General features: G+C 38.0%; 2 protein-coding genes and 1 long non-coding RNA gene across 5 annotated transcripts; 2 read left to right on the top strand and 1 right to left on the bottom strand.

Annotated features, from left to right (window-relative positions):
• Nucleotides 1-47275: 47275 nt before the first annotated feature.
• Nucleotides 47276-77653, top strand: FANCL (FA complementation group L). The gene is made up of 14 exons (XM_037405024.1): nt 47276-47427; nt 50534-50592; nt 51523-51583; nt 52623-52679; nt 54359-54456; nt 60332-60428; nt 65187-65255; nt 72972-73122; nt 74927-75010; nt 75623-75668; nt 75752-75833; nt 76629-76745; nt 77051-77122; nt 77541-77653. The coding sequence occupies exons 1-14, from the start codon at nt 47335-47337 to the stop codon at nt 77574-77576; spliced, it is 1122 nt and encodes a 373-aa protein (XP_037260921.1). The 5' UTR covers nt 47276-47334; the 3' UTR covers nt 77577-77653.
• Nucleotides 77178-123501, bottom strand: VRK2 (VRK serine/threonine kinase 2). Of its 3 annotated transcripts, XM_037405022.1 has the most exons (14): nt 123321-123501; nt 122934-123074; nt 112438-112493; nt 111870-111939; nt 110799-110886; nt 110553-110661; nt 108988-109080; nt 100413-100545; nt 90217-90337; nt 87618-87676; nt 85608-85789; nt 81390-81563; nt 80904-81080; nt 77178-77880 (listed from the first exon to the last, which is right to left on the bottom strand). In XM_037405022.1, exons 2-14 carry the CDS (start codon nt 123067-123069, stop codon nt 77638-77640), a joined length of 1641 nt encoding a protein of 546 aa, XP_037260919.1. In that variant the 5' UTR covers nt 123070-123074; nt 123321-123501; the 3' UTR covers nt 77178-77637. The 3 variants fall into 3 exon arrangements, with proteins under 3 accessions (XP_037260919.1, XP_037260920.1, XP_037260918.1); XM_037405023.1 differs by lacking the exon at nt 122934-123074 and having other exon boundaries at nt 123321-123499; XM_037405021.1 differs by lacking the exon at nt 81390-81563 and having other exon boundaries at nt 123321-123428.
• On the top strand, nt 81061-90315 carry LOC119155922. The gene is made up of 4 exons (XR_005106919.1): nt 81061-81146; nt 81857-81949; nt 86960-89404; nt 90230-90315. It is a non-coding gene; the product is annotated as an uncharacterized LOC119155922 (long non-coding RNA).
• Nucleotides 123502-144179: the final 20678 nt, after the last annotated feature.

The raw sequence follows: 144179 nt of genomic DNA, 5'->3' as shown, positions 1-144179 counted from the left end.
ATGAACATCTGGTGCCTCAAAATCAAGAAAAATAAAACATTGCCCAAACCCTGAGAATTCTCTTTGGAACTGGAGTCGTTGGTTTTTCCTGCTGCTTTCTGAAACTAGGAGGTGAATCTCCAACCTCTCATCTGTTTAAAAGCTAGCAAAATACAACATTTTCTTCATTTACGCAACTAGTTTGGGTATGCTGTTTTATAATTTACAAAGCAGTTTCTTTGGCTTAAATCTGCTAATTTAATGGAAGACATGAATAGCTTTCATTTGATTAACAACAGAATGTCACACTGGAAAAATAGGTATTTATTGTCAAGCCATAGGCCACAATAAAATCAAAGGTCAAATTGGACATACCTTTTATTCAATAATCAGTTGAACCCAGTCAGTCAAATGTAAATGAAATGCTAAATTTATTGAGTTTTCAGATTGACCAAAAAGTAGCCTTTATATTCAAGGCTTGTCTCTGTTCAAGATTGCTTTCTTCAAACATGTGATTCACCAATGAAAGTATTTTGGGGGTTTAGAAGCACAATCAGAAGAATTCCCAATATCCATCTAACAAACCTCAGTCTGTTAATGACTTTAGCTAAAACATCTCCTAGACAAAATGACTACTACCATAAGCTGGAACCATCCTAGGGGAGTCAGACAGCTGAGCATGACTGCACCAACGGCAAATGCGACCAATGCATAAAATAGAGTTAATAACAAATGACCTTTTTGCAAAGATTAATTAATGCTTATAAAAAGTCTTTATTCTCTAAACTGCTATTGTGTTAGCCAGGCCACAGCGTCTCTGTGAGCAAAAGTATGTGCAACTGTGACACCTAGGCTGTGCTTTGCTGAAAAAAAGTTCCTCAGGAAACATCCATATGGACATTGGAACCAGCTTTATAATGACCCCAAAGGCCATATCCACTGACCATCTGCCCTGAAAGCCTCTCAGCTTCTCCCTTGGCAACAATTCTGTCTAGGCTTGGAAGTGCTGCTTGAGCTCTCAGATCTCAGCTGGGGCTGGCCCCTCTCCCCGCCTTGCCCATTCATGTGTGTAGAACTCACCTAGGCACGGCACAACTCACACAGGGGGCTGCAGTGTCAGCCAGCACCAGTCCCAGGACCCCCTGGTCTGGAGTTCCCTTCTTTGGTACTCAGCTGATTCTGTGTATTTTTCTTAACAGCAAACAAGCCACAGGGAGAAGCAAGTGACTTAGATGACCTCCCCCTGGTAGGTATGTAAGCAACAACAGAGAAGTAAAGTTGGTATTATACCCTCCCTTTTCTGAAATTTAATTTCTCAAATAATTCTAAGCTCTTAAAAGTGCTGTGCAGAAGACAGCTGCAAGCAGCTGTGGCCCTTCAGAATTAAAATCTCCCCAGCAATGTTTATGAAGTTGTGCGTGTATTGTGACACTGATTTTAATACAAAACATTAGATTGGCATCCAATCTACACATAACATGCATTTGACTGACATGGGCATTTATTATACATTGATGTGACATATGCCAAGCATAACAACAGCTCTGACTGACAACACAGCGAAAAAGGACTTGTGTTATCCATGTTCAATTCAGAACATTTCCATCCTTCCCTATTTAGGGGTCATAATTGTGCCACTCATATGAAAAGGTATTTTTTTAGTAATACAGCACTGCAGATTGGCCAAAGTGGCACTTAAGTCCACAGCAGAAAGAGCAAGAGGTCTTTTTAGTCTCTAAGCATTTAGAAAAGATAACGTAACTAGGGCTCCAGTGAATTGGAGTTGTCAAAATTCACACCTAAGAGAAAGGGGGTGTTGGGCCTGTTGCCAGGAAACAGCATCTGGTATCACATTTCTAAAAGGATGCATGCATATGAATGCAAGTGGGAGCTGCAGCATGATAAATCTATCACAGAAATTGCACCTCTTCATGTCTGCGTTGTGGCACCCACCCATACAAACTTCCTTGCCCTGATTCCTTAACAATACTTTACTCAACAACCGGAGACGTGGCCAGTCATTTGCAGGACCAGTTACAAGTTCGTCCTCACAGTGTGGCCAGTGCTGCAGACTATGTCCAGGGCCAGAAAGCAACCCTGACTACTCTTCATAGCATTAGCTGCTTGCACAGTATTGAACTTGTCCCCTGGCCCAGCTCTGAGGCCACTCTTGGACATGGTTTGAGGGATAGCACATGGAAGGAGCCGCTCCCACAAGGTCCTGTGCACAGGACTGCACTAAGCTTGCCTCCCACCATTGTTCACAGTCCTCCAGCACTATACCAGCATCCTTTTCACCTCTACTATTTTCTATGCCCTGATGCCATACCCCATGGTATAGCAACAAACTCTCACAGTGTTTCACTTTCTGTGAACACAGACACGGCCTGCAGGCAAAAGGTATCTCTCTCCCTGCTTTGTTCAGAGGGACAGATACAGACCTAGGAGATGGAAGAGAATAAAAGAGGGCAACACTGGAAGTATTGCCCATGATCCAGGGCATTGAGATAGGTTCATAGAGGAAATCAGAAATACTCACTCTAACTTTTCTAAGACTGCTGAGTTTCTCTGTAGGACAGAAATCTCCAGAACATATTCTGGTAGAGCAGGCAAAATCTTTATGGGAAATTCTAGTCCCTGGGCAGACTTTCCACTCCTAGTGATGGTGTAAGCAGATGACCAAGGACTACGGGAACATCTGGTATCATGAGTAAGTTCTCAGGACTGTTTTATGATGTAATGCTGTAATTGTAGTAATACTGAACGGACAATATATTACTTAGTTTTCGTAAGTACACAGACACACAGGTAACTTGCTAGTTCACCAAATTATGAAACACACTTATTCAAGAAGTAAAAACCAAATAAATAACAGGATATTATTCTGGGCACTCATTGTACCAATGACATAAGCACAGCTTTCACAGACTCTATAGGCATCCAGTGCAGGCCCAACTTCAGAGCTCTGTTTTTATATAGATTTTCTGTTCACTTTTACTATGGGCTGTAATGCAGAAAAGGAAGACATGGTCTTTTTTTGGTTTTTGGGGTTTTTTTTTCATTAATTCTCAGTAATATCTTTCTTTATTCTAAAGTTTTAAGTGATTATGTAAATTTGTTAAAACTTAAAACCACCTGAATCATTTAAATTGAGGCAGAAAAGGTGATTTAGGAACTGACAATGTAAAGGCCCTTTCCCAAAGAAAGATTTTCTTTTTTTAAACACAGTGTCTCCATGACTTTTCCACTTAAAAGAATAGCTGTTGCATGGTAAAAGCAGGTTATGGACAGTTTTAAGAGTCCAGGTAGGTGTTAGTTGAGGGTAAAAGAGGGGAAGACTGGTTGAGGGAGATATACAGTAAGTTAATGTTCCCACAAATTATTTCTTGTCTTGTATTTAAAAGGCATTTCATTTCAGATGGCCTTTGGCACTGTAACTGTTCTGTGGATAAGTAGCTAATTCTTTTTGTAGAATGTCATTCCTGTGTCCCTACATGACTGTTATATTCAATTTGAAGTAAGGCCTTGAATACCATTTTGGGTTTGTTTACAGTTGTACTACTAATTTTAATTACAGTAACCTTGTATATTTGTAATCTCTTAAACTGTGCTTTTGTAATAAAGCACCCACGTACTCTTGGGCAGCAGGCTTGTACAGGCACATTTGCTAAATAGAGGTTTCATCATGTATTATGATTATTTACATCACAGCTAAAGCTTTCCAGAATATTAGGCCTTCTTATCATCTTACTTAACACTAGTATTAATGGAAATAGTTCTTTCAAACTGAAGTATTTTTGAGTGGAGAATGATTGCTTTATGTTAGAATCTGTCAATAGTTGAATAGGACAGTATTGCATTCCAAGCTGGAAGGCACTGCTTTCTGTAGGGTCATCACTGCTAATACATAAATTCCATTATAGTAATTACCAGAGCAATTCTGGTCTTTTCTAGTTTTTGGCAAGTACAAACAATCTCTACCTTACCAATGGCAGTAGTGTTGCTGTAGAAAGTGACAGAAAACTATGCCATAACTTAACAATTTCTTGAGTATGGTAAACGGAATACCATTCCTGTCACTTGACTGTTACAGAACAGATGAGCAAGCAAATAAAAATTTGGGGCAAAAAAATCTAACTATAAAAAAACACGACTTAAATTTCTGCAGAGAAAAGAAAAATAACTTATGTAAATAATTTTAAAAAGAGAAGCTTCAGTTGAAAGTAAAAAGAGAGCAAATACATTTTTATTATAAGATTTCCGTTTTTCCCTGCAGCAGTCTGCTAGTCTCTTGGCCAAGAAAATCTAGTCTAGTATAAATCTAATGTATTCAAAGGGGCTACAGACTCTAATCAAGTTTGGTTTAATTTTATAGTGTTCTCAGGCTAACTTTACTATAAAGAATAGCTAATATACGTTAAGAGCATCCCTTTGGATGTGTTTCTGAGGGCTTATTCTGTTCCACTGAAGTCAGTTAAGAGCTCTTTTGACTTATTTCTGGACATACAAGTTTAATATGGATACTGCTAAATATTTTTTTGCATTTTTAAGCTGAAGAAGAAAAGTAAGTTATTTGCTTGGTACTGCTGTTCAACTGTTTTAGTATTCAGTCCTATAAGGAATGACTTATTTAAATGCTATTTTCTGTGCTGCTCATTACTTTCTAGGATCAACTGTCTTACCAGACGATTCCCAACACTGATTTGAGAATGCACATAATATAAAAACCTGAAAGGAAATTTTACTGTAGAATTTACCTCTTGAGTGCAATGCATGAAGCTGTTGTCATGTGACAGTTGATTGTAACTGATAAATATCCTCTCTTTATTCTGCTTATTTACCCACAAGAAACTTTTGCAGACACAGATACCAAAGACCTCATATCAGATGAAGAGAGTTGCTAAGCTTTCAGGTTTAAATATGATTTCTGAGATAATAGGTGTATTGCAATTATAAGAAATGCCCAATGTTTAGTTTACATAATGCATTTCATAAAATATTTGGAATTAATTAGTAATTGGTACTTTTTTAATATACTGCTTTCTTGCTAATTGTCAGCCATGATCCCTATCACTTACTACTAAGAAGTACGTTGACTAATCTTTAGTGCATATGAGAGTTGCAATTTAGAATGGGGAGCATATCAAGAAATTATATGTTATTATGGTGAGCAGATACATTTCCTTGTAGGCCTGTTAAATGTAAACAATAGCGGAGTGTAATTTACATACCTTTTTCCACATAGATGTTTTTATAACCTGCTGTAAGTTTTTGAATTGTACCTACAATAATATTATTTATCAAGATCCTTTTAATTAATTAGAATGTTCAAACTGATTCTGAACATATTTTCTTTAAGCTAGCCTTTTTTTTGCCTTACATGTCTGTTGCTTTAAATTTTCTGACATTCAAGCTCTGTATGGACAAGCCATATTTCCAGGTCTTTCCTTGGTTTTGGTTTTGGGCTGGTTTTGTCTAACACAGTTAAGGATGTCAGAAGCAATATGTACTCAGTCCATTTAGTTTGGCATCTGCACAGAAGTCCAACATTTGAGAGCTGGTCTGTGCCAGGGTCAGTGGAGTTCAGGTGTGCTGCAGGGACAATGTATTTTCGTAGAATGGGGAGACGAGATTTATGATGACCTGTTCCATGGCCTGGTGAAAGTAATAGAAAGCTCCTACTGCATACCTGCACTCTGTAGGCTGATGTGTACAGTGGGAGTAGTGCTGTTCTCAGAAGAGATTTCTGTTTACCTGCTCTTCACCTAAAGCATTTCCAGCATCTAGATGTTTCAAGGAAATGGGGAAAAAGGTGTTTCTTGGAGAAGGTAAAAAAATTAGCTTCCAGAGGATACAGAAGAGCTTCAAATCCCAGAGGGAAGTAGATGCTAGGAAGCAAGAATATCCCAAAGTGGATAAAGCTGTGTGCTAAAGCTCACTGTCTCCCTCAGCTCTTGTATCATCACAACTAAAAGTATACAGGCACGCTAAGATTTTGTATCAATGTGGTGCTCATGAAAATGAGAGATGAACAACAGTGTGACATGATGACCCCTCAAATCAACATCATGTTTGAAGAGGTATTATTGTGCCACGTGTGGCTTTTCTAAAAAATGTTAATAGGCTGGAGATGCATAAAACCACTGCAAAACAGGAAAACCTGATGGTGAGTGGATTGCAAGAGGCCACAAATAAATGCAAGCTTTACTATTGCAATTACCATGATTTCCTCTGGAAAAACAGTACATATGCAAAAAAAAAAACCAAACCAGCTCTCCAAAGACACTTCTTACACATGTCAAAAGAAAACTGCTTTTCAAGTAATGTTTTGGGTACTCTGCTTGAACTGTCAGTACAAATTTGTAATTGAGAGCTTAAGCCTCTGGTTTACTTGTATAAACTTCCTTTTGTTTTAAATTTGTCCAATGCTTAACATAAGTTTAGGTCACTCTGAAGAACTGAATGTACTTTTAATTATTCAGATTAATTAACACTGAAAAAATGTGCCTATAAAGACAAATTTTTGGGGTCTTTGTTGCACAAGATAAATTTAAGATCTTAAGACACAGAATCCTTCTCCTGCTAACCTACAGGTTGTGGCTGCCTTCATCCAGCACCTGAGAGTGGGCACATACTAACCAGTGCAAAATACAGACGGGTAAGGGAAAGCCTGCAACGTTGGCTTTTGCAGTCTGAAATGCAGAATATTATTTAACATACAGCTCTGCAGCAAACTTCTGTCCCTTTGTAATGCTCGTAAGATCCCATTATATGGTTATGCCTGCACAAAAAACTGCATATTATGTGGAAGTTCATTGTGGTTGTGATGTGTGTCCTAATGGGGACTCATTAGGCAACCAGAGTTAATTTAATGTATAACTTCAGGTAAGGTTTACCTTTTATGTTTTATTCTTGGAAATTCTATTTACTCTAACCCATATGTCTTAGTCAGATACTTAATCAAAAGTAGTCTTATATCCAGCCACAGACTACATGTAGCATGCCAGAAGCACTGTCCTATGGTCGGTACTGTCAAATAAATTCAGTCATTTGGAAAAGAGCATTCAGGAGGGTGGTAAGCTTTCCAGATAGCAAAGAATTATTTAGGTTACTCAGCACTACAGAACACTGCAATGATGTTCAATGAGACCTAATAAGCCTGCACAACGGCAGCCAAATTCAGCATTGACAAATACAAAAATACATATTGGAAGGAACAGATTGAATTGCTCATGCACATTGCTAGGTTCTAAATTAACTGTAACAACTTGGGAAAAAGACCTGGGGGTCACTGTGGGCAGCTCAATTAAACATCTGATCAATGAGCAGTAGAAGTTAAAAAAGAAAACAAAATGTGAGAATGTATAAAGAATGGGGTGGAAAACAATTACAATATTGTAACTGTGCAATTATACACATTGTTGTTACACTTCCCGTGAATATAATATTCATTTCTGGTCATGCCATCTTAAAACACATCGTGGAAGTAGAAGAAGCCCAAAGTTAGGAAACATAAGGGAGGAGACAAGGAGGAACTTCCATATTAAGAGAGATTTAAAAGATGAGAACTGTTCAGTTGGAAGAGGAAATTAATAAGTGGGGACATGATAGAGAGATATAAAATAATTAATGGTATGGAGAAGGTCAATTGGGTGCTCCTATTTACGCTTCCCCATAATGTAAGAACAAAGTGACATCCATTAAATTGAAAAGAAACAAATTTAAAACTGATAAAAAGAAATACTTTTTTACACAATGCATAATTAGCCTGTTGAACTCACTGCAACAAGCTATCATTATGCCCAAGAGCTTAGTAGTATTCAAAAAGGATTATACACTTATTTGGATAATGAGAGCGCCCAGGGATACCTTAGATAGGATAAAAATGGTCGGGGGTGGAGATGTATGAACCCTCATGCTTCAGGGCATAAACCAATCATTAGCTGTCTGGGATTAGGAAGAAACTTCCCCTACGAGCAAATTATTCAGTAATTGTCCATTATGGGTTTTCTTGCAAATTCCACTGAAGCATCTGGTCCTGGCCACTTACTGCAGAGGCAGGGCATTGGACCGCTGATGTGATCCACTATGGTATATCCTATTTACATTTCCCAAATTGTCATATGCATTTGCCGTGAGCCTAGGAAAGCCACCTCTGTACTGAAAGAGACAGTTTTGTCTGTTCTGTGACATCCTTGCTGCATGACAATTACTGAATATTTATTTATATATTTATTTGTAATATAGACAGGACAGGATGAAGCTTCATCTTTCAGAGAGGACAGACTTTTCATTTTAAATGTAGGCATGGCTTACGCTGACCTGTCTAATGCTAACGTGCTCGTGTTTTATCTTTCAATATTTTGTGAAGTCTTTTGTGAGATTCACTGATAGTCAGAAGAACATGGGACTCTACTAAAGTATTAGTCTGCCTATTCTGGGTTTTAGTTTGTTCCTTTTGATAGTTCGCTTGACAGCCTTTTCTCCTTTTTCCACTTTCTCCACAACTGGGGAATACATCCTGATACAAAGTCTTAAGGAAACAGTATTCCAGTCTTCTATTGTACTAGTCCTATAGTAATACAGGTTAGATTCTCCAACAGAGGTACACCAATTTACCTGCCTTGGAAAATCAGTGAGATATTCTAAGTTACTTTCTGGGGATGCTTTGACCATAGCAAAATCAAGTAAAATCTGCCGATTTTTCCTACTGTATAATATATTAAAAATTAGATGCCACTGAGATGCTTCTGCATCTATTTTCATTTTATGACTTCTCTGTCATCCATTTACCCTGTTTTTAATTCATTCACTGCATCTTATGATCCAGTTTTACTATTACTATCTAGTTTTACTATTTTACTATTACCATCTAGGGTTTTTTACTATTACTTTTTTTTTCTACTACTACTATCTACTATTTTACTATTACTATATAGTTTTACTATTACTGTTATTTACTATCATGTTTTACTATACCATTTTACTACAAAAAATGCTGCCACAAAGAAGTGTTGGATGAAAATATAATTTCTGCTTTAAACCAATCAGAAGAGCATGCAGATAGATAAAGCAGGACTGGCACAGTTATTCTGGAATATCCCTTTCGCCTGTTTGTGACTTACCAACCAACCTCTGTGGCTGGAACTCTCTTCTCCACACTTGTTTACCAACGGATAGGGCTGATAAGATCAAATAGAGTCAAACAGTCATCACATGCAACCTAAAGTGCCTTGTTTAGTGTATTTAATTGTCAGGACACATGACTTCATTATAAGTTCTTACAATACTGTGACCTGACAATGTCAAAAGCAAAAGGATTACAATGCTTCAAAGACAAACTGTTTGTGGGGAAAGGAGCCAACTTTGCAGAAAATAAAACAAGGTAGATTAATTTGAGGGAGTAAATTCTTAAACTCAATGGAAAAACAACTTTAAAACATGTAAATGTTTCACTATGATGCAAAAAAATCATCCTTAAACCACACAGTTATAATACTGTTTTCCATACAAGAACTATGTAAATGTATTTACATCCAGCTTATGGGAAACAGACACAATGACTACTTATAATGGTGGAATAGCTTTTATGTTTTAAAACCAATGGAATGTTTAAGAGTTTTGTAAGCTTGCTTAGAGTTTTGAAAATTTGGAATAAGGTTTTCATACCAAAAAAAAAAAAAAATTTTCTTCATATATAACTTCTTAATCTGCAGTATTTATGTGTGTGTATTTTAATGATACATTTTCCTTAAATAATAACAGCAACCAATCCCATTTTGAAACTTTTGGAGCCCTCGGCCCTTAGGAGATATATCCAGTATTTATCAATCAATAAGCAACAGATACAATTTCAGATGGGATATAATGGACAAAATGAATGATGAAGTTAAATGCATGGATCAGCACTTCCAGAAAGCCTCACAAATAATGACAACCAAGTTGGAAGGATAGTTTTTGAAAACTATATTCAAGAAGACCAGCCGGACCGTGTTAACAAGTAGTTTACAAGATTAATGCTAGAAACTTGTAAGTCTTTAGTTTGAATTCAGCCCCTTAGAAGACACCAACAGCAGTTACTATGTAACAACTCTGTCAGCGGCCTACATGAAGGAAGTTTTCTGGTTTGGGTCCAATTCCTATCGCCCAAGTGTTCACACCACAGAAATTACCATTCTGAGTGATAATGATTAGCATCCTTGTTGGCAAGTCTCAAATAGCTATGGATTGACTGGGCATGGAGAACGAACAATGCTGTCAGCCCCATGTGGGGTTACTCTGGGTCAGGCTGGAGGCTCTGTGTATCCTTTATCAATTTACAGGTAAATGGAGGTCATCAGCCTCCAGGGATGTCAATCAGTGCCTTTTCTGAGTGTGGATTTCACATTTACAGCTGGTTTTCCTGACCTCTAAGAGCCCTAAACTTCAGGTATTCATATGAGCAAAATATTGCAGAGAGTAATACAGGTCCTTAAAGGGGTTTCTGTTGTAAAAGTCTTAAGTCTCTGGCTGTCATAGGGCGCAAATGATGCTGGTATTGAGACTGCTTTTACAACAAGGATGCCCTAAAGTGAACGTCATTTCAACTATAGTTTCAGAACAGCGTTTTTAACACTTCCACTTGGGAATTCATCCTTCAGATGAGTCCTTGTGCAAGTTCAGGCCCTTTAATGCATACTTGCCCCAGCCTAAGCTACTGATTTTGTTGGCATTGGTGTTGGCCAAGATTCTTCTTGAAAGACACTCCACCCCCTGATCACCACTCATGCAGCCCTGAGAGTTCTCCAGTGACAGCTGAGAATCAGGGCTATTGTCTCATGGTGTTTTTTAAATTCTTTCCCAACAGCTTTCATATCAAATTAAAATGTACAATTAAAGCTATTATAATATATAGGCAGAGAATCGCATATAAGGGACCTGAAAAATGCACTGTACAAGACTATATTTAAAAAGTAGTTACATAAAGACTCATTGCTACAGCATATTTTCTTCATTATTTCTGCCTCATTGTATGTGAAACTATATTAGTATAATGAAGTGAGAAATAGTAGGATATTGGATATTATATTTCCTGCCTAGCAGTTTTAGAGAATTTAGCTCAAGGCAAGAGAAAATGCAGCCTTTCTGCCCTGAAGAATAAACAAGAACCTGTTACAGAAATAAAGGTGTCAGTAAGAAATCAGGTGGTCTCTCCACATGTATCGGTGCATATTACCACAGCTTTATAGAGAATGGCTTAGGGTTTAGTTTGGTTTGGTTTGGTTTGGTTTGGTTTGGTTTGGTTTGGTTTAGAAACACTCATGCTTCTTATACCAGGGTATGTACTTTTGTATATCTTTCCTCTTTATAAAGAATGGAGACTTTTGGGATGTTGAATAATCAATCTGCCATTTATCAAACTTGAATGTCAGAGGAGTGGGGCACTGTAAAGCTCCCTGCTTCAAGACTTCAGGTCCCCTAGATCCCAATTGAGAAAAAAAAATGTTTTCCTCCCTTTTTATCCCTGATGCTTTATTTTTCTTATTCTATATGTAAGATATCTGAAGTTTCAAAATTTGATGTTACTCTTCCTCTTATCTATGTTCTCTTTGGAGTGCCATCAGTCAGTCTTCAAAGAAATAATTCTTACTCCATGTAAATAGTAAGTTCTTCACAGTCTTGCCTGTCAGCTATTTTGCTTGCTGAAGTATATGCTATCAGGAAGAGGAGAATCCCAAATCTATAGATACCAACATTTGCATTCAACAATAGAAAGATACAGGTATCCAACCTTAAACTTATGACCATTTTACGGTAACAGAGCTAGATGTCAGTTATAGAGGTTTCTGGATTTCCTGATCATTAAAGTATTCTGGTTTTACAGGAACACAATAGCAAATTTATTTAAAAGGACTTCATAATTGTTAGACAACAGGCTTATTCAAGAGCTGCTGATTTGTGATTTAGGAAATAGTCAAAGCTATCTCTATGAAGTAAACGGAACTCTTCAGGAAGACAGAGCATACAAAATAACAGAATATACATATATACACTTATATAACATATATATGGCATGAGATACAGCATCACAGACACCATAGTAGACATTCACCTGTATCATAACCAATAGGAACCAAATGGCTACATTCCCGATAATTGCACAATTCTAGAAAATTGCATACTAAGAAAAATGAAAGCTACAGAATAGCAGAGAAGCCAGTGTTTCTGGGATGAATCTTGGTGGACAGAAGTCCTGCTTCTAACAAAGACATCTTGCATTCTTTTTACATAAGCAATTTTTAATGTATAGCACTGGTGTGTACAGCAGACTTACTCACTTAATAGGTTCAGGTCAGAGAGTTACTGTATTCCAGCAGCTGGTGTTCAGAGATTTTGTAATTTATGAAGCTTATTAATTTACCAGGTATTTGTTTAAAATGGCACTTTTCCCTTTACCAGGCCTTAGCAATTAAACTGTCTTCTCAAAACAGTGGACCTTCAAAGAACTTTCCGCATTATTATGCAAGAGTCCATAAAAATAGACAAAATATCTAAAAATAAAGTTATCAAAAATGTAGGACTTAAAGGTAAAAGAATGTGAAAAAATAAAAAGAGAAGCATAAGTGGAAGACTGGTGAAAAAAAGAACGACAAAAAACCACAGAAATTTTAAGACTGGATGACACTGTGTAAAACAGCAAGATGTAGTAGCAATTAGGTACCCAGCCAGCACCTCATGAGAGTGAAGCACAATATAAAGTTGCATTGCAATTTGCCTACTTGAACTTTTGGAACCAGTTGCTCCTGGTCTTACGCAAAAAGAATTGTAAAGGACTGATACTGAAATAGCCTTTGAGGACATTATATCCTAGAGGAGGCAGGAAGAGGTAACAGTTTCAACAAGGATTCTGCATCTCATGCATTGGCTTTAGAGACAAGCCTGCTGCCCTCCTTAAAAAGGTGTGACTGCCATTAGCTTAGCAAGCACAATGCTTTTCATTATAAGGATACTCACCTCCCACTTCACCCCTCAAGGCAAAGCAGCTCTGGCTGTTCCGGAGGACAGGGCTGTACCTCCCCGGAAGGATCTAACACCTCTGCTGTAGCCTTGTAAAGAAGCATTATGTTGATCTGAACCTGAATGCTCTTTGTTTTAACCTTTCTTCAGGTGAGATTACTCTAATATTCTTAAATGTGCATTGCTTCCAAATCTGATTTTGGACTTTGCCAAACACACTTACTTTCTAGTAGGTCTTGGGCTTGGGTATGTCAAGGAAGTGTACCTATAGAGGTACACAGGTGTAAGTCTAGCCTTTTAATTGAAAAGTCACAGCTATAAATAAGTATACAGTACTCAGAAGTCAGTAAGGCAAGTAGCCCATGTCAGAGGTTGTAGCAAGGCAACTTCATTCCACTTCCATTGAAGGTACTGTAATCCCAGTGTGGCCTGCAAAGAGGTGTCCCTGTAGCAGCAGTGATGAAGAGCTGCTCTACAAGATCAAGTGCAATCCTTTTGCTACAACCACACATACAAAAAAACCCCACCCAAAACAGAGGAGCTACTGAGTATTGTCACAGTACTGTGACCCCCAATAGCTGGCACTGCTCAGACGGCAGAGGGCTCGATACTGTTACTCAGTGTTGCTCTGAAGTAACAGAGCCCCTCTGCTTCACCATTCCTAGCAGCCCTGCTTTCTCCAAGTGGAAAGGAACATAAAATGCTTGCAGCTTAGACAGCTTAGAGGTAGCACCATTCTTTTTTTTGTCTCTGGAAGATGATGTCCACCCAAGCTGCTTTGTGAACCTGGACTTCTTCAACATTGCCTAGTGATCTCTGGAAGTTCCTCCTTCCTTCCTCCCAGCCCTCTCTGCCCTTCAAAAAGGGAGATTCAATAGCTGCTGGAATTGGATCTCCTCTGCTTCACCTCCCTACTGCTAGGTACTTGCACCCCCCTTATTCCCATTCGGACTGCTACAGTGAGACAGGGGGGCTGACAAGAGCTCCCATTGCATGGAATTGACTACTGCTATCACTGGCATAACTTTGGGCAACTTAAGATGAAAAAGGGGCTGTTCTTGCAGCTGGAAACCACAAAGAATTAGAAGTGCTTCTGTAATGTTGCTTTCCCCCTGGCATTTCTTCTCCAGAAGCAATACCAAGATATACTCATCCAAAGACTTACCACTTATTGCTGATTGAGGACATGTTTGTGCTATTAGAGAAAAGGAAAATTACCCTAATGAAGGCCAGGTTCCAGCCCTGCATGTCTAACTTCATTAATTCACATTAAAGCAGTTGCATATCTTTCATACCAACTACCATTTGCTCTCATTTCACCCTGTTACAAACAGTTGCCTCTGTATTACACCAGAGCTAGTAGTTACTTCACTGGTTGGATCTGTCACTTGCAGTTCCTTGGTGAATTTACAACGTACCTTGTACCAAAATCACTTTATTTTACCTTAAAGCCCAAACTAAATTACTTTTAGTGAAATTTCCCAGTCTACTCCATTTTTTAATTCTGTCCAAAGGAGGATAGCACTTCAGCAGTTGTCAGCAAACTCCATGCTTTGCATACATCTCAGAAAGCAAGCTTATCCTAGGGGTCAGATGATCAGTTGCACTGGAAAAAGCGATTTAGCCTTCAGCTAAGGCTTTCTTTTCTATCGAGCTCTACTGTGAATTGTGTTTTCTTTCTGATAACTTTTCAAATTGCTTTATATGACATTTCTGTATTTTCTTCATAACACAATAATTCTATCTTTGTTTCAGGGATAAGGGCTGTAATATATTCTCATGTTTGCTACAGAGCAAGCACAGATTCATCTAAGATATGACAACCAGCATGCTTTCTTATCTACAAAGAGGGTCATCTGTTCTGCTTAAGAATATGGTGCAAATGATTGTACCAGTATATTGCTAATGCTTAAATCTACATTTCTATGTAAAATTAATTTTCTCTTTTGTCTGTAGTTGCAACTTGGAATGCTTTCCTTATATGCACTATAAAATGTTAATAGCAAAATTTACTGTGACTTTATGACTGTGGTGTCATTTTTCTCAGCTTGATCAGCTCTTTCAAATGGCATCATTATGATCAAAGTTGTTTACAGTAATAAAGCAAGAACAGTTCCAATAAAATAGTAGGTGCCTTTACAGTTAAAGAGTAGCTGGCATTTAAGAACACAGCAGCTACTCATTCTGTGGGTGCCAAATCACAGAAGTCCACAATATAATAGAGTTAATGCATGTAATTACAAGATTGCCCCCCTCAGGATTTGAGGGCATTGAAAGAGACAACAGGAAATACATTATGAATCTGAAAGGGGGGAAAGTAGCAAAATTGCATATATTGACGAGATAAGGAAAAACAACTATGCATTGAAGCTTTGAAGTCTCCAAAATTGTGGATTATTCTAATACATCACTCCTCACGAGTAATTTGTCAACAGTTATGGATTTTTGAGAATAAAATGGTGACACTTTAAATTAAAGTACATTTATAAATATTTTACTAATGTTACACGATTAATAGAAATTACTTTAAAACTAAATCATTGTAGGTATGCTTTAACATGTGGGAACACATATGGGTGATGTTTCAAAAGATGTTTAATAAATGACGTTCTAACTACCAGCTATAAACATTAATACTCTGGGACATATGAAATCATTTATAAACATGGGTCTCTATAAAATCTTTAAAGAAACTTTGTAGCAGTAAGAAAATAATCAGTGATGATGATTTACACCTACTTTACCCTGCGTAAAGCATAAAGCTGAAGCCTGGGAAAGCAGGACTCAAGGAATGTAATGTGAACGAGATCTTACAGGATCAATCACAAACTGGCAATATCATGGTTACAGTAATAGTTAGGTGAAATTTCAGGTCAACAGTTGCAGTGAATAAGATAATAAAGAAAATAACAAAAATTTGTTTCAATGGAGCAAAGAAAAAAGATCAATGATTCTTTACTGAAGCACTACCTGGTACTTCAGAAGACACGAGATTAACGCTCACCTCTGCCACATACGATTTCTGTGACCTCAGGTGAATTACCTGTACCTCGATTGCAGAAAATGTGTGATACCATCCCTATTCACAGCAGTTTTATGCGCTGACTTCTCACAGATTTAAGCACGGGCTTAAAAGGTGAGCTAGAGCTATTTTTCTAAATCAAGACCTTCAACTCTAGGATTCAGTGTCCAGTCTGTAAAATGAGATTAATACTACTTTCTCTTCTGCCTCTTTTGTTTACCTGTAGAGTATCTTAAGGCCCTGCGTGTACCAACAGTGTCTGCAACCTCTTTCCTCCATGTCCAAAGTCAGCTTTGATGCGGTGCAGCTGTGTAACCTTGTATTTGGCTGCTGGGAAAACAGCTAAGTTGTGAGAAAAACCTACAAGAAACCTCACAGGGGGCCCTGCCCTTTGGCTTGTAAGCTGCATTTAAGCTTTGACCATTTCACTTGGCCCTTCTCCAGTCTGAAAGCTCCATCAGGACAATAATAATAAGTGATATTTGCTTGGTTAACAGCGATAACTGGCAAAGTTTGGATCAAGGTTAAACAAGTGAAAACTCCCTTCAAATGTTCATACCCTGGTAATAATTTATTAGCAAAGCTTTTACCTGGGACAGTAACAAGTAAATCCTAGACTGATCATTGCTCTCCTACAATGAAATTTAGTAACAGTACTGATTCCATTTGAAGGCTGTACTTTCAAGATTGCAGGTCCCTGACAGAGAACTGAGTATGTGATTGATTTACATGACACTGTTTTAACTGAGAACACCACAAAATAATTCAAAACCCGTTTGACATCTTGGAAGACAACCTTATATTAAGAAACGTCAAGATTGTAGAGCACAGAAAGAGAAGCCCATGATATATTTTTTCAATGAATAGCAGAAGTGGTAGGGATGCATACCTATAAAACTCCTGAACAATGTGTTGCAGCACATTGTATCCTTGGAAAGGCCAATCAAGTAGCACATTATATGGTACTTGTGAAATGTTGCAAGTCTTGGAATGAGGAACAGAAATTTGAAACAGGCATATAAATCTGAGTCACACTGTTAGGGTTGAAGAATTTTCTTTTATCTGGATTACCCTGCTGCTCTTATTTGATGTTGAAAGGTGTTTATAACTGTTAAACTGGGAATGAAAAATATAGGCCAAGATAATGCGGTGCCACATTCACCCAGAAAGAAGGCTCGCTGAGGAAACCAAAGTTATCTTTGACTCACGGGATAAGAAAAAGAGACCTATGCCTGGATAAGGGCAGGTTCTTGTGTTTTCACAGGAAGAACAGCCTTTAAAAAATGATTGCCTCATGCTTTCTGTTGGTAAACTACATCCTTATTACATAATTGATTTTTTTTTTTTTAATCTACAGGACCACGTTCTCCTCGTTTAATCTTACTGAAGTTGAATGACTTTCCCTGCCTTTTAAAGCAATTTTAATTACTAGAGACTCATGTCTACAGGGTACATAACACTGGTTATAGCACACTATGCCTAGACAAACACTGCGTTATTTCTGCTTCATCTTTCCTATGCAAAGAGAGAATGAATTCAGTTCTGATCCTTTAGATGCTCATTATCAGAGAGATTTATACAAATGGTTGTCTGTACACACATTGTCGGCAGTCCCAGTGAAATCAAGAGAGTTGCAATGCAGAAAGTTAAATATATGCGTGAAGCTTTGCAAGATTTGGGACATAATAACAAATGGGCTCAGTCTCTATGCATTCACTGCGGTGTTTTCTCATTTACCCTCATCTCAAAGTGACAGTGCATTTATATTGCGTGCTGCATTTTAGGAACTCTTTCCAGTATAATTTATTATACTTAAGACCAAAAATTATTTTAATTAGAATTATTTCTTTTCCATCTTCTGCTACTTTGTCAATTTAATCTGTCCAAAACATGAACATAGGATAATGTCCACTTTACAGATCAGATAGTAAAAGAAATTTTTTTGGCCCTAGGGTACACTAGGGTGTCTAAAATAGCACCAAATAAGTATGTTTATATAACTGGTCCCAAGGTTGAAGACAATTAGGGTCCCAACCATGCATCTGCTTGTGAAGCAGATGTCTTATTCCCATCCAAAGCCTTACTGAAGTCAGCGAGGAGACTCACGTTTAATTTCTGTTTTAAAATAAATCTCATTTAATTAGAAGAATTTTCTCCACAGAAAAGAACATCCATTTCATCCAGTCGTTGTCTGAGAACATTTGTTTACATCTCTTTTCCCTCATTCAGCATTATTTGGAATTGTGTTGGGGTACATTAGAGCTGCAGATGCATTCAATCCCTTCACCTTTGCCCCTAAAAAAAGCAGGTAAATTTTTTTTTTTTCTACACAGCGTCCTGATGCCCTTCTGCATCAGTCTGAAACATCAGCTGAAAGGTTTGGCAGCGGAATGATTTTTCCCTTGTCACAGAACATGCAGGACGAGTTGAAACATTATCCACCAGCAGACACGGTTAAGTGCACAAGAAAGTGTGCTTACAGCAACTGTTTGCCTATTTGTTGCTGTCACGCTCCATGGCTATACTCTTTTTACCTTTGGTTGGGTGGACTTCCCAGTTGGGACCTGATGGAGTTGAGAAACATACAGAACCAAGAGCCAGTTTTCCTTTCTCTTTGCCCTGCTGTGTTCTCTCTTTTTCTTCTCCCTCCTTCTTTCTCTTCTGGCTTGCACAAGGGTGGAGCAAAAGGGCATATCTGATTAATCCTTTTCAGACTGGAAGGCTTTGCAATTTTATTACAGGACAAAATTATTATGAACAGCTCAAGCTAGAAATACTCTTTGATACAGAGAAATGTATTTAAAAGTTTGCCTGCAATGCCTGGTAAGACCAGAGCTAGAATATTTGAATAAGCCCTTTGAAGCTTGCAGTTGCCTGAGTTCATTGTCGTCCAGAGCTATAGTCCAAGATGACTGGAGCTGCTCCAGGCTTTGTGAACTTATTACAAGCATAGGTGAGTTGCTGTCATCAAATTGGAGTGTCCATTAAAACTTCAAAGGAGAAGCTTGATCTAAGTTTTCCTTGTCATAATGTGTAATACTTATTACAGAGAGATTTATTAAGCTTCTCTCATTTTATAGGTTGAATCTAGTGTAGGGTCATGGAACATATTAAGGTTTTGACCAACAGTAAAGAGCTGAAATTTTCCTATTTTGCTATTCATGACCTTGGGACTACCTAAAATGGCAGCCACCTTTAATTCAATGCAATTCTGCCTAAGCACATCTGTACTTTCACTCTATTGATGTTTCAAGAGACAAAAAAACCATGAGAAGATGAATGTTGAGTGGGTTTAGGAGGCATTTTAAAAGCCAGGCACTATGCTAGGCCAGAAATGAGGGACCCTGCCATGTAAAATAGTCTTACACTCAGGTAGTAATGCTATAAATTGAGAAAAAAAGATACATAATTTAGTAAATTAAGTTTGAGTGCTGTGTCCTATCCTGAACTAAGTCTGTGTCACTGCTGCACATTAAAGACCTGTACTGTGTGCCTGAAAAATCACTGTTAAAACAGTTAGGTTTCACACATACTATAATATTGCATTCCTCTCTACTGTGAGTGAAATTATCAACTGGCACAGCACAGCTAATCTTATTTTTTCCTAACGGCACCGCGCAGAACTACAATGCAGATGAGAGAAGAGTTTATATTGCTTATGTTGGTGTAAATCTATAGTAGCTTCTGGAGACTGAGGAAATTTGGAAGGGCCACATTTTCCCACTGTTCCTTTATTTCTTTTGACACTGTATTTGCAGACTTGAGGGTGCGCTTCATCTGGCTAAGAACAGCCCTGACATCAACTAGACTCTCTTGGTATAGTTAGTTCAGATCTAGTCAAAGGAGCCTAAGGCTCAGTTTGTTTCACCTTGAAGTAAACTCTAAAATAGTTCAGTTATGATTTTTCTCTGTTGACCTAAAAGGGAGCTTTGTGTGCAATGGGTACCTCATTATAGTTATCTAATGCTTGTGCAACAAATATCTTCATTGCATTTAGTTTTCAGAATTTCCAGTGCTCGCTTTCATCATTTTTGGTCAGCATTTCAGACAAATGTGAAAGTAATAAAAAAAAATAATCTTAAATTGATAGAAACCCTGTAATACTGGATTCCAATTACATCATTTAGTGGATGGTGTTGTTTTCCATGTATTGTATTACTACAACTAAAAGTAAAGTTGTTAGATAACTTTCAAAATTAACTAAAAAACCCTACCCCAAACCAAACCAAACAACTGGATTTCTTTCCTTCTTAGGTTCTTCACGGTACCTAAGAAAAACCCAATAACAAGTTTGTTTCTGCTTTAAAAAACCCAAAACATTTGCAAGGGTGTAAATTCCATCAGGTTAACGGGACAACCACTCTACTTGTCTTGAGCCACTACACACAAAGCAGTTCTCAGCTATGATAACAGAAGATCGTACTTTCACTTCACATACTTTAAGATAATTCTTTTATAAACTAAGTGAAATTATCTTGTCTGGAGTTAGTCTGGAGTTACAATAATACAAGTACAATGTGAGCATGAATTTGTGTCTTATTCCATTGTTATATGCAGTTTTCACAGTTTTGTTTTTACGTAATTTGCCACACTGGGAGGGCCAGTGGTATGAATGTGGCAGGGAACAGGGAAGTATTCATTCCTCCTGATATTTGACAGTAAACTGGGAACACTGTCGTAGTGAGGAGGCTCGTCTCCCACAGCTTCCTGTATAACCCATGCAGAAAGAAAGGCTCCTCCAGAGCGTGTCCTCAGAGCACCTGAATGAGGCTTCTGCTCTGAACTGCTCTGTGGAGGGTCTTTTCACTCTCGTCATATATAGGGAGATTGCCTTCCCCCCAATATACATTGGATGCCTAAACATAAAGGAAGGTGAAGAACCTCCCTGGAGAGTCTGTTTTGTGCATGGATTTTTGTGCACAGACTACATGACTAGTGGGAGAATTATTTTTATTTTGAGGGGTTAATTTGGACTGCTGTACAACTGTATTTAAATCTTTTTGCAAAGAACAACCTTTTGCCTACTGTCCTAAAGAATTTATTTGTTTTCATGAGTTTGTCTCAACCTTCAAGTTATTGTAACAGTTTTGTGTATTTAATATACAGTGTGTGTTAATATCACAGACAGTTTTATAACAGCATTATAACATACACCATTCCCTCCAGCTTTTATGGACATCTACGCTTCTGCATTAAACTATTGTAGCTTGTGGAATTTACAGTAGAAATCAAGACTGAAGCCTGATGAAAAGCCTTTTAAATTGTGTTGTATACATCCACTGCATCCATCTTGCAAAAGGACTAAAATGAAGAGAACTCTTACGTGATAATTTCTAGCATCATATCTTAGCAAGAGTACAGGATTACCATTCTGCTAGACAAACCATAAAAGAAAAAAAAGATTACAGTACGGTAGGAAGGCTAACTTCATCTTTTTATTTGAAGTCAAGTTTAATTATTTATGTTTTCTGAGGAAAATAAAAACAAAATGGTAATTATGCATTCTTAGTTTAGTAGAGGTCTCATTTTAGATTCTGCAGCATTAAAATACAACTAATATATTCTATCTAGAAAAAGAAAAGCAGAAGAGACCCAGGGGGTGGTGTGGGCGGGTGGAGATAGAGACACAGACAGACAGATAATTCGCTCCATACCTCTGCAAAACAACTGAGCTAAATAATAAGGAATTTTATAATTACAAAGTAGTCTATTTACTGTACTCTGAAGATACATTAATTTGAAATTTGAGACTTTCTGTATAATTTTTAATGTAAGCTTTATGTAAGTGACGGAAGTTCTTATTACATAATGAACAAAAAAGAGAAAGACACAACAAAACTGGACTGTTCTTTTTACCTTAGAAATGCTCTGAATTTCTACTGAAAAATGTAATGGATGACACAAGTTATACTTCACATTATCAGTAAATACTACCATAACCTCACCATGAGGCAACACAGGTTGTCATATCTAGTTACTATTTTCTCTAGGAAATAAATGACTTCTGGTTATCACAGGCCGATGTGACATGACAGTGTAAAATCATATTCCAGTCTGTGGTGAGCAAGATGATAACATATGTCACCACTCTACTAAACCTGTGAAAATCCCTTGGAATTTCTATTTATTAAACCTCATGCTCACCACACTGTACAGTATATAGCTTCTTCACTGGTTACAGTAAAGACCTGCTTACTGTTAATTGCTTCTGTGGATTCAATTTCAATAGCAATCAACCTTAAACAACCTAGTGAAAACTCTCCTTAAAGAAATACTATAAGCATTTTTCAAATGTACTTGTATGCTACTAAATTAACTCAAGGACAGCTCTTTAGCAATCTGTGTCACCCATTTGCAGTCTACTAATTCAACTAAATTTAGCTCACAATTAAAGCACAGCTGACCCATACTAGAAGTACATTACCTGCCTTTAGGTTCTATTTACATAGTAGTTCTTACCCTCTTTATCACTCTATTTCTCAATTTTCCCCTTGTTTTTCTCACTACATATTTTATTATTATATGTATTATTATATATATTATATTATATTTACTTATATTATTATTACTATATCTTAATGGGGAATTATCATCCTGAAGAAATACTCTGAGGAAAATTATGATTGAACAGTCTATATATAATAGAAGCAATTCCTGCAATTAGCTGTCATTGCAAAGCAAAGAGCAAACTGAAAAAATAAACCTCAGAGTTTAAGACCTCTGTGTTCATATAAATGTCCAATCCCTCTTTGACTTCTGCCAGACTAACATCCCACAGCAAGAAGATCCACATTGTGTGAGAAGTATGTCTTCTGCTTTAAATTTCACTGAGTGTTCTTATACATGACAAGATCCTAACCATCCTTATCAAGACATTATTTCATAGCTTTTTATCACATCTACCATGTAGCCCTTCTGTGAAGCTGGTGATGCCAATTGTTTCACTCTTTTCTCGTTATCCTCTGTCATTCTTGCCAGATAGAACTGAGCTGCTCCTAATTTTGCAAAACTTCTGTTTGCAGTTGGTGACTAGGATTGTACACAATGTTTGAAATACAGAGGACAAGTGATTTAATGACATGAAAGAGTTTTTTATATTATTCTTCCTTCCTGTACCAAAACTTTCTACTACAGCTGCATGCCAAGTGGCAGACTGCATTGCACTCTTGACAATGCTATCTAGGGCCTTTTCCTTTGGTACAATTAATTTAGAACTCACTAAGGTGTAAAAATAGATGAAAAAGATTCCTTGTAAAGTACATTAATTTGCATATATCAACATTGAATTTAATCTGCCATCAGACTGATCATTCACCTAACTTGTTTATTTTCTTCTGAAGTTTCTTATTACCCTCTCTGGACTTGATTAACCTGAATAATTTTGTGTCACCTGCAAATTTTATCACCTCAGTGCTCATCCCTTTTTCCAGTTCATTAAAAAAATATATTAAACTATGCCACTCCTGCTGCAGAATTGCATACACTTGGATGTCAAATTCTACTATGGTGAAAACAGAATTCACTTCTCCCTCCTTTTGATATCTCCTAGTTGGATTGATCAATGACAAAAACTAAGTGAAATCTTTTTTGACTGATAGCTATGGAAGTTTCTTGGGCATGGAACTTCTACTTCAGTCCCCAGCTTTGTGACTACTTAATTTCTTTAAATTTTGTGAGGGTTTGAAAGGCTAGACTTAAATGATTAAGCAGTTTACCTTTATCCACATTTTAATGACATATCCAATGAGTTCTAATAGATAAATTGGTATGTGAATGTCCTGTTGTATAAACAAAATCAGAAAAACAGGTTTTGTTAACCAGATCAGGTTCATTTAAAAGTAGTATTTTTACTATACTAATTCTAGGGTTTATTGTTCTGAGAACTTTGGACATTTCAACATGTGTCTTTATTTAGAATATTTGTCTGAAGGGGTTAACTGAATTCCTTCAGAATGTGTGGCTTCCGATATTTGTTATTTATGTTAAGAGGACACTCAGCACACTTGAAGCCTCTTTTAGCCCTGCAAGGTTTCATTTTCAGAAGCAAGCAAGCAACCTGTTTCTCCACCTGACACGTAATTGCTCCCTAGGACAGTCTGGCAAGCAAAATCATTACCAGTACTGAGAGGCTAAGTTTCTCGTTCCTGCAAAGAAGGATTTGCAGTTGTTAGTTCAAACATAAAAATTCTCTGTATTTCTAACTAGCAGATTTCCTTGGTTTTCTGTCCCTTGAGAGTGAGTTATCAGTTCAATGAAGACCAAAGAATGGGCCATGCTACTACTCTGAAAGTAACCAGACTGTAGGCAGGTATGTCAGTGCTACCTGTCTTCCCCTTGAATGATGAAACCTGTTTAGCTGGTGTCCTCTGCCTGATGATGAAAGTGTAATGAATAGCAACACTGGAGCCTTTCACTGTCTGAAACAAGAGGACTTTTCTGAAGCCCGACAATATTTTGGAAGGTGAAAAAGGGAATGAATAACAAAGGAGAGAGGGAATTAACTGCTGACCTCCCTGAGATATCTTGGGAAAAGTTTATTGAGTTTACTAAGGATTTAGTAGAGGTAGGTGACTGGAAGCTACAGAAGTTTCACTGATGCTTCCCTAAAATTGGAAAGTAATCCTCAAAATTATATGAATATTTAATTCCACAGCTTGATGCTCTGTAATTCCTTGAAAAGGAGTCTATAGTATTTTTTTCCCAGGAACATGGTTATATGGGATTAACATATCTTTCTGGTAATTACATAATCTGCATGTAACCCACGTCACAGAATTTTTTTCTATGCATTAAATTTTCCGAGCTTTTTGAACACCTGAGAGCTCAATATGCAGATTAGAAACATTTTTACACAAAGGATTCCTTTCGCAAGAAGGAGTCCCTACTTATTTGCTGGATTATCTGTTGTATACAAGACCACTGTTAGAAAAATTCTAGTGAAAGGATGGCACACTTCAATATTTTTGGTTCTAAATTCCTTGGAAATGTATATTACTTTATGCAAACAGTTTCAAGACACGTAAGCTGATATTTTTTGGTGGTCTGATGACTTCAGATCATCTCTTCATATGAGGAGAGACTCAAGAGAACTGGGACTGCAGCCTGGAGAAGAGAAGGCTGATGGGGATCTTATCAATGTGCACAAATACCTGACTAGGGTAAGAGCGAATGCAGCATAAGACTCTTCTCGGTAGTGCCCACTGACAGGACAAAAGACAATGGACCAAACTTAAAAAGCACGAAATTCAGTCTGACACAAGAAAACTTTTTTACTGTGAAGATGGTCAAACACTAGAACAGGCTGCCCAGAGAGGTTGTGGAGTCCTTTTTGGAGATTCTCAAAACTTGACTGGAAACAGTCCTTGGCAATCAGCTCCAACTGACCCTGATTGAACCAGAGGGTTGGACTAGGTGATCCCAGAGGCCCCTTCCAACCTAAACAATTCTGTGTAAATGTATAGAGAATATTCAATGATTGTTGTTTAAAATTATTTAATATTAGCTATACCTACTAACAGACAGTTTAAACACAGGAGCTAATTAACAAGTCAAACAGAATCCAAACCCAACCAAACCAAACAACAGATGAGACTAGTTCAGGTGAAGCTTGGAATTTCCAAACCACTTAACTTCTGTGATGCTTCGATACATTTACAAAATTTATTCCTACTGTCTCTTCTTTGTGCATAAAATTAGTCTAATGATACAGGTCCAGTAATGAATATAAACTGTTAGAATTTCAAAACATTATCAAATCTATGCACCTCTCTCTTGTGAAGAAGTGAGAGAAGTGAAAAATCCACCCTTTACTGATTCAGCCAGTAACAATTCAGTTTCCTGTTTCAGTGTAGTTAAATCTCCAAGACATGATTTTATGGGTGAGAATGTAAGAAATGCTTTAATAAATACTAATGCCTCATTATTTTTTCCCCAGTAAATTCATAGAGTACTAATTAAATTATTAAACCCTTATGCTCTTTTGTAGATACTACCCTTTTTTGATAACACAAATGACGAAAATGTTTCAACAATGGTACTTAAAATATTTTCAAAGGAATCTTTATGCCATTATTGCACATTAGACATGTTTTAGGATACGTTAGTGTTTAGAGTATGAAGAAGAGACTTCTCACTTCTTCCAAAGCAATATAAGGGACATCTTGAAAACAGAACACAACAGAGACAGGAAATGTTTACGAGTTAGAGGAGCATGTGCTACCACAGCCAACTTAAATAAGAGGTATCAGGTGTTTCTGGTGATGAAAATCTTTGTGTAAGGTGAAATGGGCTACATTCGGTTTCTTTTATTCCAAAGATGAGATGGATTTGAAATACCTACCTGGCTCCTTGATGCAAGGACTCGCCACATGAGATAATCTCCAGCACATTACTATTGGCAAGCAGATCTTTCTCCCTTTTTTCTCCATGCATTACAGAAAATATTAAATCAGTTTGGTGTCCATAAAAACTTTTGATCCTAGGAATAGCCTAGGGTACTATCATTATCTTCAGGAGAACCATTTGTAGATCTTCAGTAGGTAGCACTAATTTAATTTCTTTACTAGAGAAAAAGTGGCTGATTTTCTAGATCAATATTTGATTGAATATGTTTGAAATGTCAGCAGATAAAGGCCCCTTTTTCTGGCCCAAAGAGTTTTTGAACCACAGAGGTATACTGTTCTAGCTCCCCTGGGATCTGACTGCAAGGAGGTCTCAAAGATCTGTTAGAAACATTCCTGCTGATCCTTGTGTTCTTCCAGCAAGACTTTCTAAAGGTTGAGATGAGAAGAAAGAAGATCAAGAACCAAAATGTCTTTGTATCAATTTTTTAATCTTTCCTGGTGCTTCTCTTAACTAAAAATAATCGTTTATAACACCAGTTTACAAAAAAACTCCTGTAATAGGATCATGTGAAAGAAAGAAAAAAAAGAAAGTGAGGGCCAGTCCTTCAGATTTGCTTTAAGAAGATGCTCCAACAACTTTTGCAAGCCATCGACATTTGAAGGGCTTTTTCTCTTTCATGACACTAATTAAAGCAGAATATCAATGTATCATCATCTTGAAAGTGATCTATTAAAGAGATATGCTCAAGGCTGAAAAACCAGGGCAATGGACATATGTTTTAGAACTTCAGAAGAAAAGTTGCCCAGTTATGTTAGATAACTATAGAAAAGCATAAAAGTGAAAAGATATTCTTAAACAATGATAAGAGATGCTGTTGAAAAATGTCATGATGTGACACCGTGCGTCAATATGTTCCATATAAATTCATGCGAAATACATGCACACACAGACATCCCCCTCCCTCAGCCCCATACATAACAGTGCTCATGTTCATACTGTTCAAAGGTTTAAATCTTCAGGACCTAGACGTACATTTCTCAGAATGAGACAATGAAATATTATGGATGGAAGCTTCTTGTAAAATTGATATAAGAAATGCATCTAAAGAGTAAACCACATTGCCTACTTTGACTACATATATAGCTTGATGTTACATGATTAACAGTATATACTTCTATATAATAAGATCCATTCATCTTAACATTAACAACTAACGTAAATAAGAGAAAACTGATGGTGATTTGCTTCATAATATTCTACACTTTGATTTTATTTTTAAAAGTAAGCATGTTTAACTTGCTAATAATGTCTTTGCATGCTTTTTCAATATACAAATTAGAAAGAAAACTACCAAAGCTAGCGAAAGCATGTGGTACCCTATCAGTGCTGATGACAGCAGTTGTTACTCATCCACTGCAGTGTCTAATATCAGTTTTCTGCCATCTTTATAAATATTATATTATTTTCAGGGATCCAAAGTCCCCTGCTTTAAAAATGCCTTTTCAATTAACAAGGATTTGAGCAACAGAGTATACTACTTTGATGTATTTAATTGTGAAGTAAAACATATTCCTATAAACCAAAACCATGTAAGATACACCATTGGCTGGTTTCTATGTCATTTCAGTGACCCTGGGAAAGACTTTCAGTCTTTTTGTTTCTTTTAGAAGCATCAAAAATGCATGAATATTTTTGTTAATCTCTTGGGAAATACAAGATAAAAAAAACCCCACTACCACTCTTGCATCTACCACATAATTTAGAAAGACGCTCTAGTAACTCCAGTGCCTTGTATGCAAACAGAATGTTGGTTGCTCATTACTACGTAAAAAAAAATAATAAAAAAATTAGCAGCTTTGCCACCCACTATTTCTGCATCATACCTAAATGACTAGATTATATCAAAAACACCTCATCCAGTTGCTGTACCAGGTTCTGTTAACCGAAACCATAAGCCTCCAGCAGCGAAGTCAGATACCCAATAGTCTCTGCATGGATCAAAGTAAGCCAAACAAAATCTATGTTTTGTACCTGCTTCCAATATGTTTGGGAAGCACTGTTAATGAAAAATGAGGTTGATGTACCTATTGCACACTTTTGGATTATTGTTCACTACCATCAATCTGAAACCTAATGAAACAGAGACCACCTACAGTGGAGGGATATTGTGTCCATCTGACAAACTGTATCCAATTTACTAACTGATGGGATGGCATAAGCTGCCACTGGTCATATGATTTTCAGCTTCTGATTGGTCATACATTAAGCATTAGTAATGGGGCAATGCCGTTTCCACTATCATTCTCTGGCAAGAGTAAAAGTATCACACAGTACACTATAATTCTGTGATAATGATAGCATGCAATGTGCTGTTTTCTCCCCACTGCGGACACAAAAATTGTAGGAGACTTGGCTTCTCCAGACTGTCTTTATGGAATTAACAAAGAAATACGCTTGCCATGACATATATTGAACCTTTTCAGTGCATTTCTGGGTAACTTTATGGGCACATGTGTTATGTATGTCACAACCACACTCTGCAGGAAGAGATAAAATAGTGCACATATCACACAATGGGTATAAACAATGGGCAACCTAGGCTCCAACCTGCACAGTACAAAGAGTTTTTTTCGAAGAAAAATGCTGACTCTAAATGGAAGATGCTTTTGTTTCTGCACCTGTTTTGCTCAGTATCTTGTTAGGCTGCTTCTGCTTCTACTATATGTCATACTAATAGGGAGAAGCAAAACAGGGAGAAATTATGATGGATATTAGTTGATCCTCTTGTTATTGCTAGATGTGATTATTGCTTTTTCCTGCTTGGGCTCACTCAGTGTACTTCTAACAGAGTGCAGCTTATTAAAAAGCTCTGCTGTTTAAGTTTTACTAGCATAATAACCAGTTCTCTCTTTATGGTTGTTCTGAAGTCAATTCACTGGCCACCTGTCAGTTTGTGAAATAAATGTTAGGCTTTCCTAATGACTATTAAGGTTTTTCATGAATTTTTCTCCCATCGTATCTCTCTGAACTTGTCCAGTGCTGTGTTCATGCTTGTGATTTATGCTTAGCAGGTGCTTGTTTGCTATGGGTTTCTAAATGTTGGCTTCCTACCGTAAGAAAGGCATGGGAAGGTGGGAATGGGTTTATTGTATTCTGTATATTGTTCCACAACTATGAAATGGATTTCCAGCTGACACTCTATGTGCTGCTACGTATTAAGCCACAAAACCCTATCTATATCAGCAATATACCAGCTAATGCAAGGGAATTCACAGTTAAGACTGAAGCTCCATTATTAACTCACTATGTTGTGCCTAGGTATTGCTGTACATATTGTTTTGAAATATACCATGAACACTGCAATAGGTAAACAAAAGCAGGTGAGCTCACAATACAACTTCAGTCCTCACTATGGGATTCTGTGCTGTTTTAACCAGACCTTTTATATTTCCTGAATTTTATCGTTTGCTATTTCGGGTTTTCAACTTTAAAATGGCTGTGTGATCCAATAGAAAAAGATCCTTAGAGCTCTCTTGCATAAAAACATAAAATGTTTAGCTAAATTCTTTTAAAAGACATTATTCACGTAATAGTTTGGAGCTACAATGCTAAAAACAACTGCCATTAGCTAGATTAGAACAACCTGATTTTAAAATGTGTATTACTTACCTGATAAATTGTAAAAGCTCTTGTCAGTGATTACAGGGTTTGTTATCAATACTTGTTTGCCACTAATTCTCACAGACATTATTCACTTTAAAGAGGATAACTGCTGCTGTGAAGTTGTGGATTGTTAAACATTACTAACAGCATTGAGACTGTTTTCAATACTGTACCTATATAAATGGTGGAATACTGCAGAAATCATACCTTTCCTTAGTCTGCAAAAGCTTCTGAGGCTACTTCTTCACCTGCAGGACCATTATCCAAAGCCTCCCACGTCAGCAGTAAAAAAATATTATTCCCTTCAGTGGGCTTTGGATTAGTCTACATTTTAATATACCTTTCAAAGATGGGGTTTATACATGCACAGCTTCTCTCTTTCCCCAAAGGTAGATCCTACTTAGCCTGTGAGTCATAATTTACTTATGTCCTCAATGGGCTCCATTGCATTTTGGTTAGCTTTTTCCCCCAAGTTGGGTCTTCTTTTTTCCAGTGCTGCTGGCTGAGCATGATTTGGGGCTTCCTTTTATTTTACATTCTCATCTTGTCATTCAAGTCACCCAAGTAGTCACTGACATAATCTGTACTAGATTCTTACAGTTTTATAAAGTTTTGACTTTTTTCCTGGTGACTTATGACACCGGTATGCCATCAAGGGGAAAGAAGATATAGCTCAGCTTTCTCGAAAAAAATATGAACCACCCAGTTCAAGATACTGCAAAAACCCACAACTGGTTATCAAACTCAGTACTGTAGGTAGGCTTTGATTCACCTTAAAATTATTATTATAGAGGTTAATATCAGCATTTCACTTGAAATTAGAGCCTACAATAAATAATGAAATCTTAACAACAAAACCACTATACTTCAGGGTGTTTGTAGGACTCTACAAGAAATCTACATTTCAACTAAACCTGGTATCTATCCTTTGGAGGAATTTAGTTACTGGTCTTTATTCTTCAATCATTCAGTGTGCTTGGGAAGTAGTAATGCATACAATTTTATTTATCGTATAACTTTCCTTCATATCATTGAGATATACACTAGAGCTAAGATTGGCTGTCATTTGCCAACAAAAGGTTGTTATTTTTGTTCTTAAGTGTCTGCATGCTGTTTTGACAATAACTCTTCTGCTTCCTTGTCTCCTCTGCTTAAACTTCATAGCACACACTAGATAATTTAGAAGATCTTCTGAAGACTGCTACTTATCAATACGTTAGCTCCATTTTGTAACTTTCATTTGAGGAAGGTGTCATTTGATTTATTTCTTTATTTGGATCTTTCCTACTCTATAGTAAGAGTACCCAGTCAATGCCCTGGGCTCTACTGACAACCTTTTAAAAATATGCACATAAATAAGCAGAATTTCCATTTGTCACAAGATCCATCAGAGAGTCCAGCAAGAAAATAGATATAACAAAAATAATTCGTCCCTACAAAGTGACTGATAGTTCCAATGACCTCACTGGAACAGAAGCTGTATATCATTACCACAGTACCATAATGACATCACCAATCCTTTCTGCCTGTATTCTTACGGGACAGGGAGAATGAATGGGCCAAAGATGAGAAAACGTAAGTTTTTTTTAAAATGAGGGAAGGCACCTTGTAACAGTTCTAAGAGGAACACTTCTAATACTTGTAAGACAACTTAAGAGAAAGGAATCTGGATGTAAAAGATCCTGAGTATATTAATTTAATCATTAGTCTTAATCTGGTACATCAATTTCTGTGGATTTTTCCATAATTTTATTGGCTTAAAAAGAACACAGCCAAGCTTATAATAGGCCTAGTTAGCATTACAAGAATGCTAACACAAACTACCTGCCAAATGGAATCACATATACATGTGTGTTTTTGTAATACCTGAATTCCGGTATTGTACCGCAGTGGAATCCTATTTTTCTCATCAATTCTGCAACAATGCTGTATAGCTTTTGAGAGAGGAACTTTTTTATATAGTGTTTGAATCACCTTCCCTTTAAAATGCTGCTAAGTGTGAAATTAGTGTTGTCCCTCAAAGTGCATGAGAATAATTGTCAGTAATTGAACACAGTTTGGGGGCTAATTATATAAAAATTGATATTAAAAGAATACTACAGGATTGATTGAATTTTGTAGTTCGTATTTAGTTTTCAAATTACTAGAGTTGAAAGGCTGTGGTAAGAAACAATAAAAATCCATTCAAAGCTGCTAAAGCAAATTAAGGTTTACTAGTCCTTTGAAAGACAAATGATCCAAGCGAGGTAATGTAGGGAGGGCAGTAAAAATATTCTTGACATTTACCATAGATTTAAAATATCAGGTGTTTGGGGATGCCATATGTTGAACACATTTAATTTTTTCACTGAATTTCTGCTTAAATGGTTGGGATTTCTGTTTTGGTTTGTGTTTAAAAAGGGGAAAACTCACAATGTTGTGGGAGAAATGCCTTCTTTAGGTGTATAAACTCCAGAATTTTGTTGAGGATCCATTAGAATCAGTACACGCTGAGATGTAAGAGGAGCATAGCCTGTCATGATCTTGATCTATACTTTTGAATGGGAGCAGTGAATCAGTTCTGGGGAGAATTTTTAACCACTACTTGTTCTAATTATGTAGTGTCAGAAATAAATGGGATCTTGACAAAAGTAGAGCAAATGAACTTACCAGTGTTCCTCGTGATGAAAGGAATTTGCAATCCCAGAAGGAGCTGAAGCACTCCCAGATTTTCCTGGAAGAACTGTAAAAAAGTAAGACAGAAGGGGGAGAAATCATGTACACTGTTGCATGTCATACACCCAGAGTGTTTCAAGACTTAGTGTATATTTCTTTGCAACCAGCAATAGCTGGAAATCACTGAACAATTAAGAAAAAAATGTCAAATAAACATTGATCTGTACCAAAAAGTTATTGGTACAGAAACATTTCCTTTTTAAACCACTGGAGATATTTTGAACATACTTGTGACAGTGTAGAATGTTTTAGATGTGAATACTACTCATGGAACATTCAAGACTGGATCAAGACTATTTAATTCAGGGGGTTTTCTAATGAAAGTTTGTAAGTATTGTGAGGAAAATGATACCCTTTTCAGATTTGTTTATTTTATTATTAAACTGTCATTCCCTCTTTATCAAAAAAATCTAGAGGTTTGTAAGAATGATCACTGATTTTTTCTCTTAATGAAAAATGGTAACATTACAAATAAAAAGTATTACAATAACATTTTAAATAAATACATGCTAGCTAAGTATAATATAAATATATTTGTAAAATATTTTTAAAAAATTGATAAATTTCAGTTTCCATTTAATTGTTTGGATGGTGACTATCTTGCTAGAAGTAGTTATTTTACTGGATTATTTTTTCAAATAATTTGGATACTAAAAAACCCAGTGACTATTTAGATTGATAACAAAACCACCTCTAAATGAAATAGCAAGTTTTAGAAAAATAACTGAAATGTATCTGAGTAAAAAAATCTATTTCTCTCATAAAAGCACAGTTCAGGGCTGAACAATTAAAAAAAAAAATCCAAAGAAAAGGAATCACACCAGGATGAAGAGATATGAGGAAAGACTTGCAGCCTCTAAAGATCATAAATAAGGAATCAGCCCCTGATGAATCGTAAGATTATCATTAAAGTCATTGCTTTAAGGAAAAAACTTATTTTTTACTGTTAGTCTAGAGAACACAAAATTTGTGCTTCCACAACTCTGCTTACAGCCACAATGCCATCGACTTAAGCTGCTCTAAGCCTTTTAAAAATAGTCATGGTATCTAGAGTGACATCTCAAAAATTCACGGCTTTGGCTGGATACTAGGTATACCATGAGAGCATCCATTCTGCAAAACTGTTTTATGTCCAGCAAAAACTTAATATTCACAAAATCAAATTACATACCTGGGCATACACTCAGAGAGCAAATCTTAGAGGGTCATGAAGAAACTTGAATTAATTATTCTGTTTCTATACAAACATTCAGAACCAGACCCTTTCACTAATAGTTTGTCACACTAGAAATAAAGGCAACATGCTGTAGTTCTGGAGGTTGTGTGAAATGTAAAAGTGGAAAACATATGCAGAAAAACTAACAGCCATCCAATACTCAAATACTAAAGTACTAAATATGATTCATTAGCGAGCAATTAAAATGTTAAGGAGATGAAGCCAGACTGTTCCTTCTACAGAGGAGATGCCACTGGCTAAAGTTACAAGCAGTGGAAGAGGAAACATGCTTAGCTGTAACAGCCAACTGCAAATGCATATTATCAAACAAATTTGTCTACTGAAATGGATGTAGAAACTACAGGTAATAAATCTGATTAAGTTTTTAATGGATTGGGATGCATTCAATCTATAATATATCACATTGCTATAGGCCCCAATGTGTTTTCTGAAGTAGATGTGCCACATAAAACCCAATTAACTCTCAGGGACAGAATACAAACTGAACTGCACCAGATGGCTCAATCATTTGGAGTTCATTCAGACAGTACTGACTGGGTTAATAGTATGGTCACTGTACTAAAACAACCAAAAAGTTATGAGAACTTTGGAGATAAGAAAAGACTTGAATAAAGCAATCAACCTGAAGTAGTTTTCTGGAAGAGTAGGTGAAGAGGTCACAACTAGACTTCAAAATGCCAGAGAGCTTTTAGTTTGGGATGTCAGACAAGGAGCCTGGCAAGTCTAACTCTATAAAGAATTTGTTCCTTTGACTCTTTTCAGAAGACGTCTGCAAGAATGAGTATGTTTCACAATTTCTTCAGCACCTGATTTTTAAGAGTATCTTGTCACAGATTTTGAAGGGTGTGGACACCATGGAATCAAGTAATTACTACTGACCTGCTGGGAAGTGAAGATCACCTCCCAAATCAGAATGTTTAATTCTATAAAGGAGAAAGAACATTAGACTGAACAGAAATGCACTTCTTGTTCAGCCAGGAAGAATTTGGTTACGTAGAAGAAAACAGTGACAAAGAACCAGACTTGACCCTGTAAAAATGGATTTAACTGTGTGAATGGAATATCCCAGAGAAGGGGGGCTGACATACATTCATGGGCTTCTTCCTGTACCTGAACTAATTCATCCATAACTTTTTATGGTTAAGTACTTCCTTCAAACAATACATAATGACAGTAGGTTGAATGGCAGAAGTAAAGCCTTTGAAATACATAAGACATTATTCTACAAGTACTGGAACTATTTTGAGATTAAGCAAGGTCCACAATCTCAACTGTGTTATAGACCATTTTAGTATTTACTCACATGTGCTTCTAGCCCTATAAAACATAACAGGGCACTCACACTTCTTTTAGTTCAGAAAAAGTCTCATCTAATGCCTAAGAAATCAGCATCATTTAAAAATAAAAAAATCCCATATACAAAACATTGTTTTCAAAAAGCCTGCTGTCCTTGCTGAAGCCTTATTTTATGCTAACACCTCTGTTTTGAAAAATAGGTGAATTATTTTAATTTTTCTACCTATCACTATCGCTGCCATTTCAAGACATGTTTAATTGAGATTTCAATGTTACATAGCTGGCAGGAATCTTCACTGCTGTGAATATTCCCTTCTCTTTAGCTGCCTTAAAAATGCAAGTCCAAGGTCAATCTCAAAACAGATTTTCCTTAAAAATAATTCTTCCTTACAAACAGCTCACACATATTACTGAGTAATACAACATAAACAAAACATTACCCAGTTTCACCAGAAAAATCATTCAAGCTTTCAATGGCTTCAAGGCTATATAGTTTGAAAAAGGAAACTTCAAAGCTCAGCCTCAAATTCTAGTCCTTCTATATGACTGCAGTCTTAGTAAAGCCCCTCCCTGTACTCTTTGTGATCTTTCATGATTTAATTAGAAACATCTTTAAAAGGCGCTTTTTTTTTTTTTTTTACTATAGTAGTATAACATCTGCATTTTCAGCAGTATGCTATTTAATCACATTGGGTTATAAAGTGAAATTCTTAGTACTTAGTGTAATATCATGTAGAACCCATGCATTTGGTCTTTTAGTGTCCCTGACTCATCATCTTATATTCTTTCATCAACATCTTAATAGCCACTCTTAAAAATGTAATTTGATGGATAATTCTCTAAACCTGTTTCAGTTTTGTTATTTCTTTAAAAAGTTATGTCTCTGCACATGTTGGGGTTTTTTTTTCTGTGATTACTGCACCTGAAACTAACTCCAAGCATTCAAGCACACAGGCTTAAACCCAGGGCTAGCATAAACTCAGAAGCCGAAAGAGCTGTGCTAGATTGTGTTATGCAAGACTCTGATTCCCAGGTAAGAAAATTTTGTCAGTATTAAGAATTTTACTTTTAGTGTTAATTGAGACATGTTTATCTACTATATATCTAATGTATGGTATGCAGTGTAGTTTGAGTTTAAACACCTGAATTCTGTTTTAAGCCTGTGTTTAGTCCCCATGATGCTTTATTGGCTCTAGCACTTACTGTCTACAGTTAGTCCTCTGCTCCAGTGTAATTTAGTCAGTGACTCCAAAAGTCAACTATCTGCAGCTATTTTGCAGCAGACTAACTGGGTAGAGCGTTTATTCACTTAACTTCTTCCTTGTTAATTTGATGAAAATAAAACCCCATACAGTAAAGTGGGCTATGAATTTCAGGGAATTTTGGATCAAAGCTTCCCTGAGGATAGTATCTACTTAAAACCATACCTGATCTGCACAGCTCTGAAATAAATATTTATGTTAAATATTTACTTAAATATTTTTTAAATGACCCATCTTTCTTGAATATGGAGGGTGAATAGTCATACTTATTTCCACTGGACTATTTAACTTAAGCAAGTTACCTATGAGAGTATCTGTTCCTTTCTTCCCTAGCAATTCACAAGTAGTTATCACAGAAAACAGGGGACTATGCTGACTGTAAAAGCCCAAAAGAGAGTTCCACTGCCATATTTTTTCTTCGACAGATTTCTGCTGTTCTTTAAAGTACTGGGTAACAGCAAAATTCAAACTACTCCCTGGACTCTCTGAAAAAAGCCAATAAGGATAAAAAAAGAAAGAAAGAAAAAGACAACATAGAACTGGTATTGAATTATTGGCAAGATCTAACATAACTGAACTGCATAAAGTTAAAAAAAAACCCAAAAAAACCAAACAAAAAACCAAACCTACCAAGCAAAAACCTTTAAGGTATCTGCCGTTGTTAAGGAAATTCCAGGAAGATAAATAGCTTATAAAAAAACAGAGGAAAGAAGATGTGGATGCTAAATATCCGATGGGGTATCCTCACCTAAAACCTGAAAACGTACTTTAAGTTCTGGTTTGAAAAATGACTATGCAGTACTGATACTTGCTTATTCAATGGCTGTGTGCACTATGGAAGTCATAGGTACCTACTTAGCTTTCTTAAACCACATTCTGCAAAGTGCACAAAAATGATACAGCATTTTCCTCCTATGTGTTTATAAAAAAAAACAAGAAACCTGTATAAAAATCTCTACTACATGTTTTATAACACACCCAGAAAACTACTATGTTTCTATAGGAATAAGTGAATGCACTGGAAAAAAAAAATCTAGATTTTGTCTATGGAGGTTTGCCTCACTAAACTGCATTAGTTGTTACCCATAGACAAACTTCCCTAGGGAATAACACAGAGCAAAAGCCTAATTTTAAGTGCTTTGAATTGCTTTTGGAAGGGTTGGGTTCTTGCTATACAGCTATTGCTTGACAATGCTAAAGTCAGCGTATGTGGACAGCCCCTAAAGAACAGGATGGAAGCACTGAAACTCCAGGGCAATATCTCTGCTCTCAATCTGGTTATTGAAAATAATCAAGTCTGCAGAAATGTGACCTTTGCAGATTCTGTATAGTGTACCTCCCCTCTGGAGAATTCCACCAAACCTTGTAAACTGAAACCCATAAAAATTCTTAATACTTCTACAGCATGCCCACAGAAAGAAAGTTAACCTTACCAGTTACTTGGGATAAACAAAATCTTTTTTGTATTTATGTAGGTATACGTTATACCACGTGACCAGTCCTTACTTCCAGGCAGTGTTGCTGAAGTCTTCATGTCTCGATATGCCTACCTCTCATGTTCTTAAGGAAAATCTTTAAAGCCCTTCAGTCCTTGAAGCAACACTGGATTGAATATATGCTTTTGACCCACAAGTGATAATTATGAAGCCTTGTTTCAAAGGTGGAAGTACTCTGTATTGCAACTTACATTACTAGTTAGTCCTTTAAAAAGTAATAATCGGAGCCATTGTCTGAATTCAATTTCATTACACCTGAGCAAATCTGGAATAAAGCTACTGCAGTCAGGTTAAAGTCAATGAACTATATCAGATTTATATTGGCTCAACTGAGATCATAAATTGGTCCCGTAATTGGATCTTTAGTTTTAAATATAACATTTACAACTGGCTTGTCTGCTCAGGGAACGGACAACTAACTGTATTTTAACAGAGTTCTGAACCTATCAGAATGAGCTGGGAGATGGTGACTACATGATGAACATCTAATTCTATAGAAAAGAATAAGTAAAACTAGAAATATGGAGGTGCTGAATTTGAAGTAGATTGTCTTTAAAAGTTGTGTCTGCATTAGCACTCTTTATACAGCAGTAGGAGTGTTAAAAGCAAAATAGGTGGCAATCAAGGTGTGATGTCCGTGCGATTTTTTTTTTTTTCTATTTAGTTTAAAAAAGCTGTAGTTTGGTTCAGTTGACTGAATGCTCATTTGCAGCTGGAGTGCATTAGATGCATTCCAGCACTTTCCACTTCAGTTTAAACCAAAAGGAACTCAGTTCACGTGCCTCAATACCACATCATGATGCAAATCAAAGCACAGAACATCGGAACAGTAACAGATTCACTTCAAAAGCACAGTGCTCATCTGAACTAAAATTACACTAAAAATATAAGAACTTCCAGGTACAGAAAGGTATTTGTAGGCTTCGCTGAAGATTGTTTATACACTTGGTGGAAAGAGTCTTACAAAAAGGACCTGACTGAATCCTATCCGTGTTCTTTCCTGAAGTGGGAAGACAGGGCAAGAAGGTCTGTGAATGAATTGCTTTTTAAACAATGAGATAAAATGATCTTGTCAAGATCAAACTATGTTTGCTGTTTTTTAGCCAGGTAAAACTAATCACGTCATATAAAAATAAAATATAAGAAATCTCTTAGGACTGAATTGTTCCTAAGAGCAACTGTCTGGAAAGGAGCAGGGACTTACTGAGATAACATTAACTCTTCTGCTGACCTTTAAGAGAAAACATCAGTTGCAGCATACTTTTAGCCCAAACCAGCTAACCTGGCTAAGTTAAAGGCTGAAATACAGGCGCGCTCACTTTCATGGAACATCTTTCAGTGCAGATGAAAACCCTCATGTGTTGATAGTCCCTTTATGCCCTTTCCACAGCTCACCCTCATGGGCCAAAAAGGTGTCTTGCAAGTCAACTTGCAGAAGAATCCCATGTTACTTGACAACAGGTCACGTTCAGGGGAAGGCAGAAACTGTGAGGAATCCATCATACAGATAAGGCCTGACAGCAAGGATGCTCACATGATGACTAGACTGTCTTGCTTATGCACCTGCAGCAGCCATCTCCGCTCTGGATTTCTGCTTCTAGAGCTCTTCTGGAAAAGGCAACATAATCTGCCTCAGCTGCCTTCATCAAATAGTTATATCAACCTGGAAGGCTTTTCTAGAAGCAGAAGGATACACTACATTCCCTCACTCGGACTGATCAGCTGAAGAAGCATTTTTTGGCATGGAAGGAACAGTCAGGTCAACAGTGTCTTCAGCATCCTCAACCAACAGAGTTACTCATGAAAGGAGTATCTGTTCATGGCCTGACACTGGGGTACAAATCTGCAAGTCAACTGTACACTGCAGGCACAGCCCATTTGTAATTGGTTCTTTTGTTTAAGAATAAACTGACTCTAACCACTTTTTGGGCATGTGGTTCCTTCAAGACAAAAAGGCAAATAACTCAGTTACATTTAGAAAAATGGCTTTAATGAACAGGAAAATGGCATTTAATCTTTTTGTGCATCCTGCATTTTATGAGTAAATTCCGTGGGAAACTGTGTAAATGGAACATAATTATTTTTAAAATAGAATCCTTTGTTATTAGCTACATAACTGTCATGTGTACATAAAGCACCCTGCTGTACAGACAAAAGACTGGAAAAGTTTCCTGGAGAGTTTCTGCTATTGAAAGAATAAAAATTGAAGCAGTGGGGTGAACTTTTGGTTCACAGACTCAAATACTGAATGTTAAACCTGGCTGAGAGAAAATCACTTTATTCTGATAACCGGATTACTTAGAACAAAAATAGAGAAAATTAAGAACTGAAGAGCAGAAAATTAAGGTGGAATGCAATTTAAAGAGTAAGTAGATGATGTAGGCTTTCATTTTCATCCCCCCCAGTGTCCAGCTAATTAAAATTACAATCAAAATGAAAGTCTAAACTTGTAAATATCTTTAGCTAATGATTTTGTCTTTTTAATCATCTTCACATTCAAAGACTTTATTTTATTCATTTAGAGCTTTACAATAAAATGAAATTGTTTTTCTCTAGTAAAATCCTTTTAATTTTCGTTATCTGTTTCTTTTTACATCATACATTATGTATTTTTCTTTTTTCTTTCTAATTTCTGCACAGTATTCTCTACTTTTATAGTCTGTGCTCCTCTTACACATTTACTTAAAACTATTATGAAGTTAAATGTCATAGAGTTCTAGAATGTAAACTTTTTGCTTAGCATAAAATCACTAGGGTTGCATCTACTGGCTTGAAAAGTAATCTAGAGAAACACCAGCTTTCTTCATAAGGTGCATATGCAGATACAATGAATTTTTAAGGCACTGATCACATGCAACTTTAAATGTAGACAGAACAGTAAGTGTTCATCTTCTTTGTTTCTAAGACAAAGAATGGATATGCCCCAATTTATGGCCTGCTATTCATGAATAATGGCTGTTTTTTTCTGTGAGTTTCGAGGCCACTCTTTTAAGTGGTTCAAGAGTTAGAATTAAGTAGAGGCATTTATTAATGTACTGTGCAGCAATGACCCACCTTTCTGACCTCAGTGTTCTAAAGATTAGCATTGGCTGTGAGTATACTTTGTACTTCCCAACAAGCTGGGAATACGGAGTAATTTTATCATGTAAAAATGCATACAAACTTAGATCCTTCTTGTTTTATGTGCTTATGTCCCCATGACATTTATAAAAGAACATACTTAGTTTTGCTTAAAAATTTGCTTTTATTATGTAACTTTTCTAAACTGTGGTGAGGAAAAATTGATAATGCAGGGAAAATGATGCTCAGTGATATGTCTTTGTCTAATGACTTCCCTCCTTTTGGATAATTCAGGCATTTTATTTTATTTTGCTAGACAATATTGAATTACAATGGACACTAAGGTTGGAACTTAGCTAGTCATAACAATATACTGTAACACCATACAAATACAAGATTTATTTAGTAACCTAGTTCATTTCAACCTCAGCGTTACTTGCATGATCCAGCTACACTGTGAAATCTGAAGATTCTGAACTGGATCCTGGGAGTCAGGCTGTGGATTCCAAGCTATGCTTGAGAGATGGTTTTGTATTCCTACGGTATTTAGGGAATGCCACAAAAAGGCAGTGCCAGCACTCAACTGAAATACCATAGGTTCAAAATACTTGGATTCAGTGGCTTGCTGATGGACAAAAATTCAGTGCGAACACATCTAAAGGTGCTAAGCCTTTAACTTCACAAAAAGATATTTCTCAAGTTCCACATCTGTAACGACTGGCCTGGATGCTACACATTTTGTGTATATAGGAGATCCTATTCACATGCTAGCACAGACCATGGGTGCACTTGCAACTTTTTAGGTTTTCAACCTACCTGGGAAGATTTATGCTGTTAATCATCACTCATATCTGAATTATCTCCAGGCAAAACTTATTAGCAGCACAAAAGACCCTCAAAGCTATCACAGAATGGTTTTGGTTGTAAGGGACCTTAAAGCTCATCTAGTTTCAACCCCCTCTGCCATGGACAGGGACACCTTCCACCAGACCATGTTGCTCAAAGCTCTGTCCAACCTAGCCTTAAACACTTCTAGGGGTGGGGCATCCACAACTTCTCAAGTTGTGAATTGTCATCAAGTATCTGACAAATGTTTTGGGAGTTATACAACTTCTAGCTGGAACAAGACAGTATTTTTATTTGTCTGTGATATTTGCTTCAGTTTTCTTAGGAATTAACAGGAAAGAGGATGTTAGTATTACAATCTATCTTGCAAGATAATGATCAATTTTATATGGGTGTACATATACGTATCTTCACTGAAATAGTCTCACTTTGGTAAAAGCAGTGCCAGATTTTGGCCCAGCATGTTTTGGAATCTCTAGCAATATACATTTCCTGGTTCTGAAAGGCAACTTTCATCTGGCTGCTTGGAAGATCTCCAAGATTTTGTGCTCTGCAAGGTTTGAAAGGGATTAACTGCGTACTCTTGTGCCTTTAGAATCAATATAACATATGGATTGGCCTCATCTTCTTGAGTTGCCGCTGACTGCAAAGGGAGTATTTGTACAATTCTGGGAGATGTAATTGGGCTTAAAGCCTCTGTGTTTTTTATGTGCAGAAGTTAATTTATGTGAATGCATTAATGTTCATACATCAGTCATTTTACTGGGTCATCTGCCAAAAAGAGTGCCAAGATTTTGCCTATATGTACAAAGATGAACATGAGCTTCGAGAGCCCTCTAGACCCAAGACATTTTAAAATATCCAATGCTGACTTAATCATTTTATGCTGTTAATAGATCAATCAGTGTTCTTGGTTTTGGTACCAGCATATGTTTTCTAATATTAAAGTTCTTAAATACAAAAGAATGATTGCATTAAAAATCATCAGAACAGATGCATTTGCTGCTTCTGACACTTTTGTTAACAGCTGCACTGCTTGGTACTGAGGTATTATAATGGAGATGTCCAGAGTCTCCAGCTGAGTTTGTGAACTGTTAATGATGCAAAATGGCTTTCAAATAGCCAGAAATAAAAGTACAGTGTAAGACAATTTAATGGAAATCACTAGAAGTATTTTGTAGCAAAAATGTCTTGGGTAAAACAAAGGAAAGAGTATACATGAAAACTGTGCCAGTAACAGGCTGTGGTGTGGGGGATTGCAGTAGAAGGGGAAGTGTGGTGATTCTCATCTGCGTGCTCTTCCAGTGTCTGGTCTGACATCTAGCTGTTTCCAAAAAGAGTGGTTTGGCTGGGGGGCGTGCCCTCCTGGTGCTTTCTTCTTGTCAGCTCCAGTGCTTGTGTCACAGCTTCAGCAAGACCGGCCAACCTAAAACTAATTCTTCAGAAAAGCAATTAGTTTTTGGTCAGTGAACAAACTGGCTCAGTTTACAAGGGGATAGATCGGAACCAGAGCTGGCATAAGTGAGAAGATGGGTCTGCAGAGCCAGGAGCAGGGAGAAGGGAAGAGCACAATGGTTCTTCACAACAACAGTGAGCCAATGAGTGGGAGCAGTAGTACAATAAAACCTCTTTCAGATGATAACCATAGCGTGGTGGTTTAGTCACGTAACACTATCTAGTCCCAAAAGCTGTTGGTGTGTCTGAGCTGTGCTTTCAAACAGTGGAAAACTGAACCTCAAGAGGGAAGCTCCCTAATTAGCTGAGGACAAGGTTAAAGCGTTATCTTTTGTCTGGGACCTTAGTTTAAGTTTGCCAGGTTTTCAGTATGTACACCTCTGGTGTAGCTTTGAGGCATAAGCAAACAAATTTACTTTTAGAAAATAAAGGTACAACTGCATACTATCCAAAGTATTATTTTCCTATATTTAATTATGAGTCCTTTAACATGCTTTTACCTTTAAGAATTCATTAGGGCTGGAATTCTTAAACTGTGGTCTATGGTGTATTTTGCAGAGGCCGGTGAAGTTGTTCTGTGTTTTTACATCTGCTTAAAAGACAGCTAAAATATACTCAATATTTTTCTAGTGTTGTTTTTCCTTACAAACAACTACTGCTTTTATCACCAGATTTTGTGATCACTACGTAGATGAGAAACCACCTCAAAAGAGAGAAATAAAATGTTCTGTATTAAAAATTTTAAAAATAACAAACTATGAAAGTTTAAAAAACACTTGATCAATGGCTTTGCACTCTTAGTAACATTGACCTTCAATGGCTTTAAGTACTATTGTAATTTTTCAATTTGCTATTACAAAACCCAGATTTCATAAACATATTATTATCTTTCCATTATGATTACTTACTCCCTCTAAGGTCTACAATGCTTTTCTATAACATCTAAATGGAAATGGGATTAGGATGAGATTCTGTCACTCAGGGGATTTGTAGAAAAAGGTAGGGATACACACAGAAAAGGTCACTTCTTAGGAGCGAGACAAATAAAATGACACTGAGTTATGAAGGAGGACAGCAATAACAGTATTAGCAATTTTGCATGGTTTTAAATTGATTTTCTTACGTTGGAGATATTGATGTTGGAGAACAATGCAGTTATTTTCTTGCCTTTCATTAATACCTTAAAAAAAAAAAAATCAAGCTCTTAAGAAATCTACATTATTTCAATGATTTTTTTTTTTTTTTAGGTTACCGAGTAGTTTTATGTGATTTCTGTCTTCTGTGAAAGTATTTGCTGTCCGACTGTTTGTGGGATAATTTTACTAACAAAATCCAGCCTGGAAATTGTCACTTTCAAGTGTTTAGTTTGCATAATGGTTGTTTTGTCACCGAAGTCATGATTTTTTTTTTTTTGATTGCTTAACTGGCTAAATATATTTGGATGGACGAATAATTAATAACAAACTCCATTATGATTCTTCTGGTAAACAGTGATTTTAATTAAATTAGTAAAGGTGGCCTGTGGCTGAAAGATCAGATCAGGACTCCTTTAACTTAAGAAGTACACCTACCAAACCTCTTTCTGGCTTTTATTTTGTTACTTTCCTGTTTTAAAGATACTGAAGTTTGTGTACCAAATCAAAATAACATGATGTTTCAAGTAATTGCATTTTTATACAAAGTTTAAAAGCGTGCAGAATATACAGTGTAAGATAATGATTAACATTCTGTGGGTCACAGTACTGAAATATTGTAGGGTTCTGATGTTACAGTATCATTATTCAGATCCATTACTCCTTCACTGCAGTTGACTAAAGTAACTTGACATTTCTTTTATTGTCAGAGACTTGAGGTAAACATGGCCAAAAGATGACGGAAAAAACCCACCTGTTTTCAGTTGTGCATTTAATGTAATTGAGAGAATCTCTGTAACTGGTGAAGTACAGAGATACTTCACAACTCAATAAGGTAATTTCTAGTGTAATTTCTATTGAGGGAAAATAGGTCAAGAAAAGAAAAGTTTTGATCAAAATGAAATTAATAGATAATATGAAGGACCCAATTTACCATGAAGCATTAGATTAATTGCTCAAGGTGAGCCATGCCGGAAATTGGAATGCACATGAACAGGTTTAGGGGAGCAAACCATGGGCATACAGGTTAAACACAGTAGTATTTAAAACCTGTTTGTGTATATATTTAGAAAATGTTTCTTGAATTGGTAACTGAGTCTTTCATTGTCCAAAGTTCTGTGGAGCAAAAAAGAGTGACGCTACGCTCCCACAAAGAATTGAAATGCCAGAACATGTCTTTCACAGGTACATTGATAATTGTCTAGAAATCATCAGTGACACTTGCAAAGTGTAAAAAAAATATGTTATTCAGCACTGAGGATATATTTTCATTCCTGAAGATCTTACTGTGATGAATTTAAATGGCAAACCTTTGGACTCTTTCACATCTCTAGTCACTCTTGGGGCATTGTACGCCTGATGCTTGGACAAACCATTGGCAGAATTTGGACAGAAGACAGAGGAACTCTGGCAGTATACAGAAAGAACACAGAATGCAACAGACTTCAACATCTAGCTCAAATGAGCGAACAAGGCTTCACGTTCATTCCCTCACATAGTAGCTGTATTTCTAGTAGCCACTAGAACAATATAAAACTGCAAAGGGTTAGACCCCGTTAGACTCCTCATGCTATCCTCATGTACAGGTCTCCCAAGCTAAGGGAACAAGATCTAGCTACAGGTGTAAACATTTTTGTTGTTTTCTTTGCTTCTCTTTCAATTCTCTCTTGTCCTGCAGGTATTGAGCTGCTGCAAGCAATCAGAGGCTGTGGTTCTCTGACTGCCATAAAAACTTGCAGCCACTTCCTAGTTTCCTGGCCTGAAGCAGCTGAGGTCCCTCTAATACTGCCTTTTCTACATTTTGCTGAGCCTTCTGTACTCACTTCCATGTGAGAAGCACTGGTTTAAAGATACGAACAATTAAACATGTTGGGAGAAATAACCTCCTCTATAACACGAGGTAAGTAACTAGATAATTTGACAAGATTTAGCTACTTTAGTCATTCATACCATGTCCAACAGTGGAGGGCTTATCAGCTGGCCAGTAAATAGGGCCTTCTACAAATTTCAACAATATATTGCATGCTAATCAGGTCTAATTGTGGGATTGAACACAAATGTAGCCTCAGGGATTCTCAAGATTCAGTCCCAAGTTCTGCAACACACCTCTTAGATGTCCTTAAGTTGTCTACCCCTTTGTAAAACCATGTTTTCTTTCTCAAATGTGTCTATTTAGGCAAAAACTTCCTCTTCTGTGTTTTGCTGAATGCTCAGCCTTAGTGATATGCAAGGTCTTAAGGCCTCCCAAAACACACATAATAAACGCTAAAATTTTAAGTCTCTCTTCTCAGGCTTTCCCAAACATGGTGACTGTCAGGTCCTTGAGACAGCCCACCCAGAAAAACGAGGAAGATGTTTATCCTAACACCTGCCTGAAAGGGAAACGCTTTTATCACCCTAAACGTGCTATGGAAAGAAACACTATGATTCCTAGAAAAGCAAAGTGTGAATATAGCCAGAAGTAACCTCTTGCCTTGGGTGGCACCGCAGTCTGCTTGGTGCAGCCGGCTGCATATGAAGAAGCTTGCTCGACGATTCTTCGTAGTCAAGAGCGCTTGTTCCTTCAGGACGTGCTAAAGGGTGAGGAAACGCTGGGGCTGGCCCGCGGTGCCGCTCCCGGGAAGCTGTACTCCTCAGAGTTCCAGGAGCGGCTCCCGGCCGCGGGACTCTCCTCACAACTTCCCGCCTCAGCGGCCAGCACTTTCCCGCCCTCGCGGCCGCCCCGCGCGCCCCTCCCTTCACCTCAGGCGCGTGCGCCCGGCGCGGGTGGGGGCGGTGCCTCAGCGGATTCGAACGGCGGTGCCGGGCGGGCGGGAAAGAGTGACGCGGCATGGCGGGCTCGGCGGCCTTGCTCCGCCACTGCCCGCTGCTGCTGCCTCAGAACCGGCAGGGGACGGCCTACGAGGGCTTCGTCACCGCGCAGGTATCGGGGTCCCTGCGCCACTTGGCCGGCGGCCGTTACTCCGCGTCACCGTCACGCACGCCCCCACAGCCCGCCGCGCTTACGTGCGGCCCCGGGGCCGGGTCCGTGAGGGGCAGCGCTTCCCGCCTCGCCGCTTACGGGGCTGGCAGCTTCCCGGCCGCGCGCGAGCCGCCGGCTTTGCGAAGCGGGAGGTGGCGGGGGGCGTAGCGGGGCCCGCAGCTGGCGGTGCCGCCCCCGGCCGTGAGGGTGCTGGGGGGGGGGCGCCCGCGGCGCGGGCCCGTGGCTTTGCGTTGCTTGTGCACGCGGAATTGCGCTTCTGTTGGCGGCGCGGGCTTGCTGGTGGCCTGAGGGCTGGATTTGTTCTGCTGGCAAATGTGGGTGGATTTTTTTGTTTTGTTTTGTTGTGGGGTTTTGTTCTTGGTGGTTTTTCTTTTTTTTTTTTTTTTTTTTTTTTGGGGGGGGGGGGCGGTGTACACTCCTGTCCTAAGGTACAGGTTGAAGCAAATGACTTAATCGTGGGCGTTTTCCTTTCACGTACTGTATTTGTGAGGTTTCAGCTTAAGTAGCTGCACCGTCTGTCAGAGGATGTGGTGAACTGCTGTGCAGGGAGAAGAGCAGCACCTGACAGGCTGAGAGTGGGTGCTCTTAAGCCAGCTTTGCCATCAGAGGCACTGTGCAGTGATGCTGCAGCCATAGTTCGTTAAAACGTCACATATGCATGTGCACACGGACTACAGGAACAGCTCTCAAGAGGTGTATTTTCCTTTAGAAATAGCGGTGGGATTTTCCTCCTATAAAATTAAGTAAAAGTCAAAAGACACAGGCTGTGTCACACTTGCTTTTTCAAAAAGGTAGTTTTGCAGTCAAAATTCAGAAAGTTTTTTGGGTGACTTTCATATTAAACTTTCACAAGATATTTGCATGTGTATATTTATATTTGCATAACTCTTAATAGCTGCAACTTTTGAAATGCTGTGTGTGTTAGAGCACATCCTGGAGGTTATGGGAACGTTAAGATGTGAGTGTGAGCATCTGTTCTCAGATACGACTTTTTGATTAGAGCTAAGGCCATAATGTAGCTAAGTCTGGGGTTATGCGCTTAATTTAAGCGTATGATAAACATCAGCTTTGGAGGCATTTGAAAGCAACTGACGTGACAATGGGCTATATTCAGCTCTGGAACAGGTATCTTATTGTCACTTGTGAGCATCACAGACATATACAGGTTGAAAGTAACCTCTGGAGGCCCTCTAGCAGGGTCAGCTGGAGCAGGTTGCTCAGGACCTTGTCCAGTCGGGTTTTGACTATTTCCAAGCACAGAGACACTGTAACCTCTTGGATAGCTTGCTACAGGTTTGACCACCCTCACTGTTACTGAGGTTTTTTCATTGCATTTAGGTGAAATTGCCTGTATTTCAACTTTGCTTCTTGTCCTGTCAGTGTGTGTCACTTTCTTTAGTTCTTTTCCATCAGGTATTTATACACACTGGCAAGATCCCTCATGAGCCTTCTTTTCTCCATGGTAACCAGTCCCAGCTCTCTCAGTCTCTCCTCGTATGAGAGGTACTTCAAGATCTTGGTCAGCTTCATAGCTCCTCACTGGACTAACTCCAGCACTTCCATACCTTTCTTATACTGTGGACCCAGCACTCCAGGTGTGCCTCACCAGTGCTGACCAAATGGGAAGGATCAGCCCCCCTGACCTGTTGGAAATGTTCTGCGGAATCCAGCACATGAGGCAGCTGGCCTCCTTTGCTGCAAGGATGCATTGCTGGCTCAGGGTGAACTTCATGTCCATGAGGACCACTGGATCCTTTTCTGCAGAGCTGCTGTCTAGCTGGTCAGGCACCAGCATGTGCTGGTGCATGGGGTAAAACCTCTCCTGGTGCAAGATTTTGCACTTCTTTAAGTTTGTCAAGTTCCTGTCAGCGCATTTCCTCAGCCTGTTGAGCCACTGAATGGTGGCACAATTGCACAGCCTGTCAACCATTCCTCCGAGTTTTGTATCCTCTGCCAACTTACTGAGTGAGGGTGCATCCTGTCCTGTCATCCAGATCGCTAATGAGGGTCAGATAGTGTTGGCCGCAGGACTGACCGTGGCATGCACCAGTAGTCGGGGACCTCCTGCTGGACTTCATCCTGCTGATCACAACCCTTTCAGCCCAGCAGTTCTGCAAGTTTCCAGCCCACCTCTCTGTCAGCTTATCTAATTCATCCTTCTTCAGTTTGGCTATGAGGATGTTAAGGGAGACAGTATTAAACACTTTTCTGAAATTGAGATAAAGCATCCACTCCTATCAGTCACCTAATCACAGGAGGAAATTGGGTTTTGTTCTGAACTTCCTGCTGAAGTAATCTCAGAATTTGTGGACAGAATTTGAGGTATGCCAAGCTGGAACACAGTCAGGAGTAAAAGTTTTGAGATTAGTTAGCTGCCCTTTTTACTTCAGGGAGGAGTTATACCTTCTTGCAAATCTTCTTTATTTCAGTTTCATTTTGATAGTCCCATAAGAAAGTAGAAGGACCACAATTTGGGACAATTACTGAAAATACAAGTAGGTGGCATTTAGGAACTACCCCATATGGATTGCACTAAAAGGAAAAAAAAAGTGCATTTGTTTTATTTGGGACCATTTCTGTTCACAGTTTCTAAAACATTGCTGAAATGTGTTCTGGATCAGTGCCCAAGTTGCTTTTTAGTGTAATAGTTTTGTGAGTCTGTTTTAACTTCTACTTGAATTAAAGACAGACTTCAATGTACTTCAGCGTGACTTGGATTAAATTCTATTTCTTGGTTTTATCTGGATTTGGATAATGTTTTTTTTCTTATAGAAGGTGTTATTTTTGCTTTATGAAATGTGATGCACTAAGGAGTTTTTACTGAATACTGTACGTTAGAGGTCAAGAATCTTTCAACTTCAGCATTATTTCTACCTGCCACTCATGCTGCTTTTTTTTCCTAAATAAAGAAGTTCTGAAAAATAATCCTGAAAGTTGTAGGACAAACTTTCTTTTTCAGTAGCTGATCTTATGGGGAATATTCCCACAAGTGTAGTATTTTTCTTTGCTGACCTTCCTATTAAATAAATGTTTATTTATTTTCAAGGGTAGAGACTTCCATATCAGGATACTGTTACCAATGGATTTTCAACTGAAAAATGCAAGGTAAGATAGGTTTATGAAAGCAATTTGTGAGTCCATGTGACAGAAGTTTGTTTTGATAAAGGCAATGATGGATATGCATACGATTTTTTTCTGATATCAGTGTTGGTAATTAATTCTCACTGATTTAAACTTAACCTTGCAAATAAATTGTACAGCATCAGTGTTAATAAATGCTGACAATAAACATTGCCTATATCAAAATATTTTGTTGTTAATTAACTTTGAAACCAGTTTTAGTTAATTGGTTGTATTTATATATAAATCAATGTACTTGGAAAAAGATGATAATTTAAATCAGATTATTTATATGTCAACATTTGGGAAACAGAAAATTCAGTGCGAAGTTGTAAATTTAAGCAATTACGTACTTGATGGTTAGCATAGCTTTTTTTTTTAACTTCATTTTCTCTTTCCTGTTAATTTGTATTAATTTGCATTACCCAACTTTTCTTTAAAAGCTCTGTTCCTATTACTGTGATTGTTTATCATAGTAATATGTGTGGGTGTGGGTGTATTCTGTGTATTCTATACTTCTGCCTAGGCCAGCCTGCTCTGAACTGTGAACAGAGATGGTATTCGATAGCTTTATTACATTCTGGTTTGGATACTTAAAACTGCATTATAGGTAACTGACATTTTCAGGATATAATTTTTAAATACTGATATATTTTATGAAGTCGTACTGGCTTGCAAGAATTATGTTGTTGTTTTCAGCAAAGAATGGGCTTTTGTAGGTAAATGCTTCATTTTTAATGGGCTCTGGGATAGTGACATTTGGAAGTTTTAAATAACTGATGTGAAAATCAAAGAAACTTTGAAGTGTTGTTTACTTTTTTTCTGAAGAAAAACTTATATTGTTGTGTAGCAGACTGATCTTCTAAAAATCATGCACTGTGAATTTAAAATTTATACAAAATATTGTTTGTCTAGGATAGAGTGTAGCTGGCATCTTAAGAAAATACTGCGTGGATATCAGCATATTTTAAAGCAGGTATACAACTTCTAAAACCATTTCCGTTAAATGTATGCTTACAGTAATTCTGAAAAGCTTATACTCATGCATCTATTCTAAAAGTGTTAAAGAACTCACCTTTCATTGTATAGCTAAGATTTACTTTGAAATGCTTGAGGATTTGAAGGTCAATATAAAGACATGGATAGAATTTTGTAAATAATTCTCTTTAGTCAGGCTTTATTTTTTTGAAGATTGAGGTGGAACAGTTTTTAATAAATGATTGCTGACACATTACTAGAATTTTCTTTTAATCTTTCAATTAGAAACAGATTTTGGTTTTCCTTTTTTAAATTTACTTTTTTGCAAGCTGTTCATAATGCAAGGAAGAGAATGCACATTAATTAGTGCTAGAAGTAGCTCATTCTGTGTTGTCAGCAGTCAAAGAATCAAAGTTAAACCTTCCGATCCAGAAGAAACTTTGGAGCAAGTGTACAACATCCCTGCAGTCATGAAGAATGTTTTGTTTCTAAGGTGGAGTCTTTGCCAGGTGTGCTAGCTGAGACACCATATCTCGGGGACTGTGCACCCCTTTGTAGAGCAAGGGTTGTGACTTGGGAGTAACCAAAAATACAGAGCTGAGGAAATGGAGATGTAAATACGTGCCACATCTGAAGGTAGTCAGGGATCCTTAGTCATGTACAGCATCTAAAAGCAGACTGGTCAGGAGAGTTTCTAAAGAAAAAGTAACCAATTAAGAAATGCTTTTGAGTGATTGATCTCATTGGCAAAGACTAAAGCCTTTGTAAATATCTTCGTAAATACATAAAGTGTAAAGTCTTCTTAAACTATATAAATGTGCAGTGTGACATGATGTGACAAAGGTGATGGTTAATTTTCAGTAAAGTTTCCTGTACTCTTGGAGACTTGTTCTGTAACTGAAATATTTAAACATGTGGTATACGCTTGGGGTTCGTTTATCTTACTTGGTTTGACAATACTAGAAAAAAAGACTGAAATTGTTTACTGCTGAAAGTTATGAGTTGAAGACAACGAACTGATACTGCGTTTCCTCCAGAGGTTGCACAGTTGTCTGGATCTTGTCAGTTTTATGGTGGAGCTGAAAACTATTTTGGTAAGTTACAGAATATATATGTGGAAGATGGAATGTTCATATAGCTTTGGTTTTCACTTTGTTTTTTACAGTTTGCTGTTTGATAGATGGATTTATTTTTTGTTTGAGAAGAGGTGATTTCATCTGTGTGATGTTTGTGTAATTGTCTAAATATCCTTTAGGATTTTAAGTGACTGTACTCTTTGGAAATTGGAGTGTTACAGAAAAATTAAAATCCCAGCAAGGGATTTCAGTATAGAGCCATCCCCTTTATGACTATTTTCTTGGAATTCCTGGTATTGTCCAGATGGCTTGCAGTCATACAAAGGATTATACAGTCAGTGGACTGCTGAAAGTGCTTTCACCTGTGTGACAGCTTGATCAGTAAATGCAGAAACCTTTTTTTATAGTTTGGAAATTGCTGTTTGTTCTTTTTTAAAAAGCTTTTTCTGATGTGGGATTGAAGAGGAGCAAAGTCTTTAGTTGACGTGAAACTGACAATTTCTTGTCTGTTAGTAAAACAGTTTTTCATGAGCATTCTTGGCGAGGGATACTTGTGTGTAACCTACTTAGAAATCAAACACCGTATTTATTCTTCAAAACAATTAAAAAAGTACCCTCCTGATGTTGCAGTACTGCTCGACACCAGGAATGCCTTTGCTCAGTACTGTTTTAATCCTTGCCAAGCCAGATTACACTAAACCAGTCAAAGGCACTTGGAGTAGGACTGAGTAAGAATGTCTACATGTGGCTATTTTGGAATATGACACAGTAGTTATTCCAGTCTATTTGCCTAGATACGCAAGCACTCAGAAAATGAGAATGCAATGAAAGTATAATTTATTCAAAATAGTAAAATATTGATCCTCAGTGCAGATAGTAAAAGCAACAGAAGAAGCTGCAGGAGAACTAGGCAGAGATCACCGTTATACTGATTTTATTAATTATATTTATTATTTCATTTAGTTAAAAATACTTTAAATTATTAATAATTTTATTGTAAATGTAACTTATTTAATTATTTGTCCTGTAAGCATAATTTTGACTTAAATACACTTTTAAAGAACCAGTAGCATAACACAAATGTGGGATGTATGGTTTGGTTTTGTTTCTCTCTGTATTGTGGCATCAATCTTTTTGATAAAAATTTGTTTTTGAGGCATTACAACGTACTTGATGACTGCCTGTGCCAAAACTTACTCTCTGGGATCCTATGATGTTAAAACTGAGAAACTGATTTTTATTTTTATTTTTATTTTTTTATTGCTATATAAAGTTGTATATAGCTACTTAAAAATAATATGGGCGATTTCATATATGTCTTTTGTGGCTGTGGAGCCCAGGAGACAGCTGTGGGCTTAATAGAACCTTCTTTTCAAATGTTCTTTCTATCAAGATGCTTGACTTCAAATTTATTAGCTGAAAAACATGCACATTTGATATTTGCATCTGAAGACTATGTTGTCAACATCTGTGGGTTTTTTTTTAATTGCAGATGTTTTCATTACTAGTTTCTGAAGTAATTTAGCAAACAGCTTCTTTGTCTGCTTTAACTGGAGGCTATAACAAAACAAATGCAGTGTACAGTTAATTTTACATAAGCTTAATATTTTTGAATGAATTGCAAAAATCACATGACTAAATAGATGCAAAAATATTGAAATCTTTCTTAATGATGTTTTTAATGTTCTTTTAAACAGGAAATTGCTTTAAAGAACACGCAAGACCTGCATCTACCACGGCCGCCAGAATACTACTCCTGTCTTGTCAGACATCTAGAAATGCTGGGTTGGAATAAGTATGTTTATTTTATTTCTTAACAGACATTACCTTCAGAATATCTGTTCTTTTTTATTTGTGAGTTGAACATAGCAAATGTTCTGTGAATTTACCCTGTTCAGAAACTGATTTTGGTTTAAAAACTCTACTGCTTTTTCCTTATAAAAAACCCAACAAACCTGCATCAACTGAAGGTATATTTTCAGTCTCAAATAACTGAGCTGAAGGGTGAGATGCTACTACTGAGAAATCAATTCTTTGACCTATAAACTGCTGGATAGTAAACATATTTAATACAGCTTTTTATAGTTCTCAGTTTTCTTCCTTCTTTTCCCTACTTCATACAGCTTTTTTTGACTATTCCTGTATTCTGTGGTTGATCATAGTGTACCTTTATGCTTTCATGAAAACAGTTCATACATTAGTTTTTAGAACTATAATAATTATTTTTAAAGAACAGTTCTATCTTACTCTCCATAGCACAAGGATCTCCTTAGACAAAGGAATAACACAGTCCACGAAAAGGTAGATCTTTGGATTTGGAAAGCTGTAAATCCAAAATTTCAAAACAGCCAGCTCTTTGCAACGCCTGCAGAAACTTACGTGTATTTTTTGTGACCCAAGTGGGCTCAAATAGAGATGAGGGCTGTTGAAAAGCATTCCTTAGTCTCCAAAACCTGCAAGCACAGCATGTTTGGGAGAGCAGGGGGGTATTTCCAAGTGGGAAAAATACTGGTTACTGCACAAGGAGAGTATAAGCTTGTCTCACCTGAGGATGGGGGCTGAGTGCACCCAAGAACATGGTTTCATGTATATCCTGTGCTATAAATTGAGTATCTGTGGAACAAGAAGTGACGGTTCAGGTGGTCTTCTGGGGGAAAGAGAACTAGAAGTGAATCTTTACACCCCAACTAAAATGGGTGGTTTAATAACATGGGAAAGAATGGCATGTTAGGAAAGGATACTCAACTTTGAGGAAAGAAATGTACCCATTGCTGCCTCTCGGTACCTTCTTGTTAGAGTCTTGAACGAGTGCAAACGGATTGTTATTCATAGTCCCGTACACTCTCAGATGAGCTCACAGAACAAATTTAATTTCACCCTCCTAATGAGGAAAACAAGGTTGTTCTCATACCTCCTATAGAAACCTGAAGGAACAGAGAGTTGTGATCAAGTGTGCAAGGTCCATGTAGAAATTTTTCAGGAACCTGTAAAGCTTCCTGTTTTGCAGACTTACTTGAAAGGCTTTAATTGCCATCACGTGTGCCACCACTGTCAAGTTTTCTGATACGGGGTCTTTTACTCCTCCAGCAGAGAGCCTGGAATGGGCTGATTTCTATCCTTTCTGCTAGAACCTTCAGGAGATCTCTGTGGGGTTGAAGAAGGTAGTTGTTTTTGTGTAGGGAGGAATTAAGGAAATGTGTTTGAAGGCTGTCTTTAATAATTCACAATCTCACGGTACCTTCTTTCAAGGGGTTAAGACGAAAGGTTTTATAGGATGCTGAAGAGTTCTGAATAAGAAGCTACGTTTTAGTTTAAAAAAAAAAAAAAGTTAAAAAAATGTCTGTTGGTGGTTTTCAACAAGGCAAATCTGTTTTTACCTTAGTCTTGGATGGTAACTTAACTTTAGCGAGTGTTTATTTTGGTAAATGAAATAAAGAAGCCTTGGGTTTAAAACCAGTTTTGAGTTCTCACCTGATTTGTATGTCAATAAATAACGCGATTAATATTAAGTAGGAATTAGCTTTGAAGGCCCACTTTTATTTAAAGATGTAAAACATCCTTGTTAAATCAACTGAAGTTTTTTCAGTGATTTCCATTATTAAGTATGTAGTTGTGTCAGCTGATGACAGACTCTAGTCAAATTTCTCAGACTTAAGTCTGAGAATATTAGTTAAAATTTCTGAAACACATGGGAAATAAGCTTTGAATCATGGTTGCTCTCCAAAAATGGAAAAAAACCCCAACAACAAAAGCAAAAACCTTCAAAAAGCCCATACCAACAAAACTGACACAGACATACAATAAATATATTCTAAAGATATAAATCTTTAAATTGTACTATATTTATAATTTGATATATAAATATAGTATGTAGCTGAATTTAATAAAAACACACTTTAAGAATGCAATTTAGCAGCTTATCTCAGAACTGATAGTTCTTCTGACTTGATATGCATACAAAACATCCAGTGGTTTTATTAAAAAGCACATCAGTGTTTTATCAGGGAGCGTGCTTCTAGAGCAGAATTTGACCTGGTTTCTAGGCAAAGATGGTCTTCATATAGACATATGACATATGCTGTGCTCTTGCCCAGTGTAGTCATGTAGTTCAGTAAACATGCACCTCTAGAGTGACATACGTTACAGATAAGGTATATATTTGGTAGAGGTTTTTTGGTTGGCAAAGTCAATCGTTAATCAAAGGGCTAGGCTGTACATAGGGGATCATATCTGGTTTACTGTGAGTTGGACGGAGAATAACCTACAGTGGCAATTCGAAGTACATTAGTAAGTTACACCTCTAATTTTAGTGTGTTTTTAACAATATAATGAACTACTAAGAAGGCCTCTTCACATAGACTGTTTTTGAGTTGGAGGTGATGCATATTTGTATGTTAGTTATAAACATCCTGGTATAGTCTTTCAGCACTAAACTATGTATTTAGTACTAGTAGTAAGGATCAATAACTTGAAAAGCCTCCAGCTGTACTTACCAGTATTTTTTTAGAAAAGAACTGCCTGTTGTGGACCCTAGATTTACTTTTTCCTAGTGGGTTTTGGTCATGCTGGAAGCTGACTGCATCCAAATCCAACTGAAGAACTGGGGGGTATTTTGTTTGAAAGAGAATCAAAGCAATAGGCTGTGGTTCCTTTACCTCTGAAGTAAGTTAAGCAGCTCTCAGGTATGGCACAAATCTAGTGTGTTCTCATGGCTTTTATCTAAGGAATATGTGAAGTTTCTTAGAAGCAAACTGCAGACGTTATCTGCAATGATCTTGTACCTCTCCTAAAGCACTGAAAGTACAAACAGTAATGAGGATTGCAAATGGTCAGGCTGCTGCGATTAGATATAATCACTTTCTCCATGATACAGAAGACTTGATTCTTTGACCTAATTTACGTGTGGGAGAGGGTGCATATGCTTTCATATTCAAATACTTGTACACAGAAGTCGCAGTTCAACAAGTTAAAAATTGTACTGAATTTCCAACACAGTGCTGTACTAATGGCTGAGCAGTTCAAAGGAGGATACTTCCTTCATTTTAAGAACATGGAACCAGCTCAAATCTAATCAGCTGAGGTGGGAGATAGTACATGTATAGTATTAAGCTATAGGAAAGGCTCTTCTAATATTATCTCATAATCTGACGAGTTGATTCAATTGCAGTGTCTTGGGAATGTAAATTATTGACTATAAAACATTTGTAGGGCTCTTACCAGCCTCATGTGGATTCATAAAGGTTGGTAGTATCTCTGAAGTCCGTGGTGTGTCATGATCTCTCAAGTCTCAATGCGTTTCTGCTTGATACTTGCAAAGTTTTTCATAGAAAGCATCTTCTCTTGCCTTCTCCATTTCCAAGGGAATCCTGCCTTGTCATGTGCTCTCAATCATTTGTGTGTTATGCTGAATTACGGTACTTCAGAGGTTTAACTGAAGCTTTCCATCTTGATGGTCATTCCATTTTTTTCTGTGTGATAAGATGTTGGAGCCTACAGAGGAATAAAGGTTTATATAACTGAAATACCACCTATGAAAACAATTCCTTATTTGATTATACAGGTTTATGAAGAAGCTCATGCAACTTTTACAGTATTGTCCAACTTTCTTCAGTCCTGTGGAACTGACTGTTCCATCTCTTCTTATCCAAAGAAAGATAAGAGTGATGTTAAGAACTGGTAGCCATGAAGCTACTGAGTTCCTTTGTTCTATCCTAAATGAAAAATTGGATCCTCCCTCATTCCTGGAGGCAGCTTACTGTTTTTACATTCTGTAGAGAAGAGGGAAGGCTAGCTGTGAATTTTCATTCTGGGCATTCTTCAGCCCTGTATGCCCCTTGTCTGAGGAATTCCTTATTCCTTGGTGTTCTGTTTGTGAAAAAGCTTGAAAGGGAAGAGAACATTTTACTAGAAAACCTCTCAAGTATGCATTTTTTAATACTTCAAAGGTATTGTGTTGCCTAGCTTGAATACTTGTTGAAGTCAAAATTAAATAAAAGTCATAAGAATCTCCAGGTTGGTCTGGATTGTAGTGGTGTTTTGTAGCAGTTGATGATCTACGGTTTTTTATAGTTTTTTTTCTGTTGTCTCCAAGCTCAGTGCAAATTGCATTTTAAACTGCTTTGGAAAGATGTTGTAAAGATTCTAAAACTAAAAATGTTTAAAATTGAGTAACAGACAGAACTTGAAAATTATTTAATCATGTATCCCTCTCTATGTAATTAAGCAGGTTTTCCTTATTAGTAGTTTTTCCAAATTAGTAGTTTTTCCAAATGCTTATTTTTTTAAAAAAAAAGTTTGTCCAATTTATGCTGTCAATAATACTGAGTGTGAAGGTTCTTTACAAATATGATGGGATATAATTGTATCGTCACTATATTTTTAATATAATGGTGTGCATATACTTACATTTTAAATATATAAATGGGCATGCGCATGTGTATATGTTTATTTTAGAGGCTATCGGGTTGTTAAATGAATTGTAAAAGGACTTGACCCTTAATGATTTCAGAAATAAATTTTAAGATATGTACATCTATTGCTATCTAAGAAATAAAAACAATATTTTAATCTTGTTCCCTACCATCCAATATAGTGTAAAGAACTGCAAAAATGTTAGCATTTAAACTGAAATAATCTGTACACCTTTCTGGCACCTCAAGACTGAAGTTGAAAGATAACCATTTTTCCTAGCGTGCTGGCTTGAGAGTGGCTGGGCTGATATGCAATGCTTTAAAAAAAATAGAATTGTTATTTTGGACAGCAAGCAGATGCCTTCTTTGAATTCTGATAGGTCTTTCCATCAGCCTAGGTGATAAGTTGTACAATGATCTTGGACTGCTTTTTATTTTTGCACAAGAATGACATTGTAAAAATGCCAAAATTTTCTCATACCCAGCTTACTGGTAAATATATGGAGAAGTCTGAACTTTTTTGGCAGTTGTTGAAGCTACTCAGCAGAACATATTTCTATAGAACAATGTATTTTACAATTGTATTCATCTTCATTGTTGTGGGAAGCACAAATCAGTGACATCTTAAGCAAAGAGTCAGTGATTATGTCAGAAGTATTAAAACTTATTTGCATTTAGTATGTACTTGTTACTTGCTTGGGTGCGTGTATGCTGTGTAAAAATGTCATGAAACGAAGGCAAATCATCATAAATAACTCATTTTGTACTAGTTTGGGTACTATTTTCTGCAGAAAATCAATTTCAGAATATGAACCAATATCCACTGAATTTTCCATGATATTAGTATTGATAATAAAAGAGAACTTCATTGAAGAGAAAAGCAAATCAAGAGCATAAAAGTCTCATACAGTAAGAAACTGCAGAAATGGATCAAAGATTTGACAGGAAGTTTAATGTGTACATAAGTAGAGGCTGACAGGAACATGCTGTGTGTGTCAAAGGTTCCAGTGATGGAAAACTGAAACACAGTGCTCACTGACCACAGCGTGAGCCTTGACACACATTGTAAATAACCCAAAGATATATGACTGCATTAAGCAGTAGACTGGTGTATTAACAGCAGTAAATCTAGAACAGCAGAAATGGTTGGCATATAGGACTTTCTCTGATTAATATTTGTAACAGACTAATAAGAGTATTGCAGATGTTTCAAACTGTACTTCTTACAATGCTGTTAAAAGTTTTCTCTTCCTCTTCCAGAGTCGTGTATGTGGATACTGGGCTTGCCACAATCAAGCTAAAAGCTGAAGATTCTTGTGGGCGACAGCATCTCATCACTCTGAAGTTAAATGCAAAGGTGAATTAATGTGGGAGAAAATACCTTAAGGCTTCCTTGAAATAAATGGATTTTTCTTAATTCATAAAGATTTTAGAGAGTTGGTTTGTTTGTTAGTATGTCTGTTCTGCAAGATAATTGTGGGGTTGTTTTTTTGAGATATGTTTTTTAAGTTAAAGTTTGAAACCTATATATTTAAAATTAATATTACATTATGGCTATCTGTAAGAATCTTTTCATACAATACTGCATCACATGAAAAACACTTTATGATATTGCAGTTATTTTACTAGATTACAAACAAAGCCATCTGGGAGATGTTTCATTTATTATTGCTCTCGCCAGTGACTATGCATATAACAAGAATTAGAGGATGTTGAGTTACTTCTTTAACAAGTCTTACTGTTAAAGTTATAGATAGAAAGATTTTTGAAAGACTGACTACAGAAGTGAGTTCCTTATGTTAAAAAAAAATTCTTTTTAGTCTAAATAATTGGGTGGTTTTGACAGTGCTTGCAAAGCGAATCCATGGCATGTGCAGAAGGAGAAAAATTATAATTCTGCCTCATACTTAGAACTGAACTCGAATGGTGGTATTTCTTCATAGAATTTCTCATTTCAAGGCATAAATCTCTTGAGAAACTATGAAATGTCCAGGCTGTGTGGTGACAATTGTATGGTAATAGCTGTTGTTTTCAGAAAATCAGTCTAGTGGGGAAAAGTGGATCTGAAGGTGTCTAAATGTTGTTTGGGACTATCCTTGGTCGAGGCTCTGGAATAATAATCTTTAAGAGATGAGGAGTCGGCACGGTGTTGTAAGAATAAGTTTCACCTTTACAGACATCGTACATTCCTGTAAATACTGGGAGTTTTTTAGTTTTACATCAGACAAACTGATTTTACCTTAGGTGCCAAAAAAGAGCTTGTGGAAAAAGTGCTGTTTGGGAATTGAGGTTGCTACAGTAGATTTTAAAAAAGAATAATGCTATCCTACATGCACAGAGTAATGAATGCATAATTAATTTGCTAGTCAGTCCATTACTAAATACATCGATGGAAAAAATTGTTTATAAGGAGGCTGCTATCCTGTACTTAGCATGACACTGAAAATTAAGTGCAGCCTCTTGCCCCTAAGTATTTTTTTCTGGATTTTCGTGGTGACTGAAGTATTGTAACTATTTGGAAGTATAAAAGTGCAGAAAAAAAAATATTAAGTGCAATATCCATTTTTACCAAGCAGCTGCCATGGTCAAACCCTATTACACTTATGCGTTGGCTGTTTCTGGTTAGGCCTTAACTTTTCATTGTTCTAAAAGGGGAATCGAGCTTATTGGGTTTGGTTCTTTTTAAAACTAGTGTATTTTCTTTATAAAATATCTGAAGGTGAGACTCCTAATAGCAGAAGAAAGCACTGTCTAACAAGTAAAGATATAGCATAATAAACGGACTAGATTATCCAACTTGTCTGTTGTAACAAGTAATCATCAATTTTATTTTTTTTCCCAAGTGATTTTAATGATGAAGGATCAATTGCTTGTCCTTTTTAAACCATGTGTGCATTTATACTTGCCACAAGAAAAAAATTATATGTGAAACATTGTTTTAGTGACATGTGGATTTGATTTTTCTTCATATGTATGTATCTAATACATTTGAAAAGACTTTGCTGAAGTATTTTTTGAAGGCATTTCTTTTGATAACCTGCTTTAATAAAAGTTTACCTTTGTTATGCTGTTTCTGTGATTAAGGTTAGTATGTGAGCTAAACCTCCTCCCCAACATACTGCTGGCTCTTACCTGTATTCTAGCGGATGGCTTTGTTCAGCCTTGTCCTCATGAATGCTCTACATAAGGCTGCCAAAAATGTTTTTGGGAAGAAACTCTTCAACAATTGATTTGGGAAATTCTTTTTCATGAGATTATCATGTGTATTCAGATAATCCCCTAAATGTTCCTCTGCTATCATTCTTAAAGTTTTGTGTGTATTTTGAGGACTTTTCCTTAATGCTGTCAATGTTGTCGAATGTTTCCGCTTGTTATCCTTGTCTTAATGTGCTTTGTGTTAGGAACTGTCCTTTCAAAACACTGGGTGTCTCTAAACGGCATTTGTGAAGTGTCTAGGAAACTTGGGGTGATCAATTTAAACCTGGAAGAACTGAAACTAGTTAAGGCATAGTTAGGTTTGTTAGCCAAATCACGTGCTACACAGTTTTGACTTTGGTAAATGATAAAGTTTAAACTTCATAAAAGGATACATTGTTCAATGCTCACATTAAATTTTGTGAAATAGTTTTCCAGTTTATTTGGTTGAAAATGCCTGGTCCAGAGATCTTTATCCGTTCTTTGTTTAAACAAACAACTAGAGAAGTTTTCTGAAAACAAAGCATGCATCTTTGCAAGTATAACAAACACAATGGGTTTCATTTATCAGATTTCATTTTGTATTGCATGTGAAATGGGTTGGGTGCTTGTCATTTCAGATCCCAAGAATTCAAATAGGCCACTGCAAGAATTTGCATGCCATGTAGTAGTAATCAAGGTGCTATTATCTGAATGATTTGGCAAGGGTTATGAAAATATTTTTTCTAGGTAAAGATAGCTGCATGCGCAAAGATACAAATATTTCATTTAATGCTTGCTTAAATTGTTCTAAATAATAGGATAATGTATTGCATATACATTTGAATGTAACTAATAACACGTGATATCATTGATATGCTCTGGAATAGTGTTTTAAAATACTGTCTCCTGGGGAATCACTCACCTTTTATTTGTATAGGATTTCACTGCGCAAGGTCTAAAAACATTACGTACATATGTATAGAATCATTGTTGCATAGTTCTTGGCAATTATCTGGTGCACAGTACAATACTGGGGTCTAAAGAAAATTTGACTAAAAATGAAGGGGAAAAGTGCTGTAGGTTTTTTGGTTTGGGGGTGGGGATGGGGGTTAAGTAATACAAAGTTAGTAGAATCTGTTTGCAAGCACTTATTCCAAGGCATTCTACAAAAGGCTGCATAAAATGAATTTACTTACCAAGAAAGTAAACATATAATTGGCTAGTGCTGTTGGGATTTAAATGAGGTAGTCCTAAAACCAGTCCTATGGAAAAATTGTTCTGACTTAGTTTGTTCTAGGCATACTTTTATACACTGAAAACAGGTTTGCGTCTATGCAAGCATTGAAGTATTTAATGAAAAATAATACTTACAATACAAAACCAATAGCACTACAATGCCTACAGTACACGAACAGTAACACTATAATAAAAGAAATCATAACAGCTTTTGTGGATGTACATTTGTAAGTTGTAAATGCCTCCTGTCCAAATTAGTTGCTTCCCTTCTCTTGGTCTGTCACTGTTACTTGTCTTCCACCAAATTGATAAAATGGTGAAGCACAAGATACTCAAGTTGTAGGAGTTGCCTTCAGAAATTGGATACCTACAGAAACCACAAATGAAAGCAAATTAAAAGGCAAGTTGAAACAAATTTATGTGAAATCCATTAATCCACTAGATCATTATTAAAATCAGAGCAATGAAGAATGGGTACGCTAGGGAAGCTGTATCTCTTTTTTGCTCTTTGCCATAGAGAACAATTTGAAACTAATTACTGTAGAATTACATTTTACATAAATAAAGACACATTTCAAAAATTCTTATCAATTGGTTGACAGACATTTGATAGGTAGGGACAGTGTCTGTGTCTTCTGTGTCTAGAGGTTTACATTGGATGGAGAATGGTTATGGGAAGCAGCACAGCTAAACTTCTACTTTGTCTATAGCTCTTTTTAATTCTGTGAGGAAGCTGGGACTTTTTTTTGTATGTCTCCCCAAATAAGACTGTGTGTAACATTTTCTTGTGTTGGCAGTTGATACAATAATAATATAATTTCTATAACTGCTGTGTACATCACTGTTAGAATTTGAAAGGTTGCATAGGACTAAAGGAGGCAGATTCTCAGGTGAATAAAATTTTGGATAGGTGCTCTTAAAAAACATACAGTTCATTTGTAATTAGATGTTTCTTTCCGTTTCTACTTTATTTTTCAGAAAATACAGTTTTTTTCCACAGATCTCATATTGGGTGCTAAACAGCAAAAGATTTACAAGTGTAATGAATAGTCAGTGGTTATCTTTTGAGTTCTCAAACTTTTATAACTTCAGTTTCCTTAATACAGCTGGTTTTTTCTTTTCCTTGTTGGTACCTTTTCATTCGGGGCAGGGAGTTGTTTTAATTTTGCGCGTGTGTTCATTCATCTCTTTCTAAATAGTTATGTACTTTGATTACTTCCTCTTTCAAAAAACAAAAAAATGTTGCCAATCAGAGCAAATAGTCTGGTTTAAATGAAAATTAGTTCTTGACTCATGAAGGGTTTATTGGAATTTTTTTTGTTTTTAATAGTTTTTAAACTTTCCTATTCAGTACAGGTAACTGAGGAGAAATAGTTTTAAAATATTTGTTGGTTTTTTGTCTTAAGTTCTTTTTTAATGTGTCTTTGTTAACACTGAACACAGAAAACTGATTTTCTTGCCTTTACTAAAATTTGATATATAAGAACTCTTTACAGTAGATTTCTTCTTTAAATGATAATTAACATTCATAACTATTTATGAAAATGCTTTACATAGTGTTTCCTCTAAGAGCCAAGTTCTCAAGATGCTTGAAGTGCTCGTATTTCGTTATCAAATTTGGCAGCTGAGTATTGGTCTGATTTCAAATTATTTAAAAAAAATAAAAAGAAAAGAAAAACTGTATTTCCTTTCTTTTTCTCAGTATCCATCAGAACCACCGGATTGCCTTGTGGATTTTCCTGTTCAGTTTGCTATTTCTTGGATGCCACAGGTAAACTGCTGTACTATACATCTTTTTTTAATAACTAGAGATACCTGTGCAATACGAAGGTGGTAATGAGGGGTTGGACTTCTATTTATTAACTCCAACTTTTTTCCCCTCTGTGCATTTTACTGTTACACGTGCTTAAGTAAACGTTATGATGAAGTTTTAAATATTTTCCTTCACATATAGATAGACTTTGCGTGTTGTATGCTTTGCAGTCATACTGGCTGTTTTTTTCTTAAGCTGTTCATACAGCTGAAATATCTTTTAGAATTATATTGGGAAAATAAATGCATGAGAAATGATTATCTAACAGAAAAGAAGCACTCTCTAAAGTTGACAGACACAAAAAAAAAAAGAGGTCTCCCCTAGATGGTTATCATGTATAGTTTTCATAACAAAACTTCTGTGGTTACAATTAAAAGAACAACAGGAAAGAATGTAATTCTGATTTTCTAGTTTAACTGGTATTGTTAATAGAAAGAACTAAGAGCCGTTGTCTTTTTTTCAGTCTCTTGCATTATTTCATGTATCTTTTTTTTTTCCTTAATAGAGCATGTGTACTTGATTAAATGGATTTAAATGTGACCACTTAGATGTAAGTTAATTTGAATTGTCTCTAGAAAATAGTTGATGTTTAATTTCATTTAATTCAGGAAAATAGATTTTACATAAATGATTGCATTTCATAATTCTAACTCTCGCGAGGATTTCTACCCATCAATAAAGCCTGTCTTTGCGATACTAAATTTACATAGGGAACGTGGCTGAAAGGTTGCAGCAGAAGGATTTTAAGACAGACGCATGATTTTGACTGCAAAGCTCAGGGTTCTGTGTGTCACCCTAGATCCTATAATATGAGATCATGAGGAAATAACTGCAAGAATGGACCACTGGAAATGAAAAATATATTTAGTATCACATGAAATTTTCAGTTTTGATCCTCTGGTATGGTTTGGAACAATTTGAACAGATACTGTTTCTCCCTTAAATTAACTGGTTTCCATATACTACAGTCAGGATTTCAAGTACTGTTTCTAACCTCAAACTTTATGCATAATTTTAATAGTATTTTCTTAATTTTACAGCCTTGCAATTTCTGTTGCCTCAAATTAACAACATTTCAAATATCCTTGACAGTCATTGCTTTTCTGTGTTTACTGTTAGTAATTTTATAGCTACTAGCTGGACTTATGTTTTAATAAAACGTTCTTGAAAAACATGCTGTGAATCAGCTGCCTTTGACAAGTTAAAGATGGGAGCGAATTTATTAATATTGACACTACAACCAAGTTAAAAAATTACTATTAAAAATATGACATTCTTAAAACATTTTTACATTTAGAATTACCTATGGACTGTTTGAAAACATGAACAATAGACATTTGGTTGTAACGGAAAACCTTGTTTTGAAATCATGTGATACTAATTCTAGCTGTAATACTGAACCAAATACCAGCAACTTGTGTGTTGTGCTCACAGAAATGCTTTAGTTGTACAGTCTTTTTTGAAAATGGACCTTATCTGTGTGGGTGACATGAACCTAACACTTCTGGGTAAAACTGTGTGTAGTGATTCTGCAAATTGTGTTTATTATGAAAATGCATGGAAAGCACTGCAGTGAGCAGCCTTCATGCCGTGGTAAAATAGGGGTTAAGCTTCGATCATGCTGAAGCACCACTGGTAGCGGAATTTAGCAGGTCCTAAAGTGGTTGAAAATTTTGGTTCATAAAAGGGAAAAAGAACATGCTGTACCTATTTTCTAGTAAAATAACATGAAGTTTTCATACTGACAGGTCTTGAATTTTAATATTTGCTGGTCATTTTTAGTGTAGAAACTGACAAGGCTTAACTAAATGTGCACAGTTGCACTATTAGAATATAAAATCCTATGCAAGAAAATATGAATAGATTTCAGGTGATTGTATTTTTTTTATTTCCCCCACCCCCATGTGTGTGCTGTTGCCTATTTCAGTGCTCATGGACTTTAAACTTGAGGGGTTGTTGGGCTGTTGTGTTGGTTCCCCCCCTTCCCCCCCCCACCCCCCCCGGTATAATAATAGACATGGCTTTATGGCATCCATATTAAAAATGGGTAATTTTCCTTATGGTCCCTGTCTTCCTGCTGGGTTGATAATGTTTTGATGTATTTTTCTTTTGCTCTGATGAGAGGTCTGCTGCTGCTGCTCTGACATATTCATTTGGATGAATAATTATAACTTGCACAATGTCAAGCTGAAGATGGTAGGGTTTTGTGCGTCATGACAAGCCTAGTAGCCAGTGCAGGTGTCTCACAGCATGATCAGCAACAGCCAGTGTATTCTGGCTCAGAGGAGACATTTTAGAGTAGTAAGAAATCAGCACCAAGGGCAATGCTGCTGCTGCTGCTGCTACTGTTACAAGTGCCAAATAAATGCAGAGTGCTTCTCAATGACAAGTGCAAGAACATCTACTTATTTCGGTTATATTCTTTTTCTAAATAACCAGATAAATGTGCTGTCTCCACATTTTAGCATACACTGTAAGTATAGTTCTGTCGTTTCAGTGCATCTATTCTGCTGCCCTCGCATCAGGGTATTGTTTCTGTGCTGACCACTGCCCACCTGGTTGGCTACATGAAGGTCATGAGAGTGGAAATTAATGACTAATGAGGTCATGCAGCCAGCCAACAATGAAACAGTAGTACAAGATTTAGAAGATACAGTGGTATGAATGAGATTATTCTTTAGTTATTTTGATGAAAACACAATAAAATGCATCATAATTGTGCTTTTTCTTAGAGCTTCACAGACACCAGCTTTATATGCATCTATAAATACAAAAAATGGAGGTGGTTGACAAGACACTTTATAAAGATTTCAGAGTGTTGTGTCTCAGTTTGATTTGTGCTGAGGAGGGGGAGAATTGTTAGAGTACTCTTCATGACAAATAAACAGTTTCTAAACAAATCTAAAGAATCATAAATTATTTAGGTGATACAGGTGATCCATTTTCCATCTTAACAACTATACGCTTTATTAAATTGTGTTCTGTCTACAAATTCATAAAGGGCAAGCACATAACTGCACCTAGAATTTAGGCTGCTGTACCTTTTCCATTAGGATGCTTTTCAGTTGTGTTAAGTTGGGTTAAGCAAATTCTTTGGTTTTTTTTTAAAGGAAAAAAACCTGATCTTTCATCAGTTGTGCTGTATTTACCTTAATTAGAACTTTCTTACTACTGTTCAATTAATATTTAGTTCATCCAGGATTTAGGGCAGGTGTTTGAAATTTGGCAGAACAGCAATATAGGCATGTAGCACTTCTTCAAAGTAACTGGAAGGTTTCATGGATTTTATGGCAGGCACCGACAGACTTAGGACTTCATTCTTCCCAGCCTCTATGGCTCTAGAAATAAGAACCAGGAGTAGAGTGACTTTTTTTTTCCATTCCTTCTTATATCTTTAATTGAAGGAAAGAGTGTATGGGTAATAGGGCTGAAATCGGGGAAAGTGTTTGAACTAGAATAAAGTAAAAAAAAAAAGGGGGGAAGAATTGGCCTGAGGAGCTACCAGTGATGAGACAGAGATGAGGGTGTGGAGGATAGAAATGGAAACACAAGTTGCAAAACTACACGAGAGTCTTTCCTGGTAGAAGAGAAGGTATGTGCCACTAGGAAATGGGTAGGTCCAGAATATCTGATTTTCACAGACTGAAGTGTGTGCTTCATCTCCTACCAGTGTTGAAATGAATGGAGGATACATAGTCTGGTAGCACAAAGGTAATGTTCGGGTCAAAGTTTTCTAAAACTTCCGGAGAATCACCGAAGTTGATATGTTTACATGTCTGTCATGTCTGTTTCCTGTAAAATAACCAATTTAACCCAGTCTCTACACACACCTGTTTCGGAAGTTAAGATCACAGAATCATGCCCTGCAAATTAACATTTCCTTGCTGTTCAGTCCAAAGGAGACTGTTGGTATAGCTTGTATCAGTGTATGTCAGGTGTTTGCCACGTAGAGCCTTGAACAACTAGGACTTTGAGGCTGAATATATGCTTTGTTGAGAGAGAGAACAGTGCCAGAAGTCACTTACAGTGACTTTCACAAGTCATTCCTAAGTAGTCTGTTTTCTACACTCACAACTTGAAATCTGAAAGATCTGGAGAAATGTTTAGTGTTTAAAGCTTTAACTATGGTCACAGGAGGTGATGCTCTGATAAAAACAGTCCTCTAGCCAGATGAAAGGATCGCAAGCTGAGTATCCCAAACTAACATTTTCTCTTGTTTTTCCATATGAAAACTCAGAGTGAGGCCATCTATTCTGAAAATATATTTTGATGATAAGCTCAATAATATTTTTGGGCTGCTCAGTTGCGGTGGTGGTCATTATAGAGAGCTGAAGGGAATGGGATCATTAAATCATGCAGCGTAGCTCTGTCAAAAACTTACCAAGCTCCCACTTGCAAGTAGTGAGGTGACCGGGCAGTGTCAGGTGTTCTCGGACCTCAGGCTGTAAGGGACAGCAAGTGAGCTCCAACTGCTGACTTCGTAGGAACTCAGATTTGATGGGTCCTTTAACGAGCCTGAGCTCTAGGTCTAATCTCCTACGGCTGCTGTAGTGTAGATAATAGTAGTTAAGAATCACATCTCCTCTTACACTGCTTTGCTAGTCTAAACCAGTAAAAGTTTTTTGGCCTTGTCTAATGGTAGACTCCCCATTCCTCATCTTAGAAGCTTCTGTCGCAGCTGTGGTTGGTCTGCTTGAGGAGGTCTGGTCAGAATCATGCGCAGTGTTTCAGGTCGGACCGCGCCCTCCCTGCTGCCTCCTGCACAAGATCAAGTTAGAAAAGACTGTGGTTCCCAGCTCAAAACCCCCGCGTTAAAGTGCTGTGACTACTCTAGTCCTAGCATTTCCTTACCTCGTTACTACTCGTATGGGCAGCTGATGTCGCGGTCTTCAGTAGTCGGAAATAAAATGCAAGGTTCATATTATATGTTAAAAACACCTTCATTTTGTTTTAGGTTGTTGTGAAGGATTAAATGGACACAGTGGTCTTTGGTTTTATAATGTGTGGTTTTTTTCTGATGAGCATGGAAACCTAACGGATACAGAGGATGGAGTAACCGGTTTGGTTTTGCAAGTGCTGTTTAGAGTCAAGGCAGCCAGCGATAAGATCCAGGACTACGAACATCTTCTTTTCCAAAGAATCATTGGCATATTTCATGCAAATTCTAACGCATTTGTACCAAAGTGATCAAGAAACAAAGAGTTTGTGCTGTTTGACATTGTTAGCAACTATCTGGGTGTAGCGTAGACAAACAAAAAAAGCATGACGGCAGTCTTTTAGAGAAGTGTTGGGCAATGACCAAAAATTAGTTGGTTATTAAAATAAAAAGGGATGTTATAGTTTCCATGGTTTGCATGACAAGCATGCGGTGTATGTAAATAGCTAGAGATGCATTTATGTATATAGCAGGAGACAGCTGGCAACATCAGTGAAGCATGCAAATAAGATCAAATGAACAGTACGTTTAAAAAAAAAAAGATTTAACTACCTTTTTAAGGAACATCATTGAAAAATTACAATTAGTATTAAAATTAATTGGATTTTAAAACTTATCTGTGGGTTATAATCCCTTGATGTTTCTTTTTTCTAGTGAAACCCTTTGAATTCCCGGAAGATAAAGATAAAAATGATTATTAGAGGATTTATCTGTATGTGATATAGAAAAATGTAAAAAATCAAAATGGAAAGCAACTGTTGCAAGTACCAGAAAATTATGCTATTAATTTAAGTGTCATCAGAGCACAAAAGATCACATTTCAGGACTGTGTGGAAATTATTAAAATACTGGAAATAATAGTACTTAAGATGAAGATATTATACTCTAAGATGTGGTTAAGTGACTGACACTATTATATCACTTCAGGTATTATGAAAGTAACAAAATGCTTTTAAAGATAATAAGCGTTACATTTTGAGATTGGCAGTATTCACACTTTTCTGCTTAAGTGCTTTCCTACTTTAATATAATCTAATAACAGCGGGGAAAAGGTAGCATTTTATTTCTGAGCTACACTGTTTCTTTCTAAAATACGTATGCGTAAAATGTAAAAACTTATTACATGTAAAAATCATGTTTCTTCATCTGAGAATGTTAATGTAATTTGCTTCTTTTTGTCCAGGTGAGGAGGAAGGAACATAATTACTAAACATTAGAGGAAACCATTCCACATGTATTTCGTGTTATTTACAGAAAAATGCCTCTTGAAGAAGTGAACCTTCTTAAGGAAGGTTTTTCTTTTCGATCCCAAGAACTTGTTCCTGGGCCAAAAGATACCTGAAACCTGGCCCGTGTTACATCTTTCTTTGTTTTTCAAAGCGTACTTCACAATCTCTTTATCCGAACTGAAGTCTGGTTAGTTCTCTCCTGTCTGTCCTGCTTTTGACTCATGCATTTAATTATTCAGTTGTGTTCTGCGGAAATGATTTCAGAGTACCCTTTGGTGCTCCCAAATGATTCCTCTTCTTCCACTCGTGAGTTTCCTGTTGCTGAACAATTTGAGCAAGCAAGTTATGAGAAAGTCTCCAAAACTCTTCTCCCCCGGCCCCCTTTGGTCTCCCTTCGCTGCCGCCTTTGTGGTTTCTTCACACCTTCACTTTTTTCCTGCCATAGATCACTCCTCCCCACGAAGCCCTGTTCTGACTGCTCCGTATTCTCCTACTTGGCTGTTCATGACACTTCCCAGTTCCTCCACCGATTCCCTCTTGGGTCAGGCCCAAAGCCCCTGTGGGGCGCTACTCCAGACAGAACTGGCCTCTCTCCTTTTCGTGCATTCTCCATTTTCTTTTGGTTCCCTACATTTGTGTTTTGTACCCTCTGGACATCTGCATGTGGAAGGGCTTTAACTTGACTGCTGACTCTTTTCTCTACTTGAACTAGTCTTTCCCTGTAGAACTAGTAACTTATTTTGTGCTCACAGATGATTTTAAAAAGACTTCTTTTGCGTTGCTGTTCTGTATGTTGTCCTGTATAATGAAAGATTTTTTCTGATTCCATCTAATCCACTCTCAAATACTGAAATCCCTTGAGTGTAATCCTCTGATTATTAGATGGCTTCTCCTTCTCTTGCGGTATTTGCATGGTTTGAAATCTAATGTTAAGTACCTGTTTTTATACTGCTCAATTTTGAGATAATTATGGCATGTGGTAGGCTATCTTTCTTTAGAGTTGTTAAAAAATAAATAAGCTACTTTAGTTATGTGGATATTTCTGTGTATTTGTATTTGGTGCCACTGCCGTGGGGCTCAGCCAAAGTAGAGACAAAATCTTAAAATGTTAGAAGTTTGATAGTAGATAAATGATTTTTCCTTTCATTTTACAGTAGTTGTTACAAGTTACAATGCAGGTTAATAATTGTTACCAGTTTTCAGGGAAGTTTTCTGAAAAGGAGTATATAAAACACCATCAAACGCAGGTATGATGTACGTATATCACAACATGTTAGAACTATCAGGATTAAGAGTACTTATTTGTACTCTGCGTGTAGCTATTCTCTCGTTGGGTTGCTTCAGTGGAAAACCCCTGAGGTTCAATGTTTTAAGCTACTGTGATGCAATCGGATACTAGATTTTAACGCTGCCTATATCACATTGTATCACCTAGTTTGTTTTTTAAATATTCTGTGTGTCTGTAGGTGGAAACTATATGAAATTTGTTTAAACTTCTTCTTTTCTTAGAACTCCTTAGTAGACATTTATAATCAATTCCTGGTGGCATTAGAATCGCTGAAAGAATTCTGGGATGCCATGGATGAAATTGATGAGAAGACATGGGTGCTTGAGCCAGAAAATCCCACCCGGAGCGCTACAAAAAGAAGAATCGCAATAGGTATGAAGAGATTTGAAGGAACACCGTGGATTTGAGAAGCAGAACCAAGGGTGCTAAAACAGCTTTGCTTATCTAATCAGATGGTGCTTGTTGCAGTTAGGAAAACGAAAGGTAGCACTGAAAACCAACAAGACGCAACTCTCTTACTTCGTGTATTTATTTTATTTTTTTTGCGTATATTTTGTGTATCCTCAGAATACTCAGCCTGTTTAGAAAATCAGTTACAACTTTGTGGTGTTCCAGAAAATTGAAGTTGCTGCAGGCAGTTTTTGTGTATTTCTGAACATGTGACTGTCATGAGGACTTGCATAGTAACTCTAGAGAGATCAGTATTTGTAAGAACTCAGCTTAGATGAAGCACTTATCTCCTTCACAAATTCCGGATTTTTTAACAGAGTATTGCTTTAGATTGATCCGGTCCTGGAAGAGTGAAAGGAATGTTAGAGTACAGTCAAAAGTGAGAAGAAAAGGGGGTTAAAAGAGGCAGGTGGAAAGGACAGAGAAATTAAGAGAAGAGAGGAAATTAGAGGCTTACAGTGTTAACCGTCTGAAAAAGTACCTAATTCATACGCTGACGTCTGGCATTTTAAGGTCTTAATATATGTAGGGTGAGGAGTCTTGTAATGGTAAAGGAGCAGCTTGCCCCTGTCAGAGGTCAGAAATGCGGGGAACTGTTATCTTTGAGAGAGGAGTTCTGATTTGTAGCTTAAATCCTAAATACCAACAGCGTAATTGCAGAAGTGGGCAAATGTGCAGGGGACCAAAGCAGAGCAGTTGTCCCCAAAACCTGCGGAAGGGCTGATCACCTGCAGAGGGAGGCAGGAAAGGAGCTGGTGGTGCTGAGGCTGCTCCCTCTGCCCCCTTGGCTGGGGTGGAGGGAGGGACAGGACAGAAAAGGTTCAGCAACTGGCTAAAATGCCGTGGGTTGGACAACGCTGCTTTTGTGTGTGTGTCTGCAGTCAGGATGGCTTTGTCTTGGTCCTGCTGCACTTTGACACAGGCCAATGAAAAGGAAAGAAAAGCCTCAAAAAGCGCCTCACATTAGTTCAGGGGAGGGCAGCCCTGGGCTTTGAGCCCTTTGTTGTCGGTCACAGACAATCTTCGGTTATGACAAAACTTTGATTTCATTCATTCCAGTTTCTTCGAGGAGGGAAAGCCTAACGTACCTCTTAATTACAAAAAGTGTTGGGTATCGCCTGGTTTTGCTGCCAGGTTTTTAACGTACATCCAGAGCAGTTTTGAGCTGTTTACCCCTGATGAAGGGCAGACTTTAGGGGGATGATGGGATGCTTTGCAGAAGGAAATTATTTGCTATTTCAAGAATAATGCCACTGCTCGCTCAGTCCAGGAGCATGCTGTGGAGGGGACTTTGACATCTTAATATTGTCTTTATGCTTCTCTTTTTGACTGCAAAAGGCAATGAGGAATTAGTAACAATTGATCTCTACTACCTTTAAAATTTTGCTAGGATTTCAAATGGATTACATCATCTAGCTTGAGTTTGATTGTTCAGAAATAAGTGTTAAGGTTAAGACTAGTCTAAAAGGAAACTCAAGACTGGCAGGTTTTTTAAATCAGTTGCTATTTGTAATTACAGTCCATTGAAATTTGAGTATTTAATCTATACTGATACTTTGTACAATTTATTTGGGTACCTACCAACTTTTTATTATTTATCATAATGAAAACCAGCCTCGATTAACCAATTTAAAAGTGCTTGTAAAAAAAGGTTGATGCTTCCGTTCTCAAATAACTGAGTGCGACAAAAAGCTTCCCCTGTGGCTTAGTTGCTTTCTTGTTGTAGGGAACAATGTCTCGGTGAACGTAGAGGTAGATCCTCGGCATCCAAACATGTTCCCTGAGTGTTATTTTCTTGGAGCAGATCACGGTAAGGCAGCAGACATGCACCGTTTGTTTCTCTTCTAGAATCTGAGCTGTGGTGAGCGTGTGCTGGTGTCAGCGCTGTCAGCTCCTGGGGTACACTTCACTTAGGCAGAGCCAGGAATTCGGCTGAATACATGTGTAGGAGAGTTTTACACAGTAGATGCTGGGGGTTTAACAACCTAAATCCATAGCATGCTGTTTCCCTGTCTGAGTGATGCTATTTTCCAGTGCTTTCCTAGCATAGTTTAGAGGGAACCCTGTGTCCTACAGATGGTAACCCAATCGTGTTTATATTTTTATGTAATTTTCTTTTGAAAAAATAAGAATTTACTACATATGTCCTAATAGCAGGTGGAAATATTTTTTACTCCATGTTCTACAGCTTCTTACCAGTTTTTTAAGGTAACTACGATCACTCTTCAACAGAATAATATTTTAAATATTAGCGTAATGAACTCCTCACAGCTAAAAACCAAGAGCAGTCACTGACTTAAGTACTTTAAATAATTAAGAACTCCCAGCCCATGCCTCCTCCTTGAGTGCTGAAATCTGAGAGGTTGAATTGGGTGGGGAGGATCCTAAGGATGATGTAATTATTGATGTACTTTGTTTGCAGTGGTTAACCCTTTGAGAGTTAAGCTGAACGGCAATATACACTTATGGTAAGCATCCTACAGGCCTGAAACTGAAACGGTATTTGCCGTTCCCAGTGTTGACTTTTTTTCTCCCTCTCTCCCATCTGCAGGGATCCAGAAATCAGTTTATTACAGAATTTGAAAGACCTCTTGGAAATTGATTTTCCACCTCGTGCTGCGTTAGAAAAAAGTGTAAGTTGCTTTTTGTTAATGATCAGTCCTTATTTCTGAATACGTAAAACTTAAATGGTCGCTTTATAACTGCCAGCAGAAATAAGAGACTTGGAAGAGAGGTAATTGGATTAATATATTGTCATAGGGACTTCTGAACTTCAAGCAACAATTGTCAGAGCTTGTTAACCTTTGATTAGAGGTGCACACTTTCCTGTGGCCTTCATAGCAGTAAGGCGATTAATAACAGGCTTCACTATTAAAAGGGAAGGAGGAAGTTCCAGAGTAGCTAATGAGATGTGGAAAATCCAAACATTCTGTTATGGATGTTGATGACTTAAGTTCTAATTAGGTAGAGCTGCTTAGAGGGGACAAGAGGCCATCCAAATACTGATGCATTTCAAACAAACTCGGAATTAATTTTTGACAATGCTGTAACACTGGATTACTAGCTTCGCTTTCACTTGTGAAATTTTTAAATTAATATCTGACGGAGGTCTTGCGTCTAATGTCCAACTGTAATGACAAATCATTGTGTTTAATAAAAAGGAAACAATGGGGCCCAAGAGCATGAAAATGCTTGTCAAACCAGATGCAATTTGGTGAGAGGATAAAATATAACAGAGTGTAAAGCCTGGAACATCTGGCAACTAATCTCACTCTTTATGCCATAATGGCATAAACATATATATTGAAGGCAAAAATATTTAGTAACTCCAAGTAACAAAAAATGCAAAAGCAAAGACAAATAGTTGAACGTGGTTTCTGTGCTACCAGCCCTGCCGCGCTGTAAGCTAAACCGTGTTGTGTTTTAAGGATTTTGCTAAGGACTGTGGAATCTGCTACGCCTATCGCCTCAACGGCAGCGCTCCCGATCAAGTGTGTGATGATCCCCGATGTGGACAACCCTTTCACCAGGCTTGCCTGTTTGAGGTAAAGTCATTAGCAGGGCCAACTTTGGTTTTTCCAGAAAATCAGCGTTGCCCGCTTAAATTGCAGATGAAGCAAAATCCTTTAAGGGTGCTGCAGCAGTCACTGTGCTTCCTCTTGTCTTCTGACCCCAATTCACACAGAAGCTCGCAGTGGAAGGGAACCCACCTCCCTCTGTGTGTACACAGACTGATGTGACCCACGCCACTGCCAGATGTTGATCTTTTGAAAACCACCTGGGAGAACAGATTGTTCTTAAATTCAATACGAAATGAATGTGAATTTTAATCCACTTCCTTCTATTCCAGTGGCTACAAGGTCTTCCTTCAAGCAGGCAGAGTTTTAACGTCATCTTTGGTGAATGCCCGTATTGTAACAAGGTAAGGAAAGCCAGCGACAATGATTGTAACAGTTTTTTTTAAAAAAAAAACAGAATTTGAGGCTACTATCTTCCCTTTAAATGTTGGAATTAAAAAGAGGAAGACTTTAAATTCCCATGCATTTAATGCATCAGTATTTAACTAAAGTTTTCTGAAACAGTGTAAAGATGGCTGCATGCCAGTTATCCACGTACTGGTGTCCATGTAACTAAATTATACTTTTTTAATATTGTAGCAAAGGTCCAGTTAAAAAAAAATAAAAATGAATCCAAACATTTGTAATACAAAACTGCCTTGTACAAATAGCTTACTCAATGCTTATGTATGCACTACACATCTGGGAAATTTAAGAGAACTTGCCTGTAAGAGATAGGTATTGACAGTCTTGTTTACAAAAAAAATAATAATCTTTTTCAAGCCCCTGACACTGAAATCTTCAACGAAGAAACTCTGAGAAAAAACCTGCGTGCTGGGAACACCGCTGCACTTACACTGAAGGCGTGGACACAGTGACATCAAAGCAAATACAAGGAAAGTAGTATTAGTGGCAGAAGTACAAGTATAGCTATACTGTAGTGGTATGTTTCATCAGTAAATGCAAGCCTAAATAGGAGAGCGAGAGAAGGACGGATGATGTCAGAACTGGTTTCTTCTAATGATCCTGGATGATCTGTAGCTAAGGGTTGATCTTGTTTCTTTTGGGGTTCTAAGAATGTTCCTGGGGGGTTGAATGGTGGTGGTTCTCTTGCAGCGTCTTTCTGCAGGGGAAAAAAAATAGTAATAATGAACTTAATATTGAATAACTAAGATGTGAATTGGAAAAACAGAGATATCAGAGATGACATCTAGGTATTTAAGTTATCCTAGAGAGAAAGCAATACAAAACTTACCAAGTCTTAGCTCTGGCATGTGTGTGTGTACATACCTCTCCCTCTCTGGGATAAGCAGGTATAAGTATATTGTATACAGTAAGTGTATAACATTAGGTATGATTAAACACCTAAAGAGACATACTCTTCATTGCTGAAGTCAACAGCTGAAATTCTTCTATAACTTGTTTCAAAAAATGTTAATTTTAGAAGTCTTTATGTGTTCTTGCCAGTAAAGTTTCAGCCTGGAAACCCTAGACATTACTCTGGAGTTTGATTTGCCATTTTAGTTTGTACAAGTTTTTGCATTTCACCGTGATTGATCACAGACAGCAGCAATGTGCTAGTAGCCGGGGTTTGTTGTGGCTGGAGGGGGCGGGTGTAGGGCTCCAGCAGCACTGTCATCCTCACCTTACCTTGCTGGTCTCCATCTCTGAAAGGAATCCCCAAACACTGCCAATCTGTTTCTCATATATTCAGGGCTTGACCGTATTTTCCACTGTCTCTTAGAAAAAAATGTCACTTTTGGCTTCCTTTCTGTGCCCCCATTCACAGGCTGTTAGCTTTACAGTATGTCCCACTCAATTTCAACCCTAGTAGTATCGTTTTCTTGGAGAAAACTAATAACCTAAATTGTAGTTCCTTGTCTGTCTTCCTGTTTTATTCCTCTTTCAAATTAGTGACAGGCATACCTGTTTCTTTGCTCTTGATTACATATGGGCCCCATCTGATAGAAAGGTGCTGTTCTGTCCGCCACAAAGGCAGCTCAGAGGGTTTTCTTCTCTGCTTTTTGTTGTTTCGATATTATTTTCTAGATGTTACTTCTTTCTCTCTTCCCAGTTTATTAGCTGTCCTGTCTCTCACACACATCCTGCTCCCATCAGCCAGGTGTTCCCCTTTCAGCATAAAAATGTTTCTCCTTTTAATTTATACCTGAAGTGTAACTGCTTTCCAGGAGCATCTCACTGGGCCAGCCCGCTCGTTCATTCATTGTCCCAGCCAATTGATGTTTTTTCTGAATTTACTTCCCCAAAAGACAAACCAAGGAGCAAGAACCTTCCCTCCTAGTTCTGTATTCAGACCCTTAACGGCCTCTTCTGTTAACAACAACAGGGTGGCCATCCCGGCCAGGTGACGGGGAGGTGACCACAGTTAACTGCTCCAGGCAGCTGCCTAACCACAGTGCTTGGAACCGCGCTCGGGAGAACGCGTGGCAGTCTCACACCACTCCAGTTCCCCCCCAAACCGCTGGGGTTTTTCCCCGCTTTTGTGCCTGAAGAATCCTCCCGAATTTTCATAACCTTAGTGCTCTAAAATTTCCAAGTTATAGTTTGTGTGTGTATATATATAAATACATATAATAATAATTTCTAAAATATACAGCTTTCCTTTACCAGTCTCCTAAATTATGTGAAAGGGAGTGAGAGGAAGTCTGCAAAATGGAACGAATACAATCCTGCCTTTTTTCCTTCTCTGGTTTCTCGTTTGAATATCTTAAATGTTATCTGACACCTGTTTTAGCTCTCCCCTGTTAACACAGGATACTCCACCAAACTAACAGTGCTGCAGCTATGCAGAATAATCATATTGGAATAGCAGCTCTTTCTTTAAAGAGACCAAATGAAAACACAAATATAATCTAAATACCAGACCGGTAATTGGTCCCTGTTTTATAAAAATGTAATTTTCCTTTCCTCCTCCAAAAAGGAAGTAAACACAGATCCCCAAGTTACTCTCTGGTGTCAAGATCTATACTCCACCCTGTGCACTTGCTGTTCACGTGAACAGGGGAAGTTACTCCAGCATGATTCCTCCCCTCCCCCCCCCCCCCCCCCCCCCATCATGTTGGAAACCTAAATGTGGCTCTCTTTCCATAGCTACTTCTTTCTTAGGACTGCAGTTGCTTTTACACAAAATACACAGGAAGGAGGTGATTTACTGTTCAGTGGTTTGTGGGGGGTTTTTTTGCTAATATATTTTAAATTTTACATTTGAGGACTAGGAAGTGGTGCTGGAATATCTTCATGTTGCAAAGCTGCATTTGCTACTTAGAGTCACTGAGGACTCCCGAGACGCATCAGAAGCTGTCTACCTTGCCGTCAGCCAAACATCACCAAAAATTGTTCTGCTCACCACTTTACTGCCTGATGCTCTCAGGTACAGCTGTGCTTTTTCTGCTTTACTCTCCTAGCTTGTACCGGAGTCTCCAGGCAGTGATCAGCAGACTGCTTGAATCAAAGAATTTTGGATTAATTATAAAGCTGTCTTTAAAGTTGCGTTTTTGTGTTTATTAGAAATTGTCCTCATTTACAGAGTTATTTTTTTATATGAAAGAAAAACGGTAGAATCTCTTTGTTGAAACACACTTAAAACTCCACAGAAAAGGAGCACAGAGTGATTACTAAGATGTATTTTATTCTGCATTATTTTTACTAAAACCTTGATTAATTTTTTCATCAATTTTTTAATGTACAGTTGAAGAGTAAGACTGAATACATTCATTCAACCCTTTTATGCAGTAAATTACCAATAATATTTGAAATGATTTAACTATTGAAATCCTCAGATTAAAAGGTGAGAATTTAAGAACTTTATAATTAAAGAGTGCTATTTCCCACTATGTAGAAAAGGAAACTACTGAAGTTAAGTTTCTACCAGGAAAACAGTGGGGTCCACAAAGGGAGTTGTCATTTCCCAACACTGATCTGCCCACCAGTGCCGTACTCAAAACGCAGGGCTTTACTGCTAAACCGTAAAGAACCTGAAGTGCTGGTTTGCTAAGACCATGAGCAGGCAAGCATCTAGTCTGCATACACTTAGTTCAGGCTTTGTTTTATTTTAAAGACTTCTTTTTGGGAAAGCTGATGCTTTCAGAGGGTGCCAGGACTCTTCTCATGTAACACCAGCCTCACCTTTTGTGGGCGGTCGGGCTCCTGAACCGCAGTGTAAAAGTCAACGGGCTTCTCTTGTGGCTGGAGCTGCCGGCGGGTTACCCGAGTGTGGGGCCTGCTGAGGCAGGTGTGTCCTTCCTCTTCCACCTTGCTTGGCTTCTGTTGCAGCGGTTTCGGTGAAGGCTTCGGGAAGTGAACCTGTTAATGGAGAGACAGTAAGCTGGGATGCTGCAGAGAAACCAGTAACGTTCAAGATAATCACAGGTACCGTCGCGATAGGTGGGCCTGTCAGGTCTGAGGCAGGAAAGGGCAGTGCCCTCTTTGCACTTGCTCCCTGCCCTTACAAGAAACTCGTAGAGTTTTATGTTTGGAGTAATAGGAGCCTGTAAGCACATGCCAGCTTTGGAGTTTGTGAGGTAGTGTTTGCTTTTTTCAAAAGGCAGACGGTGAGCTAAGAGAGCAAACTCCCAGGAGGTGCCATGCGTTCCTGCAGTGCCCGGCCCTCACCTGCTGAGGCTCTGTGTGGGGAAGCATCCTGTTTAATTTACTTGGCTTTTCTTCATCTTGGAGTTGTTTGCCTGTGGCCCTGGTACAGGCGTTGTTGTGACAGATGTATTCTTCACCTTCTGCCGCCTTTTGCTTCTGCTGAACTGGTTTTGGCATAGGCTTTGGTATGCAAACCTGTTGATGTACAATGAGCAATTTTGTTAGTTAAAAAAAGTATTTCAAAAAGAAAAATGTTCCATCTCCAGTACAGAGAGCAGAGAATGAGAGTAAGCTTTTATGTTTCTCAAAAGAATTGTTTTCAGCATTTTAATTATTAATAAATGTCATCTTCAAACAGTACAAAGTTAGAGCTGTGCTGTATTTGGGAAGTATCCTATAAAATTAACTTCAGTTATACATTTCAAAACGTTCACTAATAACCTGTAGCGGGAACGATGCCAGTAAGTCACTGTTCGTTTCATTACAAGTAGAGCCGAGTGCATTTTGTATCACTGGACCGAGTCAAATGCCAAACTCTCAAGGAAGATAATCACCGAGTCTTGTGACTCTGGTAGTCTAATGTAAGTGTTAAGGCTTATATTCTTTTACAGTCTTCTAAAAGGTAAACAGGCAATACACGGGGAGTAGTTGCATGAGTTAATGCAAGTTTTTTTCAGCGCTGCTCCAAGCACTACGTATCAAATGATGTCTGGGTTTGGCTTTTGTAACTTGGAAGACAAATGTAGCCCAAACACAGGCTCTATGCCACATGCCTTTGGTACTTCTGGCACACTAATAACTCTGTAACTGTAATGTTTGCATATGGTCCTCTACGCAGCAGCTGCATCTGAATATAGCAGCTAAAAAAGAAATAATGGGCTGCTTTTTTATACTGCAAATTAAATACAGGAGATAGAAACTGCACAAACTAAATACCGCTGAAATTGCCAGGAGGCACTTCGTACATTGTTTAAACCAAAACACCTTTTAAGAATGTAATCCATAGTTAAGTTCTGTGAAAATTACTAATGCTTGGAAAGGTAAAGGTGTATCTGTTCTGAACAGCAACGCCAAGTAGTTTCAGTCAGTCTGCCTCAGGACGTAACACTCTCGAGAGCCCCGAGAAGTGGAGCTGCACAGGGGAGGCTCAGTGCTTACCCCAGTGCGGGGGCCCGAGCTGTTTTCTCTGCACCACAGCACCGCACAGCGCCACGCAGCGAACTCTGCCATCTGCACAACATACGCGTGCCTTAACTGACTGCATCGCTTTCAAAACCGGACTTAGCAGCACTTGTGAAAATACTTACTTTTATGCCTAACAATTACCATACTCCATACGATGAAAAAACTACAGTGATGTAATTATTTAATATAAAATCTACAAAGCCTAGCAAGTCATCAGCTAGCCTCGCCATACTTCACTTGGCCCTACCACTAGCACTTTGGCTGTAGTGTAGGTGAAAAAGCTGAAAATAGTTATCCAGTGCTAAAAACTGGGGTGAGCAAATTTGAGAATCAACACAATATTTTATCACCTCTGTTAGTTGTGGAATTGAAACAAAGAACCAGGATGTTCAATTCAAAGCCACTGTTACGCTTTTTATGTCATTGCAAGATTAGTACTATGCAGGGACCCACATCTTCAAATTCACATTCCGTAGCAATTCCTCTTCACATCACGAAGCTTCAAGGAGCTAGCGTTACAGGAGCCCCTGGCTGGTACTTACGGGTGTCCACTGGTCTTCAGTAGTAGTTCAGAAGTAGTTAATTCAGAAAGGAATTAACCCAAACCCCCCTCTTTCCTGTGTACCAAACTGGTACAGGTGGAATCAAACAGGTCACGTGGAGTCAGATTCTGCTTATAAGCAAGAAGTGAGGAGACAGTGGCTTGTGTGTAGTGGCTCCCACTATTCTCAGGTTGCCTCTTTAATGGGAGGAGTGTTTGGTGAATAAAAGGAGAGGTGGAAAGGGAATACAGAGATGAAAAGATCCAGACCTAGGATAACTACTGACAGTGCCGTGAAGAGATGCAGTGGGAAGTGCCTGTCTGTCATCGAACACTTTGTCAGGACTGTAACACCAAAGTGCACCGGGCCTTGAATGTCCTCCACAGCTGCTAACCACGGGCTGAAAAATCAGATTTTCTGAAAATAGCAGTACATTTACAGAAAGTTCCATTACCTGCTCTCTCTACTTCTATTTAAGTACTCCTTAACTCCTTTGAATAACCCTAGAAATTTCCTTTCTGCAGCTGTTTTGCAGCGATTATTACAGGGAACGTGTGCGCATAAGCAGCAGAACTGGCTGAAGAAACATAAGTAAAAAATAGGTGATCATGGGAGCAGTGCTCGTATTCTTACTGTTCAAGAAGCAAGACACTCAACGCTAAAAATTTCTCTGAAAAAGTGATGACAGGTGCCAAGATTTAGTAATATGCAGACATGCTCTCTCTCTCTCTGATCTTGTTCTTGGCCATCAAAACCAATTCTGCTTAGTCCTACGGCACGAGAGTGGCGATAACTGACACTCCTCATTCATGGATTTTTCAGTGGGGTTGTGCACTTGCAAATAGCAAGTGCTACAGCAGCTTTTACAGCTTGGAAGGTCAGGATCATCTTTTATGCCAGTATACTGTCAAGTCTTAGGCCAGGCAAGAAGAAGAAGAAAATAGATTTACTATTCAGTATCTGAGTCTAAGAAATCAAAGACTCTTGTCAACCAGAGATCCAACAAGATCAGCTGGAGATGAGTTAACAGCTAACTCGTATTTCAATTCAGTTCAGAAAACAGTACAAAGTTAAAAAAAGCTGTTCAAATTAGTGAGGAAAAAGCGGTCACCATCATAGCAAAATAAGTACTGTCACTGAAATAGCTTTTGGGCTGGTTAGAAGAAAAAAGTGTGATAAAAACAGTAAAGTCAATAAAATTGCTAAAATAAGTATCTGTAATTACCAAGATCAAAACCCAGCGCCTTTTTATTAAACATGAACTTTTGTTCTGCCTTCCATAATACGTAAATAGTGCTGACAATTGGTTTGTGAGGCACTTGCTACAATAAAATGTAATTGTATCATGAGAGAAAGGTGACAATCAGGAGATCATGAAAAAATTACATATTCTCACTGGTGGTTAATTAGCCATGCAAAACCCCCTCAAACAGATATTCTCTTCTATTAGGAATGATTACTATGCAGGCCTACAGATGTCAATACCACAGTCATTCAAATACTTCTTTCCCTACTAATTGAAGGTTGTAAAGCTCTGGTGCCAAGGTTTTGCTTCCAAAGAGCTAATTTATGACTAGAAGGATATTTTATGTCTTCAGTTGCAGCAGCTACAAAACTCAGCAAATCAGAACCATCTGTGCACTGATACTTGAATCACCATTCATCTAGCAGCCTATCAGTCACATTAGTTTGCATCCTGCATTCTTGGCTCACGTACACTTACGATGGTCCAAAGTTCACCAGAAATATTAAAAATGAATGGTACCCTGACCCTGCCTTATTGCACAGGCACCAGGGACAGAAACGGGGCTTTTGCATACGGGGAGTTTCGAGGCAGAGCTGTGGGAGGACTGACATTTCACAGCGAGTCCAGTAAGACTGCTAACTGCCTCAATCTCCACTTATCAAAACATGGGTTTATTAGCTGTATAGTTTCAGACTTAAAAGTGAAATAGGAAAATACAACACGATCGCTGTCACTTTTAAAATTCTGTGTTAGCGCATCACATAGCACCGTGTGCCAGTAACACTGATAAATCCCAGAATAACAACTCCTCCACATTAGTGGCTGCAGGAGTATAAAGGCAAATGACAAAGAACAGTTTGAAAGCGAGAAAATGAATTAAATGCTTTCACTAATAAAGGTAACTTTGCTTTTAATCTGGAACGAAGGAAAAACCTGGCATTCAGGCTCGTCTTCAAGATGTTAGTGAACAAAGTCCTTGACTTCCCCATTATTCCTGAAAGTAAATCATTCTCCTCAGACCTACCACTTTGAAGTGAGAGGCTGTAGGTCAAAAGGACTCATGACAGTTCTTCCTCCTTAAGGGTTGACATCCCACTTTTTTGCAAAGGCAGGGGAAACAGGAATTAACAAACATGGTGTATTTAAGGCAAAAGAACTGCTGTGTCAGTCTCATTTTGAGATCTAAAACTATTTCCTCTTCTACAAAAGAAAAGGCAACAACCAAGCAGAAGATGTCAGAAATAAAATCAGAACTGTCTGTCTTACTTTTGACGTTTTGGCAGCACGGTGGTTTCGTGTGCACGCTGCAGCGGAAAATTCCAGAGGGCCATCGTAGCGAGTTCCACTTGACTCCAGTCCATCCAGCAGGATTTTCTTGAGCACTTGATACTTTGGCTTCTCATCATAAGCTAAGCCACACACACATGCCAAAAACTTGGATACTTCACCTGTAGAGCATATTTTAATGCAAATTTCACTTGGTGTAGACCTAGAACTTCAGAAAGAATTTAATTCCAAAATGGATGCCAATACAACATTGCCAGACGAGATGACACAATTTCAGCTGAAGACACACTCAAAACACAGAACTGACAATATCTTGTCCTTTTGAGATGAGAAAAGGAAAAGATTGACTTGGATAAACAAGCAAACCCTTAAGTGCTGTCTCTCATTACAGACATGCACTAATTCGTGCAGTACCAAAAGCTAGCTAAGTATAAAAATTAATCAAAATACTTTATCAACAAATACTGATAGCTCTGTGCAAGACAGAAGTATTTTCTATTTGACAGATCATAATACCCCTTTAAATACTAACTACTCTCAACAACACTATTTTAATCTGCACAGATGTTATATTTTCAATGCTTTGGGAAAAAGCATCTTTTTTTTTTTTTCTTTTTCACCTGTAATACTTGGGCAAATACTGGTTTTGAGATTGCATCCTAAACCAGTCTTAAGAGCAGTATTATTTTGCTATCATTATTCATTGGTTCTAGAAGCAGGGAAACCACTGAATGGGCAGAAATAATGCTGTTAGGAAAAACATATGAGGGGGATAAAACTTTTCAGTTGAAGACCCAAGTGCATCCTAAAACTGGAGTACTACACCAGATTAGCATCTGGTAAAATCCCAGGAGTAAATATTTATTAAATATGTATACACATCACGAATATATTCTATGTAATACATAATGCATTCCAATAATTCCAATACCTAAATGCTATGAAAATAAGTGAATAAATCAGAAATAGATACTGACCTTTGAAGGAAGTTTGGTGTTTTCCCTGGCTTACTTTTGTATTTCGGTGAAGAAAAATACATATGACAAGACAAACCGTCCATTCATTTGCTTTTTTAAAGTCCGAATACTAAGCACTAAACCTCTTGTAGGCAGTTGCCTACTGTTGCCATACTAACAGCCACTTCTGTTGCTAAGATAGGCACTGCTTCCTAACACCTTGGATTACATACGGCTAAGATCCCTTATGTCACTATGTGGTATACATCACAGATGAGACCGATCAAGATTTTTATGCTACCACACACCAGGGTTGGAAATTTAGCCCTCAATGTCCGTTTCATCTACTTAGTGCTTGTTTACGGGATAATGCAGGAAAGCAGCAGAAAAAGAGTTCCTGCAATAAAAGCATGAAGTATCCCGAGTATCCTGTATCGGTGAGCATCAAGAATCATTTATTACAGAGTGACCAGCATCCGACAGCATCCAGAAGTTTACTTTCTGCCCTTGCAGCAAACAAGCCTTTGAGCTAAAAGTGATGAAAATATAATAAGCTTGTACATGAAGGGCCTGATCCAGTTCCACTGAAGTCAGAAATATTAGTTCAATTAAATCGCACCCTGAATTAACGAGCGTGACGTATCACCTAATGGTGAGTATTACAGAACTACTGCATTATCAGCTAAATGCAGATATTGCAGATTGAATTATTCTGTGGGATAGGTATGCATAAGGGTATTATCCACTGTATTTTCACACAGGCTTGACTTCAAGGGGTTAATTCAAAGATGACTTCTGTTTGCACACTATAGTTTGCCCTTAGACCTGAGCCCCATCACACTGCATGGACTCAGGCCCGGTGAAGGCATCTGCCTTAAGGTGCAAAACTTAGCAGTTGCATTTAATTCTTAACGACTTTGTTAAATTTGTGTTACTTTTACTTATCTTCTGCTTCCCCAAACAGAGTGAGACATTAAGTATTTTTTGTTAACAGGCTGAACAGCTATGCGTTACATAGTGCAAGTACACTTACTACAGCTGCTTCCAGAAGAATCCCATTCCATCACTGAATCTGGGAGCTCATCCATAAGTCTGAAAAAACATGAGAGTGCAACAATTTAATGTGGTTTTGGAGCAGGTGATTCTTCAACTGGGATTTAGGAAGACAGCAAGTCTCAATTCCAAAGGGAGTGGACCTCCGGGATAGCTAATGATTCACAGGACTGCTTTTAAAACAAAATCTTTTCTTACCAGCTACATTTTTAACTCTTTGGAGACTGCCAATTGCACCAAGACCAGGCTTTCAGCTAAGACTGCACTTTAAGTTTTTCTTTGCAAAAAAAAAGAAAAATCCTTTGAAATGAAATGGCTTGTTCTGATTTCAGCTTAATGATTAATATTTGTATTTCGGAATTTATGAAGCAGTTCTGGCCTGCCTACTAGTAGCTTAGCATCAGGTTCTTTTTGCCATGTAGCTCACGGGCAGCTGGGTGATGGCTGTCAAAATTACAAGCAGGCACAGCAGGATCAAAAGGGGAGAGGGAGGTTAAATGACCTAAAGTCCCATGCACTTCATAAACTGAAAGGCAGGGGCCACAGGTGTACTTTCTGTCTATCCAGACACATAAATACCAAAGGACGCTGGAGCTCAGAACTGATGACACCCTAAAATCAGATGAAGTAAGGCCGGCTCTGATCTTCATGCAGGCATGAACCAGGATGATTTCCTAGCACCTGTAGGAACCTGCAGCTGCACAAGCCCCCTTGCCCTGAGTAAGTGAAATCCATTAGTTCAGTCTAGCTGTTAATATTGTTAAAGAATCAATTTTTTGGTTTTTTTGTTTAAAGGACCCATAAAGCTCCACCAGTAATAGGATATGTTCTCAAATGCATAAAGTTAGGGTACGCAAACGAATAACCTTCAATTCAGTGATTTGTTGTTTAGTATCAGAAATAAGGGAAATGAAACATATACACATAAACATTCCTGTAATCTATCTTCAATTCCAATTCTGATGGAGTCTCTCCTCCAGTTATGGCATGGCACAAACATTTCAAAATTAAAACATACCAGCAGTCCTTCAGCATCCCCTTACCAGTGGCCAGAGCTTTGGCAGAGTTGCCTCATTGCCCCAGCATTACTGGGCATGAAAGGCTATAAGCTGGTAGTGAAGAGATGAGAGGATGAGGGTTGGAGTTTCTGCTCCAGCTGCTGCCTTCCAGCTGCACCCCACCTTCCGGGGCCAGCTCCTTCTTCCTCACCATCACAGGCTGCAGCCAAGGACTGGCACACTCACAAGCGATTCAGCTCTGCTGCTTAACATACTTACTAACTTACAAGCAACTGGATACACACATATATGCAGATGTCTATTTCTGGCCTTTGAAAACAGTATAGGCACTGAAAATTAAGATAAATAAAAGGGGGTGACCTGAGCGAGTTACCCAATATCAAGAACGTAATTCCTTAGACTAATAGGATATTTCTGATAAATGGAATCTGTATCATTTTCTGTGCATTTCCTTGAAGCATCTGTTTGCTCGGCATCCTGAAAATGCTAGCAATCTAAGGGTTAACCACAAGAGAAGAATTAGTGAAGCAGCTTGATTGATTAAATTGATTTAACATTGAATTGTATAAGTGTTACCTTGCAGGGGGTTGTGTAATGATCAGAACTTCTAAAGGAGAAATATTAAACATAACATACGATGTCAACATTTACAGATGCAATCTGTATTATCCACAGTCTGCAGGCTAACCTTTTTCTCTGTTGAGAGCCGATGCCACACTGCATTTGCAGATTGATTTCTGCGGATCAGGTATCCCTATTGTGTACCTCTGTTGTGACTTGCCCTACTTAAAAGTTTGCTGCCTTCTCCAATTGTGATGTTACATTTATGGGTAACTACTCTTCTGTATAGGCTTCTACAGGCTACACTGTACCACATGCAATTAACTCTCTCAAGTCCCAACTGTGAAAGCAGAGAAAGAAAACACTAATACACTCTGTTGCTTTAGTAAGCTCTTAATGAGTCATGCTGGGAAAAAGGAAAGATTTTAATCAAGTTCCTTAATATTTTGGTATTTAATTGTTTGTAATGGCAGTAGGCTTATATAACATTAAAAACCTACAGAAAAACATCTGAAAAATAGGATCATACAGAAAGTTAAATAAATTGAATGCACGTGTGGAAAAACTTTCAAGAGATATTTGCACTATAGTCTCTACAAAGCCCCCATGAAGTTTAATGGACACACAGAGCAACCTTATGTATGTGCAGTAAGGCCTGCACTTATTCACAAATGTTTTCTTTAAGAAAAAAGAAAGTTTAAAAAATACACAGCACAAAAATGTGTGTACTGTGCGTTTGAATTTATCATCTCTGTACAGCAGTACATACATAAACATGTGGAAGAAGGTATACATGCACATAAGAGGTCACATTTTAAACCGCTTCTAACATCCCTGTTAATTAAGGAAAATTGTTTTAGTTTTCTCAAAAGATGCTATTCTACAGCATGTGAAGCTGTCATTTTCAGACCTGTTTTGTAAAGTGATGAGGACGTTGCAGGGTTCTAGGGTGGTATACATGTGCAGAGGTGTACATGTGTGTGGTGTCATATTTTTTACTTTGTTTTCGCAGCCTGGACAGCCTCAGGGTCCTTCAGGTTCTGTTCCCAGGGCAGCTTCCCACATAACCATTGCAGCATGCAGTAGCCAAGGATTTCAAGGTCACCTCGTCTGGATGGGGCTAAAATGGGGGGAGGGAGTGGGGAAGAGAAAAAAAAGAAAAAGATGAAGAATAAGAACCTCTTCTTAGGAAATAGAAAAGACTTTGATTGAACTAGTGTTGATGAAATATGAAAAAGCCAAATGGGCAAAGTGTTTTGTTTATTCAGCTGTATTAGACCTAAAACGCCCCGGCATTTGGCCACAGTCCACAGACAGGCAGTGACTTGTTACTGTTGAAGTAAGGGTCAGTTTCCTCACCTCCTCCAACTTCATCCTTCCTCAGTCTGGCCTGTCACATGGACTTGATCCCCATGGCCTCTGACATGATCCAGACAGCCCATAACTGAGTACCAACACTTTCTCAAAGAGCCAAGCAGTAAAACAAAGAAATAAATGTCTGCTGCTAAATTGCTAACACATGTTCCAGGAAGTCCATGGGGTCCACATTGGTCATGCAGGGACCCTGTGAGTGCAGACTAAACACTGATGGCCTTTCCTGTTCTCCTACAGAGCTATTTGAACTTGGAAGATATGACAAAACTGCCATCTAGTGTACATTTATACACCAAAACCATCTGCTTAGCGGTACCACAAACTGTTTGTTTAGAGAGTCGTAGCACAAGCTAAAATACACTTGCCGTTTAGCAAGTCCTGTGTAAACTTACCACTACTGCTTCCAGAAAGGAAGTTATTTCACAGATTTACTCTCACTCTGTGTACCTCAAACAGATATACCAGCAACAGAATACAAATACAATAGATATAACTCCATCAAAAATTAACCCCATCTCCAAACATCATATATGGAGAAAACCAGGAAACTGAAGTTCATCTATAGATTGACTGTTCCAAAAGAAAGAGGGGAAAAAAGCGCAATACTAAGAGAGCTGCTATGGCTTGCTGCTCTTCAGAGGAAACCAAACTTGAAAAAACTGAACAAGCAGGACTGCTGCAATACTTCTTCATATGCTTTTGACTTGCAGCCTATAGTTTGCAAGTCAAGATCACATGGAATCTGCAGAAACAGAAATTGTCAATCATGATTAAAGATGGGCAGATGTAGAAGTTGAATTTATGCTTTTCCAAAATGATTTTGCACTTTCCAGAAAGGAAAGAAGATTGCAGGTTTTGTACTTTTTGTCTAGCATAAAGAGTAGTAGTTGAGCGTAGTGCTGTTAATTCAGCTGTAAACAGATATCATATTTTATGGGCCTTCATTAAATAAATTCCAGGAAGTCACTCAGCAAACTTATCTTTTAATTTAAAAAGTCATCTGCTAAAAGCTACGGTGCCAACACATCATAACTGTTTCTTGTTACCGTACACACATTATTGTAAAAGCAGAAGATTAGTTCTTATACATTCTTTATCTTAACTGCTATTAGACTACGGGATTATTGAAGGCCCTCCAATCTAACAGAATGCTACACTATCCCTTGGGTGTCATTTATTTTCTGCACTAGATTCAGCAACGTCCTAATGCAAGACTTGGCTCTCATGTTAAAATAAAAACACAATCTCTACCACTTGCTGTTCTGTAGTGATTTCTTCAGCCATAAATCTCCTGTTAACTGTGGAACAACTCCATTCATACACATGTGTTCTCAACTCCTTTTTTCCATTCTGGCAATTCCAGATTATAACCATATAATTCAGCACTTTTGATTGCAGATCCTCCAGTTTTCACACAATGCTTTTCTGGCACCTGCTTGTGTAAGATGGGCTACAGAAAGTGGCATTCTGAGAAAAATTGTCAAAATAACAATGGACCACTTTTTTCCACTGAGGGACTAATTGATATGAATCTGTAAACTATGCTAAGTCAAACAGATTTCAGAAGCTCACCTAGGACAACTCATTTTCTGACAAAACTGTCCCCCCAGAGAGTAGAGTTTACTTTGCAGTTAACAGTTTGACCATCACTAATTACCCTCTCACACACATGCAGATATCTTCCAGCCATTTCCTGACTAATACTAGAGCAATGCCTTCAAAAATAGGGAGATAGGTGCAAGTAAGACTTTACTGTAACAAGTAGTCAGCTAGGGAATAAAAAAAAAAAAAAAATAAAAAGTACATGTAACGAAGCCATACATCACTAAAAAATAAAAGGGGAAATGTTTTACAGAGAGATGGTAAACTCCCATATCACTTTATCTCCCAGGTCACTGCAAGCGTTACTACATAAAGACATTTACATGTGTTTTTCATAGAACCACATGAAAATGTCAGCGTTTGATTATTTGACTGTACTAGCCTATACTTTCTGTCTGCTCTTTTGCCAGCTTTGTATTAGAGATGCTAACCTAAATCATTTACATTCTTATTAAAAAAGTATTCAACTAACTAATCTTTAATGAATTAATATTATCTATGAACAATGGAATAATTAATTTTCACCCCAAAGAAAGCACCAATACATAAGTTTCTGCTATATGTTTACTTGTAAAAATAAATCTGCTAATACAATTGACGTTTACAAGAATTCTTGATAAACATCAACTGAGAGAAGTCAATCTGGCTTCATTTTAAATGTGATAGCCATGAAAAAATAAAACAATTCTGCTTGATAACTTGTCACTGCTACAAGAGCATACATTCAAAATAGTACTTATTTAAATCAAATTCTCTTTACTTCTCTGTAGACTAAAAACTTTTTTTTTTTTTCTGTAATAGATATTTGGGTTCTGCGTTTCTATTCACCAGGATTTTTTTTTATTATTATCTTAGTCTCAGATGAAATACTATTTAATGAGAACATGTTGGTGACATTTTATTTCACAGTATTTTTATAGTTTCATTTTTTAATTTGAAGATTTAAGGCCTGATTCTGTCCTCAGTCCTGCCAAGATAAATCAGGAACGACTCCACTGAAGTTAATGAATTAACAACCTGTCAATGAAATCAGTCAGGCCACAACAAGTTTTATATACACCACAACCATATACTCAACACGCAGGCACAGGATTCAACGATAACTCAGAACAACATAACTGAAGCAATTCACTCTGAGAAGAAAATACATTATGTATCACTGTATACTGGATTTGGCAGCTATCTGAGCCCTAATTTATATTCAGATTACTATTTCAAAATAGATCATAAATGACATCACACTGGCCACAATATGCTCTCAAAACTACACCGCTCCCAGGAACTCATCTGAAACTCATGTAAAAATGGGAGTTTTCCTTTATGGCCCTTGTTAAGCTAACTTTCTCAAGCCTTTGCAAAGATCTAGGAGACTAACGAGTGACATATGAAATGTTCTTCTATTATTTTTAATTAGCACTGTTACATTATAATTTCACCATTAGTGTTTCTTTAGATTGGAAGCTTTTCATTAAAAGGATCATTTTAGTTGCTCATATTGCATCTACATGCAGTAGAACCTCCAATTCTCACTGGCATTACAGCATACAAATTAATGTTAATTCACAAACAAATATAACTCATACCACAGTCATTAATCCAAAAGCCCATAAAGGAAAGGAGTGTTAACATGACCATGGAGAAATATAATTATGTTAAAAATATATCATCACAATGTTTTAATAGATGAACTAAAAGTGATAGAACTTCTTAGTTCAAGATTGAGATGATAAAAAAAACAGGCAAATACAAGACTTGTCAAAAATCAGTGCCTCTATTAAAGGCAGGGGAAAGGAAAAGACAAAAAAAAAAGGCTGCTAATGAAGCATTGCTTCCCCAAGATACTGGTCAGTCTGAGAGTTCACCGCAGCAGGATAGCGACTAACTGAATAGAGCGGGTGGCTACGGGGAAAAGGTTAGACAAATAGAGTTACATTTACAATGAATGTTAATGCTTGGAGGCCATTCTGTACAGAGTTATCCAGTCTCAGGCAGGGCAACTGTCAGCAGGGGCCAGGAACAACCTCCCCTCCCCTCACACACAGTTCTGCACCATTAGCTTGGCATGTTGCTGACGTACTCACTGACAATAACCACCACCACAGAACGCTGGAAGGAAAAACCCAGTGCAAACACGGTCTCACCACAACTGTACTACAGCTCTTCCAGAGAACTCAGTCTGGGACATGGCGACAAGCCACTTGTCCGGTGCCAGCTATGGGCTCTCTTCTAAACTTGGACCTTACAGCTATACTCAACTGCTCATACAGCTGCTCGGCACGAAACATACTGCAGCACTGGCAGAAGTTCCCGCAGTTGTTCCCAGGGGGGATACAACTGTCACTCTCCAGCACTGACCTCGCCTTGGGCAGTCACAGAGGTGCCGTGCTGACAATACTGGCCTCACAGTCCTGAGGACTCGCACCCTCTCAAAGGCAGCATCAAAGCTGGCAACCAGCCCAAACATCAGCACGGCTCTTGTCAGTCATGGGATGCAGTCCCAGCACAGCAGCTGGATAACTCGTTTCAAAGCCCACAAAAACAGCAACGCTACTGCTGCTGTCCTGATGCAGCCAAACTCACAAGCACACAGTGAGCCAGCAGGTCTTAAAGGCCAGAAGTTCCCAAACTGTGATCCTCAAACCTCTTCACAACAGCAGAGCTTTCCTGGACAATCACAACCGCCTAATGTGCGGGTGCAGGCACGTGCACAGCAGCCTGCAAACAAGCAGTTACATGCACCCACGGACCAGCAGGGTGTAACTGCAGAGCCTCCCTGTTTCCCCACTTGCTCTGCTGCAGCCATAATCGAAGAGTACAGCCAGCTGCAGGATTCTCCTCTAAACATGAAGAGAGAATGAATAATCATCAGGATGGTGGAATGGGATGTGCTGAAAGGAAGAGGGCTGGGGTCCTGATTTGGTGGGGAGACGTTTATGCAGTGGGAAGTTTAGAAGATGCAAGGGAACTTCACCACAAGATCTGAGTGGGAGATAAAATAGTGGTGGCAAGAGGTGCAGATACCTGGTTGGAAGTAAAATGTTCCAAGCTTGCAGCGAGGAGAACGTGTGGCAGGAGAGTGGGGACAGGAAGTTTTACTCTTCTTTCACATCTGTGTGGCAGAAAAAAAATCACAGAGGTAAGGGGCTGACAGGTAGGGGCTGACAAGCAGCTGTGAGATTCACTAACTTTTTGAACTCATGGCGTAGAGAACAACAACAGCCAAAATTAAACAGCCAATTCCCAGCCACACTCATCAGTTCTGCTAGAAAGTTGTGAGGCTCATCATCTTATTTTGCCACTTCTGGACATTCTTGGCAGGACCCAATAAGCTTACAGAGGTGGTTATAGGAACCTGTTCAATCTTATCTTCACAAAAGCCCCTCTTCTTTCACTTACAATGACCTCCTGCTCCATCTTCTGCTGGGCGCATATTTCTAATCAAACACTCAGAAACGAAAATATCTTTTTATTTATTTTACACTGCAAAGTTCCACCCATTTTTTGCCAGACCAGTTATATTTTCCTTTTATTTTTAGGATTTACAGTTTGTCCTGCACACAGTCTTTGGGAAAGACATACCAAACTACAGCAAATCAATAATTCATTTGACCAACAAAAAAATCCAGCAGGCTCCCTCTGAATCCTAACTATACATGGACAGATGCCAAATAAACCTCTTGATCCAGAGCCATTTAGAGCTCTGTTCTCTGGAAGCCATGCAGGCTTAGAAAGGGCGTGTTTCCAGGCATTGGTGTTTGTATTCTTGCACATCCTTCCTCACAAAAGGAACTCCGTGTATATTCTAGTCAACTCCCGCATATAAAAGAAAAAGAAAAACGGACAAGCATCGAGCTATGTTCTTAATATCAAACTGCAACAGTTTTGTCAGACCAGTGGGGAAAATAAGAACAAGAACTGCAGAGCCTTCCCTACAATCAGCCCAATGCCTGCATTGCCCTGTACAAACAGTGTACAAGCATTTGGCTGGACCTCCAGGAGCACATGTTGCAATGACCCAGTGTGAGGGGCACAAAGAACTGGCTGAAAAAAAGACATCAAACATAGCTGGAACTGCCTTCCCCTAATACTGAAAATGAAAACAGGCACACACTCTTTTGCTTGATGAAACCAGCTCAGACAAAACATATTCACCAGCTACCAAAAAGTGACAACCAGTAGGAGGCAAGCATCATCAGATATTCTACTTCTCTTTAAGGCTGTCAGAAGTCCCACCGCTGTCTTAAGCAGCCTTTACTATTCTAGATGTAAATAGAAGACCTGCAAGGATTTTGGTAGGCCCTCTATCCAATGCGAGAGATGGCAAAACTGCTAATAGTTACTGTGAACCATCGTTAAAAGGAAGAGGAGAGTCATCTTGAAATCGATGGCAAACACAAATATATGCTGGAGGGAATTCAACATAGACAGTTCATATTCTTATGTTCATCAATGATAGCAAATTAAAACTGGTCTTATGCACTCAATGCACAGGACTGGAGTATTTAAAAAAAACTCAATATGTTAAGCGCAGTATATCTCCAGAGAAATTAGGTATTGACTGCATGCCTCAGTGAGTAGAAAATCTACAAAAATCCATAGGAGACATTGATCCAAATATTACTTTTTAACACTAACTATGTAACAATTTTTTAAATGTACACTGGGTGCAGATATAATTCTCTTTAATTATCAATCAACAAACAAAAATGTAATACTGTTTATACAGTATGGTCTTTAAAAATGAATACAATGAATACACTCAAATACTACACTAAAACTAACAGTGCAGCTGTGCTACATGAAATTTGCTGCAAGATAGAAAGGTTTTAAATTTAAAAACCCCACATGCTGGTTGCAGTGAGATCCAGCCACCACATACAGAAAAGCTGATGGTGTGGGTCAGATCACGTGGCAAAGGCCAACTCGGGTATCAACTTGGTTCAAAGTGAACCCAAGACACAGACAGGGGATGTAACTGTCTGGTTGTGATGAATACTTGCAGACACCCGACAAGTCTGGAAGCCTCCAGGCAGCACTACAGCACAGAAGAGCCAGCCTGTGGGGCCCACATGCGCTGGGCAGAGCACAGGTGAGCCACACAAAACTAAAGCCAGAACCAACACAAAATGCTGAGGCATGAGGCAAGGGAGCTGCTCCCATCATTTTCCAGCACAGGGATAATTCCTTTTCAGTTCCAGCACAAGGTCAAAGCCACCAGCACCACCAGCATACACTGGCACATGCTAAAGTACGTTGTTTGAAGGCAGTGATTCGTCATCAGCTGCCACAGAAACGGCACACTCAACTCAGCCCTTATCAGCTGTCAGAAGAATATGGACTAATTCAACCACCCAGAAGTGTCACCACACAGTGGCCGCTAGTAGGAAACTTTCTGGATCTCTGTGGACTGCATAATCTCTACACCTGATGAACTCCATAGATAGCTTGGGGAATAAATAGGCATGCAGCTGGGTTAAACTCTCGATTCAACTAGGGAAACACCAGTGTTGATTTAAATTAATGGGAAGCGGTTGCATTTGATTGGCTTTATGCAAGGGGGTTATCAGCTTCAAGTATTGCCAAGAGCCACTTTTGAAAGCAACAAATTTGTAATTTTGTTGTAAGTTTCAGCATGTACCTCCAATAGGTGTATATATTGAGGCAGCTCCTTTATGAGCAAGTCAAAATGTTCTCATTTGTCTAGCTCAATACAGTGACTGGTATAGTCAAGGTTTCTGAGATTGGAGATATTTATGTTGCCATGTATATTCAGGAAATGACCTCTGGAAAGGACCTCATTTATATAAAATAACATTTAACAATTAGAACTATATTCCAAGAGTATTTAAATAAAAAAATACTCTACCGGAATGAATGCTGTCTATGCAGCTTTTATTTGCCAACAGTGAAGCTAGTCTTCAAACACTTTTTGTAAGCACACCCCACCTCACTTGGTACATGGGATTGTGCCGAGACTCAATCACGAGTTGGGAGCACAGAGATTGTTGAGCAAAGCAGCCCTTTGCTCCAGCTGTTGGAAGTCTTTCAGTATCCCGAAACATCTCCACAAATCTAAATCTCACAAGAGATGAGATGAGGGAAACCAGTCACTGTGTTCTGCCATCCAGACCTGTGCAATCTCCAACAGAAGTCGCTGCAGATGCATGTTTTCCCTGGGATGCTGAGAGACCTGCTGCAAATGGGAAACACTGGTGACTTGACCTTAGTGGATTCAGGCTGTTACAAAGTCAGAGCTGAGGCATTCAATGTGAATAGCTTGGATTGTCTGCAACATACCAGATACCACATCGTGTTCTGCAGGCTTTTCCAGCAGAAGCATCAGAAAAATCCATGGATTTTCTGTTTGCAGCTACTAACAAGCAAAAAATTTTCTAGTGTAAGATGGGGGTAAGCTCACCCAAGCTATCCTTCTGAATATTTTGTTTTCTGGAGTCCTCTGCTTTTCGCCCATTCTGTCATGGCTTTAGCTACTTGACCGGGTGATCTATCCCACAGATTGCAGAAGACAACAACTTAATTAACACTTGCATTGTGCACACCTTTTGCACAATGTTGAAAGTTGAAATATTTCCCTAGACTTTCAAATAAAAGGAATTATCTGTCCTGTAATCACATGCCCATCAACAGATACCTGCCCACGAGAAACAAGCTGCTGTAACTATCCAACTGTCAAATCGCAAATACTCCAGCTTCTACCTGTTCTTCAAACACCATCCACATCAAACACTAGTACACAGCCACATTGCTCACGCTACCAGGGAAAGCAGCCAGCCAGATCTCCAGAAAACACACTGTATGCTTGGGAGGGCTAGAAGAGTCTGAAACAGATGCCCTCTTCACCACAGAATATTTTTTAGCAGGTGAAATTGTGCAATTGTCTTAGTAGCAAATACTTGACAGTCTTATTTCATTTTTCCTAATGACCAAAGTTAAACGACTGCAGGTTTTAACAGCGCCGGCAAATTATCAAGACCCTCTACATTACATGGTCAATGGTCCTTTTAATAGAAAAAGCAATAATATACAGTTGTTTGTGCCAACTAAAACTCATTAGAAAGTATTAGTTTAAGGTAACAGTTCAGCAGCTATTAACAAGCACAAATTTCCACAGTTATCGCTTGTGACACTATGATACTATCAAAGCTGGCAGCAGAAAACCATTCCTTTTGTTTTAGAAGATCTTGGTGGGGGGGAGAGAGGGGGGAATACGGGAAAGAAAAGTTAACAAAAACACTGTTTCATAGCAAGAGTCGAAGTTTTTCAATAATCACCATTTTTTTCACTAGCATAACATTAGAATTGACTTTTAGTCTTGCTGACATAGCAACTAAGAAAGTTGTGTTGCATTGACCATATTGATTGTGAACAATGCAGCCATCAGTGGGACTTTGCACCATATATTTTCAATATTGACCTCCCATTCCCTTTTCCATGGCTCTATGGGTCTGCTATTGGATTTGAACTGCAGTGTAATAAACAGCTAAGGTTTAATTAATGGTAAATGAATACAAGACATAGGTTATGACTTTAACTAATTAGGGAATTGTTGAATTAAGTCTGCCTTGGAATGCAAGGCAGTACAATCAATATCCAATAAAAGGACTATGTATGTAATTTACCTGCAAATGTGTTTCCAATACCATCAAAGTGAGTTTAAATAAGTAAGATATATGAAAGGTTACTGGAAAAAAGATTTCAAAAAGTTAACACTTTATGGCTTCCAAAAAGGTTTTTCTCCTTGCAGAAGGAATGTCATCTTGAAATATCCTCTCATAACACAGATGGTGACACTCAGGCACAGCTCTCCCTAAAGGACAGTGCAGACTCAAAACATTTTTCCTTGACAATGCAACATTAGTAAATATTGCCTCTGCCTCTACAGAGTATAGCAAACACAAACCACTACTCCCAACACGAACCAATTAAGTTTAATGGCAAGCTCTTCTTAGGGTCCACCTTCCAGCACCATACATGCAGCAGCCTTTCAGTTTTAATCAAGCTGGCCCCCTTCCCCCACCAGCCCCGGAGAAGCATTCCCAGGTACAAGAAGAGGTCATCACACAAGGGTCTGATCAACCCTGAGCAATACCCAAGACTACTACTATTGTATACATCAGCTCACACAGCCTGATTACTCATTCTGTAATCACTCCTCTGAAATAAAAAAAAAAAAAAAAAAAACCAAAAAAGAAACCTACCTACTCCCTTGTGGGCATCTACGCTGGTAAACTCTATTGTCCCATTATGGCCCTTCCTAGGATTTTCCTGATACTGTTTGTGGTTCCCATTGGGACAATATCTGTAGGAAAGTCCATAATCTGCAAGATAAACCTGGAAGACATGAACAGACAAATGAATAATGCTTTTGTCCTTTGAAAGTATAACCTTTATAATTAAGTCTTAAGAAACTGATGGGTTAAGGACAGCCTTAGATCTAAATTTTATTAAACCAAATGGTGCCTCAGGATAAAATATGTACAACTGGGGGCTATAACAGCTGCCCTCCCCATTTAAATCCTTCCACTACTATACTCTTACCTTATTTCAGAGTTGAGGAGAATTTCAGTCTTTTTATTTTGTTCCTAAGCTCTCTCCTCTCCAGGTGGGCACCCTAGACATCATAAACTGCAATATGCCTTTTATGTATCCTCACGTTGCTTTTGGGACCCCTTCCCCTACTTACTTAAACAGGCACATACACACCTCTGTTCAAATTTTCCATCGGCTGAGACTGTGCAATTTCATAACAGCAGTGCAACTCAAAAGCCAACCAGAGGAAGTGAGAGGCAGCAGCTTGCAGCAAGACTGGACACAGAGCTCTAGCGCTAACAGGGACCATGCCCACAGGGCTGCTGGGCATTAGCCTAACTATAGTCTCATTGTTTTGAATGTCAGTCAGTAACTTCACACTGGCAATGACTATTTAAACATAAAGTGTAAGATAAAGCAAAGCAAAATAAATTACCTCCTCCCCACCCAGAAAGCAATCTTAGGAAATCACTCCTGAATTTACAAAACATTTTGAAAAGGCACAGAGCCAGATTTCACTCTCAGTTACTCTGAAGCATGGAGCTAAATCAGTGTAAGAGAAAAAAATTGGGTCCCTACTTGAGCAGCAAGCTCATGCATTCTGCCACATTTACCCTTCCATCCTGGCACAGGTGATTTTTTTTTTCTTTCCCCAAGATGCTTCAGTATAGCTACCTAAAGAACCACAGTTCTGAATGACATATCTGGAATACGCACTTGCATAATCTTGGGACTTAACTGCAAAAGTATTAAGTGACTTTAAAACTTAGTCTTGCAAACTTTTATGGTATTTTGAAACTGAAAACAGAACAGCTCAGGACAGCTGAATTTTACTTTCTGTTCTTCTGCTTCCTGTCAAGACAAACCTGAACATGCAATCTGGCTCCTACCCCTCTACTTCTCTATAGACAGTGCATGCAGTACTGCATCCGTGTCAGTTCTGCCACCCACATAATTTAGATTAAGGGCACAAGTCCACTCCATGAAGTTCAGATTAACACGTTCTACCCTCCAACAGGGGTAGACTTACTACATTCACATGGTCAATTACTGCATTGCAGCCGACGAGCAGTAACTTGTTGAAAGCAGTGGAATCTAATCACTCTGTCCATTCCACAATATCCCACAGGTTATTTTCTCACTTCAGCCTGGCCTTTGCCCCTTACATTGACCAGTTCTCACATCAGGTAATTGGCCTTTTTTTTTATAAATATCCAAGTATGGTACTTCCACTTTAAAAAGAAAACAAAGAAAAAGCTACAGATTGCTCCTATATTGCCAAAGGAACTGATCTCTGGGACAAAAGCTACATCATACTATATTAAAAAGAAAAACTTCTTCTTATTCAAACCTTAGTTTTGTCTCCTGTCACTAAAAAACAGCTTATCTTATAAAAGTCTAACATAAACTCTGCTGGCACTTACTTGTAATTTAATTATGTCACTCCTGGTAGAGGAAACAAACAAAAAATCCTCAAGAAAATTTAACGCATTATTTTGTAGCACATTCTGTTGAACTACTGATTCCTGTTTGTGCTCCAGGCAGCTTCAAATCCTGGGATGGCTGGTCTCTTGGTTTTACTGTTTCTGCTGCAGGATCTGTGCTTATTTGGAGCGTGTAAGCTGGGATGCAGCCCTCACTTCCTGCAGGGTGATGGCTTTTAAGATTACCGATGAGGTTTTTCACCTGACAGACTATACAAACTGTGAGACAAGATTAAAGACTGTAGGCACATTTAGAAAATCTGGAACGAGGCAAAAACTTTGTTGGGTTGACTGATTTGATTTTCTCCTGCATCTGTTCTCCAATGTATTCCTGATGCTCTGGTACCTGTCCTAATTGAGCCCACAGTCAGTGTGATAGAACTAAGTTGAACTACCCTAATACCAAGTTTTCAAGTCTTCTGCATCCTTTGTGGGCTGGGAAGGACAGAGCAGGCTAGAAGGTGTATTCTTCCCATGCTAAGTGGTGCATTTTGGATTTTGCTTGACTATAGATTTCTGACATACAGTTGACCAGAGTAAGACGAAAATCAGAGCGGATTTCAACCTTTAAAAATTGAGGCTATGCCTTATATTAAAATGAGGTTTTTAACTGTTAGAAAAAACAATACAACAAAAGCTTCTCTGCCAGCTCTCTGGTTCTGCCTGGGCTGGGAACGCTAGCTAATGTGATAGACACTCCCATATGGCAGCCCAGCCTTGGGGGTCTTTCAAACTATATTAACAACAGGATATCTAGAAAGTAGCTACAAATATTTGCTAGTCAAACTTGAACTATGTAAAAAAGTTACCAGTTATCCTGCAGATGAATCATAGTAACTAGGTACTCTTAATCCATTGTTAAGCAACAGATTTGCTTAAAATACTTTCTGTAGTAGTATCAGCAGAGCAGTTTTAAATTTATACTGAAAAAAAACTTTTAAAAGCAAGAGGTAGCTTTAGGTTATCCTGCCTTGACTGATGGTGGCAAGACCTGTAAACCAAGAATCAACCACTTCTTAAAGCCACTTACATGCAATTGTAATAACATCTATGACTGCACCACAGTTTGCTCCCAAAGTTGGTCATGAGTGTCACTGTTCAGCTTACTTCTGGCTGTGCCATTTATCATTTCCACAACTTTTGCATCAAATTTTTTCCACAAACATGCAACTGATGGTAGCCTCCCAAAGAAAAGCCTCTTGGCTACCAACAAAAGTCAATCCCCTTCAGCTTGTACAAAAGCAGCAATGCACTATTACAACCTTGTCACAATCATTATCAGAATGACTACATTATTTTAAATTACCATTAATTTCATTTCATCAATTCTCATTATAACCCTTTCATCATTAAAAAGATATATAGTTCTTTATAGCTAATTGTCACTTTTTGATAATGTAACATAGTATGCCCTTCCAAATTTGCTCAGAACCAGTGGGTAGGGGTAGTTAATGAATTTGTAGGTAGGTGGTTGCACGTTTTTTAAGGGTATAGGGAGGGGAAAGAAGATGAATATTAAAGAATATTGAAAAAAATTAAGTCAGCATTAGTCTGTTTTTCCATACCATAAATATTTTTCATCTGCATGCTTTTTTTTTGGAACAACAAAACAAATAAGAACAAAAAGAGAACAAAACACACCCGGAGCAAGATAAACAAAGACACTTGAAAAAAGAAATGGTAACATGGATGATGAAGGTGCAAGGGCAAGGCAAGCCTAAAACAGCTGGGTTTAGCTGTGTTACATTGTACATCCCTTTCCACACACCTACTTAACACTTGTTTTTGCTCGTTTTCTCTTTTTTTACACACCCCTGTCCGACTAAGCAGTTCTTAGCACAGTGAGTTATTAATAGATTTTGTTATAGATTAGGAGCCAGATTTCTTGCCTTCACACTTAATTTCATGCAAACATGAATGTGCCCATCTTATTCAACCCAACAGCCACACAGGCGCAAATAATTATGTGCACAATCAACCAGCTGTAGATTCAGCAGTCCTTGTCCTTTCTGTGCAAGCCTCCCTCGCTGTGCTTTGTATCTGAAATGCTAAATATCTGCTAAACATATAAAATTCTTACAACCTGTAATACATTATAATATATAAGTGCACTGATCTGGGAAGTTGTAAGCCTGGCACTTTGGATTCTCACAGTATTTTCTTTATCTCGAAGTACACATAGCAGGAGTTATCGCTGAAAGGGTAACAATACAGTGATTTTCTTTGTACATTTTCTTTCCAGTGGTTCTGTTACTAGGCTTATGTAATGCACGATAAATAAGTAGACACCTTCTAATAAGAGGCAGATTGGTTGCTAATGGCCATAGTGCTGTCAACTTCAGCTGGACACTACACTTAGAAAAGGCTAAAGGTAAACTGAAGTCCATCTTGGGATACGAAGTCCAAAATGTAGTGTTTGGGACAAAAATAGCATCTTTCACAAAATAGAAGCCAAGGTAGAAGGAAAGCAGGTTAAAACAAAGGACAGAGAGGAAGAAATCTTGTGTGACTTTGGTGGCAAGTCCCAATGCTGGAACCAATTGAACCCCAAGGTATTTGGGCCATTACTACAGGAAGAAATTAAACCAGTGTAAACAGTTCTATCCACACAGAGCAGTAGGACTGATGAAAGAAAACTAAGGCCATCTGATTGAGAAGTTACATCTCACATCAAGGGGCTAGGCAGCATCCGTAAGTTAAAACTCAACTGTTTCTGTATAGTATCTCTGCATGCTGCATCCTTCCTAAAAACATGCAAAGGAGAACAGAAAAGATTTTCACTTCTCTAGATTCATCTGCTCTTTAGCTAATCTGTCATACAGGACTAATGAGCAGGAATCACAATGATTCACCTCGCAATTAAAAATGGCTTAAAGTTGGAATTTTTTTCATGCATGTTTTTCCCACATGATCAGTGTGTGAGCTTTGTATCTTCTATACTGGTCCACTGAAAGCTGGTCTTAAAAATGTAACAATTTGAAACATTTTTGTATTCTTATTTTTTCCTTTTCACAGTCAGGGCTATCTATGATAATCAAGTCTGAGTTTTATTCTATGACTACCTTTTCTAAGGAACACTTAAAATCTAAATCAGAACTGAAGTGCAAATGCAATGAAAATCTACAGCTTAAAAACCCAAATCGTCCACTTCTGGTGCAGACTTGAGTCTGCAATATTGCAGCATGTCTGCCCATATATTCCATGGGGGAAAAAGAAAATACTACAAAGTAATTGTTTTGAAGAGGCATTCTTCCAAGCCTCATTTCATTTATTAAAAACTCTGATTTTAAGCTTTTGTCTGATGACCGCTTGCCTCTTTTAATAGTAACACAATTTAAAAGGGTTTAATGGATTTGAATTTCTTTTTTAGAGTCTGTATCAATAATGTTTCTTCTGCTTTATCATACAGTTGCTACTATGCACCAAATTATCTTTAACTTGCTGCAATACAGTGCTTCACTTGTTCTGTAATTTATAGGTATGATCACTTCAAGTTTTCTTTCAGGCCTCTCCGAGATTCATGGGCTATGTACTTCCCTCAGTACATCACTCCTATTCTGTCAGTCATTGTGCTGGGCCCATGTTCAGAAACATATTGACTAGAGAATTGATCTTTTGACCTGTAACTCACTGAATGGCCTCGCTCCCTTCTATTGAATAGATCTGCAGCAAGCTGCTCTTTGAGGTCAGTTGATTCTGATCTTCTAACCATTTCTAAACATCATTTGAAGGTCACAGAGTGACAGGACCTTTACTTTATTTGTTTCTCTGCCTTGCCACAGAAGGTAGGGGATAGCAGTATGGATTTCACATGTTCTTTCAAAAAGGGGACTACGATATTTATTGGCTGTTGTGTGAATTTACCAGGTTAATTTACAGAAGGCAGAGAGTAGCAGCAGAAAGTCTAAGATAGAAAAATGATCTTTTTTGAAACTGCAGGAAGTCAGCCACAAATTTACACATAAGAGTATACATGAACAGCCATTAAATGACAAAAAAAGAAGTAAAGTTGAGTATAAAGGTACAAACGCTTATGTCTCTTCACCAAAACATAATATGGAAATATATTTTGAACATATACCTATATATAGTTTTTAAGAGATTCGCAATGGGTTTCTTTAAAAAGAACATTTCTTATTTATTTTCTCTTAAAATCATAGATCCTAAAGAACAAGAACCCACTAGCATCAAATTCTTAAAAAAACCTCACCACAGAAATCGTTAGGTCAGACAGCTTTATTATGCCAACTCCCAGTGGAGCTACAGGTCTCTCAGCTTGCATTCCTGAGCCTGAGTTTGCCACTGGCTAGATGCTCTCACTCCCTATTTATGAGATTAGTTGGATCACTTTACCTCCTTGTCCGTTGATTTAACAAAAAACAAGAGCAAGGCAATCTAGCCATCCACCATTTCAGCAGAGAGAGAAGGCTGGACAAAACACCTCACAGGCATTTGGTAGCAATAACAGTGTCTGAGGTTTTATCTAAAGTGTTTAAGCTTACTAGAAGATTGTCAAATTAAAATACAGCATCTCCAACAACAGTTTAGAGGATACAGGACAGAATATTCCATATTATGGTCTAAATATTTAGTCAGTGGTAATGCTCCACAGCTTCCCAAAATACCGTTCTGGTAAATACATAATACTTTCAGCTCACCAGCATGTTATAAAGACAGCCTGATTTGTAGAAAAGGCTGTTGCAGCATCACCAAGCCTTACATAGGAACTGGACACATTTGGAATAGGAAGAAGCAACTTTCACGGCAAAATTACATGCAAATTGATGGCACATGCAAATAGCTAAGACATGATAAATGCAAAATTGTCTGTGCAAGTACACATTTACAGTTCTGAATACCTGAATCTAAGCACGAATATTGTCTAGTACTGCTCCTAAGCCAGGTAAAGAACATTTATTGAAGTATAAGGGCAGATGGCACATCAGAGGCAACAATTCCAGGGGAATTAGTGGCATATGTAGATCCGCCAATTTAGAAGTTTTAGCTGTGGTGTTGGTAAGATTATCCTTTCTTTTCATGCCCCAAAAGACACAAAGCATACATGTTTCAAGATATTGTGCAACCTGTGTCCAGAAAATGTTTTTTTATTGAGCCAGAAACAGTCCCACTAAGCCATCTACCCTGCTGCGTAACCTAAATATAGTACACATTACCTTTAAAATATATTTAGAAATAATCACCACTGTCTACGTGATTGTAGACTGGTATGGTATAGTTATCACAGCTTCACTGAAATCAGCAGACCTGTGGCCACTTGCAGAATTTCTGAGGTCCGTGACCAGGAAGTTTATCTGATCAGCTCTAAGTATTCTTAAGCATAATAGAGAAATGAAAGTTTAATTCATACCTTACAAATATTAGACATTCTCTTCTGTTAGCTCTTCAGAATTAGAATGTGAACTTTTAAAAAAGTTTTATAGAATACTTTCAGTGGAGAAGGAATTTTGCTGAAAGAAAATTCTACACAAAACCTCTCAACAGTAACATACACTTCGTACATATTTGTTTGTACTTCCTTTGTAAGTAGCTCCTAGCTACTGGATACAATGGAATATCTATTGATTTCTTTTATTTAATAAATATAATTTAAATTATATTTCCACCTAAAGCCTCTGTCCAGTAACTCACCTTATTTTTAATCTGGCAATGAATTTACTACTCACGAAAACCAAATACTAGTATAGCATGATCTTCATGCAGACAACATGAAAAACAAAACAGAAAACCACCCTACAGTCTGGCTAGTTCAAAAGCAGCTGATCAAAGTCAGCTACATGTCTTAAAATTTTATGATTACTGTAAATGGACACTTCCAAAATGATTTCAATGTGAAAAACAGCAGCATATCTTGCTGTCATAAAAATACACAATAGCCAAGACAAAAACAGTCATTTGAGTTATGTTAAGGGGTTTGGGTAGCATATCATTTTGCCTGTAAACAGCTTCCCTCTTTGGATTCAGCAGGCTGGTAAACACCATAAACTGAGATTATGTACTGGCTGCTACCACTGTCTAAAACCGTCGTTGTTTTAAACAGCCATAATAGTTTTTAAACTATGTGTTCTAGTTCATATTCGACTCAACCATTTAACTTGAAACTTGTAAAAAAGCAAATATAGTTCAACAGTTCAACTTCCAATGGCAGTGAGCTGTTTTGCAAGACCTGTTTCTTCATCACTGCAGCAGAAAAACAAAAATTGAAGAAAAGAAGTACTGCTTAGAGCTAATTATAGTTAAGTGAAGTTAAAGATGTCCTTTTTTTCTAATTTTTTTTTTCAAGAAAAAAGCATACTTAGATTTTATCAACTGAAGAAAAAAGACATCATTAGAGTATGTGAAGCGTGACAGAATCAAAAGGTTTATTTCAAAATGTTTCACCAAAACACCTCCATTTCAAGGCTAGTTTTAGGCTTTAGAGTGTTAGAGAGCAGCAACCTTAATCCTACTTACCTGTTATATCCCCTACAACGAGCAGGACGTAAGAGTTAGTGGCATGGAAACACAATTCATTACTACCTTTGAAAGCCAGAACTCCCCAAGAATAAAAATACAACAGGCCACATCCTTAAACTCTACTGATACACTTAAACTGGCATAACCTAGAACAGCAATTATGTCCTCCAACTTAGCCTCTTGATTAGTTTACCCTTTATTAATGCAGAATATAAATAACTTAAAACAATTAAACAGTTATAAACACATTAGAGTAACAGTGTAGAAAAGTTGTAAACATGCTTACCTCGTGTGGATTGGTGTAGCCCAAAAGTAGATTTGCTGCTTTAATGTCACCATGAACATACTCATTTTCATGTATATATTCCAAAGTATCCAACTAGGAAAGGATTTAGAACAGTAAAGAAAACATCATCATCTCCTCCACTCTGCTCCTAACCCTACCACCAAATATTTCTCACTTATACAGTGAAATCAAGGGCTACACAGACTGAGCTGACAAATTTGTTTGGAGTTAGAGCACTAGGATTACTCATTCTGTCCACAGGGTCTGTTCCCACCAGGCACATAGCTGATGGGAAATCATAAACAAGCCATACATTGCCATGAGTTATCTCTGTGTAACTGCCTGCGAGTATCAGCTTCTAAGGTCACAAAGCAAGAACGAAACTAGTACTTTATGCTAGAGGAAATGCTGAGAACACCAAGCTCTTACAAAGAACATACTCAATCAGCCCTGATTTATAATACATTTGATCCTGCCAGTTATTATATGACCTGCATTTCATATCACCAACCCCTTGCATCATCCTCCTTCTTCAGCTCCTTACTGAGTTACTAGAGCTCTAACTTACTAAAAAACACGGTTGCACTCAGCAATTCATAAAAAGGACAATCTAATCCTGGCTTTTGGAGTGTATGAACACGCTTACAAGTCTGTCAATTATGTGAATACAAAAGACCTTCACTTTTTTTTAATTATTAATATTTACATTAAAAGGAAACTTTGGAGGTGTCCAGTCTAAACCCCCTGCTTCAAGCAGGACTAATGTAAGTTAGATCACGTTGTACAATATATTGAATGGTCAGGTTTTAGAACTCCCCAAGGATGCATGTTTCACAGCCTCTGAGAAGCATGTTCGAGTGCTAAGGTACTCTGCAAAAATTTTTCCTTTATACTCAGAGTTCCTCTTCCTGCAACTTATGACCATTGTCTCTACTCCATTTGCTGTGCACCTCTGCTCAGTAACAGCAGTTTTTCACAACACAAATGATACTACAGAGGAGCACATATACAGTCTTCTGTTATGTGCCAGTCTACACACACTTGAAAACAAACCAGATAGTTTCAGAGTAGCCTAATCCTGGTCTGTACAACCAGTGCACTCAGCAAACACACTGAAAATTTTGCATTCAGGCATGCAATTGTGAACTTTGACAAATATGGATGTCTAATACAATACCCTTCAGACAGTGGGGAAAGAAGTAAAAATCAATACAAGTTGAAGTATATGAGAATAGGCTTACACATCTCAGTCTAGACACATTTTTAAGTGTATGGTTTATGTTTTTACCTATTAGAAAAAAAATTGGCTTGAGCCCACCATCTTCCAGTCTGCAGGGGTGGTCTTGGTTTTCTACTTAATACTCATCTGATGTAACAAAAAAAAAAAAAAAAAAAAAAAACACACCAAAAACCCACAAACAAAAAAAACCCCATAGCATTCATATGTTTAATTCTAAACTCAAGAACTCAAGAGCTATCTAAAGGAACTATATTAGAAAGGTAATTTTCTAGTTTAACTCGGCAAGTTTGAGACATAGCAATCTCCTCTCTCTCTCTGTACATACCATTCGTGCCCCAAGTTGCAGAACAGTCTCCTTCTTAAATCTGCTTCCACAATCTTCAAAGATTCTTTGAAGGTCTTCTCCTAGTCTCTCCATGACCATGAATCTATAGCTACCAGGAAATATATGAGGGATGAATCCTTTAAGACAAGACTGAAAGTTTGTGTCAAATTGAAAGGACTTATCTCCATTTTGTTGAAAAATGGATCTTCAATCAATTTGAGGCTTAATTACAATTAATCTTAGTACCTTTTCCCCTTGTACTCAGCCAAGCCTGATCCCCAAAACACTGGAATTCCTAAACATCTTATTTTCTTGAGATTCATCCATTTTCTTACTGTTAACGATAAGAAAAAGATAACATTGGTTTAAAGGTAGCTAAAGAATTTCAGGTTTGGTGTGGAGGTTTTTTGTTGGCTTTGTTTCAGATATCAAGCCAAGACTTTGAATGAAACAATGAAACAAATAAGACCTGTTTGGCAGTTTGTCTAGCAAACAATTCAGATTGTAACTTTAGAATAGAGTTCTTGGCATTCTGCAAATCAAGCAGCAGTGTTTTGTTCTAGCGATGTAGCACTTTGTTCCCTTAGAAGGCAGGTAAGAAATTATCAATAGCTGAAGAAATAATTCCTTTAGAACAGGGGTCCTCAAACTTTTTAAACAGGGGGCCGCGTGCGTGGATGAAGTGGCAGGCAGCCATCTGTGGCTGCTTGGTTTCCCCTCTCAACCACTGGGGGGGGCGGGGGGGGTCTGTAAATACCGGGGGCCGGATTGAGGCCCCCAGACCGTAGTTTGAGGACCCCTGTTTTAGAAGCTCTACTTTATTTGAGACAGAATGCTTCAAGCCATCAAAAGCGCTCAAGTCTACCAGCAATATAAGCCATCTGAAATTACCATGAATAAATCACACCCATGCTTAAGTGTCTACAGAATCAAGTGCCTTGATTACTATTAAGTCCTGTGTTGATTACACACTTTTGGCTCTGCACATGGAAACAGTTACTAGCAGAAATACTGTCACCAATTAGTCCATGCAGTACCTCTGTTCTAAGGCTGGCCTCTCTCTGGAGCCCTTTCATTGTTGTGCACTCTGAAGTGTGCATGTAACAAATCTGGCATGCTTCTGTTCTCCCTTCTGATCAGAAAGGACAAGCAAAGAAACCTATAGCAATCTAAATATACTACAGCACCAACCAGGACTCGTTCAGTGTACATGAAATGAGTCAGCTATCAAGCTCTAAAGCAACAGTTTTTATTAGCAGTAGTTAAACCCAAACTTGTTCTTAAATCTCCCTGAATCAGAACTGGTATATTACTTACTATGCTCTTGTTTTGCAGCCCTCTGGTAAAATTTCAGTTCGGAAAATAAGGGGCCGTTTTCAAGATACTCCTGTTGAGAAATAAATAAACTTAGTATCATTAAATGCATTAGAAACACAACAGTTTCTAAGGAAAATTGTATGAGACATTTTTTCCCCACCCCCCATATATCATGACATCTGAAATGTAATTTTAATAAGTAGGTAAAAATGAAAATGTGTTGCCAAACAACTTTTCTAAACGACACAGATTCTTTCAGGAATTATTTAAGATACTATTTTCAGAAAAATTGTAGATCATGTATGTTTAAGTTCACAGTCTGATTTTCCTTACCAAACTGCTGAGGGCAGTAATCAAGGAAAGGAAAGAATCAAGTCAAGAAAATACTGCGTGTCATGGAAATGCCAAATGTACTCCCTAGAGGGAAACTGTATCAAGATATCAAAAATAGGGAAAAAACCAAAAGCCACAAGCCTGCAATACAGACCCAAGGCTCAAAATAAGGATAGATAATTAAGAGAAAGAACTGCATACAAGTTAACAATTTAGAAATGAGATTACACATTACCACTTTAACTACATGCGCTGCATCATCTTCTACAGGAACATGAGTTTGAGGGGAAGCTGCAAAAAGAGAAAGAGATGGGGATCAAGCCATATGCAACAAAATGTAATTGCAAAGACCAAGATAACACTGCATAAAGTGACCAAAAAAAATACATGACAGAGATACACAACATTTTGTCTGAATTCTTGTTTTTTAAAGGTCAGAGTTTTGCCAAGTTCACAGGAAAACAAAATGAAAACACTACACACAAACAGAAGTTTCAATCAACAAGTACAGAAGCAGTTTTAACCCACATTTTCAGAACTCTGTCAATGCTAATTAAGGAGTAAGCAGGATGTCCCCATTGCACGTTTGCACCACAATGAGGTATTCCATTATAGCAGACTATGTTAAAGTCTTTCCAGTCAATTGGATAACCTCTGTATTTGGTTGCTGTCAATCCACTGTCGTGACAAAGACACCACTTAAAAGTTATGACCTACATTATGCCTCTAGACAGGACTGTCTGCTTTCCTCTATTACAAACTAATTTGGCCCCAGAACCTTGATCTCTATTCTGACATTATTTAGACACTGGCCTAAGTTAGGGGATAGCACAGCCACCACGTGCCTAAAGCGGAGATGAGGGATTGTGCTTAGTGCAAGTAGAGATTTCAAAACAATAATTGACCACATGTGCCAATTACAGCCCAGGAGACAGAACCTCTCTGCACAGACAATGCAATCCTATTTTCTTCTGACCCTGAGAGAACTATCAGTTCTCTCTGATACTACTGAAGCTACATGGAGCTACGCTGGGATTAAAATTTAATGAGACTAAATCATCTTTTAGAATCATCACTGAAAAAAGCTAAAAAGAATACAGTTCCTAGGAAATAAGTGTCCCTTTCAAACTTCTTATAATGATCAAATACCAACAACAGTCCAGGTGTGAAACACTTCAACTATCAGCACAGACAAAAATAGACTACTTTTATCCACATAATAAAAATCAAGGAAACTTGGATCTAATCAAACCATCCAAGCCTACATTTTTTGATGGTAAAGGCATAAAAATATTTTTACAACGAAGAGACTCCTTCAGCTGCCATCGTCCTTCAATTCTATTTGGGATCTGGGTTGAATCTGGCAGCATACACACCCCAAAGACTTGCAGGGTCCCCACTGCCTTCTGCCTGACATTTCCCTATGTGAATGTTTCTGTGCTAATAACACATTAAGATAAAATTAATGTATCCTAAAACAATAGCTCTGGAAGGTGTGAACTATCCATAGACTCTAATGAGCAGCAGCCACATTCAGAATACAATTTAAAACTACAGTACAACCAGTAAGGAAAGTTTGGTAAACTTTGCTCTTACCATATTATTGTACCAAACTGGGAATTAAGACACAGGTGCTTAAGTCTTTTTCTTTCTCTGCCACATGTAGACTATGTGTTAATAGTTGAAGACACTAGTTTAAAGGAACATATCCCATGTGTTTTCATCATATTCAACAACGTCACATTACCCTAACAGAATTAGACGTGCTCCCTTACTGACACAGATCAGAAAAGAACCTGTGTATCAGAAAATGTATTTCAATACCAAGTTATTTTAAAAAGGTTTGATCAGTATGGAGAAGTATCATATTTAAATGTATTTGAAAGAGTCTGATCTAACTTCCCTGTAGACATCTTGACATTTTATAAAGAGAGGCCTCATACACGGTAATCTGGAACAGACAGTAACAGCTGTCAGGGTAATGAAGAAGAGCAATTAACGGGAGGTAACCCAGCAAAAGGGCCTAACCCCCATGGTTCTTACACTATGCCGGTGTGGATGCGTTTTGGAGTCACACTGAAAACACATCCTGAAGAAAAATAAAACCAAAACTATCAGGCAACTGTTACAATGTGAAAAGGGAGAAAAGTCAGATAAAGCTTAACAAGATACAGAAACAGACTCTCCACAAAACGAGTAACCTGACATTCAAATCTCCAAGAGGAGAAATGGTATTACTGTTTTTACCACACATACATGAAACAAGGGATAATATTCACAATAAATAACACTAAACTTCTTACACAGACAACGCCTAGAAAATTATTCTCATACCGATAAGCAGAAGTTGCATGTGTACCTACTGTTACATCATTTTAATTAACCATTCATATATCAGGCAGCAATACTTCAGCTGCAGCTCAGAAAAAGACAGACTATTTTTTGTCCATAAATAAACATAAATGGTTTTTTAAAAATTGTCTCATTACTATGTATAGTTACTTAACAGACTGGAAAGGCTCCCAAGGTTTAACAAACAGTCTGATTACATACCTCATAGACCACCACCACATACTCTCCTGCGAGTTTAGCTCATAGTTAATTACTGTATACTTGTAATTAGCCATGTGCTAGCCTCGTTCTGTGTGGTAGCACATGGCTATTTATAATATTACAATCAGTTAAATGCTAGACTGTAGGACAGTAAGCAGAGACTCTGCAGGAGAGCAATGCTGATAGGCAGGAGGTCTCTGATGGCATATAAGTACACACATAGTGCTCCTGGTACTCTATATGGCCAGATTATGTTTGCAAAGGGTATCTTAAAATAGCATAACAAGTGTGAGAGTTCCCAGTTTACAGTTTATGTTGCTTTTCTCAACTAGAGATGCACAATCTCCTTACATTTGGGGGGAGGGGTGTTGATGTATGCACACAATCAAAACCATTGTCTGCATAATTGTTAACTGGGAACACTGGCACAAGATGAAGCTGTGTAAGGGGCTGTGACTGTTTCTATCTCATGCCAAGATGAGTCTCACAAAACATTTGCAAAAGCCACAGCTCTATCTTCCCTTCCTCCCCTTCATCCCACAATTGCAGCTACCATGCTAGTGAAAAGCATACACATTTAAAACACACTCTGAAATAAAGCAGTGCAGTAAGATTCACATTCTTTGCCAGAATTTCCAACTGTTGTGCCTATCCAACAGAGCAAATAACTTACCTCAAATTATCCCATGTCCAGAATTCCCTAGTTTCACCCAGGCACAGTAGTTATGGTCTTATCATCCACTTTAATCGTGAATTTCATCTGTTTTGTTGCTGAGTGCCACAACCTTAATTAATGTAGCTTTCTAAATGTTAATAAGACACAGTAACAAAAGGGTGTTTCTAGATGAACTGCGATTTCCTACAACCACACAGCACAATTGCATGCAGTCTGACAAAGAAACGTGCCAATTCTATTTGCCAGTTCAAACGTGCTTGTTGTAGTTTTAGCAGTTAATTTGTGGCAGTCACATTTGGAATATGGTGAAATATTTTCAATGGCTCTCACAGAACCAGTTTTGTTGACAAAGTTTACACAGTGGAAAAGAAAACAACATTGATTTGGCAGTTTGGAAAAAACATCCCTGCTCCTGTCCACAGCTGGTGTCTTTGCTACTGCTGGATATTTTCAGGATATATTTGTTTGGGAAACATGAATAAAATTATTTTCAGAAGTTCTTGGGTTGCTGGTATTTTAGTTTTGCTTTTTTTCATTGGTTAACTAATCCTGAAGAGTAACACTGTCAGCTTAGGGTTTTTTTCAGAAATAAAAACTAACCTCAAAAATACCACACTTCCAAGTTACCAGTACCTATAAAAAAAGCTGGAAAAGTTCTGAACCCATTTAAGTCAAGCCAGGAGCTGTTAAATTCAATGGCTAAAAAACAGAGGCGAGTGTTGCTCAGAGCATCTAACAATAAAAAAAGATCCAAATTACAGGAATATAGTTACTCAAAGCAAAATGCGCACAAATAAATAAAAAAAAAGTAGCATCTGCTATTTAACACACAGCTTCAATTTTTTTCTACGTACAGAGGGTACTAAGGCAAATATTTAAAGGTGAACAAAGCACATTGCTTCGCAATATCCAATATTTCCCAAGAACCCAAACATTCAGCACTTGGAGGGTGTTTACAGTTCAATTCTAAAATAGCCTAAGGACGACCTGCTTCTCCGCTCATGTTGTTACTATCAGGGCACATCAGCATTTCCTGGACAGACTTTTCTGCGCAGTCTTTATGAATAGTTTTCTTCTTCTAGGTTCTTCTTCCAGGTAGCTTCATGAACGTATGGTGTTATTATACAAATTACAAACACATAGCCCTCTGTACCATGCTTGTGAAACCATCTTCCATAATACCTAACTAAACTGGTTTTGGTTGAAAATTGTGCTTAACTGCTAAACTGTTTTGTAGATAACTGCAAATGCCTCCAAGTTAATGACATTAAGTACTGGTAGGAAGTTTCATTATGTTTCTTACTCATCTTTCTATGAAACCTTGATCTTGATTCACTAGAGCCAAAGTTTTGTATTCCACAGCAATGGAAGCCACTGTTTGACTTTCAAAGTTAATTACTCTAAGCTGGAATAGGTACTACACATCCTTTAACCCCAGGCAGAAAAGCTATGCATGGTCTGCTCTTACAGCACTCTCAGATGGAAGTCCAGGCCTCTAATATTTAAAACTTCATGCACAAACTGTTTTCTGGCAAGATTCTGCTCCAAGCCATCTGCTAGTCTGATGTGGTGCCCACTCAGAAGATACTATGCCAGTTTCAGTAGGGTACAGGTGCCAAAGACGGCTGAAGGGGGTGCCCTCTATAAGGCAACAGGTACCCTATCTTTTGTCCAAAGCTCTTCCTTATTACCGTATAACACTGCTCAGAAATACATCCCCTCACTGCAAAACAAAAAAAATAAAAATCAAGCCTGCTCTTTTGACTTTCTAGTTTTATTTAGCATGGCACGGTCTCAGTCCCTGACCAGAACTCTCACAAGTTAGATGAATCAAAAGCACAACAACGGCTCCCAAATCACAAGTCCGTAAGCATGGGAAAAAAACCCCAACCACCCAACACATTATGTGGCAGAACACTACAGTGTAATAGTAATGATCTCTGCAGACTTTGTAACAGGCTTTAGTCTACTGTGTAAAAATGAGTTATGCTTTCAAAGTTAAGACTTCTAGCCTAGAGGGGACCACAAAAAGAAGAAATAGGGAAGATTTCAAGAGGAAGCAGTAATCAGCAAGAACTAGATAAAGATAAAGAATATCTCCTCTTTAACAGATGGTGCAGGCTGATCTTGTACCATGCAGCCAGCCCTTAATAACCACCAAGTAGCAAAATCAAGCTAAATTTTTTATTTAGTTTGCCTATAGACAGGGTGAAAAATTAGGTAATCTGCTTGCTATGTCTATATTTATACAGTTTAATATTTGTAACTACTTAAAAATACTCTTTCCTGAAGTAGTGTTTCTCTGCCAACAAATTTATTTTCACACTGAAGTTCACACCTGCAGGTACAATGAGACCTTTGCTGAAAAGCATTTTAACATCTGAAGGTTAAGAAAAAATCCAGCCTTAATCAGACAGCTACTTGCTAGTGCTATTATTTACAGGGGTTTGCTATTAATATTCTTCTTTCCTTTGAGTTTCTAAAAATCATGCTGAACATGTATCTTTTGGTATAATTTTTACTGCATTTTTAATTAGGTTGCTACACTACAGTAAATATTTTCAGTGAAGTTAATTTAACCAACTGTTACGAGTACTTCGTTTCTCTAGAACCAATTGCTAAAGCCAGCTTCCTAACACAAACCAAGGAATGAACAGTATGACCACTGAACGTGCTTTCATCAACAGTTGTCTTCCTTTACAGGTGTATACCTTTGTTGACAGCTATACAAATTATCCACAGATATTACTCTTTCTGAAAACAGAAAGATACTTTGTTTCACACCTCAGCCTGGTTCACAGAACACCAGGACTCAGAATATCAACGGCAGAGTATACTATGGTCCAAGCTCAGAATCAGTAAGGGCCACAACCAGAACTTTTCCCTACCTCCACCAGCAGCAGACCTCCCTGAGCTGCTAGTATTAACAGACAATATTCAACCATTTAATAACAGTTTACTACACAAGCAGATATTCTTTGCATTTGATTATGACTTTACCAATACGTGCTTCCCATATTGTAATAATGCATGCAAAAATAGCAAATGGCAACATATAAACACATGCTGCAAAGCCAGCTATGAAAAAGTTTCACAATTCTTAGTTTTCACCTATCACTTCCAAAGTTCCAATACAATACCCATGCATAACACAATTAAAATACATTTAGCGTAATAAGTTCTACTTTAAAAGACGCCATCTAACAAATATGTGTGTATATAAATACAAAACCTCAAATATTTTGCAGAAACACCAGTTTCCACAAGGAAGAAGCCTGCAAGTAGATAGTGCTGTGTACAGCAGACTTGACTGTGACAGTGGAATCTTAGCAAAACATTGCGTGACCTTTCTACATTTAAATTTCAAGTCCAAATTGTGGATTAATAGAGTGCTTGCAGCAGGACTAGAGAATGATTTATAAAAAAACTGGTGTTAATTACTGACTGTGATCAGGAAGATAAATGAGAGATTGTAAGGCTCTCAGTAGCTACCTCTTCAACTCAATTTTCCAACGTACTGCCATTGTTCTCCACAGGGCTACAAACTAGTCATGAGACCACCAATATGCCATGTTCTTCCTCAGTTGCTGTCCATTCTGCTCCCCCTTACCAAAGGGATAACAGTTCCATCTGAAGTGCCTGACAGCAAATCAGCACCAGTAACAAAAATAAAATAAAACAAAACTTCTAACATACAATGGCATGGTTGATTCTCACTTATGATCCATCTTGCCCTCACTATGACAAAGACAACACTTGAGAGAACATCTCTAGATAGTTTCTATTGCTTCTGGCAGCAGAGGAAGCTCTCCTCTTCAGGACCATTGACAGGAATCAGTATTTGTAAGCTGCCTGCTGCTGGATTTGCTCTGGTCAAGATTAAAATGCAAAGGGAATCCAAGGGAAGGAACAAATCAACAAAGAAATAGACAAGATGTCACAGATGGGAAGAAGACAGACTAATCACAAAACCACGGAAAATGTTTGTGAGGCAGAACAGAACTTATAGGTAGTGGTAACTTTCATGTACATAATGAGAAGTTTAGAGGCCCTGCACCTTTAGAGACTATTTGCATCCCAGGACTCAGGATCAGTAAATGGCTCTCAGCAGTTTGATTTAGTGAACAGAACTTTCCACAGAATGCATCCCTTGTAAATATATTTTGCAGAGATACTGTAAAATTTCTCAAGAACGTTGTTACAGATTAATGGAGTATGGACTACCCTTAATGGGAAATTAAGCTATAACAACGCACATCAAAATCTTTACACTGCTACTGTAAAAATACTTATTAAAAGATATAGCCGGTAAAGTTAACCTTTACTTTTATAAAAGGGCTGTGCTGTTCATATCTGGCGGGCAGTCAAACCTGTCTCCACTCTCTTTCTGGGTTAGTTTCTCACTGAAAGTTTAGTGATCCTCTCACATCTTGCTGTATATGCACTAAAAACTAGCCTAAACAGCACAAAGAAAGAAGATGCCTCTCAGCACCACGGATCCATATCTTACTCTCAAGGTTTCTCATTTAATTTACTCCCCTTGACTTTCAAAGACAGCTGAACTCTTGTAGGACCAAACCCCAAAAAAGCTACTAAATGGTATACTTTACATAATATAAACACATATCAGAGATAAAGAGGTAGATAAAACAAGGAAACTTCAGTCAGTGTCAATACTTAAGAGTTAAATCTTGCCTGTTTCCTCTTTTACTTGTAGGATGAGCTACAAGGGCAACTAAGCCTTCAGTTCAGTGCTATGTGTAACATTCACCACCCCTCTTGAAAAAGATTAAACACAAATACAATTATGAAAGTGGCAGGTGTATTTCTTCAGCCATGCTGTCACTTACAAAAAACCACAGAATAGTAATACCAAGGGTCCAAGACTGTATTCTTAATCTCAACTAATACGCTGACTGCTTTCCACCTCAGTTCGATGGGAGCTAAACTGCAACAAACACAATATATGAAATCACCTCAGTGGTCTGCGTGATCAGGCAGAAAACTAATCAAATCTGCATGAAACTGACTCAATCCCAGGTGCTATACCACCCGCAAGGTCCGGTGTATCCGAGTAAAACAGAAAATGATAAAGCTGTATTCTGAGTGATTCAGCAACACTACACAAGGTCATAATAAGCAATCAGATATATCAAAATTAAAAAGAATGTAAATATACTGAAAGTACGCTAGCATTTGACTCCTCTATAAACCGCAGTTGAAGCGCCTATCATCCCCACTGGTTCAGTCTGCAGAGCAGTTCGTCATGTGTGAACTGTGTGAATTCCAGAAGAAATCAAACCAGAAACTCCACTACAGGAACCTATCAGATGCACTCCAAACTACTAACAGCAACATAAGGATTGAAATTAGTTCCTTCACCAAGCCTCAAACCACATACTTGGTGAGGAAATTCAGCGCAGCAGACCACACCAAATCTAGCTCAAAGTAAAACAAACCCTCAATTTAAATAAAGGGTAGATGTAGGGCCATATCTACCAACTGTTGCCATTTACTAATTACACCAAACTACTTGTAAACATACACAGCCTTAGTTTTCTCCAGGTTTTTCAGTGACTTGTGTTTACTTTTCGGAAAAGCAGAAGCAGTGGCATTTAGGTTGTCACTGAAATCTTTTTGCTTCATTTACCCAGGCATTCAGTGGAACAAAGTGCCAGTTTACACCATCCCCCACCCCGCAAATTTCTCCACTGAAACCTGAAGTTTACATACAAATTAAGACCAGGTGCACAAGCAAGACTGTCCACCCTCCTGTAGTTTACAGCCACACATTAACTGCTGGAAGAACAGTACAACTGGGCAACCACTTCAGAGAAGCAACATCTGACCACATATGGGACTATCACACCATGAAATAAAATATGAGTCTTTAGTTGCCATTCAGTTCTTTGTGATTAACCATAATGGACATGAGGAGGAAAAGAAGAGGGAGAGGAAGAACACTTCAGTGCAATAGAAAATGTTCCTGAACAGCTGAAAGCAGACAAGCACCATGAGATAGCCAGACAGATGTAACAAAAATCACAGTATATCTGTCACCAAGAGACCAGTAGCACACAAGTGCTACATTTATGTCTGCAAATACGAAAAGAGCAAACATACTAACCCTTCAATAGAAAAAGCACCTTTTCTTTATACAGTAGGTGCCTGATGCTACAGTTTGACACTGATGGACAACTCCTTCAGTCACATGAAACCACACTGAATCTAGCACAGCTCTGTGTATTTGAAAGGAGTTATTAAAGACAGGACTAAGAAGGTGCATGACATATGATATCTGTTCTAATAAAAACTTGTCTCATAAAAATCTGGAGATCACACTAAGTGGAAAGCTCATGCTGTATAAGAGTATATTAACAGATTATTTTCCAACAATTCACTCAATATGAATGAAACATCATTAAGAGATCAACTGAAAAAAATCAAGAGTGGGAAATAATCACAAAAACTGTTTTCCATGGCAGAAACACAAACAAATAGTAAAAGCTTAAAAAAAGAAGGTACAGCTGATTTATGCATAAAAGGAAGTAAATTTATGTATAGGAGTCACTTGCTTATCAAGTTTTAAACATTAATTCTCCAAACAGAGAGTTAACATACCTCTAACTTAAAAAAATCATGTCTGGGTCCTGGGAGGATATACTAAACTGCTTCTGGATAATTCTTTACTGCTGTCTTAATACAAGCTCAATTTAGTCCCTAACAGTCGCTGTGGACTAGTTGCCTGTATATGTTTGCCATGCAAAAAAACCCAAACCCTAAACTCAATAGTATTGCCTTGAAAACAGGATTGCTCTTTCACAAAGACCAGCAACAGTAACATACATTATATCCTCTCCAGTGACCTAGAATGCTTTACAAGTCTTTCAGAACTATTCAGTCCTTATAAGTGAACTGCAGCAGCTTTTTTCAGAAGAAAGCACAGAAACACATCTAGGCTAGAGCAAACAACGAAAAGCATTTCCAGCACTGGTGAAAGTTTTTAATTCAGAGGCAACACCCAGCTAACTATTGTTACTGTTAACATTTCTTGGATGAAAACTGATTTAGTATTGTCCAAAAGATAACATTTCCAATAAATGGAAATCCAAAGAGCACTCCAGAGCACATGACTGGCATAAGTCCAAAGCAGCGGCTAACGAAAGCATCACCATTACTTTTAAGAGCATTGCCTGGCAGTGCTCTTTGGTGGTCTTTGACAGCAGCAGCACCTTGCCTACACCATCCAAGCTCCATAGAAAAGTGTACTCGGAGCCAGCAAACCGGTCTGGACACCCTCTAAAGAACACGCTGCACCACCAGCAACGCTTTCAACAACAAGGCCATCTACCAGGGTGCTGCAAACATCAGAAAACCACACTTTACAGATGACCACCAGCATGTAAACAACAGTAACTTCTCAAACCTATTCTGTCTTATTAATGTCAAAACGGTACAAAGACAATTACAAGTCACCCTCTTCATTACCACCAGTATTTTACCTAAATAGATCAAGCCAAATCCTCCCTGGCCGATTTGACTGCCCAGCCTCCAGACTTTTCCTTCGGTGTCTTTCAGGATCATGTCTCTTGGGAGAGGAACTGGCAGCTTGCCTCTGCCGCGACCCCTAGGCGGCATCGCGGCTTGAGAAGGGAAAAAAAAAAATTAAAGACAAAAGTTGACTTTCGTCAGAAAAAAGCAATATCCCTCGATGTCCTTTGCCTAACAGGCACCGAGCAGGGCCCAAGCTCTCCGCGGCCTCCCTCAGGACAGCGGCCGGGTGGAAGGCCGGGGCGGCTCGTCCGCAGCGGCCTCCTTTTCCAGCGGCCGACGGGACCGGACAGCAATGGGCCGCGGTCGGGACGGCCGCCCGCTCCCCCGACACCCACCTCCGCAGGGCCACGGCCGCCTCCCCTCGCCGCCGGCCGCAAACTTCCCTGCCGGCAACTTCCCGTAGGCCAGGCCCAGGCGGCGAGCGCCCGGCCGCAACAGGCACAGCCGGCAGGCTGCCGTGCTCCCGCAGGAAACCCCGGGGAGGGGAACGGCCGGGCCGGCCCCGCTGGGGACGCGGGCTCTGCCGGCCCCGCCTGGCCGCCGGCGGGGCGGGACTCCCTCGGCGGGCCGGCTCCCCTCAGCCAGGCGGCGCGCGGCGGTGGCGCGCGCGGTTTCCCGCCTCCCCGAGCCCGCCGGCCGCTCGCGCAGCGCTCCCTCATGGCTCCCTCGTGAGGCGCCGGCGCTCGGCTTCAGGGGGAGCGGAGAGATTCGGTGAGAGCCTGAGCCGTCGCGCCTCGCACTCTTTCAAAGTGGCACTTCGCAAGCGAGGAATTACTCCCCCCTCTTCAAGCGCTTTGGTGCATATAGAAGTAGTTGATCAGACTGTTTGCCGGCTGGGATAAAAAAAAAAATACCTTACAGAACTTTTGGGGTGCAGGGAGAACACAGAAGCTGTAATGAAGTCACAGAACTGTCATGGTGCAACCACTCAGAAGCCTTTTTTTACCTCAGAATCTTCCTGGCATAGGTTGAGGATCACTTCTATGGATAGCTACTCATCCAGAACAGCAAGAGACACCTCATGTGTTCACCGCAGGTGAGGCAACAGAAGCTCATGCTACCAGGAATGCTGCGAGCCATCAGGAGCCCCACAGGAGAGTGAAAAGAGGTAACAGCCACCTCACAGGCTGGTCAGCCATTGCAGGTAGAGGGCAGATGAAGCTGACCGAAGGGTAGATCAGCCCCATCACCACCATGAGCTTGTCAGTGGGTAATGAAGGACACAATGAGATTTTTTTTTTAATTCCCCAAATTCACAGGGCATACCCCTGATCACAAGCCACCATCTTCTGCAAGATCTGCTTTATTAGGGACCTCACTGGGGACTACCATGTCTTCCAAGCAATGACTATAAATCCTTTACCAAAAAAAAAGAGGTTTGAGAATAACCAAAATCCAGACCATCTTCTGCAACTAAATAATTTGCAAGTGACCTTAGAAATAGTAACACAAATTATAACTGCAAAATGTATATTGCTATCAGTAGAGTAGGCCTTAACAACCCTTTCTGTTTCATCAGTCTTGGAGGCTTTATGGTTTCATCCTTACTGAAAGGGCCAGCTAAAGAATTGCCAATAGAAAGATCAGCCATAAAGCAAGTAAATTCAAGATTGCCATAAAGCATTTCATAGGGCTTCCCTCCTTTGCAACAACTGTTAAAATAGGCAGTGGAAGCATGGTGTTGAGAATGGGGGATTTTGTTCAAAAACAGCCGATGCCCAGCACTGCTTCAACTGGAAAGAGCTAGCACCTCTATTCACAGAGACCATTTGTACAATGCTCTTGAGATTATTTGTTACTTGGGATGAGAGCCACTATTCTGACATGGTGAAAGATCATTTCAGAAGAAAGTTATCTTCAAATAGTTGCCTGGGAATCAGAGAACCAGCCTCTGTTTAAGGAGAAGGCTTTTTTGCTCGGCTGTTGCAAAGAGGTATTCACATAACTAAACTGAAACAAAAGCATGTATTAGAGGGCTTACTGCTTCTGAACTACCTTTCCCTGCTCACAAAAGTATATTAGGATAAGAGAGTGAAGCAAATCAGAGGAATTTGCATCTGTCTTCTAAACATTTAGCAAATATTACTGATAGCATTATATGCTAGACTGCTAAACATAACCTACATTGTTACATAGTTTAAGGCTTGCTTATTTTTTTTAATTTTTTTTTTTACAACCAGGAGGAACCCCCATAAATTAAGACTCAAAATTTGTAGAAATCATGTGGAGAAAAGAACACATTAAATATGAGTTAGTAGAAATATACATGTTCCTAAAAAACCTAAAACTGATTAGATATTCCTATTTTTATTTTAAGTACATAAGAAATGGAGTTGATTTCCCTTTTGTTCCCACAAAACCATTGAGAACTCTGTAACATCAGGCAATTAGCAGAATACACTGATTTATGAAAGGTCAGGGTACAATGCAAAACTTTACAGTTTAGAAATATAAGTTGTTTTGAACTTAGTGGTTTTTATTCATCAGCTAGTATAAGATCACAAAAAGAACATAAGTTCATGCAGTTCTGAGGGACAATGAAGTCATCAGAAAAGGCTATTTCAAAAAAAAAGTCATTATAAGCTAATAGTAAAACTAAAAGTAGAAAGATATACACAGAGGTCTATATAATTGTTTATTAATACAGTAGCATAATACAAATCTGTTACTGGTTTTGAAAACTTATGTCAGGATACAAAACATCCCTTTGAGCTCATACAACACATTTACCTACATAAGTAACCAAGGTTTAAGGTCTTCAGCTTTCAAATTAAAATTCATATTTCAAAATAAACAAAAAAATTCCTTATACTACTCAAGGAAAAAAAGTTGCAAGTTTATAGAATCCATCCAAATAGAAAAGTACCTGAAGTCTTAGCCATCTTTAATATCATGCAGTTCTTTCAACATCACCATACAATGTAAAAAAGTTCATTACATATATATACCCTACAAGTCACCAGAAACAGTTGTGGGTTTGTTCGTGACAAAGTTAAAAATTTTAAAGTTTTTATTATTTGTTACATGAATTAAAAAAAAAACTCAAACCCAAATGCACAGGAACAATGTAATAGAGATTAATAATATAAATTATATAATATAATTATATATAATACAAATTATAAATATAATAAACTCAAACAAAAAGTTTACTAAGAAAAGAATTTCCCTGTACATACTAAGCTACTCCTGAAAAATGAGTTCATTTGTCATTTAAATCCAGAACTTTATTAATAAACGACAAAAAAACTTATGCAAATGTCACTAGCAATTTTTTCATACAATTCTGTTTTAGACAGTACAAAAAAATACTAGCACATAAATGTCTTTAAAAATCAAGCAGAACCAAAGACTTTACATGAGAAAAACTCTCGTCAGATTAAGACTTCATACTAAGGCCTTTGGCCCTATAAATAGCACAGGCCTGTGTTGTGTGGGTGGGAAACTTCTTTTCCTGGTGGGCTGAACTAGAGACAAAGGTGGTTTTTGACCTCTTCCCCGCCCCTCCCCCCCCCCCCCCCCCCCCCCCGCGCTTATCCTCAGCCAGTTTTCAACCCTCCCAGGAAACATGAGCTTCATTTAGTCAGGATAAAACCTCCATTGCCTCTCCACATTTGCTTCAAATTGACATTTTGGGGATAAGATGTAAGGGGGATGAATGGACAAAATAATTATAGATATAAGGTGGGGGTTTTTGTTTGTTGTCTGATGGGTTGTTTCATTTTTTTCAGGAAATCCTAGTTATGATGGAAGCAATTTTCCTTTGTGGTGATATAGCCACAATTCCTGCCAAATTCAAGAATTCTTATAGGAGAAAGATGTGTATATATATAAATATACAAATCCTGCCAGGATACAACTGAAAATGCTACCAAATCACTGATTTTAATTCCTAATGGCACAGTGCTGCAAGCAACTGAAGGCCATGCCACAGGGCCTTCTCATGAAGAATCTATCCCTCATGCAGTTCAGGTGGGCATTTTCTCATTAGTCAGAATTATATATTGGAAGTGATGGAAGAAACTCTGTTTGGATGTTTGTTTTAGTGCTCCTGGTTATCTTCAGGGGTTTATTCATTTGTTTTGCTTCATATATACTTATTGACACACAGCATGTGAGGAAATCAGAGTTTCTCTGCAGAGTTGGTACAGGTATGTTTGCTATTGTATTACTGAAAAATAGAATGGCGGTGCTATACTTTTTTAGGGTTTCCTTGGTTCTGGTTATCCTGGGCAGGTTCTTCTGGAAGGTAAATATAGTGATCTGGTTTGGGGGTGAAGATATGAGTGGGTTTTATATATAAATATATATATATATATACACACCACTATTTTACATAGTGGTATAAACTTACATATCCAAGTAACTTTTGAATGTATGGTTCTGTTATTTAGCTATGTGTTAAGGTGTCTAGTGCTATTTAATACCTGTCTTTTGGGACATGTAGGTGCCCAAGAGGAACTCCAAAAGTTGGAAGTGAACCTGTAAAGTACAAGCTTTGGAAGTTTTATCCTGATTTGTGGATCAGAAGCAGTACCTTACTCCTAATCCTCTTTCTAGAACAAATTTTAGATGATACAAAAAAGCTATGCTGTGTTGTCATGGATTGCATTTTAAAAGTGTAATGAGATTCTCAGGGAGTGAGCATTTTCTTTAAGTGTTTAATAATAAAGCAAACCATTTTTATTTCTGTCTTGAGGTAGTATTTTTTTCTGTCTTTGTTTTAAAGCACTGTACATTAAACACTTGGTCTGTTTTCTATTTATTTCAATCCTTCTTGCTCAAACATAAGCTTGAGTATTAAAGATTTTAGTCAATTATATGAATCTTGCAGTATCACATACATAAAGCCTCTTAAATTTGCTATAGTAGGTGAGCAACTTGTAGCTTTTCTTACGGTTGCATTGTGATGCCTTTGTGGTATTTAACACTGACATTTTAGCGCTTCCACATTTAACTCCCCCCTCCTACTCCAGATCTCCTTTTTGCTTAAAATATCATGGCTAAATTTACCCTAGAGATGTAACATCTCTGTATTTAAGACCATTGACAACAAAGCATCAAGTTTCAGACTGCTTCCTGGTTTCTGCTGAGAAATCTATTCGTATTCATGCATCTTTGCAGAGCCCCATGCGCTTGCTGTGCTTACTCAGTTGTCACCGTGCTTGCTGTCAGTTTCTTGGAACTTTTCAAGTAATTACTTTTTGCAGTATCAAGGGATCCCCAACATCCAGAGGGCATGTTGCTCAACTCAGTCATTGTCTAGGTGCACTGACACCCATTTTAAAGACTCTTGACTCTATTTTGTGTGACTGGCCCCATGATTGAGATCACATAATTACAATAATTAGGAAGCTCACCTCAGGATATTATCAGAGCAACCCACCCAAACCTAAGTCCATATGGTTTGAAATAGCTAATGAGTCAGTTAATGTGCTATGTCCAGGAGTAATGGACACTCAATATGGATGGCACAAAGACATCATTTACAAACTTCCTGACTGATTAAGGTTTTCCATGTAGACAGTTCTTGTATTTTGCATCTCACAATAAGTTCGAAGTATTAAAGGCTTTTGTGTTAAACAGAGCAGAAGAAAACAGCTGAGACTTTTAAAAGGCAGGCAAGACATTAGCTCTCTTTTTAAAGAAAATACAAAAAAATCTGAGATCTTGGAACTTTCATCTTAAATATAGTACTGCAAACAAATTATTTGGAAAGCTCTGTTAAAGTACAGGAGATGACAATGGTGATAGGTGACATTTGCTATAATGCCAAGTAGCCTGAATGAATGAATGACTCCCATACTTCTACAAGGGGCTACTTCGGCCTCTGTAACTTGTCTACACAGTCTCCCTTTAATATTCACTTTGCTACCAAGGCCATGGAAATCCATAACCAGTTCTACATCCTGAATTAACCAGAATAGGGTATTAATACAATGAGGTCAAACTGTCTGGCAACAAAAGCCCTGAAACCAGGAAGAAGTGATGTCTGGTTTTTGAATGAGCTACAGAAACTGTCTGTCCAGTAAGGGTTAGGAATCCTCTCACCAAATCTGTTCCCACTCTCACATCATTTTAATGGCTGTTGGGATGAGATCTTACTCCCAGTTCCTATCGCTACAACTGAAAAGACAGTCAGATCCCACATGTGTTCCTTACGTATTGTATGTCGTTTTATTTCTCACATCTTTAGAAAGCAATTGTTTGTGAGCACTGAAGAAAAAAGTGTTTTCTTATCCATGTTTATTCACTTTCAGAAATGTGCAAAGATATAATGTAAGCTTATTGTTGTTGTAGGAATGGATTGTATTTACAGGGAGAGCAGTATATGTAGTGGTTAGAGCAGAGAAGGGGATCAGGAATGTTTTTCTTTATGGGAGTAATTCCTGAAATCCTAGTCCTGGCTCTGCTACTAACTGACCTTATACAAATAATTTCATATTTCTTCCATTTTATCCATGTGAAGCAGTTTGGGTGGCTTGTTTTAAGGCACTGAGATTCTCAGGTGAGAGTTGCTGTGTATGTATTATTGCCATGGCTATTATCTGATGGTGAACATTAGCACTACCTTATCATAGGACATGTGACATATTAGAACTGTTTTCCCATATAGTATAGACAGCTCAAATGTATGTTCTTTGTTCTGTCATTGTTTCAAGCTTTTTCTTCAAGCTTCTCTCCTCTAAAACCAAACACACATGGATCACACAAATTTTGCATGAAGTTAAAGATATTGTGGCCTTGCAAAGAAAATAAGTAGTTTGCCTCCACTGGTACTCTTGTACATGTTACCTTAGGCATAAAAGTAAAGAAATGTTAGTCCAAAAAGCAGGAGGAAGGCTGCTAAGCTTTTGTGGTGGTTATTACTTAGACATGAGGTCTCTACAAAGGGTATCTAGGAATGGAAATGAAGAAATTGCAGGAGCACACCAGTGTTCTTGGTTTGCATGCAACAGTGACTTTTTTCCCTAAAGAACGGTATATGTGATAAGGTTTAGAGAAACAAAGAGGAAATTGGCAAAAGCATTCAGGGAGAAGATACATATAATCATTTAAGTCTTTCCATTTTTGAGATTATCCATAAAGGTGTTTGAGAAGGGAAACTCACCTGTCACAGCATTCATTATTCACATATCAATGCTACTTTTTATGTATAAACTTAATTATGATGATAGAATCTATTAAATGTGACTCATTTTAGTGCAAGATTGATTTCCCCCCCCCCCCCAACCTCAGAATAAATATTGATCTTCATGATCTTTAAATGTAGTGCAAAGGTCATTATATTAATGGCATATTAATAGAAAGTAGCCCTGACCATGCAATATTAATATATTTGCATTGTTATTTCTTAGACCCCATTGAGAAGGAAAGAGGCAGGGTGCCAATGCCTTCTTTTCCTGGAGAAATTGGGAAGCTGTTGATTTTTATGACTCTTCAGGCTGCTTTCAATTTGTTGTGCTTTGGCTTTTTGTTATAATTTTTTTTTTTTTGGGGGGGGGGGGGAGTAATTCAAAACAGTGGTGAAGTGGCAAAGAGATTGTATAACACATCTAATAAGATAGTGATGTGTTGGTTTTCCAGCATGTCCAGGAAACCAAGGCACTGCCCTTGCCTGATAGTGCTCTGCTACCCATTGCCGTGCAGTCAATTCCGTGAGCAGAATCACAGCTGTGAAAGGAGACTGATGGGATAATTTGATGGTGTTGGATTCAGTATCTGGGGCTCTGATTTCTCCAGTAATCATGCTAGTGATTTTCCTAACAGCTGATTTCTAAAAGCATAACAAGCTAATGCTTGTTCAAGCGAGGCTTTGCCCTGCTTGTGTAACTTCCCCCCCACATCTCTACTTTTTTTTTATTTATAGTGACTCTTGAAAATCCAGGCTTAGAACTGCTGTTCTAATAGTTGGTTGAACCAAGGCAGATCCGTAGTTTTAAAAATATTCCTCATAGAGTAATTGTTCATGACTTTTCTATAAAGAACAGGGATAAGAGATCATGCATTGAAATAACCTTTAAATAATACTGTATAGTTTCTGGAGCTCCTGAGAAAACAATGCCCATTTAGATAGAAGAGCAATACTTTCATGCCTTTTATAAACAGTGTTTTATGAGCAGTATTTCTGTTTAATACAGGTTTTGAGTGTTTTGTCAGGTGATACAAGTCAAGAGGGAAGGTGACAACTTCCACAGTTTACAGACAGCTAGGAAAATAAATGTCTAGTATGACATATTGCTGTATAGAAAATACTTACAATTAAGAAAGTGATTTAGGCAACTAAAAATCTGGTAGCCTGACTTCAACTGTTTGCAGCTTTAGAACTAATTTTGAAAGAGAAAATAGTAACGGTCCATGACAATAAATGGAAAATGGAATAAAACGCAGTATTGCTTTGCATCATGCCACACTAACTTAACTATCTTTGCAAAGATGACTGATTAGCTAGTTAGGTGTGATGGAAGCAATTCACTTGGACTTTGATGGCATATGATGCAGAATCACCTGCAAAATTATTAATTGAGCTGGAGAATGTGAAGCGCAAAAAGTGTGAGACAGTGTAGAAATGGTCAAGGAGCAATAAACTGAAAGGGGAAATGGTCAAGGAGCAATAAACTGAAAGGGGAAATAGTAAATGATGAAGTTGTTACTGGTTTCCTAAGGCTTTACCTCAGAACATGTTTAATTCAGTATTACTAATTTAATGAGCAACAAAAACAAAGTAGGAATTTCATAATACCATTTGCTGATGAATACACAGTTTTGAGGTAACTGGAGTATTGGTGTAAGAGAAACAGAAGAGACTTTCATAATACAAAATTTTAGGCTACGCTGTTTGAGACTGCTGTTTTGGAGGAGAAAGAGGGGAATCACAGAATGGTCGTGGGCTGGTTATGTGATTTAATCAGGCCTGACTTTTATTCAGACTTCTTCTAGATTGTGTCAGATCAAGTACTTTTATTATGAAATTCAGAATACATATTTGGTAGTCTTTCACTGAGAATTCATCTTTACTGTCATGTATGTTCCTTAAGTGTTGTCATGGAAGTTAACTCAAACACCAACAATTATATTCAGTTCTGCTGTGGAAAGCAGAGCTAGGTTATGACTGTGAATTGAGTTGTAAGAGGACCTCTACCGCTGGAAAGCATTTCCTTTAAGAAACAGATTTGAAAAGAAGTTGAAATTTGAAATTTCTTTCCAGAGATAGAGTAAGCAAAATTATACAGTTTTTCAGATGTTAGGTGTGTTAAGGGGTAGGAACACACAAACTCTTTTTCATAAACAGTAAGTGGTAGGGAATTAATTAACTTGATAGATGGATTAGGAGCTGGGCAGAAGGCAGAAAGGGGATATTTGTTTTGTAACTTGAGAAATAACATCAGAAATACCATGAAAGCTAATAGGGAGGCTGAGGGTAATACAATGTGAATTATTTTAGGATATGCAGGGCTAGATTTTTGAATCAACCTGTCCTTTTCTTTCTCTACTTCATGATTTGAAGACCTATTACTTCGGTATACTTTCACCCCTTGCACAGGAAAAAAGAACTGCTGATTTTTGAGATAATTTTTTTCTTTCCCATGGGGTTTTCTAGAAAGAGGAGAGATTTCAGCCCATGTAAGCACCATTATTAGTTTGGCACTTCTAAAGTATAGAGATACAATAATGGTTGAGCACTAGTCAAGTAAATTAAAACAGTAACTAGGTAGTCCTGGGCTTACTTTGTCCCAGAAGTTTTCTAGACAAAACCAGACCCGTTTACTGGTTGACTTAATATTGTGATGAAAATGTATTTTTTTTCATTTTTCTGTGATTTTAAAGATCAGTGACTACACTTATACATTAGGGATCTCAACAGAAACAGTTAATGTATATTACTGAATACACAGTGTAGTGCATATGGTACTGTTAATTTGCTTATTCGTATGTCTGTCGGCTCTTTGCTTATCTGCTTCTGTGTGTGATATTTTATTGGAGCACACATGATTTGAAGTAGCTGATTGCCTGGTGTTGTATTTATCCTATATAAATTCTACATTAAGTGACAAATTTTAGACCCATCAGAGACAGAAGAGTAAGTCCATCCATTGAATTCCTATTTGTATTATTACTTTCTAATGAATTCTGTACTACAGCAGGTGTCAAATCGTATCTGTTGTTTTGCAATCGAGTATGAATAGAAGATGTATTGCTATTGCAAATGAATCTAATATGAATCTAATGAGCAGTAATGAGCAACTGTTTTGTCATTATTGAGGCAACCACTGTGATGCTAATAAACTCTTATTTCTGCTTTTTAGAAAAAAGCACTGACCAGGATTTATAACATGGCCTTAATGTCCCAAAAGCCTGAGGCAAAAGAGAAAAGTGGAACCCCTAAACTAAGCATAATTCAGTCATTTTCTTTGTGGCAGGCTTCTTATTTTCTCTTATTAAACTAAAACTGGTTTAAGTTTTTCAAGCTTTCTTACATTTGAAAGGAAAAAGATGAAGAATGAGTGTCTATTAAGGGAACATAAAGTTAAGAAGATGGGCATTCTGCCTTAATTTTCTTTAATGTAACTACACTAATTCCATACTTCTGCACTTGACAGTGCTTTTGTAATAATAGAGGCAACTATGTGCAACTGTTTTAAAAGCAGTCACTTTAAAAGTAACAGGCCATTAAATCAATATAGAACGATAATATATTTTGGAGGAAATACCACAACTTTCTTTTAATTGGAACTTCATTTTTAATTTTTTTTAATTTATTTTTGTTGGCTGTGGATCATAAGACTGCTGAATAAACAAAAATACCTTTGACACAATAGCATCAATAGCTTAGTACATAACTGATACGTAAATGAGTTCTGACTCCTGTGTGGCTCTGCCTTTTCCAAGTATAAATAATACATAGAATGATACATAAAGCTGTGTAAAAGGGACAGCTGGGTACATGGTACTTACAAGTGGAGCACAGGAAAACCAGTCAGCAATGCTTTTCTAAAAGCTAAGTACTATACTTCCATCAAAAAATAATGCTTCTGTGTATATAGTCTTCATGGACTCATCTCTCTGTGCAATAAAGCTAGATGCACTGTAGAGATTCATTTCAGTATTTCATTTGGAGGTCTGAACTGTTCTGTGTAGGGTACAGCTGTTTGTTTTACTACAGTACACTCCATACTTGCTTTAACTGCTGAATGGAGACTATATTGCCAATATTTAAGGTATTATATGGAGACAGCACTGAAACTGTGAATTTGTGAGCAAGCCAGGGGATGGTCATTAGGACAAATTACAGCAGTCATCTCTCAAAGTTGCAAATAGGGCGTCAAAGGTTGTATAAAAGCTATAAACTCTTCCTTCCATGCTTGGGCATTAAAAGGACTTTTGGCCCGCTGAGCAGTAGCTTGCAATAGTTGTCATTTACTGACATTTCAATTCCATCTCTATGCCTAAGAAAGGAGGAGAGCAGGAAGTCGGGATGCTGCTGGCTCTCTATCAGTTGCTCTGCCAATACTGTGTTGTTAGCTGGCTAGGCTATTACATTCAGCTTCCCTTCCCACCATCAGTAATATATGGATCATATTTACTCACCCTTTAGGTATATCACAGGATTAGTTTTTAGTAATTTTTGATGTGCAGAGTTGAAAAAGGCAACTGAGTTTAACAGCATCAGGATCTTCGAACTCACTAGGCAATACCTTTCTAGGTATATTCACATAGCTTCGTTCACTCCAAATGAGTCAGTTCTCATACTCCACAGCTGTTCTGTAACACGAACCAAAGCATGACAAGGGAAGACAATCAGGAGCTTTGCCTCAGAAGTATAACCCTAAAACACAGGTGGAAATGTATCCTTAGTTTAGAAGAAAAGGTGAAGCAAAACCATGTCCAGGTCTCAAGCATTACTATTAAAGCACCATGTTTAGACAGGAGAGTCTGCAAGTTGTTCATGATGATAAAAAGACTGTGGTTATAGAAAGATTTTGTATGAAATATCTGATTTATCTTTGTGTATTATGGTGTAATGTACAGTATTAATTTATCGGGGATTTGATTCCTTAGATGATACATAAATTCTTGTGATGCATCGCATCTAATGAAGGCTTTTAGGTTACTCATGGAATTAATTGTACCATACATACAAGTTACAGTTTGAAGGTATAAATTAATATTGTGTAAAAGTTCAAGACTATTCATATTTTGCTTTGGTAACTATAATTTCACAAAATCATGGAATTTAGGCCAAAAAGGACCTTTTGATGTCATCTGGTCCAATGCCAGCACACAAGGCAGGACCAATTCTGAAATTTGATCAAATTGCTCAGGGCCAGAACTTTCCTGTCATTTGAAAGCTGTAATAGTTTGTTATTGAATGTATGACAGTTTTATTACAATTTACATTTTTTTCTGATTGTTTTCATTTGCACTAATAACAGCTGTATACTACAGTGGCATCCACAGGCCTTTGTTAGGACTGCATCTTTCCCATAGAAAACATGGTAGAAATAGAGGTGGAAGTGGTTACTCTCTGTAATGTAGCTTATGATCACAAGGTAAAAATGTGTTGTAGTAGTATAAGCCATCTTTCTGTTGCTTTGTTTGTACAGAATCTTATAGAAAATGTCTGGATTCATGACTCAGGCTCATCTGTGCATGCTATGTGAACAGTAAGAACATGTGGGGTAAATTTTCCTGTTCCCAAACAAATCTATCACAGTGGAACACATTCAGGATTTTATCCAACCAAAACCAACAAGCTTTTACTGGCTACCTTTAAGAAAAATATGCGTAAGTACTCCTTCAAGTCTATATATGGTAACCTAGCAATGCATGTATTATACATCTTGTATACATCAGTTTGAAGTATTGTATGATTTAATTAATGAATATCATGTGTGTTTCAGTAGTGGTCCATAGCTCTTTATATTGAGATACCTATAGCCTCTAAAAATACCATTTAACTTATTTCTGTAATGTCTGCACTTCAGCATCATTGGGGAAAATGGACTCAAGTTATTAAAAGTTATAAATTTGTTGGAGAAACAACAACCTGGAGGTAGCTAATGAAGGGATTACAGAATTTTATGCCAGAGGCAGTTAAATGTTGAGAGTCTGTTCATCTGGCTGTCTGGGGGTTTTTTTTGTACTTATAAATTTTGCTCTCATAGAAAGGCAAAGTAGTTATTAACTCTGAAACCACCTTGTCATGGAATTGCTGAGTAGCAGAAAGCTGAGCTGAATGTTTCCTTAGACACTGTTGCATGTTTGCAGGGTCAGTTTCATTTTGCAGTAAGTAGTTGTGCAGCGGCCATTCTTGTGCTTTCTGGCCACAATTCTGGAAGCTCTGGACAATTCTTTGAGATCCTCTGTACCTTCTGTAGTACTGAAACAGAGCAGAGCTGTTCCGTGTGTGAGGCTACAGTGGTCCAAGGGAACTTGAGCAACTGAGTACTCAAAAGAAAGGGTTTTGCTCGGTTAGAGTCCAAGTGGCAGGAGCATTCCCAAAGATTAGATAAGAATGTAGAAGAAGTTGGCAGAAAGGGAGAAAAGGAGAGCTCATTTTTGCAGCATTATGCATAAATCACAAGAGACTCACATGGCATCCTCACTGGTATGTAAATTACAAGAATCTCCCTTTGTTGGGGGCATAAGGTAGAGAGCAGATGTTCAAGGTTTTGTCTCATCGATCTTGCAGCCAGTATTCTGGAATGGCCTGGGGGTGTAGTGGCTTGGGTAGGAAGGAGATTGCTACTGAAATCTGGGGCAGACAGGTTTGCGAAGCAGTTGTTGTTTAGACCATCTTTTAATTCTTTAGTTGTGCGGGGAACTTTCCAGCAGTACACAGACTTTGTTGTGCTGAGTGTACCGTTTGCAAGCTGTGTCAAGCCCCACTTGGAAATTGTACCAAGAGGATAAAAGCAACTCCAAAACAAACCATCATAACTGAAGTCACTAGAAATTCAGCTGAGATGACTACAATTTTTCTGCTTGTATAAGATAAAAATGCCTTACTGCCTTGTATAGGTGTCTGTCCCTGACATTGTCATTATATCACTACGGTGACCTACCATAGTTGAGTGGCTCATCAGATTGAGGATTTATGGAAAGTAGATTGTCACGGGAAGGCATGTGGTGAAATCCCTTAAGGATATAAATATCGCTTGCAGGAATCCAGAGGCACGTCTTTAGGAAAAGAAAAAAGATTTCCTTCCAAGAATCCTAGTCTTCATATGCCACTACTTTTTACATAAATAATAAAATGACTGTTTAGCATAACCATTGAAAGCATGTACTAACTTTGTTTACATACATATCAAATGCTAGACAATCTCCAGAGACATCTTTCCATTTGCTTATGGCTCTCTCCTCTGTTCTGCTGCCCCTTCTGACTAAATGTCAACAACAAATTAATCAAGGGGTCATTAAGCTCTAATAATCTATCCTATTCCATCCCCTTGTTCACGTAGAATAGGATAGTAGAACAGAATTATAGACTCATTTAGGTTGGAAAAGACCCTTGAGGTAGAGTCCAACCGTAAACTTAGCACTGCCAAGTCCAGCACTAAACCATATCCCTAACCACCACATCTACACTCCATTTAAATACCTCCAGGGATGGTGACTCAACCACTTCCCTGGGCAGCCTCTTCCAGTGCTTGACAGCCCTTTTGGTGAAGAAATTTCTTCCTAACATCCAATCTAAAACTCCCCTGGTGCAACTTGAGGCTGTTTCCTTTTGTCCTATCACTTCTTACCTGGGAAAAAAGATCCACATACACATGGCACTCTTCTTGTCTTGGTGAAGCTGGAGCAGAGAAAAAACTCCACACCACCTGTTCTCCTCGTATTACCCCACTGCCTGTGTACACACACAGTAAGTGTGTAAATCTTTTCTGTTGTATCCTTTAAGTCAATGGGGATCAGTTCAGCACCTGATGGAGTTAATTCTTGGGGAAAGGGTGATAGAAACTAGCTGACATCCTAGCAGGTTTGGTGAGAGTTTTTGGTGTGAGTGTGACTACATTTCTGGAAGAGGTGGTATGAAACACTGTAAGGAGGAAGTAGTAGCTTTAGCTATACAACAATTGTATTCAGCGTAGCTTTATGAAGTTGAATTGTATTTGCATTCTTATGAAACAGTTATAAACACTACCAGAGCCATGTGTAAACCAGCAGCAGTATCACTATATAGATAGCATCCTGTTCAGATAGAGGAATACAATCTTGCACTTTTATTTCTGTTAAAGAGCTGACCCTACTCTGAAGGAGTGAAGGGCACTTGAATCCAAATGAGAGAAACAATATGCATGAAGAAAATGGAATTACATTCCCTATTCTAATAGGTGGCAGAAAAATCTATAAAGAAGCTCTTTATAAATTTGTTCACAAGGCATGTAAAAAAGCAATAATGTGTCCAAGGTAAATGTAACCCATACAGAAAATGAACCTACTGTGTACTAACATTATAAAAGGGCTGTACATACTGTACAGTATGGTATGAACATATACATAATGAGCACCACAACCAAAAGGTGATTGCCTCCAGGGAATCCTTGCTATCAGCTTTAGTCCAACATCAATCCAAGCCTCAAAACCTCTGCTCTGCTGCTAAGCCTTCTTCACGAACTCTGTAGCTGCAGATTTTAAAACATAGTCTGTGGAGAATATTTTCCCATTGCATCAACTGTATATGCATACCTTGCCATGGGCCCTCCTTCCTTTTCCAGGGAGGGAAAGATGGCCAGTCACCAAGTATGAATGTTCTCAAACGTATGGCTACACACAATGCATGCTGACAATTACATTATTTTTCTCTGCAGTATGCAGCCAGATTATTTTAAAGAGGTTTGATGACATAAAGCCAAAAGCTCCCAGCCAACACTGGTAAGATGAAGTTAATGGTCAAGTCACAGGACTGGGAGAGAGGAAGCAAATCCATACCTCAGCTTTCCAAAACTGGGGTTACTTTAAAATGTATAGAAAGCATTTTGGTTTACCTTTTGTACTGACTGCAAAATATGAAGTACGGAAGAGAGGAAAGATTTGCAGGTGTCTCGTGAGATTAATTTCTTGCTTACAGGCCATAAAAGTAATCTTTCAGGGTAAATCTCTATCAGCTCTTCCAACCTATGAAGTTATGACAAGCCACAGATTTGGCCCCATTAACTAGGTTGGGTGTGGAAATTACAGGGTGATGTTTTATATTTTTTGATATTTGAACATGTGATCGCAGTGGCTGTCACAGCCTTTGTATCTGAAATTTCTAGACCTTTCAACTGTATATGCACTGTCAGGTGGATTTGTAACCACTGGATATTTGTAACCCTGGTTGCCACTCCCATTTCTTTAAAAGGAAGCTCTGTTCCCTACCTCTGTATAGTGGCTCCTAACTTGAAAATAGATGCCATCATCCAGTGACTTGAACAATGTAGCCATAGCACATGGTTAATCAGATATATGCATTATTTCTGGTTTCATAGCAATTGTGCTCAGTACTTGAACATAATTTTGTAATCCAAATAGAAATCTGTTCAGTCTGTTTTACTGCCCTGCAGAAGGTATTTGTTCCCTACAATTAGATGAATTGGGATTGCTTAATTTTCACAACACTTTCTTTCTGTTTCTAAATTCTCAAAGTTTTCCCTCAAGCTATCAGTGATCTTGTCATTCTCTAGGTCTTATGTGCTTTGTTCCTTGACTCTATAGCAGAGTTTCACTGTGACTGTTAAATCTGTTTTTTAATAGCTAAATGCGCAAGGGAGTGAGGTTCATTTTTAGTTCTTGGGAGATATTTCTTGTCCCCAGTTCTTCTGTACTATTACAGGCTTATTTTTTGCAAAAAGAAGAGTAAGATAATTCCAAACACACTCTCTGGGCACTACCCTGTATTTCTTGACTCCTTGATACTGTGATGTTTTTGTATTTGTCTAATGCAAGGTTTTATTTTCTTCAGAGTTCTTATGCAGGCATCCTGATTAAATAAGAGTGTATGTTTGGTAACTGCCAAGAACACCTTTGATCTGTTTTGAGAATGGCCTCTCTAGAGGGTCTTAGTAACACTGAGCAAAAATTTGGTGTCAGTCCTTGGCAGAAAAGGCACCTTGCCCTATGGAAACCCTCCTGCTCTTGTGATTTTGTTCATCTTTAGAAAGCAGTTGCTGTCATGAGCAGCCTACTGCTTAGTGCAAAGAGCCTTAATGCAGCTGTGCCTGTGATTCCTGATGAGCTTCACATGGGACTACACTGCAGCCCTCGGAGGAATTCACTTCTCCAGTTGTGCTCAATCCTTCTGAGCCATGCTGCCCTACATGACACCATGTTGCTGATTCCGAATGTTGCTGTAATGCCACTGTGAGGCAGGTTCTGCCTTTTCTAACTGAAAATTAAGCAAGTGTTCAAGTGTTAAAAGATTTATATTATTTTCATCAACTAGTCTGGGATGTTTTGCATAAGGCCATTTGGTAAAGTTCAAAGATAATTTGATTTTTAAAGTTTTGTTGTTATAGCAAGGAGAGATATTTTTTTTTCTGATAAAAGAAAAATTGCTGACATAATATAGCTCTTCTAAAAAATATTTAAGGAAAGAAGTAGGAGGTTTATGGATTAGATAGAGGTAATTTCTAAACAGAGGAAGCATAAAAACCATCTCCCTATTGAGCTCTGTAGTTGGGGACAAAACAGTTTTATAAGACTGTTGCAAACAACGATTTTGACAGACATGGGCTCAGCCTCAGCAGAATGGTTCTAGTAATAGTCATTCAGCTTCTGATTCATGTGGTGAAATCCAGAGAAAAGAAGGCAAAGAGTGTCCAAGTGTAGTAAGTGGAAAAATGGTAATAGATATTTTACATTCCAGGTTTAAAGAGATTATAAAAAGAGAACTGAAGAATAGGGAAATAAACTAGGGGACTGAGGATTTTTACAGGGCTGGAATGTTGGAGGCTTCTGTAACTTCAAGGAGTTTTGTTTTCAACGTCTGAAATGATTTTTCATTGATTTTCCTGAAGGTTCCCAAAGATGTATTTCTAAGGTGCAGTGGATAAACAAAATATTATTTGCACCTTCTCTTTCCAGCTTTACAGTGAAAACATTGTAATAAACGCAGCATGCATGCAAAACTTCTGCCAGAACCTGACATGATTTCCTCTTTATAGCTCAGAGTGATTTTTCATTAATTGGTCATAAAATGAAAATATCAAAAAGCTTTTTCAAAATGCACAGTAAAAACCATAAATGCTTACGGGGCTGTGTTTATAAGTGTGATTTTCATGCTGACATTTGAATGAGTCAAGAAACACAAGTAAATGAAACAGAAACATAGACAAAGTTTTGAAAAGTCCAAGAATTCAGTGTGTTATTCCTCTATTTTACTAGTTACTGTTAAGGCATTCAACATGCTTTCAAGGTTTTTTATTGAAAAAAACCCCTCATTATCTTATAATGTGCTATGAGCTAGTATGTGTGATGGACTGTCCCAAGAGACATATGATGTTCATATGCGAGGTCATTTGAGGATTTTGCAGTTTTGCAAAGAAAGCAAAAGCTTTGTAGTTTATGCATCAAACTCCTAACTTACAAGTGTGAGTCTTTTGTCTGCACCAAGCTTGAGACTATGGACTGTCATAAAATGGAGGGGGGAAAAGTCTGTTTAAGAACTTTAGCTGCTTTGAAAGGGGAAGCAATTGAAAGTATAAGCACATGCTTTTACTGGTGTGATCACAGTATTGAAGTTGCTCCTAGGATTTAAATGGAATCCAAACAAATCTCAGGTCTCTGCTTCAGTGAGGTACAACAATGAGTCTGATGACATAATTCAAGGATATTTGGCAGAAGTGCGAGGTATCAAAGGGAACAAAACTCACCTTTATCAGTGTTTAGATTTCCATGAAACTTGCATCTGTTTTGCAGATGCCCATCCGAGGTGTATAACAAGCATTCATAAGAATTTGGATATTTTTTTTTCCCAGAAAACATCTGTATCTGTGTCTAGTTTTGTTGCTTTGTGGTGGTTGAGGTTTTTTAACACATGGACTTCTAAGGAAAGTAGCAACTAGCAAGCTTGTTAAAGTGCATTGCTTAGTATTTTTGAAGTCAGCTGGACTTCAATATAGTATTGTTTGGAGGTCAGCACAGGAAAAAAAGGGTAAATTAATTATGTGGTGACTCATCAATAGAGTGAATAAGATACCTTTCCCAAAAATACCATTTTTTTCTTGCTGATAATTGGACGAAAATCTTTGTGAACCTACTTAAGTCAAGGTGATAAGAAGCCACTCAATGTATTTCATATCTTTTTTTTTTTTTTTCTGCAAATGTTTAGAATTCTTCAGATATAAATGTGAATGTTTGAAAAGTTTTGGTAAGCATTTATGCAAAACCCATAATAAACAGAAATTCAGAAGTCTTCTTGGAAGCCATGTTGCTTAAAGTATATTTGGCAGTCTTTAGCATTGTGGCACGTTATGGGGAACATTTGCTCCTTATGCTCTCTCACGTTTTCCTAATAGATTGCATTGCCAGACTCAACCGACTGCTTTGTACTTACCAGTTGCTACTCTATTCTCCAGTTATCTCCTGTAAATATGGCCCCCAAAATTATTTTTGTTGATTTGACATTTATCCCAGTCTTTCAGGAGATTCTTCCAAGCAAATCTGTCAGTAAGACCTCTGTCATTATATATAAACATCATAAAATATGTGTTTTCACCTTGTAGTGTTTGGCCCTTCAGATGCGTTCAGAACAAACCTCATTGAGTCTTGGACACAATTTTCTTTAACAGGATTATCTTCCCTGGAATAGGTATATTTTCAGTCTGCTTCAGTTTTCCTTTGAGGCTCTGCAGGATTGCAGAATTTTCATTCCTGGAAACTGCTGTGGTGATGGTAGATCTATTTAGCTGTCTAATGGCAGCTAAAATTGAATCCAAATTTCTGTATTTTTCACCTGGCTTTAGCAGGTGTTTGCAGGCCAGTTTCCTGCTGTCCTTCCCTACATGGTGGTGTAGACACTGGGCATGCAGTATGTCATGCATCTGTAGAGCAATCCATTGACTGATTTCACTGAAGGTACATGGCAGAACCTTGCACTTAGTGATTAGATACAAGAGCCTTTTTTTAACCATTTAACTTTTTGACCTAGAAAGTTAACAAGATATCTGTGATCTAATAAAAAGATATTCTCCTATTTGGAAATATACAGAATTTCTAAGTTCCTGTAAGTACTTACAGCAACCTCTTCATTTTTATTTTAAGGGCTATGTCTGTGGCAATTTTTGGTGGTGATTTTGGTGTTGGTGGTTTGGTTGTTGTTTTTAGGTTGTTTTTTTTTTTTTGGGGGGGGGGGGATTGTTTTGTTTTGTTTTGTTTTTCTTTAAAGAGAAGTTAATTTCTGAAAGCAATTTACCCTTTAGTACTTCTTAATATTTCACATGATAGGCAGTCACCCACAATTGAAGGTTTGAAAATTAGGATTTTTGAATTTTAATCCTGACAGAATATAGGCTGAAGGTATCTGCATCTTCTTGCTATATTAAATTATCTTATTATATTTTCTAGTTTAAATAAGATCTTCTATAAAGAACCATGTTGTAAGACTTATTACCTATATTGTAGACTTATGGTAAAGTGGTGAAATTTACATTTCAGCTAGGTAGAGTTTAAAATTATTGTAGCTTTCTGACAGTCATGGACAGAGCTTCTACATGTGTGGAATTGTTTTTGCTGGGAAGTAGCTGTAAGTCTCTAATACATTATATAAATTCTATGTAACTTAAAAATTTGGTTTTTAAACCTGTGGAATTGTCAGTTTTAAGTGTTCAAAATCACATATCCACCTCTGCAAAGTTTTAGCTTTGACTTGAAGTAATTAAGTAAAATTTTTGTCAGTTTTTTTCATCTCCTGTGCTTTTCTATGATTTCATGTTTTCCAACTTGTCTTTTTAATGACAGGGTTTACAATCTGTTAGAATAATAGCTGAAATGTGTATTTACTCAGGAGACCCCAAGAAACCTAGACCTTTATGAGATACAGCAATGAAAGAATAAAAAAGATCCTTGATGCGATACAACTTTGATATTACAGAATTTGCTCATTTTTGAGGGAGGCTAATATCATGAACAACTACAGGTGGTGAGTCTAGGAATTGTCCCACCATCTAAGGCTTCAGAAGGGGCAAAAGTTTAAGTTTTGATCTAAA

The sequence above is a fragment of the Falco rusticolus genome, chromosome 12, assembly GCF_015220075.1.
Source record: "Falco rusticolus isolate bFalRus1 chromosome 12, bFalRus1.pri, whole genome shotgun sequence".
Classification (NCBI taxonomy): Eukaryota; Metazoa; Chordata; class Aves; order Falconiformes; family Falconidae; genus Falco; species Falco rusticolus.
This window is presented reverse-complemented; position numbering and strand designations above follow the sequence as displayed.

What these genes read in the sequence shown, in the direction of transcription:
- FANCL (XM_037405024.1), top strand. Translation starts at nt 47,335, where the DNA reads ATGGCGGGCTCGGCGGCCTTGCTCCGCCACTGCCCGCTGCTGCTGCCT. An exon ending in AAAAAGAAGAATCGCAATAG is followed by an intron (nt 73,123 to 74,926) that starts GTATGAAGAGAT and finishes TTCTTGTTGTAG; the next exon opens with GGAACAATGTCTCGGTGAAC. An exon ending in ACCAGGCTTGCCTGTTTGAG is followed by an intron (nt 76,746 to 77,050) that starts GTAAAGTCATTA and finishes CTTCTATTCCAG; the next exon opens with TGGCTACAAGGTCTTCCTTC.
- VRK2 (XM_037405022.1), bottom strand. Translation starts at nt 123,069, where the DNA reads ATGCCGCCTAGGGGTCGCGGCAGAGGCAAGCTGCCAGTTCCTCTCCCA. An exon ending in GGCTGCAAAACAAGAGCATA is followed by an intron (nt 110,887 to 111,869) that starts GTAAGTAATATA and finishes TATCGTTAACAG; the next exon opens with TAAGAAAATGGATGAATCTC. An exon ending in GCTACACCAATCCACACGAG is followed by an intron (nt 100,546 to 108,987) that starts GTAAGCATGTTT and finishes CATGTCTTCCAG; the next exon opens with GTTTATCTTGCAGATTATGG.